The 144,179-nt window shown below is 43.9% G+C and overlaps 1 protein-coding gene across 1 annotated transcript; it reads left to right on the top strand.

Annotated features, from left to right (window-relative positions):
• The first annotated feature begins 27,377 nt into the window (after positions 1-27,377).
• Positions 27,378-131,923, top strand: LOC115132592 (membrane-associated guanylate kinase, WW and PDZ domain-containing protein 1-like). The gene is made up of 22 exons (XM_065021072.1): positions 27,378-27,464; positions 28,145-28,274; positions 51,793-51,912; positions 52,894-53,103; positions 54,287-54,554; positions 55,352-55,434; positions 58,831-58,888; positions 59,353-59,444; positions 63,067-63,189; positions 68,348-68,533; positions 68,778-69,404; positions 89,703-89,737; positions 100,720-100,984; positions 114,065-114,156; positions 115,211-115,406; positions 115,621-115,923; positions 120,699-120,902; positions 122,459-122,546; positions 122,693-122,756; positions 123,363-123,506; positions 123,665-123,803; positions 126,045-131,923. The coding sequence occupies exons 1-22, from the start codon at positions 27,378-27,380 to the stop codon at positions 127,151-127,153; spliced, it is 4,623 nt and encodes a 1,540-aa protein (XP_064877144.1). The 3' UTR covers positions 127,154-131,923.
• Positions 131,924-144,179: the final 12,256 nt, after the last annotated feature.

Here is a 144,179-nt window from a genome sequence, read left to right as displayed (position 1 = left end):
CCCCTCTCAAAAAATGTAGAACTAGGAATAGATATAGTCCTTGGTTCACGCCAGACCTGTCTTCCCTTGACCAGCACAAAAACATCCTGTGGCGTTCTGCAATAGCATCGAATTGCCCCCGTGATATACAACTTTTCAGATAAGTTAGGAACAAATATACACAGGCAGTTAGAAAAGCTAAGGCAAGCTTTTTCAAACAGAAATTTGCATCCTGTAGTACTAACTCAAAAAAGTTCCGGGACACTGTAAAGTCCATGGAGAATAAGAGCACCTCCTCCCAGCTGCCCACTGCTCTGAGGCTAGGAAACGTTGTCACCACCGATAAATCCACTATAATTGAACATTTCAATAAGCATTTCTCTACGGCTGGACATGCTTTCCACATGGCTACCCCTTCCCCGGTCAACTGCCCGGCACCCTCACCAGCAACCTGCCAAAGCCCCCACCATTTCTCCTTTACCCAAATCCAGATGGACGGCTCTGACTTAGAATATGTGGACAACTACGAATACCTGGGTATCTGGTTAGACTGTAAACTCTCCTTCCAGACTCACATTAAGCATCTCCAATCCAAAATTAAATCTAGAATCAGCTTCCTATATCGCAACAAAGCATCCTTCACTCATGCTGCCAAACATACCCCCGTAAAACTGACCATCCTACCGATCCTCGACTTCGGTGATGTCATCTATAAAATAGCCTCCAACACTCTACTCAACAAACTGGATGCAGTCTATCACAGTGCCATCCGTTTTGTCACCAAAGCCCCATACACTACCCACTATTGCGACCTGTACGCTCTCGTTGATTGGCCCTCGCTTCATACTCGTCGCCAAACCCACTGGCTACAGGGTATCTACAAGTCTCTGCTAGGTAAAGCCCCGCCTTATCTCTGCTCACTGGTCACCATAGCAGCACCCACTCGCAGCACGCGCTCCAGCAGGTACATCTCACTGGTCACCCCCAAAGCCAATTCCTCCTTTGGTCGTCTTTCCTTCCAGTTCTCTGCTGCCCCTGGAAATAATTGCAAAAATCTCTGAAGCTGGAGACTCACATCTCCCTCACGAGCTTTAAGCACCAGCTCTCAGAGCAGTTTACAGATCATATTTTTCGTAGCTGTCTATTTACCACCACAAACAGATGCTGGCACTAAGACCACACTCGACGAGCTGTATAAAACCATAAGCAAACAAAGTGCTCATCCAGAGGCGTCGCTCCTTGTGGCCGGGGACTTTAATACAAGGAAACTTAAATCCGTTTTACCTAAACTAAAGCAGGAAGTACCAGTACCAGCTTTATACAGAAGTGGTCAGATGACACAGATGCTAAGCCACAGGACTGTTTTGCTAGCACAGACTGGAATATGTTCCGGGACTCATCTGATGGCATTGAGGAGTTTACTACATCAGTCACGGGCTTCATCAATAAGCGCATCGATCACATTGTCCCCACATTGATCGTACATGCATACATACCCCAACCAGAAGCCATGCATCATCCGCACTGAGCTAAAGGGTAGAGCTAAAGGGTAGAGCTACGCCAACATCATAGTTCCTCTCTACAGGAGACAGCTTTTTTTGAGGAATAAGCACACAATTTCTGTGGATTACCTAGACGATGGGACAGGACAGCCACCACACTTACTTCTGAAGCGTCCACCTCCACCACAAAGGGCAGCATAAGATCTACAGATCTTATGGTGTTCAAGCAACATGATGAAGGTGAAATGACCCTTCAGTAGGCGGAAGGCTTCGTCAGCTGGAGAATTCCATCTGAACTTCAGGAAACCACCCTTCAGGAGAAAAGTGAGAGGAGAGGCGATCGAGCTAAAGTTCTTAATGAATTGGCTGTAGAAGTTGGCAAATCCCAAAAATCGTTGTAACTGCTTTATGGTGGTTGGGACTGACCATGACCTGACAACATCCACCTTCCTTTCATCCATCATGACTCCTTGCATGCAAATCTGGTAACCCAAAAAGGAGACTTCCTCTTGATGGAATTGGCCTTAACCTCTTCAGTCGACCCTCTACTTTTTTGAACATTTTGTTAAAAATCGCGCAACATTTCAGCGCCCTGCTACTCATGCCAGGAATATAGTACGTTCATATGGTTAGAATGTGTGGATAGGAAACCCTCGGACGTTTTTAAAACTGGTTAAATCACGACTGTGGCTATTACATAACGTGCGTTACATCGGAAAGCGCAGGAAAACCTGATCACAGAAAATGGAAATAAATATCCTTGCGCCACTTCCAGCAATTGTTAACAGTGAGCCGAATTAGATAAGACCGAGCATTCAACTCCCACAGCATCCCCATGTTGTCTAGAGTCTTGTGAATTGAATCATCTTTGATTCTTGGTTGAACCGAAAGAGGGGCACGACTTACCTCCGGTCTCCGCCCAGATCATTCCGGAAGAGCTCTCTCCTGAAATTTTTTCCAAGACGACAGCTAATGATTTCTACATCGCCTATGGATGATTTTTATCGCTTATTGACGTTTACTAATACCTAAAGTAGCATTACAAACGTATTTCGAAGTGTTTTGTGAAAGTTTATCGTCTACTTTTTGAATTTTAAAAAATGACGTTACGTTGTGAAATCGCTGTTTTTTTCGTTTATCACACAGTCTACATATAACGATATCTTGGCTTTATATGGCCCGATTTAATCGAAATAAAGACCCAATAGTGTTTATGGGACATCTAGGAGTGCCAACAAAGAAAATGGTGAAAGGTAATGACTGTTTTCTATTTTATTGTGCGGTTTGTGTAACGCCGAAATGCTAATTATTTTGTTTACGTCCCCTGCTGTGCTTTTCTGTTGTAGTGTATTGGTGCATGCTATCAGATAATAGCTTCTCATGCTGTCGCCGAAAAGCATTTTAAAAATCGGACTTGTTGCCTGGATTCACAACGAGTGTAGCTTTAATTTGATACCCTGCATGTGTATTTTAATGAACTTTTGAGTTTTAACTAATACTATTAAGAGAGGTTAACGTACGGGTGGTTTGCCAGGAGGTGTCCAGGACTACTCAGACGTGAGCAATGTGCTCCTCCAAGGTAGCTTAGTGGACCAGGATGTTATCGATATACATGGCCACCTGGTGTCCAAGCATGTCCTGGAACACCTCATTGACGAATGCCTGGAACAGTGACTGAGCATTGGCTAATCCAACAGGAATCACCAAGTACTCTTAGTGACCAGACAATGTGCTGAAGTTCATCTTCAATTCATTCTTCAAATCATACCCAAACAATTTGATCTTCTACTTCTAAAAATGCAGCTTTCCAGAAACAAGTCTCTCACTGTTGCCGCTTGCTATAGACCTCCCTCTGACCCCAGCTGTGCCCTCGATACTATATGTGAACTGATTGCCCCTCAATGCTATATGTGAACTGATTGCCCCCCATCTATCTTCTGAGCTCGTGCTACTAGGTGACCTAAACTGGGACATGCCACCCCGGCCATCCTACAAACTAAGCTTGATGCTCTCAATCTCACACAAATTATCAATGAACCTACCAGGTACAACCCCAAATTAGTAAACACAGGCCCCCTCATAGATGTCATCCTAACTAATTTGCCCTCCAAATACACCTCTGCTGTTTTCAATCAAGATCTCAGCGAACACTGCCTCATTGCCTGCATCCGTAATGGGTCTGCGACCAAACGACCACCACTCAACACTGTCAAACGCTCCCTGAAACACTTCTGCGAGCAGGCCTTTCTATAATCGACCTGGCTGGGGTATCCTGGAATGACATTGACCTCATCCCGTCAGTACATGATGCCTGGCTATTCTTTAAAAGTGCCTTCCTCACTATCTTAAATAAGCATGCCCCTCTCAAAAAATGTAGAACTAGGAATAGATATAGTCCTTGGTTCACGCCAGACCTGTCTTCCCTTGACCAGCACAAAAACATCCTGTGGCGTTCTGCAATAGCATCGAATTGCCCCCGTGATATACAACTTTTCAGATAAGTTAGGAACAAATATACACAGGCAGTTAGAAAAGCTAAGGCAAGCTTTTTCAAACATAAATTTGCATCCTGTAGTACTAACTCAAAAAAGTTCCGGGACACTGTAAAGTCCATGGAGAATAAGAGCACCTCCTCCCAGCTGCCCACTGCTCTGAGGCTAGGAAACGTTGTCACCACCGATAAATCCACTATAATTGAACATTTCAATAAGCATTTCTCTACGGCTGGACATGCTTTCCACATGGCTACCCCTTCCCCGGTCAACTGCCCGGCACCCTCCACAGCAACCTGCCAAAGCCCCCACCATTTCTCCTTTACCCAAATCCAGATGGACGGCTCTGACTTAGAATATGTGGACAACTACGAATACCTGGGTATCTGGTTAGACTGTAAACTCTCCTTCCAGACTCACATTAAGCATCTCCAATCCAAAATTAAATCTAGAATCAGCTTCCTATATCGCAACAAAGCATCCTTCACTCATGCTGCCAAACATACCCCCGTAAAACTGACCATCCTACCGATCCTCGACTTCGGTGATGTCATCTATAAAATAGCCTCCAACACTCTACTCAACAAACTGGATGCAGTCTATCACAGTGCCATCCGTTTTGTCACCAAAGCCCCATACACTACCCACTATTGCGACCTGTATGCTCTCGTTGATTGGCCCTCGCTTCATACTCGTCGCCAAACCCACTGGCTACAGGGTATCTACAAGTCTCTGCTAGGTAAAGCCCCGCCTTATCTCTGCTCACTGGTCACCATAGCAGCACCCACTCGCAGCACGCGCTCCAGCAGGTACATCTCACTGGTCACCCCCAAAGCCAATTCCTCCTTTGGTCGTCTTTCCTTCCAGTTCTCTGCTGCCCCTGGAAATAATTGCAAAAATCTCTGAAGCTGGAGACTCACATCTCCCTCACGAGCTTTAAGCACCAGCTCTCAGAGCAGTTTACAGATCACTGCACCTGTACTTAGCCTATCTGTAAACAGCCCATCTATCTACCTACTTCATCCCCATACTGGTATTTATTTATTTATTTTGCTCCTTTGCACCCCAGTATCTCTACCTGCACATTCATCTTCTGCCGATCTACCATTCCAGTGTTTAATTGCTATATTGTAATTACTTCGCCACCATGGCCTATTTATTTCCTTAACTTACCTCATTTGCACTCACTGTATATATACTTTTTGTTTTCTTTTGTTCTACTGTATTATTGACTGTATGTTTTATTTATTCCATGTGTAACTCTGTGTTGTTGTATGTGTCGAATTGCTACGCTTTATCTTGGCCAGGTCGCAGTTGCAAATGAGAACTTGTTCTCAACTAGCCTACCTGGTTAAATAAAGGTGAAATAAAAAATAAAGGTGCACAGTGATTTTCAACCTCGGCCATGAGATGGTGGGGTTATGACATTGAAGCCATGGGAGGCCATGGATGATGTTGTATACAGGTGCACTGATGTTGAGGAAGGGAAGGCTTTCTTGATGTATGGATTCCACGGTAAGGGTGAGTGGTGCTGTGATGTGTGTGATTGTCCCGGGATCCCAGTGGTTGACTATCCAGTGCTTGAACTGGACAAGGAGAGTAGACCGGGTGTGAGGGGATGTTACGGGAGGAGGTGAGGGCCTGGTTAATAAAATTCCCTGCAGCACCGTTGTCCACTAGAGCTGTAGAAACAAAACATGAAGGACAGCCAGCCAGTGAAATCGTTACGAAGAAAGGTTTGGCGGAATGGGATGATGATGTAATACTCACAACCTAACTCAAGTGGCTCTCCCTCTGCTCCCATTGAACCCCGGTTAGAACGTAGGGGACACAGTTGAAGCTAGTGCCCCTCCTCAATAAGGACAGAGCCCCAGCTGTCTACGACGGCTTCGCTCAGACGCGGAGAGATGTGTGGCCCTCACCTCCATGGGTTCAGGCTCTGACAACAGAGGAGGGAGAAAGGCGATGGGGATACCAACACTCTCGAAGAAGAATATCCAGACAAATGGCCATCAATGAGGGCGTCCAAGGGTAGGTTTCCGTCTCGGTACGTCAACTCCACCTGGACCTCTTCGCACAATCGTCTTCTGAATAGGCTCTGGAGCGCCGGCTCATTCCATCCGATCGATGCTGCCACTGTCTGAAATGTTAGTGCATAGTCCGCCGTGGTCTGGCCATCCTGCCATAGTTGGAGTAGGTGCTCAACCCCATCTCTGTCCTCTGGTGGATGGTCAAAGACACCCTGAGCCATGGTCCTCTCATAGGAACCCAGCTCTCCCTGACAGCCGTGGCCCACTCCAAAGCCTGTCCAGTCAGCAGAGAAATAACCATGGCAAACTCTGACCTCTCGGGGGTGGGGACTCCCATCTGATGAGTGAAATAAATGGTGCACTGGAGTAGGATGCCATGGCATTTCAATGGAGTCCCGTCATATTTGTCCGGTAGGGACAATCGGGCGTCACTGAGCAGGACGGACTGCTGTATGGGGTACTGGCTTGCTGGGTCGACTTGCGGTAGAGAATCCTTCGCTATTTGGAGATCATGCACCTTGAGTAATGTTGACTAATTGAAGAACACGGAGGACCTCATCCATAACCGTCCCCAAATGAGACAGCTTGTCATGGTGTTACTAGTTCTCCGACCATCTAGTAGAAGTCTTAGTTAACTGCTGCTCCCCTTTGTTGAGGTAGTATTCTGTAACATAGACGCAGGGAGTCAGGAAGTAGGTGCAGTTAGTGAGTTTTATAATAATGAACATGGAGCAATACAAAACAAGAGAAGTGTCTGACAAAGAAAAATAAAAAATACAATCTAATGGCTGATAACAAGAGTGCTATAGAAAGGGTAAGTAATCAAGGGAGTAATGAAGTCCAGGTGTGCGTAAAGATGGTTTGCCAGAACCGGTTATTTGTAGACCTGTGACGTTGCGTGCGGGATTGGAAGTGACAGTGTCAGCTATGACATGACACCTTGAGTTTGAAATAAATTATTTTGGTTATTGAACTACAGTAGGGGAAGTGGATTTGTATCCGTTAACAGAGTTACGGTAGCAGAATTACATCATGGGTCCCTAATCTGTACTATACAGACATGCATAATTTTGGAAATTAATATAATTCTCTTCATGGTTATTTATCTTGAATAGATAAACACAAGTATTATTCTACACACTGCCTATAATTGTAATGAGCTCCGCCCCCAAATAAGACCACATTTGGTTGGTCCAGACAACACCAAATCTAAAACAATTATAGACATCTATGTTTCAGAAGTTTGGACATCACAGTACAGCAACAGCAGAGTAAAGTAGAGTTCAGTACAGTACAGTAAATTAGATATGTTCAGTACAGTACAGTACATTATACTGTACTCTACTCTAGTGTGCTGTACTGTACTGAATTCTACTCAACTCTACTCTACTTTTATTTTCTTTACTTCACTGTTCTGTCTAAACTTGTGAAACATAGACATCCCGAGTGGTGCAGCGGTCTAAGGCACTGCATCTCAGTGCTAGAGGCATCACTACAGTCCCTGGTTTGATTCCAGGCTGTATGACATCCGGCCGCGATTGGGAGCCCCATAGGGTGGCGCACAATTGGCCCAGCGTCGTCCAGATTAGGGGTAGGTCGTCATTGTAAATACGAATTTGTTCTTAACTGATTTGCCAAGTTAAATAAATAAAAATGTAATATGATTGGTTCAGATTTGGTCCGGCCAGGGCGGACTAACCAAATTTCAACTACTTATGGACGGCAGGTGCTTAGTGGGTGAGAATGCTTGTTACTGTAAATTGATAGAGGGCAGGTGTCAAGGAGAGTGAGAGGGAGGGATTGTCCAGATGTTTTTCACAGTTGGTCTTTGATCACCAGACAACAGAAAAATTGAAAAAAAAACGCCAGTTGAAGGGAGAACAGTAGCAGGTGACCCATCTGGGGTTTGTGATTACTATGATTTCCCATTATAGCCAATTCGATTGCAGTAATTTCCTTATTGATTTGGTAATAGAATGAGTTTGAATCACTTATTAATTCATAAACAAACTTGATATCATTATAAACACTAATAAATGGGTAGGTCTACCTTTACTTGTTACTTCTGTGAACATCTATTTTCCATGTTAGAGAGAGATGTGAAAATATCTTAAAATATATAGGGGTTGATAGGTTCAGAAACAGCAGGGGTTCAAACTTTAGAACCCAGTTCCTACATTTGAATAAAATAAATATTTTATCAAACAAAACTATGCTACATTTTATCTCTGGGACCCTCAGGATGACAACTCAGAGCAAGATTACTGAATGTAAGTACATTATTTACCTTCAGAGATGAATGCATCAAACCAGTTGCCATGATCTCTCCTCAAACATTACCATGTTATTTTTTCACTGTAATAGTTACTGTAAATTGGACAGTGCCATTAGATTAACAAGAATTGAGCCTTTCTGCACATATAAGACATGTCTATGTCCTGGGAAACGTTCTTGTTACTTATAATGTCATGCTAATCACATTAGCGCACGTTAGCTCAACCATCCTGGTGAAGCGACACCGATCCCATAGAGACCCATTTTCCATCAGTTTGAACAAAAATCTAAGCCTTTACTTATTCCACATTTTTAGGATGGAAAATGGTTGGAAAAACATGTATATATGCCTTAATTTAAAAAAAATAGAGACTCTTAGCTTTCATTTGACACTCAATTATTTTACTATTTGACATGCTCTTAATAAAATCTAATCAAAGTTTATTTGTCACATGCGCCGAATTCAACAGGTGTAGGTATACCTTACAGTGAAATGCATACTTACAGGCTCTAACCAGTAGTGCAAAAAAAGGTTTTGCGAACAATAGTTAAGTAAAGAAATAAAAACAACAGTAAAAAAGACTGAAAAACAGTGGCGAGGCTACATACAGTAGCAAGGCTATAACAGTAGCGAGGCTACATACAGACACCAGTTAGTCATGCTGATTGAGGCAGTATGTACATGTAGATATGGTTAATGTGACTATGCATATATGATGAACAGAGAGAAGGAGTAGCGTAAAGAGGGGTTGGCGGGTAGTGGGTGGCGGGACACAATGCAGATAGCCCGGTTAGCCAATGTACTGGAGCACTGGTTGGTCGGGCCAATGGAGGTAGTATGTACATGAATGTATAGTTAAAGTGACTATATATGATAAACAGAGAGTAGCAGCAGTGTAAAAGAGGGGTTGGGGGGGCACACAATGCAAATAGTCCGGGTAGGCATTTCAGGAGTCCTATGATTTGGGGGTAAAAACTGTTGAGAATACTTTTTGTCCTAGACTTGGCACTACGGTACCGCTTGCCATGCGGTAGTAGAGAGAACAGTCTATGATTGGGGTGGCTGGGGTCTTTGACAATTTTTAGGGCCTTCCTCTGACACCGCCTGGTGTAGAGGTCCTGTATGGCAGGCAGCTTATCCCCAGTGTAGTGCCTTGCGGTCGGAGGCCGAAGAATTTCCGTACCAGGCAGTAATACAGTAATCGATGTTGCAGCTGTAGAACCTTTTGAGGATCTCAGGACTCATGCCAAATCTTTTCAGTTTCCTGAGGGGGAATAGACTTTGTGATGTGGACACCAAGGATCTTTGAGGACTCCTGTGTTGAGGATCAGCGTGGCAGATGTGTTGCTACCTACCCTCACCACCTGGGGGGCATCCCATCAGGAAGTCCATGATCCAGTTGCAGAGGGAGCTGTTTAGTAATATTTTTTATTTTATTTTACCTTTTATTTTACTAGGCAAGTCAGTTAAGAACAAATTCTTATTTTCAATGACGGCCTAGTGGGTTAACTGCCTGTTCAGGGGCAGAACGGCAGATTTTGTACCTTGTCAGCTCGGGGATTTGAACTTGCAACCTTTCGGTTACTAGTCCAATGCTCTAACCACTGCCGCACCGTTGAACGCTGAGCTGTAGTCAATGAACAGCATTCTCACATAAGTGTTCCTTTTGTCCAGGTGGGAAAGGGCAATGTGGAGTACAATAGAGATTGCATCATCTTTGGATCTGTTTGGGCAGTATGCAAATTGGAGTGGGTCTAGGGTTTCTGGGATAATGGTGTTGATGTAAGCCATTACCAGCCTTTCAAAGCACTTCATGCCTACGGATTTGAGTGCTACGTGTCTGTAGTAATTTAGGCAGGTTGCCTTTGTGTTCTTGGAGACAGGGACTATGGTGGTCTGCTTGAAACATGTTGGTATTACAGACTCAATCAGGGACATGTTGAAAATGTCAGTGAAAACACATTGCAGTTGGTCAGCACATGCCCGGAGCACACGTCCTGGTAATCAGTCTGGCCTCGCAGCCTTGTGTATGTTGACCTGTTTAAAGGTCTTACTCAGGTCGGCTACAGAGAGCGTGATCACACAGTCGTCTGGAACAGCTGATGCTCTCATGCATGCCTGTGTTGCTTGCCTCCAAGCGAGCATAGAAGTGATTTAGCTTGTCTGGTAGGCTCGTGTCACTGACCAGCTCATGTCTGTGCTTCCCTTTGTAGTCTGTAATAGTTTGCAAGCCCTGCCACATTGGACGAGTGTCGGGGCCAGTGTAGTATGATTCAATATTAGTCCTGTATTGACACTTTGTCTGTTTGATGGTTCGTCGCAGGGCATAGCAGGATTTCCTGTAAGCTTCCGGGTTAGCTTCCGGGTTACCTTGAATGCGGCAGCTCTACCCTTTAATTCAGTGCGAATGTTGCCTGTAATCTATGGCTTCAGGTTGGTATGTACGTACAGTCACTGTGGGGACGATGTCCTCGATGCACTTATTGATAAAGCCAGTGACTGATGTGGTGTACTCCTCAATGCCATCGGAAGAATCGCGGAACATGTTCCAGTCTGTGATAGCAAAACAGTCCTGTAATTTAGCATCTGCTTCATCTGACCACTTTTTTATAGACCGAGTCACTGGTGCTTCCTGCTTTAATTTTGTAAGCAGGAATCAGGAGGATAGATATATGGTCGGATTTACCAAATGGATGGAGAGGAGAGGGAGAGCTTTGTACGCATCTCTGTGTGCGGAGTAAAATTTTTTTCCCTCTGATTGCACATTTAACATGTTGGTAGAAATTTAGTATAAGTGATATAAGTTTCCCTGCATTAAAGTCTCTGGCCACTAGGAGCGCCGCCTCTGGGTGAGTGCTTTCCTGTTTGCTTGTTTCCTTATACAGCTGACTGAGTGCGGTCTTAGTGCCAGCATCTGTCTGTGGTGGTAAATAAACAGCCACGAAAAGTATAGCTGAAAACTTTTTAGGCAGGTAGTGTGGCCTGCAATTTATCCCAATATACTCTACTTCAGGAGAGCAAAATCTTCTGAATGTGTGAATTTGAAGGTAACTGTAAACAAAGTTAACTGTAGTCTTGTCGCCATGAGTGCAGCTCACACGGTTGGTGGGCAGTTTGTATAAACCCTGTGCAACAGGCTATATCCATGCAGGTATGGGCCTGCCTTATCTAGCTTTACTCTAGGTCTGCATCTCTCAAAACTAATCCTCCCCTTGTCCTCTCTGTAGCCCTGCCTCTTTGCCCAGTCCAAGCTTCTCAGTCCAGAGCCATAACTATACCACCCTCTTCACATTCATCTATACTCTTACATCATCTAGCAGCCCTTACCCCACCCACAACCCCATCTTCATTACCAATCATACTCTTATGCAGTACCCCCCAACCCTATCCCCTGCCCCCTGCCCCCACCTTGGGTCTACACCCAACCCCATACCTCAGCCATTACAATATCCCTTACCGCCTGCCATAGCTCAGTACTTGCTGTGTTGATTTACACTCTTTTACAATACCTACATGAGGCTGATCAGAATGCCTAGTCTTTTCAGGAGGGAGCGTGTGCTGGTAAGAGTCATGAGTGTGTGTGTTACGTCCGTCGTCGGAATGAGACCAAAGCGCAGCGTGGAAAGTGTACATCTTTCTTTATTAATTAAATATGAACACCAAAAAAACAAAAAAAAGATCAACAAACGTAAAGTTCTGCAGAGCTATACAGCAACTGTGCAAAAACATGATCCCACAAACTCAGGTGGAAAACAGGCTGCCTAAGTATGATTCCCAATCAGAGACAACGATAGACAGCTGCCTCCGATTGGGAACCATACCCGGCCAACAAAGAAATAGAAAACTAGAATGCCCACCCAAATCACACCCTGACCTAACCAAATAGAGAAATAAACAAGCTCTCTAAGGTCAGGGCATGACAGTGTGTGTGTGTGTATGTGTGTAAAAGAGAGAGAGGAAGAAAGGGTTGAATGCTTGGGTTTTGGGGAAGAGGGAGATATTTAGAGTTAAAGAGAGAGCTTCAAAATGAGCAAAACCACCCAAAAATCAAAAAACAAAAACAATATCCCAGTCCTCAAAGTAGACACCTGATGTGGTTTAATTATTTTGTTTTCTATTTTAAAAAGTATAATTTTGAGAATGTAAACCTGAAAAAACAGGGAAATGGAAACCTGGAAAACCAGAGGGAAATGGAAACCTGGAAAACCAGAGGGAAATGGAAACCTGGAAAAACAGAGGGAAATGGAAACCTGGAAAAAGACAAATGAAATTTGGAAAAAACTCAATGGAATCAGGCCAAAATGTAATGGATTTTATAGGGCCCTGGAGATGGAGACAGAAAGAGATAAATAGAGGGAGAGAGAGGATATCAGAGTTGCTGTGGGCGGGGGCATGCATGCAGGGGGCTGTGGGGCTGCAGCCATTAGCCTCAGACAGGAGCTGGAGTGTGAATAGCTCACATTGGTTTAGGCTCTAAACTGGGCTGGACCTTTAATTTGCTTTGCTCTGCTTGTAGAGCTTTGAAGGAAAGAAAGCAGCTGCCTATAGCTGCCTGTGTGTGCCTGCATGAGCTAGCGGGGGAGTAGGGTAGCACTATGTTAACAGAAGAATGACTAGATGATCCATGGATGGTTTTGGGTGGAGGAAGACCCATAGATTTCAGCCTGTTTGTATGTATGCTGCTAGGAATATTTCTGTGGAATAAAAGAGAGGGAGAGGAGCAGGAAAGCCACTGAGGTAAATCTGTGACATTTACCTTTCCTCCTGTGTGTAGTGTTGCCCTAGCTTCTGAGATTAGCTGGTGGGGGTGGGGGATGATAGATGGATAGAGCAAGAGAGAGGGGGAGAATATTTCTGTGCGTTAAGTTGAAATACTGATTGAATCCGTGCTTATGCAGATCTGTGGTGATATTGAACTGTGATGTGTTGTGTGTGTGTGATGGCTGAGCAGATTGCATGTGCGTTTGTGAGATAACGAAGCTACTTGTCTGAGTGTGTGTGTTTTGTCTGTGTGCTGAGACAGTGTTTGAAAAGCGGAGTGGCTGATTTAAACGCTGATCTGTTCACACACTCGCCTATTGCTGAAGGACGTAATCCCGTATGGCTGCACAGCGTCTCTCTCTCTCTCTCTCTCTCTCTTGCTCTCTCTCTCTCTATATATATATAAATCTCTGCCGGTGCCTGTCTACTAACCCCTAGCCCAATAATGGACTAAATGAGACTAACGTTACTCTTTATAGTCCAAAGACCTTACATGTTCTGTTTAAAGTCGAATTGGCGCTGGCAGCCAAAACAGCTAAACACTCCATCTAAACATGAATCGATTCTCAATTGCGGTACGGTTCTATAAACTTGAATCCATATACTTTCAGCTAACATCAGGATAATTTCACAAATGCAAAATACACACTTACTGTACAATGTTTTAACACAGTTGCAGCTGACAGTATTTTTCAGTGACAACACATTTGTGGTGTCCCTCTTCCGTTTATACACCGGTGTTCGAAGACGCAGATAGAATGGACAACGTGTGCTAATCACCTGTCTTTCATCTGTTTTCCGTAAACAAGCACTGTAACATGGATATATGACAATGTGGGAACCATAACCCTATAAAGGTGTGTAGTAATTTAACCTTTTAGTTTTTGAAAATAGTTTCTCGCTGAAATGAAAGATACGTTCCTTATGTTTCCAAAACTGTGTTAACATTTAGAGCAAGGGTCGGGGCTCTTAACAAACCACCCCCGGTCAGAAGACCCAATCGTCAATAGGCGCTAAAGCGGTTAGCATCTATGAATGGGGTACTAACTCCCTCCTCTATGTCTCACAGCTTACTCTTTAAAAATCAAATCAAATGTTATTTGTCACATACACATGTTTAGCAGATGTCATTGTGGGTGTAGCAAAATGCTTGTGTTTCTAGCTCTAACAGTGCAGTAATTTCTAACAAGTATTATCTAACAATTTTACAACAAAACACACAAATGTAAAGTAAAGGAATGGAATTAAGCATATATAAATATTTGGGTGAGCAATGTCAGAGCGGCATCAACTAAGATACAGTATTCCTGGTTGTAAATGCTGGTGAGTTACCTCCACTCTGATATCCAAAAGTTCTTCCCGACTGTGTGTAATATGACTGTATGTAAAATTCTGGGCTAATAATGTAAGAAATAATTTAAAAAAACAAAATAATGCAAAGTTTCCTAAGAGCTAGAAGAACGCTAGCCCTATCTGTCAGCACCATTTATTGTTCTAAATGGAAGGTTTAAAGCTCTTTTCTCCCTCTTTCATCCTGCATGCCTGTGCTGACCGAGCTTTTAGTAGGGACAGAAGAAAAAAGGGGAAAACTTATTTTGTGTATTTTAGCAAGGTATGTGGATAATTAAGCTTAAAAAATATACAGTACCAGTCAAAAGTTTGGACACACTCATTTAAGTTTAAAAACAACAACTATTTTCTACATTGTAGAATAATAGTGAAGACATCAACTATGAAATAAAACATATGGAATCATGTGGTATCCAAAAAAGTGTTAAACAAATCAAAATATATTTTAGATTTTAGATTATTTTAAGTAAACACCCTTTGCCTTGATAACAACTTTGCAAACTCTTGGCATTGTCTCAACCAGCTTCATGAGGTAGTCACCTGGAATGTTTTCCCAACAGGCTTGAAGGAGTTCCCACAAATGCTGAGCACTCTCCTTATTGGCTCAAATAGCCTTTACACTGTTCTGTTGAAAAACAAATGATAGTCCCACTAAGCACAAACCAGATGGGATGGCGTATCGCTGCAGAATGCTGTGGTAGCCATGCTGGTTAAGTGTGCTTTAAATTCTAAATGAATCCCGACAGTGTCACCAGCAAAGCACCCCCACACCATCACACTTCCTCCCCAATGCATCACGGTGGGAACCAAACATGCGGAGATCACCTACTCTTCTTCATCTTGGTTCTATTGGAACTAACATGCTGATCACACCACTCACATCACATGTGCGAGCGTTGCAAAATAAACTTACGCGTACATGTTATTCAATCATTGCACCCACACTGCTCACGTGAGTCAACGAGTGTCTGTGTGGCCATGCTCTAAAATAGAACTTGGTTCTATTTGTGACTCTCGACGTGCTGCAATTTCCACCTCTCCCATCTCCTCATTGGTTTTTAGGAGCATATACCCACGTGGGTGATTGAAAGATGAACTGAGATCCACACTCCAGTCCAGTCCTTAGTGGTAATGCACGTTAAAGTTGGTTGCCAACCACCATATAAAGTCCAAATAAGAAGAAGAAGCTTGAAGGGGAAGAGATTATGAATAACAAACTCGGTTTACCCTTTTATCTGTGGATTAATTGTCGGAGTAGAGGACCTTGTGCATTTGACTGCTCCAGCTCCTTCAAGTTGGATGGGCTTTGACTAGGCCATTCCAAGACGTTTAAATGTTTCCCCTTAAACCACTCGAGTGTTGCTTTGGCAGTATGCTTAGGCTGATTATCCTGCTGGAAGATGAACCTCTGTCCCAGTCTCAAATCTCTGGAAGACTGAAACAGGTTTCCCTCAAGAATTTCCCTGTATAAGGCACCATCCATCATTCCTTTCATTCTGACCAGTTTTTTTTTTAAATGTAACATTTTATTTCACCTTTATTTAACCAGGTAGGCTAGTTGAGAACAAGTTCTCATTTACAAATGCGACCTGGCCAAGATAAAGCAAAGCAGTGTGACACAGACAACAACACAGAGTTACACATGGAGTAAACAATAAACAAGCCAATAACACAAACAAGTCAATGACAGAGTAGATATAAAAAAAGGGAAAAAAGTCCCTGTCGATGGAAAAACATCCCCATGATGCTGCCACCAGCATGCTTCACTGTGGGGATGGTGTTCTCGAGGTGATGAGAGGTGTTTTTTTGCGCCAGAAAGCGTTTTCCTTGATGGCCAAAAAGCTAAATTTTAGTCTCATCTGACCAGAGTACATTCTTCCATATGTTTGGGGAGTCTCCCACATGCCTTTTGTCGAACACCAAAAGTGTTTGCTTATTCTCTTCTTTAAGCAATTGCTTTTTTTCTGGCCACTCTTCAGTAAAAGCCTAGCTCTAGCTTTGGTCTCTTTGTTACCTCTCTGATTAATGCCCTCATTGCCTAGTCCGTGAGTGTTGGTGGGCAGCCCTCTATTGGCAGGTTTCTTGTGGTGCCATATTTTTTAATAATGGATTTAATGGTGCTCCGGGGATGTTCAAAGTTGTGGTTATTTTCTTAAAGCCCAACCCTGATCTGTACTTCTCCACAACTTTGTCCCTGACCTGTTTGGAGAGCTTCTTGGTCTTCATGGTGCCGCTTGCTTGGTGGTGGCCCTTGCTTAGTGGTGTTGAAGACACTGGGGTCTTTCAGAACAGGTGTATATATTCTGAGACCTATATTGCATACAGGTGGACTTTATTTAACTAATTATGTGCCTTCTGAAGGTATTTGGTTGCATCAGATCTTATTTAGGGGCTTTATAGCAAAGGGGGTGAATACATATGCACGCACCACTTTTCCATTTTTTTATATGTATATTTTTTTTAAACAAGTCATTTTTTTTCATTTCACTTAACCAATTTGGACTATTTTGTGTATGTCCATGTCCATGTCCAATCCAAATAAAAATCCATTTAAATTACAGGTTGTCAAAATAGGAAAAACGCCAAGAGGGATGAATAGTTCTGCAAGGCACTGTCATATTGCAATTGCACGGCATTACGTGAATGCCATTCAGGGCTCAGCCTCTACCTTGAAATGATTTGCTCTAGAACTGGCAATATAGTGAGGAAATTGTTAGAGAGAGGCACTTTGGATCGACTGTTTAGATCGCTCGAGCCAAAGGGTCTGAATGAATCTTGAATGATGATTATGCTCTTGCTTGAATAACCTGCAATTGCACGGCATTACGTGAATGCCAATCAGGGCTCAGCCTCTACCTTGAAATGATTTCCTCTAGAACTGGCAATATAGTGAGGAAATTATTAGAGAGAGGCACTTTGGATTGACTGCTTAGATCGCTCGAGCCAAAGGGTCTGAATGAATCTTGAATGATGATCATGCTCTTGCTTGAATAACCTGTATAGTTGCTACTACCAGTGTTGTAGTACTCGGCCTCTGAGTGTCTCGGCCTTGTGTTGGATACATTTGTACTTGTTCTTGACTTGGTCTTGGACAGTGAGGACAAGTAATTTATTCCCTAGACCAGCCGAGACAAGCTGAGTAAAAAAAAAAAAAATTACCAGCTTTCATTCAGTCAGCGCAGAAAACCGCTTCCCCGGGCCAGATATATTCACTTTTCTTGAAACATTAAGAGTGTCTTAACAGTCTTTATATCTATTATAGATAGACCTGTTTGTGCAGTGACAAACCTATAGGCCTTCAGTGTGTGACAGGTTGGTGATTCTGAAAGGACAGCAACCATAATGCCAGTGCACTCATAATGGAGAGTGTACTTTTTGTAAAACACAAAGGACCAGTGGTGTAGTGGAGACTATACGCAGTTATACGCCGGATATCCACTTTATTTTTCAGTGGGCACTGCATATGCTCACGTTTTAATTCCTACGGATTCTTATCAAAGTATAGTAGTGGAAGTAAACATTTGATCAATTATGTAGTACAATAGAGAAATCATGCACAAAGTATATTCACATGCGTGCCACACACAGCTTAGTTTCAGCGGAATATAATCTGCAGGCAGAAAAAGTGTCCAGCTCTCAACTGGTTTTTTCATGGAGTAGCTCACAGATGAATTACATCGGTAGCCAGTAGGGTAAATGCTAACTAAGCCAACAATGGGTATGCAAACCAGGCATTTAAAAAGTTTAGTCGTAAGTGTTGATTAGTAGGCTATTTGTGATGTGCAATTGTCATCATGCACTGCTAGCATCAGGGGTGTAGACAAGGATGGGTCTGGGTGGACAGAGTCCCATTCACTGGTGAGCCAGGCCCTAACAGGCCCACCCAATCAGATTGATGTGGTTTAAGCATTGTTGTACACTTAGACCATCACATTATTGTATTTTTTTCTATAAATAAAAAAGTGGTTTTGAGAGTGAAAACCTGAAATATATACAAAAACAAAAAGATATGAAAACAGGATTTTTCACACATTTTTTGCCATTCTTTTGCATATATCCACTTCCCCAGGCACCACTGCACGGCTGCATAGGGCCAATGAAAAGACAGCAGTCACACACGGCATGATGTTAAAGGATAAGCAGTCCATTCACTCTGACATAATAAGCCAGGTCTCAATCATAACAATACAAAAACACAACCATTAAGTATTTCCCAATCGAAAATTACAACTATTACTTCCCATTGCAAAAAAAACATTTAAAAAAAGTAACCACTGACCTAAAGTTTAAAGTGGAACTGACAGCGGTTTAACTATTTTGCAGATATGAAAAAAAACAACAATCATAATATCAGTCAAAAATATCTAATTCCCAGTTTATGGTACAAAGCCAACTTTATAAGTGGTTTTAAAAATAGGTTCAATTTGACTCAACGTTCCATGACATATACACTAAGGCATTGTTGACAGAATAGATGGATGCAGTTCATGATTAATATAATTCAACCAAGACATGTCTTGGTAGTCCAAAAAATATTGCTGTCAGGTTGCAAATCACAGCTGGCCTGGTACATTGTTTGTTGCCTCCATTCGGGATGCACTGTTTCAGTTTCAATGACTCAATATGCTGGACAAAAACGGACGAATGTAACTAATGCTGGGGCTCCTGAGTGGCTCAGCGGTCTAAGGCCGGTGTCACTAAAACTTAACAGAAATAGTAATAGTTAGTCAAGAACGCTCTAGATAACAAGTAAACAGCCTAACTAGCTCTGCTATGGCGAATGAAATGGTCATAGTGAAATGTTCTCTCATTTGTGTCTGGAAGTAGCTAGCTAGCCAACATTATCCAGTTAACTTGGGTGCTTGGTTGGGACAAGTATGCGTTGGCAGGCAAACTGCAGAAGGATGAGGAGGCTACAATTTCCCATCATTTCTCAGTGCAATTTTTACAGCCAACTAACTGAAAACGTTTGAGAGGGTTTATCTAATATTCCTTTGTTAGATTTTAGCTCATCTTGCTCTGGCTAGCATAAGTTGTTGATGTTGTTGTTGTTGATGTGCAAAACTGAGGGAGAGAGAGCCTACCTTTTCATGGTTGTTTGATCCACAGGACTGTAAAGTTCCCAAATGTAAGAGAACTCCCGAGGTGTTTACATATTTGCAGAAATCTATTCCGGGATATTTTATGGCTTTTGGTAAATGTGTTTTAATGATCTAAAGCCGCATTGTTGTAACTGCCTATAAACACAAAGTTCAGTTTAAAGTTAAAGATGGCAGGCCCGTGTGGCAAATGGCTTGTTTGTATAAAGGCCTACTGTAGCTCTGATTGGCTATAGGACACGGGTCTGTGTATACTGCTCGTGGACAAGACAGATGTTTTTATTCGGTTTTGTTTACTGCAGGGTCTATTAATTGTCCAAACGCACAGACACTTTCCCACTCTATATTGCTATAGAATTTTCACAAATGCGTTAGTATACGTAATTCCCAAACCTTCTAAGAATTTATGAAAATGTAAGAATTACCATATGTAGGTAATCGCTTGTCAGAAAATGTTTTAAAGGTGTCATTCTTCCTGGGGGTGTATATGAACAGATATTAATACGATTTCGTGTTGCTGAAATGCTGTCAGTTCCACATTAAATGCAACAATGTTTCACGCACAAGTTATTTTCAAATAGTTGGCTAACAGCAACAATTGCGCTGCTCACCAGATGATGATCATTTGAAACGTAGCTTCTTGTTGAAAGTTATTCTTGAAAAGAGAGAAGCTAACAAATTAGCAACAACATCCTCTTTGATAACATCTGCTACAACCTCTGCAAACTAGCCACACAACAAAAGCTACCGTCCTCTTCAGTGTTAACCCTTTCCTTGTTTGAACAAATTGAACAAATGTAATCAGAACAGCATTGAAAATAATTATAAAATTATCATTATTATTATTATCATAATTTTATAACTCATAAACTCTTCCCTGAAGGCGTAGAAGGCCCATTGTTCCCCACGGTAATAATAATAATAGAGTGGCTCTATTTTCCCTCAGCATGCATTTTTTCACTATTTAGAATGTCTAAAGAATCCATATGTCCTTCTGAAATATGAACACGGAAATAATGGATATTTTGAACTCTTATTGTGGTGGTAATTTGAAAGAATTACGATCATGGTCTTGAATTGGACACACATTTTTCTGGTCTTGGTTTTGACTTGGTCTCGCCCCCCTCCGGTCTTGGTCTCGATTTGGACTCGTTTTGCTACGTTCTTGGTCTTGACTCAGTCTCGCTTTTGGGGGTCTTGAACACAACACTGGCTACTGCTGACAGTATTGATATTATTGACATGTTTGATTGACATGATGAGTGGGACACTCACCTGCGAGGGTATATAGTTGCCACCCACATTTTATCCTACTCAAGGCTAGGATGAAGGTGATTCATGCCAAAACGTAAGCCAATTCTTTACTTGTCCCATCAATAAATCTATCAGATTTATGCAGTAACAGAGTGCTTCTTTTTCTTTATTTTCCCAGATAGTCACCAGGTGAAGTATCCCGTTGTAAGAAATGTTTTTGTGATTTCAATCACTGGATTACCCCTTTTCTGTTTAAGCTGGGTTGAAGCGCATTTGGGTATACCTCCTTGGCATGTAACCTCTGTTGCTCTTCAGAAGTAAAATGAGGAGTTGGAAAGGGAAATACATACTTGTAGGCCATAGCCATGAGTTTCAGGGCGAAGGCCGTATTTGGAATCAACTTCACCTTAGAGTTGCCCGGGTCGAACTGAGTAAAGGAAAGCTGTGCGGATAACGCATTGATTTCTTCCACACATATAGCTGACGCCAAGCCATGAGCAGAGATGTTTTGTAGGAGAAGATTTTCAGATCCATCGACTCCAGAGGCTCAAACAGGGCAACACACAGTGCCTCCAAAACCAGCGCCAAGTTTCATTTGGGCACGATAGGTTTAGAGACCAGTCTGAGACAACTTACACCTTTCAGGAACCGCACCACCAGGGAGTGAGCCTCCTTTGAGGTTCCGTCAATTCCCACATGACACACTGAGACAGTGACCATGTACACTTATAAAGTGGAGAATACTTGAAAAGCTCCTGTAGGAACATAAGGATGATCCTCGCAAAGCACTGAAAAGGAAGACGTCCCAGGGCAGGCGTTCCTCTGCCCTTACTCGCACCACAGTACCCGGAGTGATTTCGACTGGTTCCCCCACAGCAAAATGGCATTAAAAGGGGTGTGAGTAAGGGGAGAGGAAAAGATCTCTGCATGGCCCACGAAAGTACTCCTACCGGTGAGCCTGGTCTTTTAGTGGAGACGAAGTGACCAGTAGTCGCGCAATACAGGCAACTCTTAGTGTGAAGCCTGTATAGCCATTCACCTGGAGACAGCCTAGCTCTGCCTAGATGCATCAGCTCGGGAAGAGGTGAATCAGCCGACTTCGGGGAGACTCTCGGGGGTACTTGGGTAGCCTCGGGTTCTCTTGGCAACGGAGCTGTCAGGGACTTCCGAGATGCCTCGGAGGCGAGGTGGAATCCTTGGGAGGATGAATGAAATCTCCTCTCCTCTCCTTTCTTCATTCCTGTAGTCGCCCATTGATCCGAATGGTCAAGGTGATGAGCGAGTCAAGATCCGTCTGTTCCCAGGCTGCAAGCTCGTCATTTACTTCCTCCGATACTTCGTGCAGGAAAATGTCGAACAACGCTTCCAGGTTCCAGGCACTCTCAGCTGCCAAGGTGCGGAAATCCACCACATAGTCTGCCACACTGCGAGAGTCTTGCCGAAGCTGGAGTAACTTCCAGGCAGCATCTCTCCCGGACAATGGAGCATCAAAAACATTCTTTACCTCCGCCACAAACTCCTCCAGACTGAAGCATATGGCTGACTGTTGTTCCCGTACTGCCGTAGCCCAGGCGAGAGCCCTCCCGGACATCAGCGTGATGAGGTACGATGTCTTACAGCGGTCCGAGGGGAAGGAGGAGTTAATGAGTTCCGAGAGCCAATCTGTCATCCAACAATTAGTAGCCCGGCTACTGTAGGTGTGAATATCCCCCTAACTTAAGTATTCTAAAGTTTTACACAGTATCTGTTAATCAACATATTTATGCTTTCGTTAATGAAATAACGATAAAAAATACTTTCAAAATGCAGTTGTTTATTTCAACTACTGTACAGTACATATCAGCTATATTTTAGTTGCACTCCCCGCCAGCTCCCAGCACCATATTTTTCTAACAGAAACCTTGAGGGTTTCGTTTTTTGTTTTTCTTGGAAAAGAAACACCATAATATTAATCAAATGAATTAATCTACATTTCTTTAAATCAATCCCATATACCTTGTTCTTACAAAAAAAGGTTTTAAATTCTCGAGTGCAGCCAATATTAAAAACTGTCAAATGCTTCTCAAAAATGCCCTCTGGTGGTCAAACTAGCACTAGCTAATGCTAAGCTATTTGCCAGCTATGCGTATACGTGGTGCCATGTTTGTTGACATTATACAAATTATTCTGGGTGTCACGTTAACATCTGTCAGACCAAATATGTTATAATGAGGTTAATTATAAATAGTCATTGCTATTAGCTAATTCATATTGCAGTGTCTGTCAGCCGAGATATAAAAATATGACCGCTTGTGTTATGTCAATCTTTACTCAGTTAGCGCTAGGACAAATGTAGCCTAGATTTCCCGGTTTGGATGATTGTGTTATGCTGTCCCTACTTCTGTGAATGTCTGAACATTGTATCCAAAAATAAACTGGTCACATTCTGGACATAACTTTGTAAGGACTGTGTTTGTGCAAAATGTTTCTGTGAAAAAACAGTGTGGCCAACTCGAATGCTGATTGTTGCGTCAATTGAAACTGGACGTTCCAAATAAGCGTTCTAAACAAACCAGTTTGAGTATATGCTGCAGGGACCACTGTAGAATGATCACATCCATTTGTTGGTACGTGTAAAAACATCAAATAAATGTGCAGGTTTTAGTGTCCCAATAGTATCTCCCCATAGAATGGAAATACATTTAAATAATGGTAGCTAATAAACATCAATTGTATATTCAGGGTCAGCTATTTGTTCCATGTTCTTTTTCTTTATAACGATGCACTCCAGCAATTTTTCTTACTTTTCCTGTTGAAAAACAATATCTTATGTATAAATACAGTAATATACACTCACTCCCCAATTGTGCCATGTCATGAGGATACCTGGACCACCTATTGAGATATGCCTTTTGTTAAGTAAATCAGGGGTTAAATGAGGTGAAAAGGAGACTGGAGTGCGACTTTAACCCTGTCTACAGCACTAGCATCTATTCTGTCTTTGCTGCAGTGATGCTCAGTAATTTACATAGAAAACATCCACTGTTTTGTGCTGCTAATGTTATCCTCAGGTCAGTTGTACTAAGCTGAGAAATGTATCTGGTACAAGACACATACAATCTCCCCCCACGCATACACACTCCAAACCAGCAGGGGTTAAGAGTGGCAGATGGTTGGCTGGGTGTGTGTGTGTGTGTGCGCGCGCGTATGTGTGTGTTTGCACGCGCGTGTGTGTGTGTATCAGACAATGAGTGGAAGCTGCCCAGACTAATAACAGGAGGAAGTCGATTCAAGGTATCAGATGTCACCAGACAGAGAGTAAATATTTCACCTGTATTTGTCTCTTGGTGTGTGAGTGTCTGCATACATTCTAGATGTTGCAACTGCTATACATTCTGAGGAAAATATATTGTGTCTGTGAGAGCTTGATTATGGAGAACCAGTGCTGCTGCTGTTGTGGTGTACCATCAAAGCGAATCAGGGGCTCATTTCTGATTTTAAAAACAAGCTATTAAATCTGGATAATCGTGTAACTACGATGAGCAATATCCAGTTCTTAATCATTTAAAATGTGTAAATGCACAGTACATAGACCCTTCAAAAAATAGCAAAGACACTAGAAGGTCAGTGGAATATCCACTCTATGGAAAGTTGTGCCAAGTTAGCATTTCCTCAGCTCCTGGTAACCAGCTCCACAGGTTACAGCAGGCCTATGGGAGGGAGATCACGGTGTGAAAGGAACTTGAGGTGCTTCTACATACTTTGGGGAAATGTAAGATAAACTTGCTTCCATACTCTCAGAATACATCCATTTGATTGGTTTGCAAGGTAAGTGCCACACAAAGCAGGTGTCTTCATTGCCTCTTCTGTTGAAGGCAGAGTTCTTGAGGTGTTTTGGGGATCAGATCATATCAAATCAAACTTTATTTGTCACATGCGCCGAATACAACACGTGTAGACCTTACGTGAAATCCTTCCTTACTTAACCAACAATGCAGTTCAAGAAAGAGTTAAGAAATATTTACCCAATAAACTAGATGAACAAATTATAAAAAGTAACAATAAAATAACAATAACGAGGCTATATACAGAGGGTATATGGTACTGGTACCAAGTCAATGTGCGGGGATACAAGTTTGTCGAGGTAATTTGTACATGTAGGTTGGGGTGACTACGTAGAGATAATAAACAGCGAGTAGCAGCAGTGAAAAAAATAAATGAGGGGGGGAGTCAATGTAAATAGTCCGGGTGGCCATTTTGATTAATTGTTCAGCAGTCTTATGGCTTGGGGCTTGAAGCTGTTAAGGAGCCTTTTGGTCCTAGACTTGGCCCTCCGGTACCGCTTGCTGTGAGGTAGCAGAGAGAACAGTCTATGACTTGGGTGACTGGAGTCCTTGACATTTTTTCGGGCTTTCCGCTAAACACCGCCAAGTATATAGGTCCTGGATGGCAGGAAGCTTGACCCCAGTGATGTACTGGGCTGTTACTCACTACCCTCTGTAGTGCCTTACTGTCAGATGCAGAGCAGTTGCCAGACCAGTTGGTGATGCAACCGATCAGGATGCTTTCGATGGTGCAGCTGTATAACTTTTTTGAGGATCTGGGGACCCATACCAAATCTTTTCAGTCTCCTGAGGGGGAAAAGGTTGTTGTGCCCTCTTCATGACTGTCTTGGTATATTTGGACCATCATAGTTCATTGGTGACGTGGACACCTGTTGGGGCCTGTTCGGCCTGCCTTTTCCTGTAGTCCACGATCAGCTCCTTTGTCTTGCTCACATTGAGGGAGAGGTTGTTGTCCCAGCACCACACTGACAGGTTTCTGACCTCCTCCCTGTAGGCTGTCATCGTTGTCGGTGATCAGGCCTACCACTGTTGTGTCGTCAGCAAACTTAATGATGATGTTGGAAACGTGTTTGGCCATGAAGGCATGGGTGAACAGGGAGTACAGGAGGAGACTAATCACACACCCCTGAGGGGCCCCAGTTTTGAGGATCAGCACGGCAGACGTATTGTTGCCGACCCTTACCACTTGGGGTTGGCCCGTCAGGAAGTCTATGATCCAGTTGCAGAGGGAGGTGTTTAGTCCCAGGGTCCTTAGCTTAGCGAGGAGCTTTAAGGATGGTGTTGAACGCTGAGCTGTAGTCAATGAACAGCATTCTCACGTATGTATGTATGTATGTATGTATGTATGTATGTATGTATGTATGTATGTATGTATGTATGTATGAAAAATGGCAGTCAGCGAGGTGATGGTTTAAGGTGGCTTCAAGCTCTATTCTGTTGATCTACGTGCATGCGTGGGTGGAGCTGCTTTTTTGTGGGGGGGGGGGCAGCGGACTCCTTTCATTGCTTTCCACCCAGAGAGGAAGTCCGCCTTGTGTAGTGTATATCCACTAGGGGGCTTGAAGAGTCAGAGTAGCTTACCAAGCAAGATGGACCGAGGCACTCTTTTTGACTCTAGTTAGTGACGACGTTTCAACTTCTAGATTTGGTGTTATATGCCTGTTAACATGTTCGCATCCGAGCTCCGGCAAACTCAGGAAGTGATTACTACAACGACAAGTGTTTTTTTCTCAATGGTCCTGATTAGAGGCTGCGATGCAAGGTACTGCTTCACCATGATCGACGTTGGGTGCATATGGTCGGGAGATACAGGAATCTTCTCACGAAGAATGTTCGGCTCCTAACTTATTGCAGGCCAGCTGCCGCTACCAAGACCAGAGTGCTGGCCGGGGACCCAAACACAATGAGAATGGCTGTCCAGCTGTAGACAATAAGGCTAGACCCTTGAGGCATTAACCTCATCTACAGCGCCTTGCAAAAGTATTCATCCCCCTTTGCGTTTTTTCCTATTTTGTTGCAATACAGCCTGTAATTTACATGTATTTTTATTTGGATTTCATGTAATGGACATACACAAAATAGTCAAAATTGGTGAAGTGAAGTGAAAAAATAACTTGTTTAAAAAGTGTCTAAAATAAAAAACGGAAAAGTGTGCGTGCATATGTATTCACCCCCTTTGCTATGAAGCCCTTAAATAAGATCTGGAGCAACCAATTACCTTCAGAAGTCACATAATTAGTAAAATAAAGTCCACCTGTGTGCAATCTAAGTGTCACATGATCTGTCACATGATCTCAGAATATATACCCCAGAGTCTGCAACACCCCTAAGCAAGGGCCACCACCAAGCAAGCGGCACTGTGAAGACCAAAGAGTTCTAGAAACAGGTCAGGGACAAAGTTGTGGAGAAGTACAGATCAGGTTTGGGTTAAAAAAAATATCCAAAACTTTGAACATCCCACGGAGCATCATTAAATCCATTATAAAAATATTGAAAGAATATGGCACCACAACAAACCTGCCAAGAGAGGGCCGCCCACCAACACTCACAGACCAGGCAAGGAGGGCATTAATCAGAGAGGCAACAAGACACCAAATATAACCCTGAAGGAGCTGCAAAGCTCCACAGCGGAGATTGGAATATCTGTCCACAGAGCTGGGCTTAATGGAAGATTGGCCAGAAAAAAAGCCATTGCTTAAAGAAAAAAACATTTGGTGTTCGCCAAAAGGCATGTGGGAGACTCCCAAACATATGGAAGAAGGTACTCTGGTCAGATGAGACTAAAATGTATCTTTTTGGCCATCAAGGAAAATGCTGTCTGGTGCAAACCCAACACCTCTCATCACCTCGAACAACATCCCCACAGTGAAGCATGCTGGTGGTAGCATCTTCAAAGAGGTACGCATGATGCGTAAATCAAATGAAACAACCCCCCCAAAAATCTATTTTATTTCCAGGTTGTAAGGCAACAAAATAGGAAAAATGCCAAGAGTGGTGAATACTTTCGCAAGCCACTCATGTACAAAGAAGTGCGAGTTTACTGATTGACTGATTCAAAACAGTAATATTAACCAAAAATGACCCGGACAAATACATTTGCAGACCTTTTTAGATATTTATCTATCACAAGTGGAAAACAGTGCAATGTTAAACACAATATAATTCACAGGTGAAAAGTGTGATTAAATTACAAAAAATTAGAGAGAAAAAAATGCAAAGTTAACACCAGTAACATGTGAATGAGGAAATAAGTATAAGAAACATGAAGGAAAAAAACAGTAAATTACCCACCAAAACCAAAAGAAACACAACTGATTTTGCGTCAGATGGAGGGCTCTGTCTCACTTGAGAGCAGACGGAGTGGACACAGTACTGAATGATGGTCCTGTGAAAAGTACATCAATTCCCTGACAAACGGGAGATGTTATTCAGCAGGAATCCATGGTGCCATGATGTCGTAGACGACATTTGCTGGACACTGATGCTGTTTCTGTAACTCCTGCTGCCATTTCTTGAAGTCATCCACCCGCTGCGTAATGTCAGTGTCCAAATGATCCTCAGGTGTCTTCCTCTTCCAGCCATTGGAGCTGAGTCGGGGAGATGGGGTGGAGGTTGATGGAGTTTCAGGGCAGAGAGAAATGGGGCACCTGGACAGTGGGTTGGGTGTTGGTGAGAAGGGCCTGGGCGTTGGGGAGAGGGGCCGGAGAGGTGACGAACCAGGCCGGGGAGATGAGTCAAAGGGAGATGAACCACCTCGGCTCCTTCTCTGGACTGTCCAAAACACAATTAGAACACAATACAAGCAATCGTAAAACATCTCCATCGGCTCCTTTGAGTTACATTGTTTTCCCCCAAAAAACTGATTTCATAAACATCTCAATCTAATTAACACGCGTACATACACTCTGTTTTCATATGTTTTCAGAGGTTTGCACTAGCCCTGCTAATCATTATGATAACAACCTTGGCAATAAATATTTCCCCATTTCTCCCATCCCGAAAAGTGCTGATTTCACATGTTCTAACTAGGTCTGCTAGACATAAAATCACAAGCACACAAACTGTACAAAAGGACTCGGCTGCGCCATGAGTGCATTCCGTATCTGGCATATTGGTGTCTGTCTGACGATGCTTCACAAGAACACGAAGCCAATCCTGTTGTCTGATACCACTGGCAGCTCCACTCCTCGTCTCCGTCAACCCTTTTCAGATTGCGAACCTGCTGGTCCCGAATCTTTCTCCGTGTTTCTTATCGGTGGTCAAATGTTGTGATATCTCCCTCCAGCGGTTGTTTTTGGCTTGCTTGTCTGAAAACAAGCGTATTGAAGGGTTGTAAGGGTTGTCCTATTGTTTCACCAGCCCACACAGATGCTCCTCCTCTGGACATAGGCATATAGTAATTGCGCTGCACTCCGTCAGCCCTGTTTGCATATTGTCTGTATATCCCTTTAGGTGTTTTCAAACCTTATAACAGTCATCTCTTTACTCTATTGAGAGGTTGAATTATTAGGGAGTTTCAGCACTCTGAAGGTCCTTTGCTTGTGCATGTAGGATACACTACAGTACATGTAATGTTTCCTCAGTCACATCATGCTCTCAAGAGGTGGCTTTGACCACTTTTAGAGAACGCAAACAGTCACTGGGTCACACCAGTTAAATATTTAGTCGGCATGCACAGACAACCCGCCTTCTCTCTCAGTACTGTATCAACTACCACAACTAGTGACATCCTGCAAGTTCCTATCCCTACACTACCCAAGTAATGGCACTTAGACCAACCATGTTTTTCATTTTTTATTGACAATAAAATAAGATTTACTCTAGTATGGGTGTATTATAGCTAGTTGTATTTTCAATGGCAAGTAATTCTGTTAGGCAGGAAGGTGAACTGGAAAATCCGAGTGCACTACAATTGCTTGGAATAATAATGCATAATTTATGCATGTCGTTCCATTTAAATCGGTAAGTCTTTCCTGAACTATGTTGTCTCTAACTAGTAGTAATAACATGGGAGACGTGGAGAGCCATATTGGTTGGTAGCCCATTGCCATCTCACAGAGCTGACATTGTAATTCACCGTGACCCATATACCATACACATACATTATAGGGCTCAGAGTTGTACCTGGTCAGATCACATTGCCAGTGTATACCTAGCTGTTATTACTGATGAATCTATAGGTACTGTATATACACTATTTTGATTAAGCCGGAGCAGTTTGGGAATAATTCCCCTCTCTGCATCTTGCTAAATATGACTGTGACAAGATAACACAATGCACACACATCTATGAATAACTTAGTGATGTCACTGTCATATTCACTCTGATATTCACTTTAAAACTCAAGACTCATCACAAAGACTTCCTGAAATAGATTGTCTTTTTTGAATTGTTGAATAGTACCAGTACTGAAATGCTATTTTGGGATATAGCATTTAAAAAAAAGGAGATTTCACAATTTGCCCTCCACTACACAGACAAAGTGGGGCCCTGTGGATTGCGAATGATTCAGTAGCCAGATGGCTTGAAAATCCGCTTTTTCTCATACCTGACAAAATGGAGGCTGAATGTTGTTCCCAAGAGCTCATGTGTTTACATTCTATTATGGGATGTTGGAATTCAACACTCCCACAAAGAATCCCAAATATTATGCCTCAAATGATGATTTCCAATAATGGGATTGGAGTTATTGTATATTCATAAGTGTTTTATTCTTGTAATTATATAGATTGATGTTGCATCATACAAATTCTATATAATGTGTGTGTGTGTGTGTGCATTACGAAATTATCAAAGTAGGAGGCCGTTCCTTCTCTTGCTAGAACAAAAGACTTACCTGCTGTGTATCGACCTGGTAATGAAGAAACTCCCGATTCTACTTGTAGAATCCCAATGCTCAGCAGTGGTCGACTTGACTTTCAGCCAATCAGAGAGCGCTAACCTCCATGTGGAGAAGCCGACAGGAGTGACAAGAAAAATGAAAGAATAATGAAAAAAAAAATTAATAGGGGCCTTTTTGGTCTAATCCACCCTTTTCATCAGAATTGTTCTAACTAAAACAATAAAGCTGCATAATACATTTTTTTCTAGATCAAGTGTTTTACTCTTATGTCTAGCTAAGGAGTTTTGTGCTTAAAGAAGGATTTTTTTGTTAGGTTTGATAATGTGCACTAGCTTATTAGCTAGTGTAAGGGTTTTCCTGTGTTGAAGGAGAAGCGGACCAAAATGCAGCGTGGTGGTTATTCATGTTCTTTAATAAAGGAACTAGACATGAAATAACTAACAAAACAATAAATGTGCGAAAACCTAAACAGTCCTATCTGGTGCAAACACAGAGACAGGAACAATCACCCACAAAACACACCAAACAGGCTACCTAAATATGGTTCCCAATCAGAGACAATGACTAACACCTGCCTCTGATTGAGAACCATATCAGGCCAAACATAGAACTAGACAAACTAGACATGTAACATAGAATGCCCACTCAGCTCACACCCTGACCAACCAAAACATAGAAACATACAAAGCAAACTATGGTCAGGGTGTGACAGCTAGCTAGCTAACTTTCACTTGCTAACTGAGAAAGGCAGTCACACAAACTTCATATGAAACAAATTGGGTGGTAAGTGCACCACAATGCACACCACACCACATGCTTTACTAATCTGGCCCCTGTAGCTTGTAACATTAGAATTCATTATACTTGTTTCCTTGAAGCAGCTGCCTGTAGCTGGTTGCTGAGAGTCAATGCAGTGTCTTTACTTTACCAAGCTAGAACAACGGCTCGCGAACTAGTGAATCATGCAAAACATTTTGCTAATGTTAGCCAGCAAGGTAAACATGTAAACTCAGCAAAAAAAGAAACGTCCCTTTTTAGGACCCTGTCTTTCAAAGATAATTCGTAAAAATCCAAATAACTTCATAGATCTTCATTGTAAACTGTTTCCCATGTTTGTTCAATGAACCATAAACAATTAATGAACATGCACCTGTGGAATGCTTACAGACGGTATGCAATTAAGGTCACAGTTATGAAAACTTAGGACACTAAAGAGGCCTTTCTCCTGACTCTGAAAAACACCAAAATAAAGATGCCAAATTTAAGCATGCTGAAAGGAGGCATGAGGACTGTGGCCAGGGCAATAAATTGCAATGTCCATACTGTGAGACGCCTAAGACAGCGCTACAGGAAGACAGGATGGACAGCTGATCATCCTCGCAGTGGCAGACCACGTGTAACAACACCTGCACAGGATCGGTACATCCGAACATCACACCTGCGGGACAGGTACAGGATGGCAACAACAACTGCCCAAGTTACACCAGGAACACACAAACCCTCCATCAGTGCTCAGACTGTCTGCAATAGGCTGAGAGAGGCTCAACTGAGGGCTTGTAGGCCTGTTGTAAGGTAGTTCCTCACCAGACATCACCCGCAACACTGTTGCCTATGGGCACAAACCCACCATCGCTGGACCAGACAGGACTGACAAAGTGCTCTACACTGACGAATCGCGGTTTTGTCTCACCAGGGGTGATGGTTTGATTCATCGTCAATGGAATGAGCATTACACTGAGGCCTGTACTCTGGAGCGGGATCGATTTGGAGGTGGAGGGTCCGTCATGGTCTGGGGCGGTGTGTCACAGCATCATCAGACTGAGCTTGTTGTCATTGCAGGCAATCTGTGCGTTACAGGGAAGACGTCCTCCTCCCTCATGTGGTACCCTTCCTGCAGGCTCATCCTGACACGACCCTCCAGCATAACAATGCCACCACGCACAGAACGAGCAGTATGGCTGATTTCCTGCAAGACAGGAAAGTCAGTGTTCTGCCAGGGCTAGCAAAGAGCCCGGATCTCAATCCCATTGAGCACGTCTGGGACCTGTTGGATTGGAGGGTGAGGGCTAGGGCCATTCCCCCCAGAAATGTCCGGGAACTTGCAGGTGCCTTGGTGGAAGAGTGGGGTAACATCTCACAGCAAGAACTGGCAAATCTGGTGTAGTCCATAAGGAGGAGATGCACTGCAGTACTTAATGCAGCTGGTGGCCACACCAGATACTGACTGTTACTTTTGACCCCCCCTTTGATCAGGGACACATTATTCCATTTCTGTTAGTCACATGTCTGTGGAACTTGTTCAGTTAGTCTCATTTGTTGAATCATGTTCATACAAATATTTACACATGTTAATTTTAAGTTTGTTGAAAATAAAAGCAGTTGACAGTGAGAGGATGTTTCTTTTTTTGCTGAGTTTATGTATGGGCTGTATGTGATTATGGAGAGTGAATTTTAATTGTTTATTTTTCATCTTGCTAGCTAGTTGTGGCCATCTGGCTAGTATCAGCAAGGGCTTTCTACAACAATTGAAACATTAGCGCAGCTAGCTACCTATCTAACATTGACTTGACCACAAAGCAACACACACAGACATGCATTGCCAAAAAACGCAAATTCCACCTTCTGTTTTTTTAACAAGGCTGAGTGGCTGACGACTTCAAGGTATTTTTTGTGTGTACACAAGTCTCATTAGGTCGTTACCTAACATTTTCATATGAATGCTCCAGTGATGTGCAAGGACTGTTTCCATTCCCTTAATGTGAAACTGAACTTACCCTGAACGTTGTTACCACTTACTCAGAATATTCAATATGACTGTTCTAGACACGTTCCATTGGAACGTGGAAGTGTCCAGTTTTCTGAGGCTAAGCAGAATATTCCATCAACGTCACACCAAACATACACCAAACATGGTTGCCATGTTCTCAAAATATAAGATATGAATATTCTAGACACTTTTTTGTACATTCTGGGTAAGTTCGGATTGACATTAAGGGAATGCTACTCTCTAACTCTTAATGCCAAAACATGCTAAATAGGTTCTCAGGAGGTTTTTGCTAACATACATAGAATGTTCCCCTAACTAACTGAAAACTGGACACTCAAACATCAGGGGAACTTTACGGTTAACATTACAGAAAACGTTCTCTCTCTCCCTAGAAGTTTTAGCTGGGCCACTACTCAGAATACCAAAGTGTTGTGTTATGGTCTGTGATTGTTTCCAGACCTGGGTTCAAATACTATTTCAAATATCTCAATTACTTTCACATACATTCAAAGTAAGTCATCAGATATATTTTATTTCACGAGACAAGTAGTTTAATATGTTAATGTGTTTGGAAATATACTTGGAAAGTATTTGATAATACTTCAATACACTAACTCAAATACACTACCATGCATTTAACTCAGATATTCAAAAATGGTATTTTTAAATTCTTATTATTTCACCTTTATTTAACAAGGTAGGCTAGTTGAGAACAAGAACTGTGACCTGGTCAAGATAAAGCAAAGCAGTGCGACACAAACAACAACACAGAGTTACACATGGAATAAACAAACATACAGTCAATAATACAATAGAAAAAGTCTATATACATACAACGTGTGCAAATGAGGTATGATAAGGGAGGTAAGGCAAATAAATAGGCCATAGTGGCGTTATAATTACAATATAGCAATTAAACACTGGATTGATAGATGTGCAGAAGATGAGTGTGCAAGTAGAGATACTGGGGTGCAAAGGAGCAAAATTAATAAAATAAATAACCGCATGGGGATGAGGTAGTTGGATGGGCTGTGAGCTGCTCTGACAGCTGGTGCTTAAAGCTAGTGAGGGAGATATGAGTCTCCAGCTTCAGTGATTTTTGCAGTTCGTTCCAGTCATTGGCAGCAGAGAACTGGAAGGAAAGGCGGCTGAAGAGGAACTGGCTTTGGGGTGACCAGTGAAATGTACGTGCTGGAGCATGTGCTATTTTATTTATTTCACCTTTATTTAACCAGGTAGGCAAGTTAAGAACAAGTTCTCATTTACAATTGCGACCTGGCCAAGATAAAGCAAAGCAGTTCGACAGATACAACAACACAGAGTTACACATGGAGTAAAACAAACATACAGTCAATAATACAGTATGAACAAGTCTATATACAATGTGAGCAAATGAGGTGAGAAGGGAGGTAAAGGAAAAAAGGCCATGGTGGCAAAGTAAATACAATATAGCAAGTAAAACACTGGAATGGTAGTTTTGCAATGGAAGAATGTGCAAAGTAGAAATAAAAATAATGGGGTGCAAAGGAGCAAAATAAATAAATAAATTAAATACAGTTGGGAAATAGGTAGTTGTTTGGGCTAAATTATAGGTGGGCTATCTACAGGTGCAGTAATCTGTGAGCTGCTCTGACAGTTGGTGCTTAAAGCTAGTGAGGGAGATAAGTGTTTCCAGTTTCAGAGATTTTTGTAGTTCGTTCCAGTCATTGGCAGCAGAGAACTGGAAGGAGAGGCGGCCAAAGAAAGAATTGGTTTTGGGGGTGACTAGAGAGATATACCTGCTGGAGCGTGTGCTACAGGTGGGAGATGCTATGGTGACCAGCGAGCTGAGATAAGGGGGGACTTTACCCAGCAGGGTCTTGTAGATGACATGGAGCCAGTGGGTTTGGCGACGAGTATGAAGCGAGGGCCAGCCAACGAGAGCGTACAGGTCGCAATGGTGGGTAGTATATGGGGCTTTGGTGACAAAACGGATTGCACTGTGATAGACTGCATCCAATTTGTTGAGTAGGGTATTGGAGGCTATTTTGTAAATGACATCGCCAAAGTCGAGGATTGGTAGGATGGTCAGTTTTACAAGGGTATGTTTGGCAGCATGAGTGAAGGATGCTTTGTTGCGAAATAGGAAGCCAATTCTAGATTTAACTTTGGATTGGAGATGTTTGATATGGGTCTGGAAGGAGAGTTTACAGTCTAACCAGACACCTAAGTATTTGTAGTTGTCCACGTATTCTAAGTCAGAGCCGTCCAGAGTAGTGATGTTGGACAGGCGGGTAGGTGCAGGTAGCGATCGGTTGAAGAGCATGCATTTAGTTTTACTTGTATTTAAGAGCAATTGGAGGCCACGGAAGGAGAGTTGTATGGCATTGAAGCTTGCCTGGAGGGTTGTTAACACAGTGTCCAAAGAAGGGCCGGAAGTATACAGAATGGTGTCGTCTGCGTAGAGGTGGATCAGAGACTCACCAGCAGCAAGAGCGACCTCATTGATGTATACAGAGAAGAGAGTCAGTCCAAGAATTTAACCCTGTGGCACCCCCATAGAGACTGCCAGAGGTCCGGACAGCAGACCCTCCGATTTGACACACTGAACTCTATCAGAGAAGTAGTTGGTGAACCAGGCGAGGCAATCATTTGAGAAACCAAGGCTGTCGAGTCTGCCGATGAGGATGTGGTGATTGACAGAGTCGAAAGCCTTGGCCAGATCAATGAATACGGCTGCACAGTAATGTTTCTTATCGATGGCGGTTAAGATATCGTTTAGGACCTTGAGCGTGGCTGAGGTGCACCCATGACCAGCTCTGAAACCAGATTGCATAGCAGAGAAGGTATGGTGAGATTCGAAATGGTCGGTAATCTGTTTGTTGACTTGGCTTTCGAAGACCTTAGAAAGGCATGGTAGGATAGATATAGGTCTGTAGCAGTTTGGGTCAAGAGTGTCCCCCCCTTTGAAGAGGGGGATGACCGCAGCTGCTTTCCAATCTTTGGGAATCTCAGACGACATGAAAGAGAGGTTGAACAGGCTAGTAATAGGGGTGGCAACAATTTCGGCAGATAATTTTAGAAAGAAAGGGTCCAGATTGTCTAGCCCGGCTGATTTGTAGGGGTCCAGATTTAGCAGCTCTTTCAGAACATCAGCTGAATGGATTTGGGAGAAGGAGAAATGGGGAAGGCTTGGGCAAGTTGCTGTTGGGGGTGCAGTGCTGTTGACCGGGGTAGGAGTATCCAGGTGGAAAGCATGGCCAGCCGTAGAAAAATGCTTCTTGAAATTCTCAATTATGGTGGATTTATCAGTGGTGACAGTGTTTCCTATATTCAGTGCAGTGGGCAGCTGGGAGGAGGTGTTCTTATTCTCCATGGACTTTACAGTGTCCCAGAACTTTTTTGAGTTAGTGTTGCAGGATGCACATTTCTGCTTGAAAAAGCTAGCCTTGGCTTTTCTAACTGCCTGTGTATAATGGTTTCTAGCTTCCCTGAACAGCTGCATATCACGGGGGCTGTTTGATGCTAATGCAGAACGCCATAGGATGTTTTTGTGTTGGTTAAGGGCAGTCAGGTCTGGGGAGAACCAAGGGCTATATCTGTTCCTGGTTCTACATTTCTTGAATGGGGCATGTTTATTTAAGATGGTTAGGAAGGCATTTAAAAAAATATCCAGGCATCCTCTACTGACGGGATGAGATCAATATCCTTCCAGGATACCCCGGCCAGGTCGATTAGAAAGGCCTGCTCGCTGAAGTGTTTCAGGGAGCGTTTTACAGTGATGAGTGGAGGTCGTTTGACCGCTGACCCATTACGGATGCAGGCAATGAGGCAGTGATCGCTGAGATCTTGGTTGAAGACAGCAGAGGTGTATTTAGAGGGGAAGTTGGTTAGGATGATATCTATGAGGGTGCCCGTGTTTAAGGCTTTGGGGAGGTACCTGGTAGGTTCATTGATAATTTGTGTGAGATTGAGGGCATCAAGTTTAGATTGTAGGATGGCTGGGGTGTTAAGCATGTTCCAGTTTAGGTTGCCTAGCAGCACGAGCTCTGAAGATAGATGGGGGGCAATCAGTTCACATATGGTGTCCAGAGCACAGCTGGGGGCAGAGGGTGGTCTATAGCAGGCGGCAACGGTGAGAGACTTGTTTTTAGAGAGGTGGATTTTTAAAAGTAGAAGTTCAAATTGTTTTGGTACAGATCTGGATAGTAGGACAGAACTCTGCAGGCTATCTTTGCAGTAGATTGCAACACCGCCCCCTTTGGCAGTTCTATCTTGTCTGAAAATGTTGTAGTTTGGAATTAAAATTTCTGAATTTTTGGTGGTCTTCCTAAGCCAGGATTCAGACACAGCTAGAACATTCGGGTTGGCAGAGTGTGCTAAAGCAGTGAATAGAACAAACTTAGGGAGGAGGCTTCTAATGTTAATATGCATGAAACCAAGGCTATTACGGTTACAGAAGTCGTCAAAAGAGAGTGCCTGGGGAATAGGAGTGGAGCTAGGCACTGCAGGGCCTGGATTCACCTCTACATCGCCAGAGGAACATAGGAGGAGTAGAATAAGGGTGCGGCTAAAAGCAATAAGAATTGGTCGTCTAGAACGTCTGGAACAGAGAGTAAAAGGAGGTTTCTGGGGGCGATAAAATAGCATCAAGGTATAATGTACAGACAAAGGTATGGTAGGATGTGAATACAGTGGAGGTACACCTAGGTATTGAGTGATGAAGAGAGAGATATTGTCTCTAGAAACATCATTGAAACCAGGAGATGTCATTGCATGTGTGGGTGGTGGAACTAATAGGTTGGATAAGGTATAGTGAGCAGGACTAGAGGCTCTACAGTGAAATAAGCCAATAAACACTAACCAGAACAGCAATGGACAAGACATATTGACATTAAGGAGAGGCATGCTTAGTCGAGTGATCAAAAGGGTCCAGTGAATGGACAGGTTGGTTGGGGGTCACGGCGATTTAGACAGCTAGCCAGGCCATCGGTAGCAAGCTAGCATAGGATGAGGTCTGTTGTTAGCCACCTCTTGCGTTCCGTCAGTAGATTAGTGGAGTTCCGTGTGGTAGAGGGGATTAATCCAAATCACACAACAACAACAAAAATAAAAACAATAGACATAGTTATAGAGGCCCAAGAAGAAAACATAATAATAATAAAAATAAATAAATTGTCCGATTGTCTATTCAGATAGTAGCCGGTAAGACAGCTAACGGTTAGCAGGCCGCAGATGGGCGTTCAGGTAACGTCGCGACGGAGGAGCCAGCCGGATCTCCTTCGGGTAGATAACGTCGGCAGTCCAGTTGTGAAGGCCCGGTGGGGCTCCGCGTAGGCAGTAAAACGGGTCCGGATAGGTGACTGCAGCCCAGGAGTGATTGATGGAACTCAGGAGTGATTGACGGAGCTAGCTAGCTCCGGAATAATTGATGTTTGCTCCGGAATCGACGAAAGTAAAATAACCTTTTACATTTAGTTTAATGCATTCACAACATTTAGAATGTTCTCAGAACATTATTTAATTACCTTTAAATAACCTATAATGTCTGTTCTCAGAACGTTAATTAAACCTCCCAGTAATACTTTCAGGGAACCATAATAAAACGTTCCCAGAACCTCCCTGCAACCTAAACAGAACAGGCAACATTTTCACTTCTGTTCTCAGAACGTTTAAAAAACGTTTGGTTTTACTGGTCAGGAAATGTATTGGGCATCGTTCCCAGAACCAATGGGAAACCGAACACTTACTTACACTTACTTTCCAACAACTTCCAAGAAACCAAATGTGATAGCTGAGTTGTGGCGTAGCACTCGCTCTCCTCCTAAAGTTAGAGAGGTCCGCACTTTGACAGACAGTCCAACACTATGTCAGAGAACTTTAGGCACTTAGACAAATTTCCGAAATGTCCAATTGTCTGTCAAAATCACTAAGTATTGTAGACATTATTATTTACAACCTTTATATAACCAGGGGATCCCATTGAGTGAAAATATCAAGGGAGAGTGATGCCAGTGACGACTTGTGATGGCCATTCACTGAGATCAGTAACATTGCTCTTGCTTTAGCTGTTGATTGGTTAAGGAACCGGGCCCCAGCCCAGAGAGCGGCCCAGTGTTGGGAGGCAGGATATGGGTCAGAGGAGACACTCTACAGGCCACTTCAGGGACATTCGTCCCCTGCTCCCCTGCTACTGATCCTGCTCAACAGCAGCGTTTTATGAACTGCCAGCAAGGAGAGGAACTAGCTCTTGCTATAAGCTATTCATAGTTCACACGTTTTATATGGCATGTTTGTATTTTATATGGGTTGTGTGTGCATGTGTATGTGTGTGTATGTGCCTGTGTGCGTGTCTGTGTGACTAACTGACTGAGTGACTAAATTAGTGTTTACAGCACACTTAAATTCTATACCTGATGGCAGATGTTGGACAACCAATTGTTTTGCCTTGAGACCTAGCTAAAGTGTAATGTTATGTACACAGAGCGGAGAGAGAGAGAGAGAGCTTTCGATGATGCTGCAGTTCAGTAGCAGGTTGTGGAAACAATGTTGAACAATGTTGATGACATGACAGACTCACAGACAGGCTTGCCTCTGCCTCCTTATCCTTTTAGCAGGGCTTCAATCGATACTTCACAGCTCACACACAACACACACACACACACAGACAGACGAATACAAAGAAGTGACAGGGAGTGTAAACGAGAAAGAGGAAGGAGAGATCCTTAACAAGATGCTCCCAATGATAGTGAAGACCTGATCCTACAGGGAAACTGCACAAACAGACAGGGATTGAGATAGAGTGTGCTAAGCAAGCCAGGGGTTCTATGTATATATTGGACTGTGTGTGCATTTGTGCAGTTTGGTATTGTCTTGTTTGTTAGACAAGAGAGGAGCAGTGGGGGATAGGGAGAAAGTTTTTGTGCTAGAGAGTGGTTTAAACACCCATTAGGTGATTGTTTTTCCTGTCGCCCTGGGATTCTGGTTGTCACGTCTCTCTCTTTCTCTCCCCCTCTCTTTCGCTCTCTCGCGCTCTCATTCAATTCAATGGGCTTTATTGGCATAGGAAACACGTTTACTTTCCAAATTGAGTGGAATAGATAATAAACAAAAGTGAAATAAACCATCAGAAATGAACAGTTAGCATTACACTCATAAAAGATTCAAAAGAATACTGTAGATACATTTCAATGTTATATTATGGCTATGTACGGTGCTGTAACTATGTGCAAATTGTTGAAGTACAAAAGGAAAATAAATAGACAGATAAATATAGTTTTTAATTGCCATGATGTTTGTGCTTTACTGGTTGACCTTTGTTGTAGCAACAGGTAACAAATCTTGCTGTGATGGCACACTGGTATTTCACTAAATAGATGTGGGAGGTTATTTGTTGGAAAATTGTATTTGTTTCAAATTCTTTGTGGGTCGGTATAATCTGAGGGAAATATGTGTCTCTAATATAGTCATACATTTGGAATGAGGTTAGGAAGTGCACCTCAGTTTCTACCTCATTTTGTGGGCTTTCGAGAGCCAGGTCTGCTTACAGTGGCCTCTCTCAATAGCAAGACTGTGCTCACTGAGTCTATACATAGTCAAAGCTTCCCTTAATTTTGGGTCAGTCACAGTGGTCAGGTATTCTGCCACTGTGCCTCCAGTTCACTTGTTTTTTTTGGTTAATTCCTTCCAATGTGTCAAGTAATTATCTTTTTGTTTTCTCATGATTTGGTTGGGATTTTGATAATTAGCAGGGATCATCCTAAATCTGCTCTGCATTCATTATTTGGTGTTTTTTATTCTCTCTCTCAAATGACTTCATTGGCATGGAAATTGTTCCCACATACATTGCCAAGCAAACATAGACACATATCGAATCAATGATGACACAGATAAATAGTAATATTCAATGAGTAGTAACAATTAACTTGACAATACAGTAAGAAATTAATGAGGACAATAATGAAATAGTGAGAAAGACACATGTAACAATGTTATTGCTCTGGTTGGTCACTCCACTAGCTATCCCTACGGGTGTGGCAGGAAGCCACATATTTTGCAGCTAATATGGCACAAAGGGTTTTTTCTCCCAATAGATATTGGATTTTCTCCTTTTCTGCTTTGTTTAAAAATAATGTATTTGTTTTCAATTTGTGAAATAAAATTGCCATAAGTCTGTGTAGTTCTCGCCGGGTAGGAGAAAATGCAGATCTCTCTCGATATGACTCAGGGCAGAGTGAGCACAACCTATCCTCTCTGGGTAGCCAGAGTTGTCTGTGACGGCCAGTCTCTCTCTCTGTCTTGAGCGCTCTCGCTCTTTCTTTCTCTCCCTCATAAATTCTCTTTTTCTGCTCCCTCGAACTCTTTTCCCACCGCCACATTCTACCATTTGGCTGCAGCCCCCCAACAACAGCCCCCTCCCTTCACCCCCCCCCCCCCCCCCCGGTGGAGTGGATGACAGCTGCTGATTGATGTTGAGGCTGCGAGGGGTGGGGGATTGATGCTGATTGGACAATCCGTGCTCTATTTCCCAACCTTCACCAGTAGCAGGAGAACGTCAGCCGCGTGCCGGGCACCTCGTCACAACTAGTGGCATATATTTCTACCGCTAATGCCACGCAACATAGAGGGATGGATGGAGAGAGAGCGGAGGAAGGAGATAGCGAGATGGTTCAAGAGCTAGAGATAGGAAGAGAGAGAGGGGTAGAGATAGGGAGATGGGCTGGAATTCCCTTGAGTGGGATAGGAGAGAAGAACAGAGAAGGATAAAACGAGAGGGATAAAGAGAGTAAGGAGACAGAAACATTCCACACATCCTCCCTACGTGTTAATTTATCTGTTGTCTAGCAAAGCTGGAGCTGGCTTTGCCTCTCAAATACCATCGTTGTGAAAGTGAAACAATTCCTGCCTTACATTTGAAATATAGCCTAATCATAATAATATTCTAAGCAAAGGCACAGTCCTATTGTAGGTCATCAGGACCATTTTCTTATGTTAGTCCCTTTCTAATGCTTTCTACACAGGGCTTAGTTCACTGTGCACTGCACTGACGTGTGTCTTTCAGCTCCTGTATGTTGTATGCCAGTGTAATGACTCCATGCTCTGACTGGGAACATGTATAATTGGTGTGGTGCTGTTGGTAGCAGGTCTTCCCTGGGGAGAGAGGTTATGTCTCCTGTGTTGAGGCTACTGTAAACATGACAGCGATACTAACAGGTAGGCTACTCCTCATGTCAACACAAAGTCAAAGTCAGACAGTGTAACACTGCCAGGCTGTATGATGTGCTAATACACTGTGCTGTAAAGTATGTGTCGAAGGTAAGTCATTCATTAATCACTCAGTTACTCAGTTCCTAAACATGACATACAGTAGGCCACAATTATACAAGGACATTCTATTCAATTATTACAGTATTCTATTCAATTCTAGCAACAATATTCATGTATATCATCAAACTCTAACTCTGTACACACACACACTGCATTTTATATCCTGATAAATATTTAATCTTTCGGGTTTTCTTGCACACAGGAAGTGCAACGTGTAAACCTCATCTCTGGTTGTCCTTAGCAACAGGTCTGAAACTGAATGTTGCACAGAAGCTGTAGCAGTCTAGTTCTACTGAATGTGTCTGTTATCTGTTCTGGTGCATGTGTTTTGCCTGGGCATATTTCCCTCTCACACCTCAGGGGTCAGTCATAATTACACTCAGTAGTTACTTTAGTACAAACAGTTAAAGGGATTATTTACCACCAAAACTAAATTGTGTGAATTTGAATTTGGCCTATTACTGTAAGAGGTGAGGCTGAAAACAGTAATGAGAGACCATTTTTCTCGATCCTACTTTCTCTCTCTCTTAATACAGTTCCCAAGGTCTTTCGTTGCTGAAACAGTTATGATTACTTGTGTTCTATTTTTTCCATTCATACAAGAAACTGGAGCTTCTCACGACTAGACAAAGAGTCCTACCATTGATGCTGAGTGGTTTTGGAAGTTCATCAGCCTGAGTTAGGCCCAGTTCATTGTTCCTGTAGAATAGAGAAGAGGGACACAGATTGTAATGAGGCCAAGCCTGTCTTCACTGAGCCTTTTGTCTGCCTGCTGCCTGCCTGCCTGCATTGAGAATCCATTATGTCATGTATCTCACATGTCCAGAGCTGCTGAGAGCACAACTGACATTAGGGTTTGAATTTGAAAGAAACCTTGAATTCCTATTTTGAACAGTGTTTCATGGTTTTAAGATGACGGTGATGACTGAGCATTTTGAGCCTTTCTAAAAAAATAAAAATAAACAAAGACATTGACTGCTTAAAAAGAGTCCTACTATCTCAGACTGGGAGGAGTTTAATTGAAAAACATTGGCTTGGAAAATAACTTGCAACTCTCTCAAACCCAACAAGTCTCAATCCAAGTTGGTGGAGCTGCTTTAGAATTATTCAATGATACAGTACTTGTTACAGAAGTACTGAGCTACTCTATCAGCACACCTGCATCAAATGCCCCCAGTGTGGGAAATACTACCAGAGAGAGAACAGCTCATTCACTCCCTCCACAGCAGAGACATTAATTAGATTACCACAGACTCATAGATCATCAAGGGACACACTTTGTATGGCAACGACGATAACTCAAACTCTCAGCAAACTTTATTTTCTTCAACTCAGGTCACTGTGACACACACAGAGCGGCAGTGTTATGCAGGTGAGTGAGGACCCAAAAGCGGTTTAACAGAAACAGAGTCTTTTAATGTCCAAACACAGGGAAGACATAAATCCTCTTCAGATGTATCGGTTGACAAAATAGACAACCCGCAGAGAGGGCGACAAATAAATCATAAAGTCCTCTGATCTTTACAGGAGAGTCCCCTTCTAGCAGCAGAGGAGAATAGCAGGGTTAGCGGCAACAGACTGCTGGTCTCTCCGGGTAGGCGCGGGTTGTAGAGGACAGAGGTACCTGATCACACGTAGCATCTGATGAAGAGGCAGATTACGACAGGACGGGACAAGGGTGAAGCAAACGAGAATCTGACAAAGACAGAAGCAGAAACAGAGAGAGAAATAGAGACCTAATCAGAGGGAAAAAAGGGAACAGGTGGGAAAGAGTAAACGAGGTAGTTAGAGGAGATGAGGAACAGCTGGGGGAAGGAAAGGGAGAGAAGGTAACCTAATACGACCAGCAGTGGGAAACGAAGTGAAGAGAAAGAACAGGAACAAGACATAACATGACAATACATGACAGTACCCCCCCCCACTCACCGAGCGCCTCCTGGCGCACTCGAGGAGGAAACCTGGCGGCAACGGAGGAAATCATCGATCAGCGAACGGTCCAGCACGTCCCGAGATGGAACCCAACTCCTTTCCTCAGGACCGTACCCCTCCCAATCCACTAGGTACTGATGACCACGGCCCCGAGGACGCATGTCCAAAATCTTACGGACCCTGTAGATAGGTGCGCCCTCGACAAGGATGGGGGGGAAGACGAACGGGGGCGCGAAGAAAGGGCTTAACACAGGAGACATGGAAGACCGGGTGGACGCGACGAAGATGTCGCGGAAGAAGAAGTCGCACTGCGACAGGATTAATGACCTGAGAAATACGGAACGGACCAATGAACCGCGGGGTCAACTTGCGAGAAGCTGTCTTAAGGGGAAGGTTTTGAGTGGAGAGCCATACTCTCTGACCGCGACAATATCTAGGATTCTTAGTCCTACGCTTATTAGCGGCTCTCACAGTCTGCGCCCTATAACGGCAAAGTGCAGACCTGACCCTCTTCCAGGTGCGCTCACAACGTTGGACAAAAGCCTGAGCGGAGGGGACGCTGGACTCGGCGAGCTGGGGACGAGAACAGAGGAGGCTGGTACCCGAGGCTACTCTGAAAAGGAGATAGCCCGGTCGCAGACGAAGGAAGCGAGTTGTGAGCGTATTCTGCCCAGGGAGCTGTTCTGCCCAAGACGCAGGGTTACGAAAAGAAAGACTGCGTAAGATGCGACCAATAGTCTGATTGGCCCGTTCTGCTTGACCGTTAGACTGGGGGTGAAAACCGGAAGAGAGACTGACGGAAGCCCCAATCAAACGGCAAAACTCCCTCCAAAATTGAGACGTGAATTGCGGACCCCTGTCCGAAACGGCGTCTGACGGAAGGCCATGAATTCTGAAAACATTCTCAATGATGATTTGTGCCGTCTCTTTAGCAGAAGGAAGCTTAGCGAGGGGAATAAAATGAGCCGCCTTAGAGAACCTATCGACAACCGTTAGAATAACAGTCTTCCCCGCTGACGAAGGCAGTCCGGTAATAAAGTCTAAGGCGATGTGAGACCACGGTCGAGAGGGAATGGAAAGCGGTCTGAGACGGCCGGCAGGAGGGGAGTTACCGGACTTAGTCTGCGCGCAGTCCGAACAAGCAGCCACGAAACGACGCGTGTCACGCTCCTGAGTGGGCCACCAAAACGCTGGCGAATAGAAGCAAGCGTACCCCGAACGCCGGGGTGGCCGGCTAACTTGGCAGAGTGAGCCCACTGAAGAACGGCCAGACGAGTAGGAACGGGAACGAAAAGAAGGTTCCTAGGACAAGCGCGCGGCGACGGAGTGTGAGTGAGTGCTTGCTTTACCTGCCTCTCAATTCCCCAGACAGTCAACCCGACAACACGCCCCTCAGGGAGAATCCCCTCGGGGTCGGTGGAGGCTACTGAAGAACTGAAGAGACGGGATAAAGCATCAGGCTTGGTGTTCTTAGAGCCCGGACGATAAGAAATAACGAACTCGAAACGAGCGAAAAACAGCGCCCAACGAGCCTGACGCGCATTAAGTCGTTTGGCAGAACGGATGTACTCAAGGTTCCTATGGTCAGTCCAAACGACAAAAGGAACGGTCGCCCCCTCCAACCACTGTCGCCATTCGCCTAGGGCTAAGCGGATGGCGAGCAGTTCGCGGTTTCCCACATCATAGTTACGTTCCGACGGCGACAGGCGATGAGAAAAATACGCGCAAGGGTGGACCTTGTCGTCAGAATGGGAGCGCTGGGAAAGAATGGCTCCCACGCCCACCTCTGACGCGTCAACCTCGACAATGAACTGTCTAGAGACGTCAGGTGTAACAAGGATTGGTGCGGATGTAAAACGCTTCTTGAGGAGATCAAAAGCTCCCTGGGCAGAAACGGACCACTTAAAGCACGTCTTGACAGAAGTAAGGGCTGTGAGAGGAGCTGCCACCTGACCGAAATTACGGATGAAACGACGATAGAAATTCGCGAAGCCGAGAAAGCGCTGCAGCTCGACACGTGACTTAGGGACGGGCCAATCGCTGACAGCTTGGACCTTAGCGGGATCCATCTTAATGCCTTCAGCGGAAATAACAGAACCGAGAAATGTGACGGAGGAGGCATGAAAAGAGCACTTCTCAGCCTTCACATAAAGACAATTCTCTAAAAGGCGCTGGAGGACACGTCGAACGTGCTGAACATGAATCTGGAGTGACGGTGAAAAAATCAGGATATCGTCAAGGTAAACGAAAACAAAGATGTTCAGCATGTTTCTCAGTACATCATTCACTAATGCCTGAAAGACAGCTGGAGCGTTAGCGAGGCCGAACGGCAGAACCCGGTATTCAAAGTGCCCTAACGGAGTGTTAAACGCCGTTTTCCACTCGTCCCCCTCCCTGATGCGCACGAGATGGTAAGCGTTACGAAGGTCCAACTTAGTGAAAAACCTGGCTCCCTGCAGGATCTCGAAGGCTGAAGACATAAGGGGAAGCGGATAACGATTCTTAACCGTTATGTCATTCAGCCCTCGATAATCCACGCAGGGGCGCAGGGTCCCGTCCTTTTTCTTAACAAAAAAAACCCCCGCTCCGGCGGGAGAGGAGGAAGGGACTACGGTACCGGCATCGAGAGTACAGACAAATAATCTTCGAGAGCCTTACGTTCGGGAGCGGCATTCAGTGGGCTCCCCAGAGTAACACGGCGGGTTATTAATTCTGGGCTCCGGAGACTCGGAAGCCCTGGAAGTAGCCGGTGGATCGAGGCGGAGATGGTGAATATGTTTCGAGAGGTCGGAGACTTGGGCGACCAGGGTCTCAACGGCATGTCGAGCAGCAGACAATTCCTGCTCGTGTCTGCCTAGCATCGCTCCCTGGATCTCGACGGCTGAGTGGAGAGGATCCGAAGTCGCTGGGTCCATTCTTGGTCAGATTCTTCTGTTATGCAGGTGAGTGAGGACCCAAAAGCGGTTTAACAGAAACAGAGTCTTTTAATGTCCAAACACAGGGAAGACATAAATCTTCTTCAGATGTATCGGTTGACAAAATAGACAACCCGCAGAGAGGGCGACAAATAAATCATAAAGTCCTCTGATCTTTACAGGAGAGTCCCCTTCTAGCAGCAGAGGAGAATAGCAGGGTTAGCGGCAACAGACTGCTGGTCTCTCCGGGTAGGCGCGGGTTGTAGAGGACAGAGGTACCTGATCACACGTAGCATCTGATGAAGAGGCAGATTACGACAGGACGGGACAAGGGTGAAGCAAACGAGAATCTGACAAAGACAGAAGCAGAAACAGAGAGAGAAATAGAGACCTAATCAGAGGGAAAAAAGGGAACAGGTGGGAGAGAGTAAACGAGGTAGTTAGAGGAGATGAGGAACAGCTGGGGGAAGGAAAGGGAGAGAAGGTAACCTAATACGACCAGCAGGGGGAAACGAAGTGAAGAGAAAGAACAGGAACAAGACATAACATGACAATACATGACAGGCAGAAAGACAGTATAATCCCAATACATTTGCCAATTAGGTGATTCATCAAAGGGTATTGTATGGCTCTTTGATAGGGAGATAGCCTTAGTATGAAACCGCTGCTGCTGTAATTCATTGTCTCTGTCATTTAAAATGGAAAAGAGAAAAGACACAAAATCTTAAGTCTCTGTGCCACGATGAACTGTAGTTATTTTGAGATGTTTAGAGACAGGTTGTTTCCTGAGTGATCAAATGCTTCGAGTTCAAATATAGTGCTTGAATGTTTGTGTCAGAGAAACAGCTTTGGTTCTGGATGGCAACTTTGAGCACTTACCAAGCTGTGTGTGCGTGCATGCCTCCACGGCAATGTGTGCGTGTGTGTCCTAACTTTCCTACTCACAGATGGGTTACGACTTCAGTCAGCCATCTGCCAGGTGTGTGACGGCTCCTGTCATCTCTGTCTCTGTAAAGAGAGGACCTCAATGACCCCTCTCTCTATTGTCTTCTCTCTACTCCCTCCCACTGTAGTGATACTGAGGCTCTGTGTGTGTGTGTGTGTGTGTGTGTGTGTGTGTGTGTGTGTGTGTGTGTGTGTGTGTGTGTGTGTGTGTGTGTGTGTGTGTGTGTGTGTGTGTGTGTGTGTGTGTGTGTGTGTCTGTCTGTCTGTCTGTCTGTCTGTCTGTCTGTCTGTCTGTCTGTCTGTCTGTCTGTCTGTCTGTCTGTCTGTCTGTCTGTCTGTCTGTCTGTCTGTCTGTCTGTCTGTCTGTCTGTCTGTCTGTCTGTCTGTCTGTCTGTCTGTCTGTCTGTCTGTCTGTCTGTCTGTCTGTCTGTCTGTCTGTCTGTCTGTCTGTCTGTCTGTCTGTCTGTCTGTCTGTCTGTCTGTCTGTCTGTCTGTCTGTCTGTCTGTCTGTCTGTCTGTCTGTCTGTCTGTCTGTCTGTCTGTCTGTCTGTCTGTCTGTCTGTCTGTCTGTCTGTCTGTCTGTCTGTCTGTCTGTCTGTCTGTCTGTCTGTCTGTCTGTCTGTCTGTCTGTCTGTCTGTCTGTCTGTCTGTCTGTCTGTCTGTCTGTCTGTCTGTCTGTCTGTCTGTCTGTCTGTGTCTAACTAACTAACTAAACACGTTTTTGGGGGGACCAACTGAATACATGTTTTGTTTAATCCCTACAAGGTCAAATGCTATTTCTAGGGGGTTTAGTGTTAGGGTTATAATTAAGTTTAGGGTTAGGATCTAGGGTTAGGGCTAGGAGTAAGGGTTCGTTTTAGGGTTAGGGTTTAAGGTTAGGTTACAAACCATAGGAACATGCTCTTTCCATTCATCTACAAGACCCTGCTAGGTAAAGTCCCCCCTTATCTCAGCTCGCTGGTCACCATAGCATCTCCCACCTGTAGCACACGCTCCAGCAGGTATATCTCTCTAGTCACCCCCAAAACCAATTCTTTCTTTGGCCGCCTCTCCTTCCAGTTCTCTGCTGCCAATGACTGGAACGAACTACAAAAATCTCTGAAACTGGAAACACTTATCTCCCTCACTAGCTTTAAGCACCAACTGTCAGAGCAGCTCACAGATTACTGCACCTGTAGATAGCCCACCTATAATTTAGCCCAAACAACTACCTATTTCCCAACTGTATTTAATTTATTTATTTATTTTGCTCCTTTGCACCCCATTATTTTTATTTCTACTTTGCACATTCTTCCATTGCAAAACTACCATTCCAGTGTTTTACTTGCTATATTGTATTTACTTTGCCACCATGGCCTTTTTTGCCTTTACCTCCCTTCTCACCTAATTTGCTCACATTGTATATAGACTTGTTTATACTGTATTATTGACTGTATGTTTGTTTTACTCCATGTGTAACTCTGTATCGTTGTATGTGTCGAACTGCTTTGCTTTATCTTGGCCAGGTCGCAATTGTAAATGAGAACTTGTTCTCAACTTGCCTACCTGGTTAAATAAAGGTGAAATAAATAAATAAAAAATGACAGACTGACCAGGTGAATCCAGGTGAAAGCTATGATCCCTTATTGATATCACTTGTTAAATCCACTTCAATCAGTGTAGATGAAGGGGAGGTGACTGGTTAAAGAAGGATTTTTAATCCTTGAGACAATTGAGACATGGATTGTGTATATGCGCCATTCAGAGGGTTAAATCGAAAGACAACATATTTAAGTTTCTTCGAACGAGGTAGTGTTACTATTTTATTATTCTCGATGGTGCAGCTGTAGAACCTTTTGAGCATCCGAGGGCACATGCCAAATCTTTTCAGCTTCCGGAGGGGGAAGAGGCGCTGCTGTGCCCTCTTCACAACTATAGGGGTGTGTGTGTGGACCATGTTAAGTCCTTAGTGATGTGGACGCCAAGGAACTTGAAGCTCATTTTGACATTAGCCAACCTTTTAACTGAAAACGTGGCCAGATGATTGATATTGAGAAGAGTGCTAACTTTAAAGGTGCAGGCCAGAAGGAGAAAATGAATTGACCAGATGTAGTATAATGTAATCTCCCTTGAATAGCCCACACATTTGTTGTTTTTTCAGACCATTATGTGTAACAACATAGTCCACATTTTTTCATGGTGATATAGGTAGGCCTTTATACTATAGATGAACTTTGGAGACAAATATGGGCCTATTCGTGGTTCAGTTAGACCATGAAGACAAATCTTTTAAAATTAAACTATCACAGAGGGTTTTTTGAGCCATACTGTATGATCACAATGCCAGAAGGGAAATAAAATACCCAGACGATAGTGTCAGTTCCTCTGTGTTGATAAAGATGACCCTTCTTTTACCTCCTGTGTGCGTTTAAAGCCTGTGATATGCCACCACTACTAGACAGACTGTGAGACTTTCTTAATTTCCTGTTTCCTCGCATCATGTCCACGCCCACCCGTTTTGTTCACTGCAGTCTCAAAGCAAGCGGTGACCAAAATCGCACCCTGTCAGATTCAGCCAGACACGGTCCTGGACGTTCTGCCACCCTCCTCCTGTACTCCCGCAAAACTAGAATAGTCCCAGTAAGCAAAATTATGTTAAAAAGATTTATAAAATACATATTTTCCAGGCGGTGAAATTAGTATATTATATTTTCTGAATGAAAGGTGAAAATACATATTTCCCTCATGTTTGAAATATGTCTTTATCCGGACATTGAAAATACGTAATTTTCCTGATGTTGAAAATACATATTTTCTTGACTTTGAAATCAGGTTTCTTTTCGGTCAAGAATTCAAGTTGAAAATACGTAATTTATAGATGTCTATGTTTTGACCAAATCAAGGCTGTTTCAGACTGGACCAAATCTGAACCAAACATAGACGTCTATGATTGTTTCAGATTTGGTCCAACAGCACCAAGATGCGCTGGGAATGGACAAGCAAAATGTTTTACGCCCCTGCCTTTGACAAAGTGGGCACTGCTTATCTCAGGGCGGCATCAGCGCTCACCTATAAAGCCCATATGACTGCCACTGGTTGAGATACATTTTTTTGTTTTTTAGGGAAGAATTATGTGTTGTTGGAGGTGCGTCTTGGTCAACTAAGCTCGGAAAATGCCGCCTTTGCCAATCTGCCGCCATAAGCAGCCGCCTAATCCTGCCTAATGGGTGAGCCGGCCTGCATTCAGCTCCCACACTTCCTGTTTGTGGGGACCTGTTCTTCTGAGTGGTTCTCTCTCAGTCCTATGATTAATGGACCTAGCTGTGTTTGAATACTTACTATATATTACTTGCTCCTTCCTCGTTCTCAATCTTGGTTTCCGCCCACAGTGAGGCAATAACGTTTGTGTTTGTTAATTGAGCCGTATGTTTTGGCAAATGTAATTGCCATTGAGTTAACCACCAACAAAACTGCTCTCTCGTTTTCGGTCAAGCTGGTTGGTAGTAATGCTGATTAATAACCTTGGTTTCCTCTTTCCACAGGTACGACACGCCCCCCTCGAGACGGTGAGGTCCCTGGGGTTGATTACAACTTTATGTCCATAGAGGACTTCCTAAATCTTGAGCAGTGTGGAACACTACTGGAAATAGGAACGTATGAAGGTGAGGATGGTGATGTTGGTTATGTTGGTGGTGGTGGTGATGATGGTAGACTGTAGGAGTGGAGAATAGGATCTTTCACCAGTTCACCAGATTCTCCTCACCTAGATTAGTACAGTGCACCGCAGTGATAAATCTTCTGTCCTGACAGAATCTACAATCCACCTGTGTGTTGTGTGTGTGTGTGGGTTGTGTGTGTGTAACAGCGTTAATCTGCTTGGTGCCTGTACCACTGTGTGTTTGACACCTTTCTCTCTGCCCCACAGACAATGTCAAATGCCTGTCCACAGGAGCCTATTGCCTTCCAAATACAAATATATACAAAGCAGACCTACGTACAGTGTGTCAGTGACATGACATGCAGTGGCATTGAGATAAGAGTTGCATTCTCATATCCAAAATTGTCACTTTCCCAGAGAGTTGTGGATAGACTTTTTAAAGATACTTTCAGGATATACAGCTTCAGTTGTAGATAATGACATACAATTTGTGTTTTGTTATGAACATGTGTTGCTATCTCTTGGATTGCATTTTGGGAAATAAATCTTAGTAACAGATCTGGCACTGACCAATGTAAGCCAGTCATTTGAATGTATACTTTAACGAGGTAAAGATTCTCTTCCCTTCTGAGTCGGTCCATTGTATTATCTGTGTATGCTCCCTGCTCCCAGACAATACAGCTCTCCCCTCTCAGTCTATAACACCATTGGCTAGGGGGAAAAGCCTGCTTTTCCAGCAGCTGCTTATTCCCACCATTTCAGGATGCATTGTGCTCTGGCATTGTCTCTTTTTCCCCTGCGTAAGATTTAGAGATTTTATAGATCTCCTTCCTGCTATCTCTGTCCTCTGTCTCTCTTTCCCTTCCTTTTTTCTCTCTGTATCTTTTTCTTGCCCCCCTCTTTATCTATGTTCCTCTCCCTCCCCTCCCTCTCTCTTCCTCCCTCCCTCTCTCTCAGGCATGCTAATGTCCCTCTTGTTGCCTAGGTAACTATTATGGGACCCCCAAGCCGCCGAGGCAGCCCGTGGTTGGGACAGTGATTTTCAGTGATGCTGTGCTCCTCAACGGCCCCCCAGGCTCCCAGCAGTCAACTCCCAAGCACACCAAGTCCTACAATGACATGCAAAACGCCCGAGTAGTGCCTGCTGACTACGAGGATGACGACCAGGCCACGGAAATGAACAACAGTTTTACAGGTGAGTCATTGTACATTGCAGTCAGACAGTTAGATACAGACGAACACTACCAAACCAGGCTGGTGTTCACCGTGGTGTGTGTGTGTTCGTGCATGTGTGTTTGTATGTGTGCTAGTATGTCTACACGTGTGAAAGAGCATGTGAGAGAGTGTGCCTGTGTTTGTGCTTTCTTCTGCTCTGTATTGCTGGGTGTCTGGAGGTTGCATCATGTCTTTGTGATGCTGATTTCTCTTTGTGAGAGTCTTAACACTGCCATCTGCCTGCGAGGAGGGGAGAAACACAGTACAAGCAGAATTCATAGGGCCTCGATCTCCTCTGTCACTCTTTCTCTCTCCCTCACATCTTTTTCTCTCTCTGTTCTACTCCTTCTCTCTTCCACTCATTTTTCTCTCTCCCTCTTCTTTTTCTCTATATTCTACTCATTCTTCTCTCTTCCACTCATTTGTGTCTTCGTCTAAATGCACTAATCTATCTGTTAATAGAGTGTTAATATTTCCCACCTATTTAAGGTGATGAGTATATCACTTTGTGTTCTTTTTAAGGCCTAATTTCTAACTAAGTTTGAAATATTGCCTATCAGAACCTGTGTTAATGTGTTTGCCCAGAAAGAAAGCTAGCTGATGGGCACGGATGAGTGTTTTTCTCTCTGTCCGTCTCCCTCTCTTTGAAGTCTGTTCCATCCTGGAGAGTGTTTGAGACATTCAGTCAGTTCCTAGATGGAGGGGCTTTTTCCTAGTCGGGTGGGTGGACGATATGAATCTATGGCCCTCTCTGTGTGTCCTGCCATCCTGGCAGAGTGGTGAATTAGCGTTTGATCACCCCTGAACGGCTCACGGATATGAGGGAGGAACGAGGGAGGCCTGGAGGGAAGGGGGGAACTAGGAGTTGGGGTTTAGAGAAATGGAAGCTGAGCGCTTTTGCATTATAGTCATTAGGCCCCATTCCTTTTGGACCAACAGCCAGGGGGTTACCAGAAGGAGGGTGATAGGGAGGGAGAGAAAGAAGGTAAAGAGGGAAGGATGTTTTGTGGTCATGATCAGGTCAGGCATTGATATAATGCATACAGTCGTCTTAGCATAACGTGTCTTATCATTCCACCTGTAGATTCACACATTCAGATTGCTGCATGAAACCTAAACCTCCCCTCTCTGTTTTTTTCGTGTTGTGCTCCTTATATACCCAGGATCCTTAGTGCGTAGTCTCTTCCCCTCTCCCTTGCTGTGCACAGGTAACTCTAGCGACCAGGACGAGAGCCGCGGCGGTGTTCTTCGGCCATATCCCGCGCGCGAGAATGCTCCGTCCTATGGTCTGAACAACGTGGTCGCCTCCACCTCGGACAACGGGCAGCAGACACATGCCCAACCCCAGGCCTCTCCTGAAGACCCCCTGGGACCCCTGCCAGACAACTGGGAGATGGCCTACACAGAGAATGGAGAAGTCTACTTTATAGAGTATTTATAATATATCTGATACCATATACCCCACCCACCCTTAACCTATACAGAAAGTGTACTTTACAAAGTATATATTATATACCCTATACACGTCATCCTACAACCCACAATAGCTTGCATCATAGTGTACATATTCACCCAATACCCTATGTACAGTAACTACCCTTAGCTTGTACCAAGAACAGAGAGGTCTAATTCACAGACTAAATACCCAAACATAACTCTATACTGTATACTCCCTATACTATGTATACTACTATACTATACAAGCCTCTCGTTCCTGTTTCCCTCCTCCTCTCCCCCAGACAGGCCTGTCATTGCTCAGTTATCTCTAGGCCGTTAATCCTCCATAGACTGATCTCCTTAGAGATCACAGGCAGGTCAGATCACCTGACCACTTTCTGTCCTCAGACCAACACACAGAGCTGGGGCTGCCTGCCTGACTAGCTGGGAGAGGATGAGGAAATGGTTGGGTGCATTCATCACCTGCATGTTGGTCTGCTTTTATTATTGGACTGGCAAAGTCAAGAGAATTGAAAGGAGAGCTTGTGTGGTGATGTTGAGGCACTGACAGGTCTCCTTCCAAACCTCTTCTTTGTGTTTCTCAATGGGGGAGAAGTCTGTTTTATTGTAGAATTGATCTCTCTTTGATTTCACTTGCTTGTTTTAGCGACAAACCTATAGACATTAACCCCTCACATCCATGTGCTGATGGGCTTTTGTTGCTTTTTGTGCTTATCACCTTGACTTCAGAGCCAGTCTTTAACAGCTCTGTGTATGTGTTGTTTCCTCAGCCACAACACAAAGACCACATCGTGGATCGACCCCCGGTGTCTTGAGAAAACTCTGAAACCTCTGGAAGAGTGTGAGGATGATGGTAAGCCAGGCCCTGTGTGTGTGTGTGTGTGTGTGTGTGTGTGTGTGTGTGTGTGTGTGTGTGTGTGTGTGTGTGTGTGTGTGTGTGTGTGTGTGTGTGTGTGAGCTGTGTTTCACTCATTTCTGTGCTGTATTGTTTACCACCTAATCTTGCACCTTGTTGATGCAATCAGTAGATGGTGCTACTGAACTCTTAGTCACAGATATAGATATGATTAAGTGTTTTTCTATAGATAGAAATAGTAATGGTGTCTTTTTGTAGGCACTACAACTCCTTCGTGGCTCTTTGGACAAAGCTTATGGGTCCATAACATTTAACCGTGGACGTATGGAGAAAATGCCCTCTTTTTTTCCTTTTTGTTGGCACTTCTGTTGACTCCCCCAAATGGGGATTTGTGCTCTCTGATTGGCTCAAAGTCAAGTTGTTGGCCACTGACAAGCATTACGATTCTATAAGTAGAAAGAGCAGGTTCGTTGCTGCCGGGTCGGCACGCAGCAGGTACCACTTTTGTTCTAGCAAGTATTGACATAATTAAATCACAATGGATTCGTTTCCATAATCAGCTGCCTGTGTTAGCTGCAAAGTTAGTGCACTGTCCTTAGCTAGCTAGCTATGTTGCGCTGGCTAGTGAATATGCTAACGTAATCTAGCTAGCTAAACATATGGCTATGGGCTGGAACTGGCATTATGGGATTAAGGAGAGTGAATTAAATTGTTTCTACGTCATCTTGCTAGTTAGTTATCTAGCTGTGGCCATCTGGCTAGTGTCAACAAGGGCTTTCTACAAAAAAAATTACATTAGCACAGCTAGCTAGCTAGCTAGCTAACATTGGAATCTAGACCATAAACTAAGCAACACACACAGACAAACAACGCTACTGCCACCTCCTGGTTTGGAGTATTTTAACAAGGCTGAGTGGTTGACAATTTAAAGGTATTTGCTGTGTGAACACAAAATAGACTGACTGCCGACACTCTGTTCAGAGATGCTAAGTACTGTTGGCAGGCAAAAGTTTGACAATCCTACCAGTGTGTCTGGCTGAACAAACCAGAGGTAACTAATTTGTGTTTTCTTAGGTCCCAACCCCTTTCCGAGGGGTAGTGAGATTTGGGTTGGACCTGTACAATTGGCCAATAAATTTGATTTGAATCTCTAAAGTGGGGGGCAGTTTTCACTGGTCCTGTCATTACTTTGAGATTGGCTTTCCATCTAAGGAATTGTCTAATAGCTTGTTTAAAGATTTGTTTGTTACTCCACTGTTAAATTGTAGTTAAACAAATATCTATGTAAGAATGTGACATACATTTTGTTTAAGAACAAACAAATAATGATAAGATGTCGGCGTGTGAATCTTGAGAACACAGGAACTGGTATTCAAATTCAGAAAAACCAATATCAGAAATTGCACCACCATGTGGCTATTTTGCTGTCATCTATCATATCTTAGTTTCAACATGTCACTGATTTGATGGATTATGGCACATCTATTTTTTTGTAAATACTCATTTGTGACTTAAAGATATCTATTTCTCTACCTACTTGTCTTTCTCTGTAATATTACTTTACTCCGTCTCTTTATTTCCCTTTCTTCCTCATTCCATCCCTTTCTTCCTCATTCCATCCCTTTCTTCCTCATTCCATCCCTTTCTTCCTCATTCCATCCCTTTCTTTGTCATTCCATCCCTTTCTTCCTCATTCCATCCCTTTCTTCCTCATTCCATCCCTTTCTTCCTCATTCCATCCCTTTCTTTGTCATTCCATCCCTTTCTTCCTCATTCCATCCCTTTCTTTGTCATTCCATCCCTTTCTTTGTCATTCCATCCCTTTCTTCCTCATTCCATCCCTTTTTTGGTCATTCCATCCCTTTCTTCCTCATTCCATCCCTTTCTTTGTCATTCCATCCCTTTCTTCGTCATTCCATCTTATCACTTTGGAGAAGAAGGGGTACATACTGAGGAACCAGACAATGAACTAGGTATGCACCTTTATTTCTCTCTCTCTCTCTCTCTCTCTCTCTCTCTCGTTGTTTATGTCATTGCGTTTGCTATTGGCTGTCAAAATCTGTCCTTTTGTATACTAGAATCATTTTAGATTTTCACAATCATCTTAGATTTTAGCTCAAATGTGATGTACTGCTTGCTTTGAACTACTGAGTGAGTGGCAGGAGTGATCACTTTGTAGACTATTTGGCAGAAACAGACATGCTCTTGAAAGGGAATGAAATCTCTGACTCTTTCAGGGCTCTGAGTCGGGCCTATGGGCTCCTATTATTTCTGGTACATCAGAAGCAGGCAGTCTGATTATCGATTGTGAAATCCAGCCCGCTCCAAAAGTGTTTATGGGAGTTGGCAGCAGCCCACGCTAACACACGGCGCTAATGTCTTTGTACGAAATCAAGTGTTGAGGAAAATGAGATGCTATCGCTTTAATAGGAGTGTGTTAGTTTAAAGAGACTTACAGCAATTTGTTTTACTTTTACTGTTGAAAAGCGATATCCCAAGTATCAATACAGTAAAGTACACACACTAAAAGGTAAAACAATATGTTTTTTAGACTGTAAACTTCAAGGAGTAGGGCATTCAAGGAGTTGGTCTGATGGGGATTTGTGATGTCATTGGCCTCACTATTGCTCTAGGAACAATAGAGGATCAATAGAGAACAAAAGAGGAACGCCCCCTTCTTGTGCCATGTCATGAGGATACCTGGGCTGGCTGGACAACCTATTGAGATGTGCCTTTTGTGAAGTAAATCAGATGATAACTGAGCTAAAAAGGAGACTGGAGTAGGCCCTCTCTGTCAAACCTGCGTGAGGCATGCAGTTGTGTACATCTATCAACTGTTTGTAGCAGTTGACTCCATGTATAGAAAACAACCTGGTTCTGTCCTAAAGACGACATAAAAACGACCCATCTGGAGCCATTGTGAGTGGGCTAGACCTGAACGTATGAATAGTCCATTGAGGAGGAGGCAGCAGTCAATCTCTGCAGTCTGTAATTTAGTTCAGAGACTCCCCTGACAGCTGGCTGTGTATATAGCCTGTGTGTGCCATGCTCAACGAGGTAGAGTGAGTCGTTTGACTCCATTATTACATGCCTGCACCGTGGCCCACCGATGATGCAGAGAAAAATGAAAAAGTATGAATAATAAAGCAAACGTCAGGTAAACATACAGTATATTCACCTGAGAGACCTTGAATAAGAAAAACAGGACAGCGTCACCCTCGGAAGAACTTCCTGAACGAGAACACTACCCCTTATAAATACTCATCTGACCACTGGGCTCATTTGAGAATCATCACACCACACTACTCTATTCTGACCACTCTTACAACACCAGCATCTGTAGTGAATGTATCATTACAGTGATGTAACATGGCTGTTCCTACTCTGTTTCAGAGCTGCCTGCAGGATGGGAGAAGATAGATGACCCAGTGTATGGGGTGTACTACGTAGAGTAAGTTGAACACCTCACTGACACCTAACGGTTCATAGCTAGCTCTTTTCACATTCCTCTCATTTATCCCACAATAATGAATAAGACTGAATCAATTGGATTGATTGTTATGCGTCAGCATATTCATATAGTTTACTGTAAACTGCGTCATTTCAGCTGGACTAGCGTTTTCCTCTCTCCGATTTGACCACACATTCTGACTTTCATTGGCTAGCTGTCAGACCTGTTATAAATTCAATGTTTTCTAACGGGTTTGAATCTATGTAGATTTAACTGAAACTGGACTCCATTTTGTGTGGCCAGTGTGTTTTATGCGGTTATCACTGAGGTGGAGGGATTTAAGAGGCTGTGAGCCAGAGGATGTCAAACACTGTGTACGGCCATTTATCATGGTGACAATGAATCTCTTTCTTTCTCTCTTTCTCTCTCTGTCTCGCTCTCTCTCTTCTCCCCCCTCTCTCCAGTCACATCAACAGGAAGACCCAGTATGAGAACCCCATAGTGGAGGCTAGGCGCAGGATGCAGCTGGAGCAGCAGCAGCCGCAGCCTCCTGAAGGTGAGCGGTACATTCGAGGTTCGTTTCCTGCCCTGGCAAGGCACCATTTCTTTCTTTCTTCATGTCTCTCTGTCTCGTCTTGTCTGTGTCTCGTCACGTCTTGTCTCATGTCTTGTCCTGCAGGGTTGGGGTCTATTCCATTTGAATTCAATCATTCCAGGAAGTGAATTGAAATCCCAGTTCATATTGAAAAGTTGCCATTAAAAATGGGTGTCACATTTCAGTTCCTCAGAATTGGAATTTCAATTAATTATCCTGGATTTGACGTGGAACTGACCCCATCCCTGTTGTCCTGTCCAGTCTGTGTTTGGGTACTTATTAGTTATTTTAAAGATCATTAAAGCATCATTATCATCATTTCATGGCATGTACTGTAGCATTTGCTTATTTGTCATCAGAGGCTTGGAGCTGTCGATGCTGCCATCTACTGTATGTGCAAACTGCTGCTGATATCATGCTTATCTCTAACCCTAACTGTTGCTGATATTGTGCTTAACCCTAACTCTAACTGATGCTGATACCATGCTTATCTCTAACCCTAACTGCTGCTGATATCATGCTTAACCCTAACACTAACTGCTGCTGATATCATGCTTAACCCTAACTCTAACTGCTACTGATATCATGCGTATCCCTAACCTAACTGCTGCTGATATCATGCTTATCCCTAACTGCTAATGATATCATGCTTATCCCTAACTGCTGCTGATATCATGCTTATCTCTAACCCTAACTGCTGCTGATATCATGCTTATCCCTAACCTAACTGCTGCTGATATCATGCTTATCCCTAACCTAACTGTTGCTGATATCATGCTTAACCCTAACTCTAACTGATGCTGATATCATGCTTATCTCTAACCCTAACTGCTGCTGATATCATGCTTAACCCTAACTCTAACTGCTGCTGATATCATGCTTAACCCTAACTCTAACTGCTACTGATATCATGCTTATCCCTAACTGCTGCTGATATCATGCTTATCTCTAACCTAACTGCTGCTGATATCATGCTTATCCCTAACCTAACTGCTGCTGATATCATGCTTAACCATAACTGCTACTGATATCATGCTTATCCCTAACGGCTGCTGATATCATGCTTATCCCTAACCTAACTGCTGCTGATATCATGCTTATCCCTAACCTAACGGCTGCCGGATATCATGCTTATCTCTAACCTAACGGCTGCCGGATATCATGCTTATCTCTAACCTAACTGCTGCTGATATCATGCTTATCTCTAACCCTAACTGCTGCTGATATCATGCTTAACCCTAACTCTAACTGCTACTGATATCATGCGTATCCCTAACCTAACTGCTGCTGATATCATGCTTAACCCTAACACTAACTGCTGCTGATATCATGCTTAACCCTAACTCTAACTGCTACTGATATCATGCGTATCCCTAACCTAACTGCTGCTGATATCATGCTTATCCCTAACTGCTAATGATATCATGCTTATCCCTAACTGCTGCTGATATCATGCTTATCTCTAACCCTAACTGCTGCTGATATCATGCTTATCCCTAACCTAACTGCTGCTGATATCATGCTTATCCCTAACCTAACTGTTGCTGATATCATGCTTAACCCTAACTCTAACTGATGCTGATATCATGCTTATCTCTAACCCTAACTGCTGCTGATATCATGCTTAACCCTAACTCTAACTGCTGCTGATATCATGCTTAACCCTAACTCTAACTGCTACTGATATCATGCTTATCCCTAACTGCTGCTGATATCATGCTTATCTCTAACCTAACTGCTGCTGATATCATGCTTATCCCTAACCTAACTGCTGCTGATATCATGCTTAACCATAACTGCTACTGATATCATGCTTATCCCTAACCTAACTGCTGCTGATATCATGCTTATCCCTAACCTAACGGCTGCCGGATATCATGCTTATCTCTAACCTAACGGCTGCCGGATATCATGCTTATCTCTAACCTAACTGCTGCTGATATCATGCTTATCTCTAACCCTAACTGCTGCTGATATCATGCTTATCTCTAACCTAACTGCTGCTGATATCATACTTATCCCTAACCTAACTGCTGCTGATATCATGCCTATTCCTAACCAAACTGCAGCTGATATCATGCTTAACACAAACTCTAACTGCTGCTGATATCATGCTTAAACTTAACTGCTGCTGATATCATGCTTAAGCCTAACTGCTGCTGATATCATGCTTAACACAAACTCTAACTGCTGCTGATATCATGCTTAACCTTAACTGCTGCTGATATGATGCTTAACCTTAACTGCTGCTGATATCATGCTTCAGCCTAACTGCTGCTGATATCATGCTTAAACCTAAATGCTACTGATATCATGCTTAACCCTAAATGCTACTAATATCATGCTTATCCCTAACCTAACTGCTGCTGATATCATGCTTATCCCTAACCTAACTGCTGCTGATATCATGCTTATCCCTAACCTAACTGCTGCTGATATCATGCTTATCCCTAACCTAACTGCTGCTGATATCATGCTTATCCCTAACCTAACTGCTGCTGATATCATGCTTATTCCTAACCTAACTGCTGCTGATATCATGCTTATCCCTAACCTAACTGCTGCTGGATATCATGCTTATCTCTAACCTAACTGCTGCTGACATCATGCTTAACACAAACTCTAACTGCTGTTGATATCATGCTTAACCCTAAATGCTACTGATATCATGCTTAACCCTAACTGCTGCTGATATCATGCGTAACCCTAACAAATGCTGATATCCTGCTCAACCCTAACCCTAACTGCTGCTGATATCATGCTTAACCCTAACTGCTACTGATATCATGCTTAACCCTAACTGCTACTGATATCATGCTTAACCCTAACTGCTGCTGATATCATGCTTAACCCTAACTGCGGCTGATATCATGCTTAACCCTAACTGCTGCTGATATCACGCTTAACCCTAACAAATGCTGATATCACGCTTAACCCTAACTGCTGCTGATATCATGCTTAACCCTAACTGCGGCTGATATCATGCCTAACCCTAACTGCTGCTGATATAATGCTTAACCCTAACTGCTGCTGATATCATGCTTAACCCTAACAAATGCTGATATCATGCTTATCCCTAACAAATGCTGATATCCTGCTCAACCCTAACCCTAACTTCTGATGATATCATGCTTAACGCTAGCCCTAACTGTTGCTGATATCATGCTTATTCCTAACCCAAAAAACTAGTTATATCATGCTTAACCCTAACCCTAATTGCTGCTGATATCATTCTTGCTAAGTGTTGGGACCACTGAGACACAATGTTATGATGAAACGGCATGTAATGTTAAAACATCTTACAAATACATGTCTCTCTCATTGTATAATTTACTAGGTTAGAAGAAACGTCTACTTGCCAGTTATTGTGAATAATTTGTTAGTCTGTCAATGATTTTGGGTGTATATTGTATATGTACTAACTGTGTAGAGCAAGTTTGAGTGAGCAAATGCATGAATGTGATGCTTATGTGTGTGTGTACCTATGTTTGTATTTTATGTATCGTGGGTGTGTGTCTGTGTGTGTGTGTGTGTGTGTGTGTGTGTGAATTCACAGTCCCTCTGTGTCTGTCTCTCTGTACAGAGTGGATAGAGGAGCACTCCTCAGCTGGTGCTCCCCTGGCCAACTATGCCAATAACCACCTAGAGACGTACCGCGACCCGCAGGTCCTGCCCCCACTGCCCCCTGCTCTGGGAGGGGCCAAACGTGAGTGGGGTTACACCTAAAGGATTCTACCTGGAACCAAAAAGGGTTCTTCAAAGAGTTATCTTATGGGGACAGCCGAAGAGCCCTTTTAGGTTCTAGATATCACTTGTTTTTCTAAGAGTGTAGCAATGAGTAAGTGGAGCAGACACGGTGCGCTCGCGCTGTAAGGGGACATGGGCTGCTCTGATAGACAGACTTGATCATCTCTCCATCAGTAGATGATGAGACACATTTCATAGAAGTACCGAAAGTAACAGTTCTAGTATCGAAAAAGTAACAAAGTTTCAGTATACCGTGTGTAGTGGAAATTTCCTGTATTTACCAAATCATGAGAGCAAACCACACACAAGTCAGAGTTATCATAAAGTCCATCTTTAATTATATGAGCTCCATCACAACCCTGTGACTCTCAGATCAATTCAGTGTCTATAAAAGAATTCTCTGAGAGTCCTTACACATTGCAACTGAGATCCTTTATAGCAAAGAAACACATAGCCAGACAGCATTGGCTAGAAATTATCATTCAGCTTTGTCTCCTAAACTATGTTCTTATCTCGCTCTCAGGACCATAAAACAAAACCTCATCAACAGGCATATATCAATACACCCCTCCTGGACAAGATCACAGAGACACAGTGACTGGCACATAGACATTGTGGAGCCAAGAGAAAATTGGTTCCCCCTCAATCATCCCTTAAAATGGTTTAAAAGATATGTTTACATATGAAAACAAGCTTGACCTCTCCCCTCTCTGCGGCCCAAGTAACTGAAACCTGACAGAGAACAGATAACTGCAACCGGCCAACAGTATTATCCAAAAATAGACATTCTAATGACATATCTACATTTACATTTACATTTAAGTCATTTAGCAGACGCTCTTATCCAGAGCGACTTACAAATTGGTGCGTTCACCTTAAGACATCCAGTGGAACAGCCACTTTACAATAGTGCATCTAAATCTTTTAAGGGGGTGAGAAGGATTACTTTATCCTATCCTAGGTATTCCTGAAAGAGGTGGGGTTTCAGGTGTCTCCGGAAGGTGGTGATTGACTCCGCTGTCCTGGCGTCGTGAGGGAGTTTGTTCCACCATTGGGGGGCCAGAGTAGCGAACAGTTTTGACTGGGCTGCGCGGGAACTGTACTTCCTCCGTGGTAGGGAGGCGAGCAGGCCAGAGGTGGATGAACGCAGTGCCCTTGTTTGGGTGTAGGGCCTGATCAGAGCCTGGAGGTACTGAGGTGCCGTTCCCCTCACAGCTCCGTAGGCAAGCACCATGGTCTTGTAGCGGATGCGAGCTTCAACTGGAAGCCAGTGGAGAGAGCGGAGGAGCGGGGTGACGTGAGAGAACTTGGGAAGGTTGAACACCAGACGGGCTGCGGCGTTCTGGATGAGTTGTAGGGGTTTAATGGCACAGGCAGGGGAGCCCAGCCAACAGCGAGTTGCAGTAATCCAGACGGGAGATGACAAGTGCCTGGATTAGGACCTGCGCTGCTTCCTGTGTGAGGCAGGGTCGTACTCTGCGGATGTTGTAGAGCATGAACCTACAAGAACGGGCCACCGCCTTGATGTTAGTTGAGAACGACAGGGTGTTGTCCAGGATCACGCCAAGGTTCTTAGCGCTCTGGGAGGAGGACACAATGGAGTTGTCAACCGTGATGGCGAGATCATGGAGCGGGCAGTCCTTCCCGGGAGGAAGAGCAGCTCCGTCTTGCCGAGGTTCAGCTTGAGGTGGTGATCCGTCATCCACACGGATATGTCTGCCAGACATGCAGAGATGCGATTCGCCACCTGGTCATCAGAAGGGGAAAGGAGAAGATTAATTGTGTGTCGTCTGCATAGCAATGATAGGAGAGACCATGTGAGGTTATGACAGAGCCAAGTGATTTGGTGTATAGCGAGAATAGGAGAGGGCCTAGAACAGAGCCCTGGGGACGCCAGTGGTGAGAGCGCGTGGTGAGGAGACAGATTCTCGCCACGCCACCTGGTAGGAGCGACCTGTCAGGTAGGACGCAATCCAAGCGTGGGCCGCGCCGGAGATGCCCAACTCGGAGAGGGTGGAGAGGAGGATCTGATGGTTCACAGTATCGAAGGCAGCCGATAGGTCTAGAAGGATGAGAGCAGAGAGAGAGAGTTAGCTTTAGCAGTGCGGAGGGCCTCCGTGATACAGAGAAGAGCAGTCTCAGTTGAATGACTAGTCTTGAAACCTGACTGATTTGGATCAAGAAGGTCATTCTGAGAGAGATAGCGGGAGAGCTGGCCAAGGACGGCACGTTCAAGAGTTTTGGAGAGAAAAGAAAGAAGGGATACTGGTCTGTAGTTGTTGACATCGGAGGGATCGAGTGTAGGTTTTTCAGAAGGGTGCAACTCTGCTCTCTTGAAGACAGAAGGGACGTAGCCAGCGGTCAGGGATGAGTTGATGAGCGAGGTGAGGTAAGGGAGAAGGTCTCCGGAAATGGTCTGGAGAAGAGAGGAGGGAATAGGGTCAAGCGGGCAGGTTGTTGGGCGGCCGGCCGTCACAAGACGCGAGATTTCATCTGGAGAGAGAGGGGAGAAAGAGGTCAGAGCACAGGGTAGGGCAGTGTGAGCAGAACCAGCGGTGTCGTTTGACTTAGCAAGCGAGGATCGGATGTCGTCGACCTTCTTTTCAAAATGGTTGACGAAGTCATCTGCAGAGAGGGAGGAGGGGGAGGGGAGGAGGATTCAGGAGGGAGGAGAAGGTGGCAAAGAGCTTCCTAGGGTTAGAGGCAGATGCTTGGACTTTAGAGTGGTAGAAAGTGGCTTTAGCAGCAGAGACAGAAGAGGAAAATGTAGAGAGGAGGGAGTGAAAGGATGCCAGGTCCGCAGGGAGGCGGAGTTTTCCTCCATTTCCGCTCGGCTGCCCGGAGCCCTGTTCTGTGAGCTCGCAATGAGTCGTCGAGCCACGGAGCAGGAGGGAGGACCGAGCCGGCCTGGAGGATAGGGGACATAGAGAATCAAGGGATGCAGAAAGGGAGGAGAGGAGGGTTGAGGAGGCAGAATCAGGAGATAGGTTGGAGAAGGTTTGAGCAGAGGGAAGAGATGATAGGATGGAAGAGGAGAGAGTAGCGGGGGAGAGAGAGCGAAGATTGGGACGGCGCGATACCATCCGAGTAGGGGCAGTGTGGGAAGTGTTGGATGAGAGCAAGAGGGAAAAGGATACAAGGTAGTGGTCGGAGACTTGGAGGGGAGTTGCAGTGAGGTTAGTGGAAGAACAGCATCTAGTAAAGATGAGGTCGAGCGTATTGCCTGCCTTGTGAGTAGAGGGGGAAGGTGAGAGGGTGAGGTCAAAAGAGGAGAGGAGTGGAAAGAAGGAGGCAGAGGAATGAGTCAAAGGTAGACGTGGGGAGGTTAAAGTCGCCCAGAACTGTGAGAGGTGAGCCATCCTCAGGAAAGGAGCTTATCAAGGCATCAAGCTCATTGATGAACTCTCCGAGGAACCTGGAGGGCGATAAATGATAAGGATGTTAAGCTTGAAAGGGCTGGTAACTGTGACAGCATGGAATTCAAAGGAGGCGATAGACAGATGGGTAAGGGAGAAAGAGAGAATGACCACTTGGGAGAGATGAGGATCCCGGTGCCACCACCCCGCTGACCAGAAGCTCTCGGGGTGTGCGAGAACACGTGGGCGGACGAAGAGAGAGCAGTAGGAGTAGCAGTGTTATCTGTGGTGATCCATGTTTCCGTCAGTGCCAAGAAGTCGAGGGACTGGAGGGAGGCATAGGCTGAGATGAACTCTGCCTTGTTGGCCGCAGATCGGCAGTTCCAGAGGCTACCGGAGACCTGGAACTCCACGTGGGTCGTGCGCGCTGGGACCACCAGATTAGAGTGGCCGCGGCCACGCGGTGTGGAGCGTTTGTATGGTCTGTGCAGAGAGGAGAGAACAGGGATAGACAGACACATAGTTGACAGGCTACAGAAGAGGCTACGCTAATGCAAAGGAGATTGGAATGACAAATGGACTTACACGTCTCGAATGTTCAGAAAGTTAAGCTTACGTAGCAGGAATCTTATTGACTAAAATAATTCAAATGATACAGTACTGCTGAAGTAGGCTAGCTGGCAGTGGCTGCGTTGTTGTTGTTCTATCTCTCTATAGTGCTGTTTCTTGTATTATGGTCTCTTGTTTCTTTAGAGGTTTCACTTTGTTGTCCTTTTTCTTTTCCTTTTTCTTCTGTCCTTATTTTGTCTTCCTTTCTTCTGTTAACTAGATATTTTTTGTTGTTATTCTTTGTAAGCTAGCTAGCTTCTTCCAGGAGAGTCCCTAACAACTGCTTAGCAACAAGTAAACAATTCAGCTAGCAATTCAGCTAGTTTGTTCCTTGTTTTGTCTTCTATTGAGTCTTGCAGTTTTCTCTTGATTTTTTCGATGTACTTCACTCTAAAAAACCATTTAAATCTCAATATATACAGGAGCTCATTTTTCAGCAGCTGCTCAATTTGGAACTCCGGAACACACATATATATATATATATATATATATCTCACATAAGCATGCAATAAAATAAATAAAACATATTATTTATAAATGTTACCTAAATAATTCTGATTCCGCCACGACACGTGCAACACACACGTTCAATACCAGGATCTTGTCTACTACGGACATCTGACTAGCAATCATACAGTATATACCCTTAATGTACAGTTCCAGTGCCCACACATGCATGACCAGGCACAGACCAGGCGACCATCATGATCAAGGGTTACCATATAATGTCATTAACCTGTCTATCAGCCCACACGTTCTTTAACCATAATGAAAGCTCTATGTATTTCAACTAGCTATTACTCATTCGTTATTGATGGATCACTAGGAAATGTATATTAGCATTCTCTCCTGGCAACCATTTTACTGTTTTCACTGATTAATGAAATGGTGATCATTTTAATAAATACAGTATATGGATGCTAAGGTTGGTGGATAGACAGACAGACATACAGTGCCTTCAGAAAGTGTTCAAACCCCTTGAGGCTGTAACACAACAAAATGTGGAATAAGTCAAGGGGTATAAATATTTTCTGAAGGCATAGGTAGACAAATAATGTGAAGTAATACATGACTAACTGACCCATACAGGCAGACAGTCAGACAGAGATATGTAGATGTTCCAGATAATGTTCCTTTCCCTGTGTTCTATAGGAGGGAAGCCATTCTTCACACGGAACCCAGCAGAGCTGAAGGGAACTTTCATCAACACCAAACTGAAGAAGAGCCGCCGCGGATTCGGCTTCACCGTAGTTGGGGGCGATGAGCCGGATGAGTTCCTGCAGATCAAGAGTTTAGTCCTGGATGGTCCTGCTGCTGTGGATGGGAAGATGGAGACAGGTGCAGTACACCGCTTCAGCCCACCGAGGGCACTGTTTTGCACCATTTATATAGGAAGCATTTGCCCCATTCCTATGGTGGTTGAAGTGATTGTGTAAGCTAAGAGTTAAACATATAGGGGCCGTACAGTATGTCACGTTACATAGTACATTAATTGTATTACTTACTGTGATACTAATGTGCTTGTAATCCTGTTACTGTGTTACTAACTGTCCTCTCCGTCTCCCTCCCTCCCCTCCTGTAGGTGACGTGATAGTGAGTGTGAACGACACCATCGTTCTGGGCTACACCCACGCCCAGGTGGTGAAGATTTTCCAGTCCATCCCGATCGGCTCCATGGTGGACCTGGCCCTGTGCCGCGGCTACCCCCTGCCATTTGACCCTGACGACCCCAACACCAGCCTGGTGACCTCCGTGGCCATCCTGGACAAGGAGCCCATCATCGTCAATGGCCAGGAGAGCTACGACTCTCCGTCCAGCCACGGCAGTCAGACCGGAGGGCCTGTTAACGGGATGAGGGAACCGCGGGCCCACAGTCCCTCGGCAGAGGTGGTGTCCAACGGCTCTCACGGCTACTCCTCCAGCGACGTGGTCACCCTGGCATCATCCATCGCTGGACAACCAGAGCTGATCACAGTGCACATGGAGAAAGGCGATAAGGGCTTTGGATTCACCATCGCTGACAGCCTGACGGGAGGGGGTCAGAGGGTGAAGCAGATCGTGGATTACCCCCGCTGCAGGGGCCTGAAGGAGTCAGACATTCTGATGGAGGTGAACAAGAGGAATGTCCAGAACATGAGCCACAACCAGGTGGTGGACCTGCTCAGCAAGTGTCCCAGAGGGAGCGAGGTCACCATGCTGGTGCAGAGAGGTACGTAGTCCACTGATCATGGTCAGGAGGGAGGCAAAGGAGGAAAGGGATGGAGGGGTGGGATCAAGATGTGTCTGGTCATGCTGAAATGTCAACCGCCCAGAAGGGAGCGGGAAGGATGGCGGTGTGTCACCAGAAAAGGCATAGTGTCTGGCTAGCAGCATGAATAGCTAAGATGAAGGGAAAGAGTGAGTAAGTGGATGAATGAAGGAGGGAGTGGGTGTAACTTTGAGAAGGAGTGAGAGCTGAGAGAGTAGAGAGTAGGTGATCAGATGAGTGAGAGCAGGATTGGGTGGTAGGGTGGAGAGCAGGGGCAGGATGGACGAAGAGACAGAGAAGATGAGAGCGTTAGGTCAGGGACTCTTATCTGTCATGAATATGGATGGGAAGTGACTCTGCTGAGACAGCGCTAGTCTCCGTGTGTTCTGTCAGGTCAATCTGTGAAATAGGCCCTCCTGCCTTTCTCTCTCTTGTCTTTTTCTATCTATTTCAATTATTATTTTTCACTGGTCTCTAGCTCTCAAACTTTTTTTTATCTCACTCTCTTTCCTATATTCTTTCTCACTTTGTATCTCTCTTACACAATCTTTCTCACCCTCTCTCTGTCTGTCTTCATCTCTGGCTCTGTGTTTGCGTTGCTTAGAGTATTTTTGGGTGTGTTAACGGTGAGAGGACTCAGCCAAAGACGCTGTCTTACTCTGATGAAAGTGTCTTGTTTTTCAATTACCATGGGAGAGAGAGAAAGAAAGTGGAAAAGAGATAAAGATTGGAACACAGGGTAAGGTGGGGTGAAAGGAGAGGAAGGGATAGGTAAAGCGATACATAGAAGAGAGAACAGCCATTGATTCTGATTAGAGGAATAAGTGAATGGGAGGCAGAGCTAGTCGAGGCCATTAGCAGCAGAAGAGCTGTTTTCACACATCATTAATGTCTATGATTGACCTTCCTCTGTCACTACGACCCAGACCATCTTTCCAACATGAATAACCACTGGAGATTAAACATAATAGGCCTGCTCAAAAACGTTGGTAGAGGAATGAAGTTGAACCTATAGGTGCATCTATACAGTCCTGGCCAAAAGTTTTGAGAATGTCACAAATATTAATTTTCACAAAGTTTGCTGCTTCAGTGTCTTCATATATTTTGTCAGATGTTACTATGGAATACAGAAGTATAATTACAAGCATTTCATACGTGTCAAAGGCTTTCATTGACAATTACATTACAATTACAATTACAAGGTGATGCAAAGAGTCAATATTTGCAGTGTTGACCCTTCTTTTTCAAGACCTCTGCAATCCACCCTGGCATGCTGTCAATTAACTTCTGGGCCACATCCTGACTGATGGATAATCAAGGCTTGGAGTTTGTCAGAATTTATGGGTTTTGACTGATGGATAATCAAGGCTTGGAGTTTGTCAGAATTTATGGGTTTTTGTTTGTCCACCTGCCTCTTGAGGATTGACCACAAGTTCTCAATGGGATTAAGGCCTGGGGAGTTATCTGGCCATGGACCCAAAATATTGATATTCGTTCCCCGCCACTTAGTTATCACTTTTTCCTTATGGCAAGGTGCTCCATCATGCTGGAAACGGCATTGTTCGTCACCAAACTGTTTCTGGATGGTTGGGAGAAGTTGCTCTCTGGGATGTGTTGGTATCATTCTTTATTCATTGCTCTGTTCTTAGGCAAAATTGTGAGTGAGCCCACTCCCTTGGCTGAGAAGCAACCCCACACACGAATGGTCTCAGGATGCTTTACTGTTGGCATGACTCAGGACTGATGGTAGCGCTCACTTTGTCTTTTCCGGACAAGCTTTTCTCCGGATGCCCCAAACAATCGAAAAGGGGATTCATCAGAGAAAATTACTTTACCCCAGTCCTCAGCAGTCCAATCCCTGTACATTTTGCAGAATATCAGTCTGTCCCTGATGTTTTTCCTGGAGAGATGTGGCTTCTTTGCTGCCCTTCTTGACACCAGGCCATCCTCCAGAAGTCTTCGCCTCACTCTGTGTGCAGATGCACTCACACCTGCCTGCTGCCATTCCTGAGCAAGCTCTGTACAGGTGGTGCCCCGATCCCGCAGCTGAATCAACTTTAGGAGATGGTCCTGGCGCTTGCTGGACTTTCTTGGGCGCCCTGAAGCTTTCTTCACAACAATTGAACCGCTCTCCTTGAAGTTCATGATGATCTGATAAATGGTTGATTTAGGTACAATCTTACTGGCAGCAATATCCTTGCTTGTGAAGCCCTTTTTGTGCAAAGCAATGATGACGGCACGTGTTTCCTTGCAGGTAACCATGGTTGACAGAGGAAGAACCATGATTCCAAGCACCACCCTCTTTTTGAAGCTTCCAGTCTGTTATTTGAACTCAATCAGCATTACAGAGGGATCTCCAGCCTTGTCCTCGTCAACACCAGCCTTGTCCTCGTCAACACTCACACCTGTGTTAACGAGAGAGTTACTGACATGATGTCAGCTGGTCCTTTTGTGGCAGGGCTGAAATGCAGTGAAAATGTTTTTTGGGGATTCAGTTAATTTGCATGGCAAAGAGGGACTTTGCAATTAATTGCAATTCATCTGATCATTCTTCACAACATTCTGGAGTATATGCAAATTGCCATCATAATACAAACTGAGGCAACAGACTTTGTGAAAATTAATATTTGTGTCATTCTCAAAACCTTTGGCCACCACTGTACACTAAAACCTTACTCAATAGCTTTCTTACCCTACCGTGTTAAAATAATCTGCTACGTTTTTTGCGAGGCTAGAGCAAGAGACAAACTGTTAATGACAACCACCATCCATACAGTTTGTAAAAATACACTTATGTGGGTTAAGCCCCCATAGTTGGTGTAATTGCTAACCCTGACCTAGATCCCTACTAGCTGAGGGTGGGGATATGCAGGCAGCATCCATTATGATTTCTAATGAGTTGACCTTGTGTGCCTGGGCTGAAATGACAGTGCTATATTGTGTTAAATGTCCGCATCATTATTGGCCTCTCCCTTAGCATAGAAGGCAGGTGACCATTACACTAGACCTAGGTCAGGTCCTGGGTCAGTTTCCTGCTGATGAGGTACTGAGAAACTGTGGGCTTGTGTTAACTTTGTTATGGAGGATTGGATTGTCTTTGAGGCTGTGAGCAGGTCAGCAGAGCAGCAGATTGATGTTGTCGGTGAGGAGGGAGCTGCAGCTGTCTGGCTGGCTGTCAGAGGAGGAGGATGCGGTGACCTTTCTGGTGATTAGGAGCCATAATGCCTCATAAACCACAACAAACAACACATTTAGAGGATCAGAGGAGGGGGAAGGAGGAGGACAGGGTAGTCAGGAAAGAGAATAAGAGGGAGGAGTCAAAGATGGGGAATGTCCGAGGTGTATGTGTTTTAGAGAGGAGAGTGAGGAGGAGGCGGATAAGGAGACAAGAGAAAGGGAGGAGGAGGAGACTCAACAGGGCTCAATGGCAGGGTCCAAAATTTGGCTTGTTTTACTCAGGGTTCAAGACTAACTTTTTCCACTGGTGGCACTGATGCTTCCAACTTTTTCACTTGATTGCACCAGCAAATTATTTGGTGACACAATGTGAACCAAGCTAATAATGACTAGACATATTTAAAATTAGCAAGGCTTTGCTGGGCTTGACATTCAGGTAAATTTGCCAGTGGCACACCGGGACATTGCCAACTGAAAGATACTGGCCTGAATAAAAAGAATACTGGACTGGGAAAGTGAATTATGTTATCTTTAATTTGCGGGCTGAGCAAGTACCCTATAGCCTATAACAACCTACCCTTCATACACAAATAATTACATTTGAACTTGACAATACCATCTTTACATTGATTGTTTGGAGGAAAATGTTTTACTTTTGCACAATCAATAAAAAACGTGTTATTGTTAGCAATTTTGAACAGTCACTAAAGTTGTAAAAGTTGTATAAAATCAGTTTTATCTTTTGGTAAAAAAATTCCCGGTTTCTGAGTTTTCCTAATTTGTTTAAGTTTTCACTATCAAAATCACACTTTATTTTCTAGGGGGAAAAAATTGGATGTTTTAAGTCCACAACAATGCTTAAACCACATCAGTTTTTGGGGAACAGTAAAAATTGGAGGTTGTGGTTGCCCTTTAACTCAATTGCACACCTAGCAAGAGACCATTGTGTTTGGGTAGCAGTGTTTTTGTACTGTACAATTTACAGTGTAGGCTACATGTTGTAGCAGAGTTTGCAAAACAATGCCCCGTGATACAAATCATCATGATATCATTCTGCCACGTATTTTGTATTCTGGCCTTTGTATTCTGTGTTTTCTTTATTATTTTGGTTTGGCCAGGGTGTGACATGGATGATTTATGTGTCTTGTCTTGTCTAGGGGTTTATTAGATTTGTGGGGTTGTGTTTATTAGAGTTGTCTAGGAAAGTCTATGGTTGCCTAGAGTGGTTCTCAATCAGAGGCAGGTGTTTATCGTTGTCTCTGATTGGGAACCATATTTAGGCAGCCATATTCTTTAGGTCTCTTGTGGGTGGTTGTCTCCTGTGTCAGTGTTTGTGCCACACGGGACTGTTACGGGTTTACACGTTTTTTGTTTTATTAATTTATAGTTTTCATATTAAAAACAAACATGAATTTCAACCATGCTCCATTTTGGTCCTCCTCTCCTTCGACGGAAGAATCCCGTTACAGTAGGCCTACTTTTTAGTCAACATTTAATTGGGAAGTTTTTTGGGGGAAAGCCTTAGAAAACAGCACATGATGACTGAGCTTGGCCTCCTGAGTGGCACAGCAGTCTAATACACTGTATTGTCAGGAGTCCGCTAACCTGGAGTCCAATCAATGAGACGAGATTGGAGATGTTGGTTAGAGCTGCCTTGCCTTATAAAAACACTCACAATTTGAGTTTGCTATTCACAAGAAGCATTACCTTATGTGAATCATGCCTCGAACAAAAGAGATCTCAGAAGACCTAAGATTAAGAATTGTTAACTTGCATATAACTGGAAAGGGTTACAAAAGGATCTCTAAAAGCCTTGATGTTCATCAGTCCATGGTAAGACAAATTGTCTATAAATGGAGAAAGTTCAGCACTGTTGCTACTCTCCCTAGGAGTACCGTTCTGCAAAGATGACTGCAAGAGCACAGCGCAGAATGCTCAATGAACTAAAGAAAATCCTAGAGTGTCAGCTGAAGACTTACAGAAATCTCTGGAACATGCTAACATCTCTGTTGATAAGTCTACGATACGTAAAACACTAAACAAGAATGATGTGCATGGGAGGACACCATGGAAGAAGCCTCTGCTGTCCAAAAAAAACCATTGCTGCACGTCTGAAGTTTGCAAAAGTGAACCTGGATGTTCCACATCGCTACTGGCAAAATATTCTGTGGACAGATGAAACTACAGTTGAGTTGTTTGGAAGGAACACACAGCACTATGTGTGGAGAAAAAAAGGCACAGCACAGCACACCAACATCAAAACCTCATCCCAACTGTAAAGTATGGTGGAGGGAGCATCATGGTTTGGGGCTGCTTTGCTGCTTCAGAGCCTGGACAGTTTGCTATCATCGACGGAAAAATGAATTCGCAAGTTTATCAAGACATTTTGCAGGAGAATGTTAGGCTATCTGTCCACCAATTGAAGCTCAACAGAAGTTGGGTGATGCAACAGGACAACGACCCAAAACACAGAAGTAAATCAACAACAGAATGGCTTCAACGGAAGAAAATACGCCTTCTGGAGTGGCCCAGGCCGAGTCCTGACCCTCCACCTGATTGAGATGCTGTGGCATGACCTCAAGAGAGCATTTCACACCAGACATCCCAAGACTATTGCTGAACTGAAAAAGTTTTATAAAGTGGAATGGTCCATTCCTCCTGACCGTTGTGCGGTTCTGATCCGCAACTACAGAAAATGTTTGGTTGAGGTTATATTTGCCAAAGAAGGGTCAACCAGTTATGAAATCAAAGGTTTAGCATACACACACTTTTTCCACCCTGCACTGTGAATGTTTACACGGTGTTCAGTAAGACATGTTTTTATATTTTTCGTGTATTTTTTGTTGTTGTGTATTGTTAGTTTAAGCAAACTGTTTGTCTATTGTTTTGACCTAGATGAAGATCAGATCAAATTTTATGACCAATTTATGCTGGAATCCGGGTTTTTCCAAAGGGTTCACATACTTTTTCTTGCCAATGTATATATTGTGGCGTACAGCAGGTCAGCCACCAGGGGGAGACTCGTCAAGGCCTGGTGACAGACGGAGTATACATTATGAGGCGATGGCTCCATCTGCTGGACGTGCCAGGTCTCGGGAGGTCCCCTGTCTAATTGGGGCTGATTGGGGAGTTGGTGAGTAACCAAGGGCTGATTTCTCACCAGCTCTACAAGCCCCATAAAGCTGCCAGAAGGGCAGCACACAGGAGAGGACTGGGGGATGAAAGGTGACTTCCGTGTGGTTGGAAACGGTGCCCGAGCTAAGACGAGGGAGTTTGAGTTTGTGTGCCCGACAGGATACAGCAAGACCCATAGCCCAGAAGACGGTATCCCTAAGAGGTTCTCATGGGGGAGACATATCCTTTTCTTTTGATTTATTATTTAATTAACACCCTTGAAACTGAGCTAATCATACTCTTTCCCTGTCTGATCTGTGTAAACGTCTTGACCCAACACGAAAGCGTTATTGGACTCCGGAAGTATGGTTACTCTCGTAACCACGAGCCTGCTTAACCAGGATACCGAAAGGGGTAGGAGGATGTCCATTTCTGTGTTCACAGTGACACAAACTAGTATCCAACCGTATGGACCACCATCGTGACTCCACAAGAGCGCTGCCAGGCAACCGGTTAACCAGCATGGGTCTATGGCTTTGGATTCGGAGTCGGAGGGGGCACCGGAACCCGAACCCCCTGGGGAACCCCTGGAGGAAGAGCCCATCTTCCACCTCCTAGATTTCGAGGGGCCAGTCGAGACCACCGCTGGGAGTCAACTGAGGGGACAATTTGGGACGGCCCAGTGGGAGGATCCGAACTTGAAAACCGCCAAAGCCCAAGTGATAGCGGTGGATGGACAGCTACTTCCGGGGGTGAGTGACTGGCGATACCCCATTTCCAAATCAAGAATAACCTTTTTTATCAGGTGTCACGCCAACAGGGGGAACTTCGAGAGGTATTGTAGCTGCCCCGACGGTACGCGGGAACCGTTCATCAGCTGGCCCACACCCACCCTTTTTGGGAGCACCTGGGAATGGAGAATACCCGGGAATGGATCGCCGCCCGGTTCCACTGGCCCGGGATGAGGAGGACCGTGGAAGACTACTGTTGCAGCTGCCCGGAGTGTCAACTCACGGCCCCGAAAGTCCACTTCCGAAGCCCGTTGGTCCCCCTATCGATCATCGGGTGCCCTTTGAACGCATCGCCATGGACATAGTGGGAACCCTGGTAAAAATAGCACGAGGACACTGGTACATCCTGGTGATAGTAGATTATGCCACCCGGTATCCCGAGGCCATTCCCCTATGGAAAGCAGTATCCAAGGGAATTGCCCAGGAGCTGTTCCACCTCTTTAGCCGGGTGGGCATCCCGAACAAGATCTTGACCGACCAATGTACGGAGTTTATGTCCTGCCTCATGAAAGAGTTGTGTGCCCTCCTGCAGATCAAGCAGATCCAGACCTTCGTTTTCACCCGCAGACGGATGGGCTCGTCGAGAGCTTTAGTAAAACGCTCAAACAAATGCCACAGAAGGTCGTCGAGCAGGACGGGAAGAACTGGGACCAGCTACTGCCCCACCTGATTTTCTCAATCTGAGAAATACCCCAATCCTCCACTGGGTTTTCCCCGTTCAAGCTCCACTACGGAGGAGGCCACGCGGCCAACTGGACCTCGCAAAGGAGGTGTGGGAAACCCAACCGACCCCATTACGCAGCGTGGTAGAGCACATGAAGACAATGAGGGACCAATGACAGAGCTGGACGGCGGTGTTCCGACTGTCCTCTCTGCTACTGCCCAGCAAGCGGTACCGGAGTGCCACGTCTGGGACCAAAAGGCACCTGAACAGCTTCTACCTCCAAGCCTAAAGTCTGCTGAAGAGTTAGTCTGGGTAGCCTTTTGATTATCTACATTGGCCCCCTTTATTATGTATTTGTTTATTTAATTATCTTAATTGTTTTTGCACTGACTCCCTTGCAATGGCTTTATGTACACTCACTAAACTCTACCCAAACACTCACATATACTACAGTGACACTCCAACACACACACACACACACACACACACTATATACAGTTGAAGTCGGAAGTTTATGTACACTTAGGTTGGACAAATGTATCTATATCCACAGTTAAACGAGTCATACATCGACATAATCTGAGAGGCCGCTCAGCAAGAAAGAAGCCACTGCTCCAAAACCTCCATAAAAATGCCAGACTACGGTTTACAGCTGCACATGGGGACAAAGATTGTACTTTTTGGATAAATTTCCTGTGGTCGGAAAAAAATATAACTGTTTGGCCAAAATGACCATCATTATGTTTGGAGGTTAAAAGGGGAGGCTTGCAAGCCGAAGAACACCGTCCCAACTGTGAATCACAGGGGTGGCAGCATCATGTTGTGGGAATGCTTTGCTGCAGGAGGGACTGGTGCACTTCACAAAATAGATGGCTTCATGAGGTAGGAAAATTATGTGGATATATTGAAGCAACATCTCAAGACATTAGTCAGGAAGTTAAAGCTTGGTTGAAAATGGTTCTTCCAAACGAACAATGACCCCAAGCATACTTCCAAAGTTGTGGCAAAATGGCTTAAGGACAACAAAGTCAAGGTATTGGAGTGGCCGACACAAAGCCCTGACCACAATCCCATAGAAAATGTGTGGGCAGAACTGAAAAAGTGTGTGCAAGCAAGGAGGCCTACAAATCTGACTCAGTTACACCAGCTCTGTCAGGAGGAAAAGGCCAAAATTCACCCAACTTTATTGTGGGAAGTTTGTCGAAGGCTAACCGAAATGTTTGACCCAAGTTAAACAATTTAAACGCAAAGCTACCAAATACTGATTGAGTGTATGTAAACTTCTGACCCACTGGGAATATGATGAAAGAAATCAAATCTGAAATAAATCATTCTCTCCACTATTATTCTGACATTTCATGTTATTAAAATAAAGTGGTGATTCTAACTGACCTAAGAAAGGGAATTCTTTTGACATGATTTCATGTCAGGAATTGTAAAAAACTGAGTTTGAATGTATTTGGCTAAGGTGTATGTAAACTTCTGACTTCAACTGTACGTTCATACAGACAAAACACACGCACACTCACACAACTGAATATTCACACCACACACATGCATAGACACACTTTCACACTTCACATGTGCTGCTGGTACTCTGTTTATTATATATCCTGATTGCCTAGTCATTTTTACCCCTGCACATTGACTTGGTACTGGTACTGCTTGTGTATACCCTTTCCTTTTTTATTTAGCAACTATTTTCTTACGTTCTAACTATGCATTGTTGGGAATGGGCTGTAAAGTCTACACATGTTGTATTCGACGCATGTGACCAATACAATGAGATCTTATTTGATCTGTGAGTCATCAATCTGTTCTGAGAGTGAGTGAGATGACTGAAAGCACAATGTCACAAGAAACACAAGAGATGTACATAGTGACGACAAATTAATACCTTCACAACCAGCAGTTGTGAAGGTAGGCAGACAACAGCCATCTAGCATCCTCTATCACTTGGTCTCATTTGAGTTAAGACTCTGGTTTGGATACTGAAAGTCTGTATTAAAATGACTGTGCCGTTAGCATTATTAGAGATATGCCATGTCATAGTCATCCCTACACATTCCCAGAAAACTGTTTATGATGATAAAACAGTTCAGCATTATTAGAGATGTGCCATGATGTCATAGTCATCCCTAAACATTCCCAGAAAACTGTTTATGATGGTACAACCCTTCAGCATTATTAGAGATTTGCCATGTCATAGTCATCCCTAAACATTGTCACACAACTGTTTATGATGACACCACAGTTCAGCATTACTAGAGATGTGGCATGTAATAGTCATCCCGAAACATTGGCAGAATTTTTTTTATGATGATACAACAGTTCAGCATTTTTAAAGATGTGCCATGATGTCATAGTCATCCCTAAACTTTGCCAGAAAATGGTTTATGACGATACAACACTTCAGCATTAATAGAGATCTAACATGTCATAGTCATCCCTAAACATTGCCAGAAAACTGTTTATGATGATACAACACTTCAGTATTAATAGTGATCTGCCATTGTAACCACCCTGGGTTTATAAGCGCAGAAATCGACCCTGCCGCACGAGCATGCTTTTGCGGCACAGGCGATAACGTGCCGGACCTCGGGCTAGAAGGTTGAGGGTTCGAGACCTCCTCCCTGCCTGTCATAATAATCCCTAAACATGGCCAGAAAACTGTTTATGATGATACAACACTTCAGCATTACTAGAGATCGCCATGTCATAGTCATCCCTAAACATTGCCAGGAAATTGTTTATGATGATACAACAGTTCAGCATTTATAGAGATATGCCATGTCATAGTCATCCCTAAACATTTGCAAAAATGTTTATGATAATACAACACTTCAGCATTTTTAGAGATGTGCCATGATGTCATAGTTATCCCTAATCATTACCAGAAAACAGTTTTTGATGGTACAACCCTTCAGCATTATTAGAGATTTTCCATGTCATAGTCATCCCTAAACATTGTCACACAACTGTTTATGATGACACCACAGTTCAGCATTACTAGAGATGTGGCATGTAATAGTAATCCCGAAACATTGGCAGAATTTTTTTTATGATGATACAACAGTTCAGCATTTTTAAAGATGTGCCATGATGTCATAGTCATCCCTAAACTTTGCCAGAAAATGGTTTATGACGATACAACACTTCAGCATTAATAGAGATCTAACATGTCATAGTCATCCCTAAACATTGCCAGAAAACTGTTTATGATGATACAACACTTCAGTATTAATAGTGATCTGCCATTGTAACCACCCTGGGTTTATAAGCGCAGAAATCGACCCTGCCGCACGAGCATGCTTTTGCGGCACAGGCGATAACGTGCCGGACCTCGGGCTAGAAGGTCGAGGGTTCGAGACCTCCTCCCTGCCTGTCATAATAATCCCTAAACATTGCCAGAAAACTGTTTATGATGATACAACACTTCAGCATTACTAGAGATCGCCATGTCATAGTCATCCCTAAACATTTGCAAAAAAATGTTTATGATAATACAACACTTCAGCATTTTTAGAGATGTGCCATGTCATTGTCATCCCTAAACATTGCCAGAAAACTGTTTTTGATTATACAACAGTTCAGCATAATTAGAGATGTGCCATGTCATAGTTATCCCTAAACATTGCCAGAAAACTGTTTATGATGATACAACACTTCAGCATTATTAGAGATGTGCCATGTCATTGTCATCCCTAAACATGGCCAGAAAACTGTTTATGATGATACAACACTTCAGCATTATTAGACATGTGCAATGATGTCACAGTTATCCCTAAACATTGCCAGAAAACTGTTTATGATGTTACAACAGTTCAGCATTACTAGAGATCGCCATGTCATAATTATCCCTAAACATTGCCAGGAAACTGTTTATGATGATACAACAGTTCAGCATTTATAGAGATATGCCATGTCATAGTCATCCCTAAACATTTGCAAAAAAATTATGATGATACAACACTTCAGCATTTTTAGAGATGTACCATGTCATAGTCATCCCTAAACAATGCCAGAAAACTGTCTATGATGATACAACACTTCGGCATAATTAGAGATGTGCCATGTCATAGTCATCCCTAAACATTGCCAGAAAACTGTTTAGGATGACACAACAGTTCAGCATTACTAGAGATGTGCCATGTCATAATTGTCCCTAAACATTGCCAGAAAACTGTTTATGATGATACAACAGTTCAGCATTAATAGAGATGTGCCATGTCATAGTCATCCCTCAACATTTGCAAAATAATGTTTATGATGATACAACACTTCAGCATTATTAGAGATGTGCTATGATGTCATAGTCATCCCTAAACATTGCTAGAAAACTGTTTATGATGGTATAACAGTTCAGCATTATTAGAGATGTGCCATGATGTCATAGTTATCCCAAATCATTGCAATAAATCTGTTTATGATGATACAACAGTTCAGCATTATTAGAGATGTGGCATGTCATAGTTATCCCTAAACATTGCCAGAAAACTGTTTATGATGACACAACACTTCAGCATTACTAGAGATGTGCCATGTCATAGTCATCCCTAAACATTGCCAGAAAACTGTTTATGATGGTACAACACGACAGCATTATTAGAGATGTGCCATGTCATAATCATCCCTAAACATTGCCAGAAAACTGTTTATGATGTAACAACAGTTCAGTATTTATCCTTGTTGCCCCAGGGGACCAGGAGTTTTCTGCAAAATATAGTTTCTTCTAAATGTAAAATGTGTTTGTTTATGGAGGAGAAAACCTCACGTAGACACTTTGAGGATGGATTATTCGTAAGGGGTTCTGTTTTGCTGGCTACTCAGTAACACAGTTAAATTATTGCGTATTGTCTAGCTGTAAAATGTGTTTTGTCATTACATCAATACTTGCCACAATAGAATGTATCTGAGTTGATTTGAATGTTGGCTTGGATGTAGGACATCCCAATGCATGGGCCTCCTAATTTTCTATGACGAACCCAAAGAATAATATCACGAGAGAGGAGAGGGAGAACGTTTTAGATTAACATACAGTACAATAACCCTTCTCATCCTCTCCCACCCTTACCTCTCCTCCTTTCCTCCATCAAACCATTCTACCCACAACATTTCTCGTCCCCCTCCCCTACTCTCTCCTGGAGAGGTAAGTCGTACATATCCTCCATCTTGCCTTTGTTGCCATGACAATGCTTCGCAGCACCTCAGGAGGAACTGTCCACTGGGTGATGATGGATCACAAGATCACTGTACTGACAGGCAGGGAGGGAGAGAGAGGAGATAAATGGGAAGAAGAAAAGAGATGAGGGTTATATCAAGAAAATAGGAAGAGATGGCGAGGTGTGTAGAAAGAGAATGTGGGGATGTACTGTATAAAGGAAGGAAGAGTGGCGGAGAGAAAGAGACAGAAGTAGGGACTAAAATTGAAAAGAGAAGATTAGCCAAACAAAAGAGGACATTCATGTGGTTCTTGTAGCACTGTGATTTTTGGGCAGTTGAGAATGGCCATTCATTCCCTTAGTGTGGGCACAGCTGAGAACATAGCCAAGGCTGCAGCCTGATCCGAGCATAGAAACAGCAAGCCATTTACTACCTGTTGTTGTTCCACTCTGAATGAATACATGTCATGTACCCACACGCATATACACCCCCCCACACACACTCAAAAGTTGACTCTCAAATCCCCACTTACACACGCATAATCAAACACACATTTTTGCAAATCTTAAACCAATGCTGATTTAGTACATATATGGTTTTGAAATCATCAATTCCACTACATCTGTGTTTAACATGAAAAGAGGAAGAGGGTTTCTGCACACACAGACACACACACAGTTTGTGACAGATGGCCAGGACATATTTTCAAGGCCTGATGAAATATAGAACCAGCCCCCAATCCCACACACTGTAACACATACACAATCACACACATACACACACACACACGTACAAACCCATCAGCATATGCACGTGTTGTCATATGTCAATATGCGTACATTCTCAGACCCAAGGAGTCCCTCTCTGAGCTGTGTTAAAGCTCAACTCACAGGCTACACTGCTCTTTCACTCCAACACGGTTTTTACTTCCCTTCACAGTATAATAACAATGACCAGGCCCTCTTAGTCATTCAGACAGCATGGTCTGCTCAGTATTCATAAGACTGGGCCTTTTAAGCCTGTGTTGCATCCATAGTGATCAGTCCAGAGGCCTTTAAAAGGAGTAACGGGCCAACGGATTCATGGTTCCGTTTCAGAGTATTGGAATTGCCCCTGTATCATATGTGCATATCATATGTATTTAACACACAGTGGCAGCAAGGACAGAACTGAGATAGGTGTACATCAATATCACAGTGCTGGAACTACTGTACCACAGTGAGGTGCTGAACGACGCATTAACATGCATTAGTACAACATGTAAATGTGTTGCTTTAACGGATACAAGCTGGCTGACTGCAGAGCAGGGGTTAAGTCCATTTCAATTCATTTCAATGTAATAGTGGGGATTTAATTCACATTGAGAAATGCACCAGGTTATTTACCAATGGTTTGTTTTTCAATTTGATGTGTACATAAAGTTTAATGCTAGCTTGGCTCCAGATCTGTATGTATTTGAGCTGCTGCTCTTTAGACTATCGATATATATTTGAGTGGCGTTAGGTAACCCAGCTAGAAGGTAACAGCCACACCACCAATTGGCCACACCTGATCTTAATGAGTGCTTGTTTCCTTTGAAATGGGGTCTGTTTGAATTCTGTTTGAATACACTAGAACAGATTTGTATGCATGAAAACACATTGCATCCTGACTCCATCCAGGTGGTGCAGTGGACTAGTTCCATGGATAGAGAACAGAAGATTATAGGTTTGAATCTCAATGATGCATGACACATGCCTAAGGAAATTAATTTCCATGTGTCCTATCTGTGCTTGGAGTAAAAGAAAATGTTTTACCAAAAAATAACCTAGCAGTTTTGAAAAGTATATGGCAAATATAAATCCAATATGGATGGTGTTAAGCAATGGGAAGGGTTGAATGGACCTGAAGGTTGGGAATAAAAACAACTAATAACAACAAGATAACTAATGTAAAACATACTGAGTCCGTGAAACATATATAGATTGAGAACATTTGTGAAAGAAATAGATGGATAGGTTGAGGTTAAAAGAAGGACAGGAGTAAAAGCAAACAAAATAGAACTATTGTAAAATAGACAGTGCAAAATGTGTATAGTATGTTTAAGCTGGAAGTGGAAACTAAGCGTTGTTTTTCACAAGCTTACTCCAATGATGTATGTCAGTATGAATGTATGTATGTACGTACCTACCTACCTACCTACCAGTCAAAAGTACATACGTATGTACGTACCAGTCAAAGTTTGGACACACCTACTCATTCAAGGGTTTTTCTTTATTTTTGCTATTTTTGAAATTGTAGAATAATAGTGAGGACGTCACAACTATGAACTAACACATATGTAATCATGTAGTAACCAAAAAAGTGTTAAACGAATCGAAATATATTTTAGATTTTTCAAAGTAGCCTCCATTGATGACAGCTTTGCACACTCTTTGAATTCTCTCAACCAGCTTCAGCTGGAATGCTTTTCCAACAGTCTTGAAGGAGTTTCCACAAATTCTGAGCACTTGTTGGCTGCGTTTCCTTCACTCTGCGGTCCAACACATCCCAAACCATCCCGAAATTGTTGCAACCCCTATTACTAGCCTGTTCAACCTCTCTTTCGTGTCGTCTGAGATTCCCAAAGATTGGAAAGCAGCTGCGGTCATCCCCCTCTTGACCCAAACTGCTACAGACCTATATCGATCCTACCCTGCCTTTCTAAGGTCTTCGAAAGCCAAGTCAACAAACAGATTACCGACCATTTCGAATCCCACCACACCTTCTCAGCCCTGCAATCTAGTTTCAGAGCTGGTCATTGGTGCACTTCAGCCACACTCAAGGACCTAAACGATATCTTAACCACCATCGATAAGAAACAATACTTTGCAGCCGTATTCATTGACCTGGCCAAGGCTTTCGAATCTGTCAATCACCACATCCTCATCGGCAGACTCGATAGCCTTGGTTTCTCAAATGATTGCCTCGCCTGATTCACCAACTACTTCTCTGATAGAGGTCAGTGTGTCAAATCGGAGGGCCTGTTGTCCGGGCCTCTGGCAGTCTCTATGGGGGTGCCACAGGGTTCAATTCCTGGGCCAACTCTCTTCTCTGTATACATCAATGATGTCGCTCTTGCTGCTGGTGAGTCTCTGATCCACCTCTACGCAGACGACACCATTCTGTATACTTCTGGCCCTTCTTTGCACACTGTGTTAAGAACCCTCCAGACAAGCTTTAATACCATACAACTCTCCTTCCGTGGCCTCCAACTGCTCTTAAATACAAGTAAAACTAAATGCATGCTCTTCAACCACAAAATATGTGGACAACTACAAGTACCTAGGTGTCTGGTTAGACTGTAAACTCTCCTTCCAGATTATCATCAAACATCTCCAATCCAACGTTAAATCTAGAATTGGCTCCCTATTTTGCAACAATGTATTCTTCACTCATGCTGCGAAACATACCCTCGTAAAACTGACCATCCTACCGATCCTCGACTTCGGCGATGTCATTTACAAAATAGTCTCCAATACCCTACTCAATAAATTGGATGCAGTCTATCACAGTGCCATCAGTTTTGTCACCAAAGCCCCATATACTACCCACCACTGCGACCTGTTTGCTCTCGTTGGCTGGCCCTCGCTTCATACTCGTCGCCAAACCCACTGGCTCCAGGTCATCTACAAGCCCCTGCTAGGTAAAGACCCCCCTTATCTCGGCTCGCTGGTCACCATATCAGCACCCACCTGTAGCACGCGCTCCAGCAAGTATATCTCTCTGGTCACCCCCAAAACCAATTATTCCTTTGGCCACCTCTAATTCCAGTTATCTGCTGCCAATGACTGGAACGAACTACAATAATCTCTGAAACTGGAAACACTTATCTCCCTCACTAGCTTTAAGCACCAGCTGTCAGAGCAGCTCACAGATTACTGTACCTGTTCATAGCCCATCTTTAAATTGCCCAAACAACTACCTCTTCCCCTACTGTATTTATTTATTTATTTTGCTCCTTTGCACCCCAATATTTATATCTCTACTTTGCACATTCTTCCACTGCAAATCTACCATTTCAGTGTTTTACTTGCTATAATGTATTTACTCCGCCACCATGGCCTTTTTTGCCTTTACCTCCCTTATCTCACCTCATTTGCTCACATTGTATATAGACTTATATAGACTTATTTTTCTACTGTATTATTGACTGTATGTTTGTTTTACTCCATGTGTAACTCTGTGTTGTTGTATGTGTCGAACTGCTTTGCTTTATCTTGGCCAGGTCGCAATTGTAAATGAGAACTTGTTCTCGACTTGCCTACCTGGTTAAATAAAGGTGAAATAAATAAATACATAAAATGAGTGATTGTGGAGGCCAGGTCATCTGATGCAGCACTCCATCACTCTCTTTATTGGTCAAACAGCCCTTACACAGCCTGGAGGTGTGTTGGGTCATTGTCCTGTTGAAAAACAAATGATAGTCCCACTAAGCGCTAACCAGATGGAATGAGGTATCGCAGCAAAATGCTGGGGTAGCCATGCTGGTTGAGTGTGCCTTGAATTCTAAATAAATCACTGAAAATGTCACCAGAAAGCACCTCCACACATTCACACCTTCTGCACTCCATGCTTCACGTGGCAACCACACATGCAGAGATCATCCATTCACCTACTCTGATTCTTACAAAGACATGGCGGTTGGAACCAAAAATCCCATATTTGGACTCATCAGACCAAAGGACAGATTTCCATTGCTCTTGTTCCTTGGCCCAAGCAAGTCTCTTCTTACTAGTATCCTTTAGTAATGGTTGCTTTGCAGCAATTTGACCATGAAGGCCTGATTCACACAGTCTGCCTTTCCTATGGCGGTCCTCATGAGAGCCAGTTTCATCATAGCGTTTAATGTTTTTTTGGGACTGCACTTGAAGAAACTTTAAAAGTTCTTGAAATGTTCCGTATTGACTGACCTTCATGTCTTAAAGTAATGATGGACTGTAATTTCTCTTTGCTTATTTGAGCTGTTCTTGCCATAATATAGACTTGGTCTTTTTGTCACAAGCATTAAGAAGGAAAGATATTCCACAAATGAACTTTTAACAAGGTACACCTGTTAATTGAAATGCATTCCAGGTGACTACCTCATGAAGCTGGTTGAGAGAATGCCAAGAGTGTGCAAAGCTGTCATCAAAGCAAAGGGAGGCTACTTTGAAGAATATCAAATGTAAAATATATTTTGATTTGTTTTGGTTACTACGTGTTCTACAATGTAGAAAATAGTAAAAATATAGCAAAACTGTGGAATGAGTAGATGTGTCCAAACTTGTTTCCAGACTGGTACAGACTGGTACTTTATTAAGGCGTCCGGTAACCTAATGGTTAGAGCATTGGGCTAGTAACCGAAAGGTTTCTGCATTGAATCCCCGAGCTGACAAGGTAAAAATCTATCGTTCTGCCCCTGTCTGTCATTCTGCCCCTGAGCAAGGCAGTTAACCCACTGTTCCCCGGGCGCCGAAGACATGGATGTTGATTAAGCCTCCGATTCATGCGGAAGACATGTTTCAGTTGAAGGCATTCAGTTGTTCAACTAACTAGGAGGCCCTCCTTTCCCTATATATATTTGCAAAAAATATATACAGGGAGTTGGAAGTGATGCAGACAATTACATTGATTTATCTGCAGTATTAAAAAACGAACAAAAAACAAAGTAAACATTTTTCAAAAAAGGCTTTAACCTGAAGGATTTTTGCCGATGCATCAGAATGGGTAAAGAAAGAGCAGGAGATGGATGCTCTTTGATCATGTGTTATCATTGGTGGAATGTTGCATGGATGTTTGCAGTGTTTCCCAAATGTTCCATTGATGTTTGCCATGTGTTTTCTTTGTGCTGGGTCGCGGGGATAGTGACAGCCTGAGGGTATGTATGCATCGGCCACACGTGAAACTTAAATAAGTTTAAGACTAAAGTGTGGGATTGGCTTCATCTAAGGTGGATGAGATGTAGGTAGGGGCGCCGAGCTCAGGTACTATAGATGAAGTTGCCTCAGGGATCAAATACTCACAAGGAGGTATTAATAATACCTTCTCTAGAAGGTACCGATGCAGTATGCTGCCTTATTGTTAAACCAAAAGTGCTGCTGTTGTTTGATAACTACCTTCTAGAAGTGTCAAGCTCTTCCACAGGTTGAACGCATTGTCAAACGCCCTCATTACAGTTTCCCATCTAGTTAATATACAGGTTTTTTCTCTCCAAATGATAAAAACAGTGTCTGTTGAATTGATACAAAGATAAAAAAGGGAGTGAGGGAGAATAGAGAGCTTATCGGTCTCTGTGTTGCTCTGGCAGTACTTGTTGTCATGGATTCCTTACCAGTTGTTTGAAACAGGTTGATGATTTTATCAGTTGATTTGACAACATAAGTTTCTGTTTCACAGAGAAACGCTGTATTAATAGAAATCGTATGTGTAGGAGGTTTGAAATAAGATGTCAACTTTAAATGTAAATTATTATTATATTCATCCCATTACTTCTTGCATGTCTTGTATTGTGTGGTATCCCCAGACAATTGACTCCCTGTGTGAATATTTCATTAGGAGAGAGGGAAAGTAAGAGGAGAGGTAAGAGAGAGAGAGGTGGGGGAGGGGGTGGATGCCAGCAAGCAAACCACACCATGCAAGGAAAAGGAGGGGGAGGCATAGGGAAACAAAATCTGCTTTTCAATGTGCGAGTGTTGAGCAGAGGAGCTGCTGCCTGCTGTAGGTGAACACACAGAGAGACGTTCAGAAGATGCTCTCAGTGAGAGGGGAGCTGACGCTGGGCTTTCATATCATGCTCAAGCTCCTGGACTCCTTCTCTGCTGGTAATAGTTGAAATTCTGCCTGCAGAGCGCTCTGTCTTGCCGACCCGCCGAGGTAGAACCGATTGGCCACCCAGTTGCGCTTGCTATTGTTTGGTGGTTTAATCGCTCTGTGGCTCAGTGTTCTCTCTCTGTGGATCGGTGGATGGGAGCAACCCTCTGCAGCTGTAGCATCAGTCAGTGAGCCTCACTAATGCAGATAGATCAATAGCTCTTGTCCTAATAGCAGGCGAGAGAGAGAAAGCGGGTGAGAGAGCAGAGCAGAGATCGCTGTGACTAACGCGCAATGTAGTGCAGTGGCACTTGTAGAAAGAGGGAATGAGTGAGAAGAAGAGCGAGTGAGAGCTGGACTAGCTCTACTTTTCTCTGCAGCAGGACCCGTCGTCCATCACTCAATCCTTGCGTCCCTCTGTCCATCCGTCCTTCCTGGGAAGTGGTTGTTTTTGCTCTGGGTGGGGTGGGGGAGGTGGGGGGGTTACTAAGTAGCACTTTTCATTGATACTCTCTCTGTCTCTCTGACGCTGCTTTGCAGGAGTGGTGGCGGCCAAGAGGAGCCCCAAGCTGGTGGTGAGTACACCACAACTCTCTTCTCCCTCATCTCCTCCCTTCTGCATTTGTTTGTGTTATTCCCCCGTGCACGCCCACTTCCTACTGGATGGATGTGGGGGCTATTTAAAGAACAAAAGATATGGAGATAAGGAAGACAGGATTCTAATCTTTCCTTTTCTGCTCTCCATCCAGCCTTCCATAGACCTCCCTTACTTTTCTTTTTCCCCACTTTCTTCTTTGACTCTCTCGCCCCCTCACTGTTACCCCCTTTTCCTTTCACTCGCAAGCTCTCCATTGCTCCCTCTCCTAGGTATTTTCTCTCTCTCCATTGTCTTTCTCTCTCTCTCTCTTTAACCCCTTCCTTCCCTCCATCTATCCCATGGTGTCATTGAGTGATTTAAGGGTAGCCTGGGTGTCCTGATTGAGTCATTGTAATGGTGTCCAGCTGGTAAGGAGGGCACAGGGTCATGGATGAGGGGAAAGGAGGATGAGAGGAGAGAGGGGTTGTCTTATACCAGTGGCTAGTTGAAACTAGCTGAAATGCACAGAGCCAAGGATGAGGGGAAAAGAGATAAGCAATACAAAAGGTATCGATAGAGTGAAGAGGAGAGATTAACAAATGATGATGGAATAAGGGAGAGAACTGAAGGGAATGTTGGAGCCGTTCTACGGGACTGACTCACAAGCTTGGTCCCACAGCTACAATAGGCAGAGAGGAAGAGAGACAGACTAGCTACCTCAGTACTGGAGCGGTGGGATGGTCTCTCCGGGGACAATCACTTTATTCTGAGGTTTAAAGAGCAAACGCCTCCTCATCTTTACGACTCATCTTAACCTGATGAGAAATCAATGCTGGCTGTTAGGAGACTCCATCACCGCTGTGAAAGACACACCCATAGCATCCCCTGGAGTGTCGTCCAGAGGGTAAAGTTGTCCCCCCAAAAAATGATCTGAGGTCAGTTTTGTGTTCTGCCCACCTATCCTCCTGAGACCGTGCAATTCATTTTTGTCCATTTGTTTTTTGGTCCGTATCTCTAAGGCCATACATGCCCATGTGTTAGGTCCTGTTGTACCTTTGAGAGGACATTTTGGGCTTTTCAATGATATCATATGTGTGGGGGTGTCACCTTGATATTTCTTTCTTTCTGGTTCTTAAAAATGTCTACCATCACAATTAGTACATTTTGTGGTAAGTGTGTGTAATTATAATTTTTGTGATATTCAAAATGTTTATAATAGATAAATATCTCACATTTCCCAAACAAAAGACCTGGAAAATTATTAACATTTCCCTCAATGTTGCACTAATGCAATTCCACGAAATGTGCAGCAGCAGATTGGCAAAAAATAAAATAGTACATTATCCAAACAGGTTGTCAGATGGAAGCCTATAACCTAGAATATTTACTTCATAAATTCAAAGCACACACATAATTGACACTGACAGTCTGCACAGGAGACCTGAATGCAGTTTAGAGCTCTCATCAGAACTGAAAATTCGATCCCGGTCTGTCCCAATCCCAGTGGGCTGAAGCCCGTACCCAGGCCTGGTCCGACATCACAGAAACATCACAGAAATGAAATGAGCCCGAACCCAGAAGAAAAGCAAGAATTCTAGAAACAGTAGTATGTTGATGTAAACCGGTGTTGATAATCAAATCAAATAAATCAAATCAAATGTATTTGTCACATACACATGGTTAGCAGATGTTAATGAGAGTGTAGCGAAATGCTTGTGCTAGTTGTTCTAGTTCCGACAATGCAGTAATAACCAACAAGTAATCTAGCTAACAATTCCAAAACTACTACCTTATAGACACAAGTGTAAGGGGATAAAGAATATGTACATAAAGATATATGAATGAGTGATGGTACAGAGCGGCATAGGCAAGATACAGTAGATGGTATCGAGTACAGTATATACATATGAGATGAGTATGTAAACAAAGTGGCATAGTGGCTAGTGATACATGTTTTACATAAAGATGCAGTAGATGATATAGAGTACAGTATATACGTATGCATATGAGATAAATTTACATTTACATTTAAGTCATTTAGCAGACGCTCTTATCCAGAGCGACTTACAAATTGGTGCGTTCACCTTAAGACATCCAGTGGAACAGCCACTTTACAATAGTGCATCTAAATCTTTTAAGGGGGGGTGAGAAGGATTACTTTATCCTATCCTAGGTATTCCTGAAAGAGGTGGGGTTTCAGGTGTCTCCGGAAGGTGGTGATTGACTCCGCTGTCCTGGCGTCGTGAGGGAGTTTGTTCCACCATTGGGGGGCCAGAGCAGCGAACAGTTTTGACTGGGCTGCGCGGGAACTGTACTTCCTCAGTGGTAGGGAGGCGAGCAGGCCAGAGGTGGATGAACGCAGTGCCCTTGTTTGGGTGTAGGGCCTGATCAGAGCCTGGAGGTACTGAGGTGCCGTTCCCCTCACAGCTCCGTAGGCAAGCACCATGGTCTTGTAGCGGATGCGAGCTTCAACTGGAAGCCAGTGGAGAGAGCGGAGGAGCGGGGTGACATGAGAGAACTTGGGAAGGTTGAACACCAGACGGGCTGCGGCGTTCTGGATGAGTTGTAGGGGTTTAATGGCACAGGCAGGGAGCCCAGCCAACAGCGAGTTGCAGTAATCCAGACGGGAGATGACAAGTGCCTGGATTAGGACCTGCGCCGCTTCCTGTGTGATAAATGATGTAGGGTATGTAAACATTATATTAGGTAGCATTGTTTAAAGTGGCTAGTGATATATTTTACATCATTTCCCGTCAATTCCCATTATTAAAGTGGCTGGAGTTGAGTCAGTGTGTTGGCAGCAGCCACTCAATGTTAGTGGTGGCTGTTTAACAGTCTGATGCCCTTGAGATAGAAGCTGTTTTTCAGTCTCTCTGTCCCAGCTTTGATGCACCTGTACTGACCTCACCTTCTGGATGATAGCGGGGTGAACAGGCAGTGGCTCGGGTGGTTGTTGTCCTTGATGATCTTTATGGCCTTCCTGTGACATCGGGTGGTGTAGGTGTCCTGGAGGGCAGGTAGTTTGCCCCCGGTGATGCGTTGTGCAGACCTCATTACCGCTGCTGCGCCTTCTTCACGATGCTGTCTGTGTGGGTGGACCAATTCAGTTTGTCTGTGATGTGTATGCCGAGGAACTTAAAACTTGCTACCCTCTCCACTACTGTTCCATCGATGTGGATAGGGGGAGTTCCCTCTGCTGTTTCCTGAAGTCCACAATCATCTCCTTAGTTTTGTTGACGTTGAGTGTGAGGTTATTTTCCTGACACCACACTCGGAGGGCCCTCACCTCCTCCCTGTAGGCCGTCTCGTCGTTGTTGGTAATCAAGCCTACCACTGTTATGTCGTCCGCAATCTTGATGATTGAGTTGGAAGCGTGCGTGGCCACGCAGTCGTGGGTGAACAGGGAGTACAGGAGAGGGCTCAGAACGCACCCTTGTGGGGCCCCAGTGTTGAGGATCAGTGGGGTGGAGATGTTGTTGCCTACCCTCACCACCTGGGGGAGGCCCGTCAGGAAGTCCAGGACCCAGTTGCACTGGGCGGGGTCGAGACCCAGGGTCTCGAGCTTGATGATGAGCTTGGAGGGTACTATGGTGTTAAATGCCGAGCTTTAGTCGATGAACAGCATTCTCACATAGGTATTCCTCTTATCCAGATGGGTTAGGGCAGTGTGCAGTGTGGTTGAGATTGCATCGTCTGTGGACCTATTCGGGCGGTAAGCAAATTGGAATGGGTCTAGGGTGTCAGGTAGGGTGGAGGTGATATGGTGGACAGGTGGACTGGGGACAGCAAGGAGTCATCATGTCAGGTAGTCCTGAGGCATGGTCCTACCGCTCAGGCCCTCCGAGAGAGAGAAAGAAAGAGAGAAAGAGAGAATTAGAGAGAGCATACTTAAATTCACACAGGACACCGGATAGGACAGGAGAAGTATTCCAGATATAACAAACTGACCCTTGCCCCCCGACACATAAACTACTGCAGCATAAATACTGGAGGCTGAGACAGGAGGGGTCAGGAGACACTGTGGCCCCATCCGATGACACCCGGATAGGGCCAAACAGGAAGGATATAACCCCACCCACTTTGCCAAAGCACAGCCCCCACACCACTAGAGGGTTATCTTCAACCACCAACTTACCATCCTGAGACAAGGTTGAGTATAGCCCACAAAGATCTCCGCCACGGCAGAACCCAAGGGGGGGCGCCAACCCAGACAGGAAGATCACATCAGTGACTCAACCCACTCAAGTGACGCACCCCTCCTAGGGACGGTATGAAAGAGCCCTAGTAAGCCAGTGACTCAGCCCCTGTAATAGGGTTAGAGGCAGAGAATCCCAGTGGAAAGAGGGGAACCGGCCAGGCAGAGACAGCAAGAGCGGTTCGTTGCTCCAGAGCCTTTCCGTTCACCTTCACACTCCTGGACCAGACTACACTCAATCATATGACCCACTGAAGAGATAAGTCTTCAGTAAAGACTTAAAGGTTGAGACCGAGTTTGCGTCTCTCACATGGGTAGGCAGACCATTCCATAAAAATGGAGCTCTATAGGAGAAGGCCCTGCCTCCAGCTGTTTGCTTAGAAATTCTAGGGACAATTAGGAGGGCCTGCGTCTTGTGACCGTAGCGTACGTGTAGGTATGTACGGCAGGACCAAATCAGAGAGATGGGTAGGAGCAAGCCCATGTAATGCTTTGTAGGTTAGCAGTAAAACCTTGAAATTAGCCCTTGCCTTGACAGGAAGCCAGTGTAGGGAGGCTAGCACTGGAGTAATATCATCAATTTTTTGGTTCTGATTATGATGGTTATGGTTGGTTGGTTATGATCAACTGAATGATGAAAATATTGGAATAAAGTAGGCTAATGCAATTGAAGGCATGTATCAAATTCTTGCTTATACTGAGACTCCCAAAGTCAAATACAAGCATTACAGTATACGGATTTACTGAACTAGTCGTATGGTCACCTAGATGATAATTTTAGCACCGTTTTGATTGGGATAACTCCATCGCGCTGCTTTGAGACAAGCGTGGATGACTCGTCTAGATAAATCACTGAATCTCCGTTTGGATATGTGGTAACAATTAGGCTCGGGAAATGTTAGCTAAGTTGAGGTGAATGCTAATGATCATCTTTATTCTGGTTTGCTCATATATTCGCTGATCAGAACATTTAGCTTGCATGTTATACAAGTGGATTTTTCTCAGCAATCACATAGTAGCCTGGCCTACTCCCGACCAAAAGCCTGTGACTTGGTGATAATCAATCAATGTGATTTTGTTTCACAGAATCTCTGTCTGTACATTTGGTTATTTGATCTATGGCTGGACCAGTGGAAGTGGTAGCTTATTCATTAATTTGCTCATCTATCACTGATTAGAAACATTTATCATGCAATAATGTAACTTAAATCAAGTGTATTGTGTATTGACTCACGTAGTGTAGCCTTACTGTATATAATCTTATGTTGAGCCTAGGCTATTTTCCTGTATTCCCAGTCCCAGTGAAACCCAAAATCGTGACTCCTGTCTTGTGTGGAAATTCCGAACTTTATTCTGTAATCCATAGGTTGCGTTATCAAAGCACGTCTCACTTATGCATGTCAAAATACCGTTATAACATTACCCCTCCTTCTCTCCTTCTCTGCTCCGTCTCATATTGTAGAATGGCGCCGGAGGGGATGGCTGACATTTTACAGGCTCCTAACCAACTGTGCTATTTTGTTCGTTTTTTTGCGTTTGTTTGTAACTTATTTTTTAAACTTATTTTGTACATAATGTTGCTGCTACCGTCTCTTCTGGACATCAGAACAGCGATTGCTCACTTTGAACTGGAAGAATAGTCATGAATTCCCCCAGTACTGCGGCTCATTCTGTTCACCAGCTCCGGAGGTCTACGTCACCAGCTGTCACGCCCTGACCTTAGAGATCCTTTTATTTCTCTATTTGGTTAGGTCAGGGTGTGACTAGGGTGGGCATTCTAGTTTTGTATTTCTATGTTGGTCTAGTATGGTTCCCAATCAGAGGCAGCTGTCTATCGTTGTCTCTGATTGGGATAATTTTTAGGCAGCCTTTTTTTCCACCTGTTGTGTGTGGGATCTTGTTTTTGTATTGTAGCCTTTTTACACTACAAAGCTGCACGCTCGTTTTGTTACTCTTTATTGTTTTGTTGCTGGTTCACATTAATAAACATAATGAACGCCTTCCACGCTATGCCTTGGTCCAATCGTTACACCGGCCTTCTCGGAGTCACTGAACTGGTTCATCACCACCAACCCCAGACTGTTTTGTCTCATTATGCACACCTGATTCCCATACCCGCCTTTCCCCCTGCGCCTGTCTTCTATCATTATACAACGTGACAAGAACAATTTTTCTTTAACGAGTCTGACGGGAAGGATATACTGCTTTCTCAGGAACAGGCCCAAATCCCTGTCATTTGTGTTAAGTAAAAATGGAGAAAAAGGGGGCGGAGGGTTGGCTGCCTTCTGAGAATTTGTAGGCAAGTGAGTAAACTCCCACTGCCGTCTGTTCTATTGGCTAACGTGCAATCATTGGAAAATTAAATGGATGACCAACGATCAAGATTATACTACCAACGGGACATTAAAAATGTAATATCTTATGTTTCACCGAGTTGTGGCTGAACGACGACATGGATAATATAGAGATGGTGGGATTTTCCATGCACCGGCAGGACAGAGAAGCTACGTCTGGTAAGACGAGGGGCGGGGGTGTGTGTCTATTTGTCAGTAAGAGCTGGTGAGCAATGTTTAAAATTAAAGAAGTCTCGAGGTATTGCTCGCCTGAAGTTGAGTACCTTATGATAAGCTGTAGACCACACTCTCTACCAAAAGAGTTATCATCTATTTTATTCGTAGCCATCTATTTACCATCACAAACCGATGCCGGCACTAGCACTGCACTCAACCAGCTGTATAAAATCATAAGCAAACAAGAAAATTCTCATTCAGAAGTGACGCTCCTAGTGGCCGGGGACTTTAATGCAGGCAAACTTAAATCCGTATTACCTCATTTCTACCAGCATGTCAAATATGCAACCAACTCTAGATCACCTTTACTCCACACACAGAGATGCATACAAAGCTCTCCCCGCCCTCCATTTGGCAAATCTGACCATAATTCTATCCTCCTGATTTCTGCTTACAAGCAAAAATGAAAGCAGGGGGTACCAGTGACACGCTCAATACGGAGAGGTCAGATGACCCAGATGCTATGCTACAGGACTGTTTTGCTAGCACAGACTGGCATTTGTTCCAGGATTCATCAAATGGCATTGAGGAAAATACCACCTCAGTCATCGGCTTCATCAATAAGTGCATTGATGATGTCATCCCAACAGTGACCGTACATACATATCCCAACCAGAAGTCATGGATTACAGGCAACATCCGCATCGAGCTAATGGCTAGACCTGCCACTTTCAAAGATTGTGACACTAATCCGGACGATTTATAAGAAATCCCGCTATGCTCTCAGACGAACCATCAAAAAGGCAAAGCGTCAATAGAGGATTAAGATTGGATCCTACTACACCGGCTATGACGCTCGTCGGATGTGGCAGGGCTTGAAAACTATTACAGACTACAGGGGTGTGTTCTTTTTCCCTTCTTGTACTCCCTATTCACCCACAACTCCAACATCATCATTATGTTTTCTGACGACACAACAGTGGTAGGCCTGATCACCGACATCAATGAGACAGCCTATAGGGAGGAGGTTGGAGACCCGGCAGTGTGGTGCCAGGGCAATAATCTCTCCCTCAATGTGAGCAAGACAAAGGAGCTGATCGTGGACTACAGGAAAAGGTGGGCCGAACATGCCAATTTAACATCGACAGGGCTGTAGTGGAGCGGATCGAGAGTTTCAAGTTCCTTGGTGTCCACATCACCAACAAACTATAATGTTCCAAACACACCAAGACAGTGGTGAAGAGGGTATGGCAACACCTTTTCCCCCTTAGGAGACTGAAAAGATTTGGCATGGGTCCCCAGATCCTCAAAAGGTTCTACAGCTGCCCATCGAGAGCATCTTGAACGGTAGCGTCACCGCCTGGTATGATAACTGCTCAGGATCTGACCATAAGGCGCAACAGAGTGTAGTGTGTATGGCCCAGTACATCACTGGGGCCAAGCTTCCTGCCATCCAGGACCTATATAGTAGACTGTGTCAGAGGAAAGCCCAAAAAAGTCACTCAAGTCATAGACTGTTTTCTCTGCTACCGCACGGCAAGCGTTACCGGTGTGCCAAGTGTAGGACCAAAAGGCTCCTTAACAGCTTCTACCCCCAAGCTGAACAATTAATCAAAACTATTTACATCTATGCATAGTCACTTTACAAATTACCTTGGCTAACCTGCACATTGACTCTGTACCGGTACCCCCTGTATATAGCCTCGTTATTGTTATTTAATTTTTTATTATTTTGTACTTTTGTTTATTTAGTAAATATTTTCTTAACTCTTTCTTAAACTCCACTGTTAAGGGCTTGTAAAGTAAGCATTTCACGGTAAGGTCTACACATGTTTTATTCTGCGCATTCGACAAATAAAGTAGATATAGATATTTTTTCCCTTGATATATAAACCATGTCCTCACTTCCTCCCCATTATTCATGAGCTGATCTGCTATCTGTATAATCATCAACTCGATTTAGCCAAATATTCTGTCATTCGTCATTGGAGGTTGTCTAGCAAGCTTAACAACTTTGGTCATTTTACTTTTTTTGACTGCTTTACAACGTTTGAATGATTTGACAATGCTGGCCTACTCTGGGTGTGCTCTGTGTGTCCTGAGCGTGCTCTGTGTCGGAGTGGCATATCAAGATGCTGATTTAACAACATGGTCATTACACAGGTACACCTTGTGCTGGGGACAATAAAAGGCCACTGTAAAATCAGCAGTTTTGTCACACAACATAATGCCACAGACGTCTCAAGTTTTAAGGGAACATGCAATTGGCATGCTGACTTCAGTAATGTCCCCCAGAGCTGTTGCCAGAGAATTGAACATTACTTTCTCTACCATAAGCCGTTTCCAACGGACTTTTAGAGAATTTTGCAGTACAGTACGTCCAACCGGCCTCCCAACTGCAGACCACGTGAATGGCGTCACGTGGGCAAGGGGTTTGCTGATGTCACGTTGTGAATAGAGTTCCCCATGGTGGGATTATGGTATGGGCAGGCAACGAACACAATTGCATTTTATCGACGACAATTTGAATGAACAGAAATACTTTGACGAGATCCTGAGGCCCATTGTGAGGTCCATTTAATTTTTTTTTTATCTGTGACCAACAGATGCATATTTGTATTCCCAGTCATGTGAAATCCATAGATTAGGGCCAAATGTATTTATTTAAATTGACTGATTTCCTCTTATGAACTGTAACTCAGTAAAACCTTTGAAATTGTTGCATGTAGCATTTATATTTTTGTTCAGTTTAGACTGTAAATATACATTTTATTTGCTGTGAAATTTATAAATAGCGGCACAGCCACAATCTTATTTTGGGGAACCCTGAGTGACCAAACTTGGTGTTAAACACTTTGAATTGGCATTTCCAATTTTTGCGTATTTCCGGGGACTCTCGGGATAAATATGAATTATTCCTGACATTAAAATTTAGTAGATTTTCGGGAAAATATATGAATCCCTATTTCCTTCTCCCAAGTGTGTTTTTATTATGACGATTCATCAACCCTTAGGTCTTCATAGGGTGCCTATAGGCAAGATCAGTGCTTATGGCCAACTTCTACCCAGAGCCATCCATAAAGTATGTACTGTATACTACAGGAATACATGTATACTACAGCAGGGATAATACTTCAGTGTTCCTGTTAACAGGAAGCTGGGAAATTTGGGATTAGAGATTAACAGGGATATGGCATCAGTCATAGCAGGGGCGTCGCCAATTGAGGTCATGTGACAGGGTGGGAGAGGGGCAGGGTGCTGTAGGGGTCGAGAGGGACCAATTGTGACCCTGGTTGGATGTCACCGTTGATTAGTTTTTCTCAGGAAAGCAGGCTTTTCCCCCTCTGTGTTATATCATTGAAATGTCAGGCTGCATGGAACTCTGTGTCAGCCTCTAAGAGCTGTTCTGCCTCTGGTGCTCGGCTTTAAATATGTGTTCAGAGTACACTGCCATATGCAAGAGGGACCCAACTGTCTTGGTGTATTTGCAACTCTCTCTTGATCAAAATGAAGTGTTGGCTTGTAAGTGTGTTTTTGTTTCTACTAACAAAACTATTTTGAAATGTGTTAACTTTTCTTTTCATGATTTGTGTTGGTTTTAATATTTGATTAACCATAAGAAATATCATTGAACTGTAAAAAATCTTAATTGAATTAGACACAACTTGATGACATGAGGTCATTTCCTTGAACTAATCCACAGTCCATTTTGATTGGCTTCTTCAAATGTCCCTTTGTCTTAGCCAGGCTTAGTGGTCATGTATTCAGTGATTTGTCTTGGACTGAATATATGAATTTGAAATCAAAGAAAGTATCTTAACAAAAAATGTGTTTACACGTAGAACGTAGTGTGTGTATGAATAAAGAGCATGGATGAAGAAGGCATTGTGGTGCTCATTTGAATTTCGGCATCAGACCAATGCCTACTTCATACTTAAAACATATTTTTCTGTGTGTGGGTGTCATAGAAACCATCTCTCCCCCAACACTATTAGACTACAGCTCCAACTGACAGTCACACTCAATTCACTTGGTGTTTCTATGATGTTGACCTTGGATTATTGTTACCTTCTTCTCGCTCTCTACTACCTTCCCTTTTTACGGATCTCTCTCTTTTCTCTCCCCATCTTTCTTATTTCTCTCTTATTTGTCTCTCTTTCTTCCCCTCTTAACCCTCCCTTTCTCACTATCACCTCACCTTTTCCTCTCGTCTTATCTCTCTCCCCTGTGTTGCACCCTCCCCCCTCTCTCTCCCTCCCCATTCTGTCCATTCAGCAGCAGCTGGAGAGGAAGGACAGTCAGAGCAGCTCCCAGCACAGTGTGTGCAGCCATCGCAGCACCCACACAGACTCCCCCAGCCACCCCCCCTCCAACATGCCCAGTGAGGCCATGGCCCCCCCTCCGGCCGCACCCACTCAGCCGCTGCCTGGCTTGCCTCCGCTGCCCACCCAGGACCCTGGAGATGGCACCATGACCCTCCAGAAGAAGCCAGACCCCTTCAAGATCTGGGCCCAGTCCAGGAGCATGTATGAGAGCAGACGTGAGTAGACTCAAAATCAAATACTTCATTGTGGTTTATGATGACAACTGATAAAGGTAGGTTCAACAATGTTGCCAAAAAATATTAGATATAATATATATATTTTATAGATACAGTACAAACAGGTACAAACGTTGAGACATTAGTGAATGAGCCATGTATTTAATCATCCTGTCTGTTGTTTGGTGGGAAGAGAGGAACTTTTCAAATGTTTCTGTTTGGAATATACTAGAGAGCGTATACATTTCTTGAAAGTGTGTGGGTGTTGCATTGAATCCTGGAGGAGAAGCATTGTTGAGTACTTTGTAGGAACAACTCATTGTGTGTGTGTGTGTGTGTGTGCGTGTGTGTGTGTGTGTGTGTGTGTGACTCAAACCTGACTCTATGACAAAAGGTGTCTCAGAGAGCATAGTCTCCTTGAAAAAACAGACGTGTTTCCTGCTCTGTGGTACTATCGACATCTCCTGCAATATGAAGCACCTGCATTTCCAAACACTGTGTAGGTGTGTGTATACTGCCTTGCCACCGGAAGAAGGGGTTAAAAATGAAGGGTCACATACATCCTATCTTGCTGACGGCTCAGAATTTAAGTATGGTATATCCAATGTTGACCCAAGCTTACATCAGGAGCTATTTCTGTGTTGCTTGTGCAGGAGTACAGGAACACAACTGGAGGTTGACTCTGGTTAGTGGATAAGCAGAACCATTTGATAAAAATAATGTGAATGTTTCCGTCAATAGATGTTCTCATCAGCAGAAAACAAGTCTGTTGACCAAAACGTTAATTTGATAGTGTGCCGCATACAATCGTTTTTTCTCTAAGCATCGGGAGCGATAGAATGTACACCCATTTAGAATTCTAAAAGCAGAACATCTGTTAAGGCTCTCCCTTTGCAATCACAGCTCAGGTCTTCTATTATTCATTTGAAGGAGGGAACCACCCAACTTATTTACTATACTCACTACAAGAGTCTCTTGAGAGAAATGGTTAGAAACTAAAACAAGAAGTTCCGCGCTCAGGTCTGTTCAACGCTGGTCCGGCCAATCTGATTCCACGCTTCAAGCCTGCTTCGATCACGTGGATTGGGATATGTTCCGCATTGCGTCCAACAACAACATTGACGAATACGCTGATTCGGTGAGCGAGTTCATTAGAAAGGGCATCGGCAATGTTATACCCACAGCAACGATTAAACATTCCCAAACCAGAAACCGTGGATTGACGGCAGCATTCGCGTGAAACTGAAAGCACAAACCACTGCTTTTAACCAGGGCAAGGTGTAACGGCGTTCGTCTGTTGAAAGAGGAGAGGACCAAAATGCGGCGTGGTGGTTACTCATGTTCTTTAATGAAAAATGCACGATACATGAAATAACTTAATATACAAAACAACAAACGAAACGCGAAAACCTATACAGCCTATCTGGTGAATACAAACACACTGAGACAGGAACAATCACCCACAAACACACAGTGAAACCCAGGCTACCTAAATATGGTTCCCAATCAGAGACAACGAGAATCACCTGACTCTGATTGAGAACCGCCTCAGGCAACCAAGCCTATGCTATACACCCCTACTCAGCCACAATCCCAATGCCTACTAAATCCCCAATACGACAATACAATAAACCCATGTCACACCCTGGCCTGACCAAATAACTAAAGAAAACACAAAATACTAAGACCAAGGCGTGACACAAGGTGACTGGAAACATGACCGAATACAAACAGTGTAGCTATTCCCTCCGCAAGGCAATCAAACAAGCTAAGCATCAGTATAGAGACAAAGTAGAGTTACAATTTAACGGCTCAGACACAAGAGGTATGTGGCAGGGTCTACAGTCAATCACGGATCGCAAAAAGAAAACCAGCCCCGTCACGGACCAGGATGTCTTGCTCCCAGGCAGACTAAATAACTTCTTTGCTCGCTTTGAGGACAATACAGTGCCACTGACACGGCCCGCTACCAAAACCTGCGGACTGTCCTTCACTGTAACCGACGTGAGTAAAACATTTAAACGTGTTAACCCTCGCAAGGCTGCAGGCCCAGACGGCATCCCCAGCAGCATCCTCAGAGCAGACCAGCTGGCTGGTGTGTTTACGGACATATTCAATCAATCCTTATCCCAGTCTGCTGTTCCCACATGCTTCAAGAGGGCCACCATTGTTCCTGTTCCCAAGACAGCTAAGGTAACTGAGCTAAACGACTACCGCCCCGTAGCACTCACTTCCGACATCATGAAGTGCTTTGAGAGACTAGCCAAGGACCATATAATCTCCACCCTACCTGACACCCTAGACCCACTCCAATTTGCTTACCGCCCCAATAGGTCCACAGACGACGCAATCGCAACCACACTGTACACTGCCCTAACCCATCTGGACAAGGGCAATACCTATGTGAGAATGCTGTTCATCGATTACATCTCAGTATTTAACACCATTAGTACCCTCCAAGCTCATCATCAAGCTGGGTCTCGACCCCGCCCTGTGCAACTGGGTACTGGACTTCCTGACGGGCCGCCCCCAGGTGGTGAGGGTAGGTAAAAACATCTCCACCCCGCTGATCCTCAACACTGGGGCCCCACAAGGGTGCGTTCTGAGCCCTGAGTACTCCCTGTTCACCCACAACTGCGTGGCCATGCACGCGCCTCCAACTCAATCATCAAGTTTGCGGACGACACTACAGTGGTAGGCATGATTACCAACAACGACGAGACGGCCTACAGGGAGGAGGTGAGGGCCCTCGGAGTATGGTGTCAGGAAAATAACCTCACACTCAACGTCAACAAAACAAAGGAGATGATTGTGGACTTCAGGGAACAGCAGAGGGAGCACCCCCCTATCCGCATCGATGGGACAGTAGTAGGAGAGGGTAGTAGGTTTTAAGTTCCTCGGCGTACACATCACGGACAAACTGAATTGGTCCACCCACACAGACAGCGTTGTGAAGAAGGCGCAGCAGCGCCTCTTCAACCTCAGGAGGCTGAAGAAATTTGGCTTGTCACCAAATCACTCACAAACTTCTACAGATGCACAATCGAGAGCATCCTGTCGGGTTGTATCACCGCCTTGAATGGCAACTGCTCCACCCACAACCCTAAGGCTCTCCAGAGGGTAGTGAGGTCTGCACAACGCATCACCGGGGGCAAACTACCTGCCCTCCAGGACACCTACACCATCCGATGTCACAGGAAGGCCATAAAGATCATCAAGGACAACAACCACCCGAGCCACTGCCTGTTCACCCCGGTATCATCCAGCAGGCGAGGTCAGTACAGGTGCATCAAAGCTGGGACCGAGAGACTGAAGAACAACTTATATCTCAAGGCCATCAGACTGTTAAACAGCCACCACTAACATTAAGTGGCTGCTGCCAACATACTGACTCAACTCCAGCCACTTTAATAATGGAAATGGATGGAAATTGTTGTAAAAAATGTATCACTACCCACTTTAAACAATGCCACTTAATATAATGTTTACATACCCTACATTACTTATCTCATATGTATATACTGTACTCTATATCATCTACTGCATCTTGCAATCTTTATGTAATACATGTATCACTAGCCACTTTAAACTATGCCACTTTTATTTATACATACCCTACATTACTCATCTCATATGTATATACTGTACTCGATACCATCTACTGCATCTACATCTACTCCTATGCCGTTCTGTACCATCACTCATTCATATATCTTTATGTACATATTCTTTATCCCTTTATACTTGTGTGTATAAGGTAGTAGTTTTGGAATTGTTAGGTTAGATTACTCGTTTTTTATTACTGCATTGTCGGAACTAGAAGCACAAGCATTTCACTACACTCGCATTAACATCTGCTAACCATGTGTATGTGACAAATAAAAATGGATTAGATTTGATGTAATGTTGTTTTTCTCGATTGCCATTTGCAATTCATAAGCGGCAGGCTGTTGCTTGTCTGATGTCAACAATAATGTGTTTACCCATCAGAAGAATATGCACATTACGTGTGCTTGTGCAGCTTGTGTGTTTGTGCGTTCGTGTGTGCGTGTGTGTTAATGGTAGTCTTTTGGGCTGAAGAGTGTATGCATCCAGGGCTGGGTAGGTCACTTTCTAAATGTAATCTGTCACAGTTACTAGTTACCTGTCCAAAATTGAATCAGTAACGTAACTTTTTGGTTACCCAAAGTCAGTAACGTAATCTGATTACTTTTGAATTCTTTCTCCTTAAGAGGCATTAGAAGAAGATGAAAAGGATCCATGAATTACATTTGGTGTGTCATCATAGTGGTCTCTGGTTTATGGTCAGACTCGCTCAGGTGGAACAATCTTAAACTTGTACCTTTTTTCAATGCTGAATTGAATGTCATTGAGAAACAGAAAGGTGTTAATGTATTTTTTTCCCCAAAAACATCCTTTTTCAAAATTACAAAAGTCATCTAAAACGTAAACTGGTTTCCCAAAAGTATCTGTAATCTGATTTTAAAAAAACAACAAAAGATTCTGATAACGTAACCGATTACATTAGTTTTTTCTCCAAATCAGATTACATGATCACACTGACTATACTAATGAATATAATCTGTTATTCCCCACCATAGATGAATGTAATCTGTTACTCCCCACCATAGATGAATGTAATCTGTTACTCCCCACCATAGATGAATGTAATCTGTTACTCCCCACCATAGATGAATGTAATCTGTTACTCCCCACCATAGATGAATGTAAATGACTAGTGCTAGTTGCCAGCCAGCCTCAGCCTGGTCGTATGTGTGTGTTAGCAGGCGCCTGCGGTGTTGCAGTTCTGGTTAATCAGTGGGTAAAGTAGAGCCAGTAGAATCTAGGTCTGCTGCTGATTAAATATTAACTGGGCCCGGTGAGGGCTGCTTTAAACTCAGCCTGATTGGTATATCTGTTTGATAACCCCTCAAGGAGCCGCAGCCCTCTGCTGTGGAGCTGATCCTACTGTTTGAGTGGGCTGGATTATTATAATGGGTTGGAGAGTGGGAGGAGGAGAGGAACATGCAGACGCATCTCTCTTTTCATGTAGTAGATTGTGGACAGATATCAGCACTATGGTGATCTGTGGTGTTAGTGGTGCCAGGAGATGGCTAGGACAGAGACAGGACTGAGACAGAGATAGAGATGAGACCATGCTTGGGACCCTCCTGCAGAGAACATTTTGTCTGATGCTTAGAGGCTGCGTGTGTGTGCGTGTGCGTGTGTGTGTGTGTGTGTAAGTGAGAGCTCTGATCGCTGTGCTAGGGACAGGGATCAGTGGAGGGCTAATGACTTATCCAACACAGACACACAGACCCAGAGCTAATGGAGACTGTATGGCAGACAGAAGGCGGATCAGGAGAAATGGCCCGTGCCCTGTGTTCAGACTGAGGGTGAACAGACTGACACCAAATCGCCTGTATTCTCACTAGGGCTGTGGAAGTCATGACATGTTATCAGGCAGTTATTGTCATGCAAAAGCCTGCTGGTCTCACGGTAAATTGACCGTTAATTAACATAGACACATTTTGCATTTCCAGGCCTCCACACAACAAGCAGTTGATGAGCCCCTTTGGAACACCTACATTTAAAAATGTCTAATAAATAAATGTAATATACACCAAAATAATACATCCATTATTTATTTTAGGCAAGTCTAAAGAAACATTATGAGATTAAGAAAATGTATTTCAGAGGAACAGAATACGAGTTGGACTACTGTATGTTATCTGCCTATGCACTATGCCATTGGTCTTTTCATTATGGCTGACAAGCTATGCTCATAAATCCCGTGCCATTATTTTATTTTATATGATTTTATACTAAGAAGAATATAATTGAACTTAGCTGAATAAAGTATAAATATAATTCCCATTACGGAGAAAGTACGTGCATGAAATGGCTATGTTGAGTGTAAAAGGGATCATTTGAAACAGGTCCTATATGCTAGATTTAGAGTTAATTTGCAACTGTTATCTTCCGAATACTCTTAAAGACCTGGTAGTCTTCTACATTAATAGCAGTCAATATTTAATCGTCACCTTGTTTAGTCTCATCTGAAAGTTGTAAATTCTTGGTTACCTTCACGAACACTGGCTAACCAGTTGAATCAGCAACGCAAAATTGGGTTTAATTATTTATTTACTAAATACCTAACTAATCACACAGAATTACATATACACAGAATGAATCATACATTGATGGACCTGGTGAACGGAGCCGATATAGCGGCTGGTTACACAAAGAAAAGGGGGGAGTTTGAGTGAAAGAGCGGGAAGATGATTCCATATGTGCTATTTCATAGTTTTGATGTCTTCACTATTATTCAACAAATTCTACAAATGTAGAAAATGGTAAAAATAAAGGTAAACCCTTGAATGAGGGTAGCCTAGTGCTTAGAGCGTTGGACAAGTAACCGAAAGGTTGCAAGTTCAAATCACCGAGCTGACAATGTACAAATTTGTCATTCTGCCCCTGAACAGGCAGTTACTGTTCCTAGGCCGTCAATTGAAAATAAGAATTTGTTCTTAACTGACTTGCCTAGTTAAATTAATAAATTCAGAAAGTATTCAAACCCCTTCACTTCACTTCATTTCCCTCATCAATCTGCACACAATACCCCAAAATGACTTGGGGTAATGACATGTTTTAGATTTTTTTCAAATGTACTAAAAATGGTAAAAAAAAAAAAATCACATTTACAGAAGTATTCAGACCCTTTACTCAGTACTTTGTTGAAGCATCTTCAGCAGCGATTACAGCCTCGAGTCTTCTTGGGTATAACACTACAAGCTTGTCACCTGTATTTGGGGAGTTTCTCCCATTCTTCTCTGCAGATCCTCTCAAGCTCTGTCAGGTTGGATGGGGAGTGGCGCTGCACAGCTAATTTCAGGTCTCTCCAAAGATGTTCAATCGGGTTTAAGTCTGGGCTCTGGCTGGGCCACTCAAGGACATTCAGAGACTTGTCCCCAAGCCACTCCTGCGTTGTCTTGGCTGTGTGCTTAGAGTCGTTGTACCGTTGGAAGGTGAACTTTCACCCCAGTCTGAGGTCCTGAGTACTCTGGAGCAGGTTTTCATCAAGGATATCTCTGTACTTTGCTCCGTTCATCTTTCCCTTGACTGGTCTCCCAGTCCCTGCCACTGAAAAACATCTTCACAGTATGATGCTACCACCACCATGCTTCACCATAGGGATGGTGACATGTTTCCTCCAGATGTAACATTTGGCATTCAAGCCAAATAGTTCAATCTTTCTTTCATCAGATCAGAGAATCTTGTTTCTCGTAGTCAGAGTCCTTTAGGTGCCTTTAGGCAAACTCCCAGTGGGCTGTCATGTGCCTTTTACTGAGGAGTGTCTTCCATGTGGCCGCTCTACCATAAAGGTCGGATTGGTGGAGTGCGGCAGAGATGGATAACCTTCTGGAATGTTCTCCCAACTCCACAAAGGAACTCTGGAGCTCTTGTCAGAGTGAACATCACCTCCCTGAGTCACCTCCCTGACCAAGGGCCTTCTCCCCAATTACTCAATTTGGCCGGGCGGCCAGCTCCAGGTAGAGTCTTGGTGGTTCCAAACTTCTTCAATTTAAGGATGATGGAGGCCACTGTGTTCTTGTGAAACTTCAATGCTGCAGAAATGTTTTGGTACCCTTCCCCAGATCTGTGCCTCGACACAATCCTGTCTCCGAGTTCTACAGATAATTCCTTCAACCTCATGGCTTGGTTTTTGCTCTGACATGCACTGTCAACTGTGGAAACCTATATAGACAGGTGTGTGCCTTTCCAAATCATGTCCAATCAATTGAATTTAGCACAGGTGGACTCCAATCAAGTTGTGAAACATCTCAATGATGATCAATGGAAACAGGATGCACCTGAGCTCAGTTTCGAGTCTCATAGCAAAGGGTTTGAATACTAAGGTATTTCTGTTTTTTTATAAATTTGCTAAAATGTCAAAAAACCTGTTTTCACTTTGTCCTTGTTGTGTGTAGATTGATGAGGATTTTAATTTATTTAATACATTTTAAAATAAGGTTGTAAAGTATAAACATTTGGAAAGAGTGAAGGGGTCTGAATGCACTGTATGCTGCATGGTGTGACTATAGATTATTGATGATTTGAGAAAGTCGCAAAAATAGCTTGTGCTCTGTTCCTTGCCTCGGGCTGCACAGCTGTTCTTTCGTCAAGTGATCATATTTTCACCCATCAGACTATTATCAATTTAATCTAGTCTTTACTAATATGTAAAATTAGTTTCTTTTTGAATGGCCCATTTATCAAATGTGCAGGGTCAGGGGAAAAAAGACATGTCATCTGTATGCACTGGAATAGCGAATGGAGGCTGTGTGCTTAATATGTGCAGCTGAGAAATAAATATAAGGACACTTATTTCACTCCATGCATCAACCACTGTTTGAGGAGCATGCTCTCAGTGCTCGACAGGTGATATTCTGCCCAAACGTTGTATACCATTGGGTCTCCAACCTTGTTCCTGCAGCTACCCAGTGCTTAATTTGGGAAACCAAGTGAAATATGTTCGGGAACACCGCAACAAAACATATTTCAACTAAACTGTTGACAGCCCATCTGCGTGCTCGAGAAAGGAACAAAGGAGGGAGAGGAGGAGATGGAAATGCATGGTGGTGTCGTGTCTTTGGCTATGCCGGATTAAGTGATATGACATGCTATTCTGTAAAATAATTTCTCTGTAGTTAATATTACAATTAACTAGAAAATCGGGGCACTACGAAAGAATGTTTATAGAGCTGTTATCTTCCGAATAAACTCTTAACTTCTTGCGTCGAGCCATCCCGGATCCGGTATCGTGACTACAGCCTCAAGCTCATTACCATAACGCAACGTTAACTATTCATGAAAATCGCAAATGAAATGAAATTAATCTATTTGCTCTCAAGCATAGCCTTTTGTTAACAACACTGTCATCTCAGATTTTCAAAATATGCTTCTCAACCATTGCAAAACAAGCATTTGTGTAACAGTGTTGATGGCTAACGTACCATTTAGCATTAGCATTCAGCATGCAACATTTTCCACAAAAACCATAAAAGCATTCAAATAAAATCATTTACCTTTGAAGAACTTCAGATGTTTTCAATGAGACTGTTAGATAGCAAATGTTCCGTTTTTACAAAAAATATTATTTGTGTCGACTAATCGCTCCGTTTTGTTCATCGCGTTTGAGTAAGGAAAAAAATCAATAATAAGTCATTAAAACGCGAACTGTTTTCCAAATTAACTCCATAATATTGACAGAAACATGGCAAACGATGTTTAGAATCAATCCTTAAGGTGTTTTTCACATATCTATCGACGATCAAATCCATCGTGGCAGTTTACTTTCAATTCTGAAGAAATGGAACGCGCATGGACCTACAGATTACGCACACAGGACACCGGGCGGGACACCAGGTAAATGTAGTCTCTTATGGTCAATCTTCCAATGATATGCCTACAAACACGTCACAATGCTGCAGACACCTCGGGGAATAGACAGAAAGTGCAGGCTCATTCCTGGCGCATTCACAGCCATATAAGGAGACATTGGAACACAGCGCCTTCAGAATCCGGGGCATTTCCTGTATGAAACTTCATCTTGGTTTTGCCTGTTGCATTAGTTCTGGGGCACGCACAGATAATATCTTTGCAGTTTTGGAAACGTCAGAGTAGTGTCTTTCCAAGGCTGTCAATTCCATGCATAGTCGAGCATCTTTTCGTGACAAAATATTGCGCTTAAAACGGGCACGTCTTTTTATCCAATAATGACACAGCGCCCCCATAGGTTCAAGAGGTTAAAGACCTGGTAATCTTCTACATCAATAGCAGTCATTATTTAATCGTCACCTTGTTTAGTCTCATCTGAAAGTTGTAAATTATTGGTTATCTTCAGGAAAGCTGGCTAACAAGTTGAATCAGCAAAACAAAATTGGGTTTAATTATTTATTTACTAAATACCTAACTAATCACACAGAATTACATATACACAGAATGAATCATACATTGATTTCAAATTATGTCATAAAGGAAAACGTCCCCAGCGGACAGAACAGATATGATGGCTGGTTACACAAAGAGAGTGGGTTGGATTTAAATGAAGGAGCGGGAAGACTGAGGAACAAAGGGAGAAGCTATGTCTCTATCGGTCCGTAGGCAGCTATGCTGTAAATACAGTATCTTATGCATTCTAAATTACCGCCCATTTGCAATAAATATTTACTCTGAGCTGCGCTTCGGTAGGTTGGTTGTAGATGCTGGCCGTGTTGCCCAACAGAGATCTTCCTTGTCCTCTGAAGAATGTCTCTGGTGGTAAACTGGATACTTGGTAGTATCGTGTTGTTTGTTAGGGCAGATACTTTATCCGTCCTTTCCTAGCCCACGTTTACAGCTGCTGTTGCTAACTCAACGACTAGGATGTCTCACTTCTTTAGTGAATAAGAGTTCATGCCATTCGCAACCAAAGCTCATGCTGAGGTTGGCTTAGTTCTGTAGTTGACATGTTAGTCTTTTTAACGTATGGACCGTCGTCCTATCGTCCTCGGAACAGAAAGGTACATTTTCGTCAAGGGCTTTATACAGGTGGGGAGAGAAGGGCGTGTTTCATAGTTTATAACTAATGTCTCTTACTGAGTGAGCAGAGCTTTAACCTTATGAAAACCCAATTCTCTTATTTGGAAGCTAAAATTACATTTAATCTTTTCACCAATAGTTTAATATTTAAACATTTAAATTGCACAATAATTCCATGTGAATCTGATAATGTAGACTTTCCAAGATACAGTTTATATCATCCTATCATTAGTAAGAATGTCTCAGACGCCAACTGATCTGGCATCATATTCATTAAGTACCAACGCATATTTTCAACTGGTTGGATTACCGAAATATGGTTCCTTTCCCCCCACCTTTTGATGTTCCCAGACTCTATATGTTTAACAAAGGCTTTTCAAGAGTCCTTCTGTAGAGTCAAGAGAGAGGAAAGGGAGAAAGGTATTTATGGGGGTCATAATCTTCCCCCAGTAAGGCCAATGTCATGACAGTGGTGAGATATTCTGTATAGCTAAAGGTAATGTGTCACCCAATTAATTATGAAAATATAAAATGACCTATTACTAGGCTATTCTAAATCAAATACAAATTATGTAATTGTAGGGTAGCTGTAAGCCACCCAATCAATTAAACAACATCATCGCCTAGGCCTATACATTCTCTCCCACTCATGGATCTGCATTTTGGAGTGTAGCATAAGGTAACCAGTCCAGCCATTATGCATAATAATACAGTCCACACTCAAAGGCTAAAATCAGTTTTGTTTTATTTATTTTCTGCCATGTGTAATGTGCGGTAGGACATGTATTGTGTAATGGAAAAATCACAATTTGAATTCAGTTATATTGGCTTGGGCTCATAAGCCTATGCATAACTCTAATATGTGTACGGGTTATTTGAATTAATCGTCACCTTAGAAAGCGCTGTCCATTTCGTTGTATTAGGCTTTGAAACAACATACACAACCATGTTTTAAACGGTTTCAACCTGCTGTTGAACCTCGTTCTTCAAATTGATCATCACAGTGAGTTGAATTTAAAAGTATGATAGACCTACTGTTTTGATGATAAATGTTTGATGTGATTTTTGATTGCATTTGCATTGTTGTCAGAGTGGTTAGAGGGACCATAGAGCCCTGAGTACCAGGTCGTTAGGACCTGATGGAGGAACAATAGAGCCCTGAGTACCAGGCCATTAGGACCTGATGGTAGTTCACAACGGTCACATGGAATTTTACTGCGTTCGTGACTCATGACTGCCGGTGTGGCTATAATATGGTCACGGCAACAGCTGTAGTCCTCACACAGCCTGCCACAGCCGCAGAGGGCTTACAAACGTGCGTGTGTGTGTGTGGCGTGAGTTTGTGTGTTCCAAAGCGAGAGACGGGGAAAGAGAAAAAGAGGTAGAGAGAGTATAAGTGTTCATTAAAACAGGTCACATTCACATAGAAAGCAAGTGCATCCGGGCATTTATTCTTCCTGTCCTGTGGGATCCAACCTTACACCTGAGAGAAGGAACCTAATATGCCCAGAGATGCAGAGAGGAGGGGTGTTCATACCAGATTGTTTAATAACAAGATCTTACCTAACTGAATGTGTATTGATTAATCAAATCAAATCAAATGTTATTTGTCACATACACATGGTTAGCAGATGTTAATGCGAGTGTAGCGAAATGCTTGTGCTTCTAGTTCCGACAATGCAGTAATAACCAACAAGTAATCTAACTAACAATTCCAAAACTACTACCTTATACACAGTGTAAGGGGATAAAGAATATGTACATAAGGATATATGAATGAGTGGTGGTACAGAGCAGCATAGGCAAGATACAGTAGATGGTATCGAGTACAGTATATACATATGAGATGAGTATGTAAACAAAGTGGCATAGTTAAAGTGGCTAGTGATACATGTATTACATAAGGATGCAGTCGATGATATAGAGTACAGTATATACGTATGCATATGAGATGAATAATGTAGGGTAAGTAACATTATATAAGGTAGCATTGTTTAAAGTGGCTAGTGATATATTTACATAATTTCCCATCAATTCCCATTATTAAAGTGGCTGGAGTTGAGTCAGTGACAGTGTCAGTGTGTTGGCAGCAGCCACTCAATGTTAGTGGTGGCTGTTTAACAGTCTGATGGCCTTGAGATAGAAGCTGTTTTTCAGTCTCTCGGTCCCAGCTTTGATGCACCTGTACTGACTTCGCCTTCTGTATGATAGCGGGGTGAACAGGCAGTGGCTCGGGTGGTTGATGTCCTTGATGATCTTTATGGCCTTCCTGTAACATCGGGTGGTGTAGGTGTCCTGGAGGGCAGGTAGTTTGCCCCCGGTGATGCGTTGTGCAGACCTCACTACCCTCTGGAGAGCCTTACGGTTGAGGGCGGAGCAGTTGCCGTACCAGGCGGTGATACAGCCCGCAACAGTCATGGCGTAGAATTACATTTCTGGGTGTCAGGTCTGCTCCCTGTTTCACCTCCACTGAGCTTTTGTTGTCGTGTGTTTCAGAGCCAGATTGCCAGGAGCAGGAGATTTTCCTGTGGCGGAAGGATACAGGATTTGGGTTCCGCATCCTTGGAGGAAATGAGCCTGGGGAGCCGGTGAGTATCTCTCCACCATTCCTCCACCATGTCCCTTCTCTGTCACTGTTTAGTTTAGATGTGCCAAGGAAAGGGGACATTTTCATATTGAATCACTCCCCTTGCGACACACCATTCACTTATACACGACTGATGATTAAACATTCCCCATGCCTGGTAATTACATCCCGTGTTAAACACTAAACAGAGTTATGAATGCATGTTAATGAATGCGTGTTAAAAGGGCAGCTATAGTACTGAACCCTCAATGGTCCATTACAGCTTCATCACGGTATGTTTCCTGTCCCTGAGTCCCTGCCTTAGGGCTTTCTTTGTTAAGCATCAAACACACAAACACTTTCACAACACTCATTCTCTGTCAGATCACACTCACACTGTGATGCTCAACCAACTGCCAAGAACTGGCAGCCTCTTAGTCTTCTTTCTCTTTTCCATCTGCATCACTTGTTCTTCCCCCAGTCTCTACCTATAATAGGGAGCAGTAGAAATGTACAGTCTGCTGTCTGTCTGACTGTGAGAGATGACTGGTGCTGTCTGTTAGATGAGGTAGGTCTGCATGCTGGTCTTAGGAGGTTCATTTAGAGAGCTTATTAGGGAAAGTAAGGGCCTTACCCAGAAGCCTTTGGTTCTCTGCAATGTGTTTCTAAGGGACATGAAGAGAGAGAAAGAAAAGTACAGAAAGGCAGCGAAAGAGAGAGAAAGAAAAAATAATGAAGAGAAAGAGCGAGAGATGAGAGTGAGAAATAGAGATGCTGTAGGCAGCAAGCCTACCACAGAGGAATTAGCAGTTGTTATTTGTGCCAAGGATGCTCTGCGGTACACCCTGTACTAAATTTCCTACAGACACACACACACTCACCTCCGCCACACAGTAAGACCAGCCCTATCCATTCTACAGCCTCAAAATACTACAATGTGCTCTAGGCTTAGCTTCAGTTATGACTAACATGGAACCTGTCATGGAACATAAAAAAGGGTTTTATTTAACTGTGCTGTATTGAACATGAACTGCAAGTGAATTACAGGGCTAATGGATTTGTAATACGCTTTGTAGATCTACATTGGACACATAGTGAAGTACGGTGCAGCAGATGAGGACGGACGCCTGCGTTCTGGGGACGAGCTCATCTGTGTGGACGGCACAGCGGTGGTGGGGAAGTCTCACCAGCTGGTGGTGCAGCTGATGCAGCAGGCCGCCAAGCAGGGCCACGTCAACCTCACCGTCCGACGCAAGAGCTCTGGATACGTAGGTGAGGACAGGTCACAGAGACTACACAGGCATATGCACACTCACTCACCCACACACTCACTACCCACACAAGCCTGGGTTCTGGCTGAGACCTAGTGCTTAGTGGCTCATTTAACTATTACTAGCCCATGCCAAATGTTTGAATGTTGTTTGTATATTTGCTGAACACCTTTTTTGTATTGCCTGTCCTCCTTCTTCCCCCATCTCTTCCACAGTTTCGAAAGGGGAGGGTGACGTGCCCCCGTCCCCTGCCTCGTCCCACCACAGCAGCACCCAGGCCCCCTCCCTGACGGAGGGCAAGCGGACCCCCCAGGGCAGCCAGAACTCCCTCAACACGGTCAGCTCTGGCAGTGGCTCCACCAGTGGTATCGGCAGTGGGGGAGGAGGTGGCTCCGGCAGTGCTGTGGTCACCGCAGCCCTGCAGCCCTATGACGTGGAGATCCAACGTGGAGAGAATGAAGGTTTCGGATTCGTCATTGTGTCATCTGTCTCTAGGCCTGATGCTGGGACTACGTTCGGTGAGTGGGGTAGGCAATTCTACGCTGGGCTGGGTTATGGTGAGCTGGGCTTTGCTACTACCAGAGTGGGCTATGATGGGTGAAGTTGCAATTTTCTGTTCTCAGGTCTGAGAACCAGTTTTAATTTGTTATGGGTTGAACTGTGTTAAAATGGGTAATAATCTGGTAAAATATCCTGTAATCTGAGCAAATTCTTCTGCTTGACTTTACTGTGGTTATTAATCTACAGTATTAACAATCTTTTCTGAAAACCAACCCTTTAAGGCTTAACTTACGCATGAAAAGCATATATTAATAAACATCCTCTTGAAAAGATCTGAGGTGATTGAGTCGTAGCTAAGCCTAATGACTACAGAACACTTCCCCTGATGTTATTTAGACAGCCCATTTCCTTGTGTTATCAAAAGTCCCTCTCAAAGTTTACAAAGTGAGACAGGGAAATAGTGATGCCCCAGTGCGTGAAACAACCTGAGTCTGCCAAGCAGCACACTAGTAAACACACGACCCTTAAAGTGCATCAACACCGCCCGCCACTCAGCAACACGAATTATGTCATTTCTTGGGGGTGGAATTACAATATTTTGACAGTCACTCCTCATTGTATCCTCATTCCCACCTTCTTTATGAATGGCAGGGGAGTAATTTCTGATGGGAGTGGACTTAATGGTACAGCTCGAGGTCACAAACTCCATAACCATGAGTTTAGGGAAACAGAAATCTCTTTATGTGCCCAGGTGCATTCACTGCCGGGGATAACTGGCTGGCTGATGCTTTATCAAAAACACCATCAACACCGATTCAGAGGCAGACTTAATACATGGCCGGTTCTGGCTGATTCACTCAGCATGTCATTTAAGTTCCAGTGAGCACATTCTATAGCTGTCTGTACTGTTTATGTATGAAGGCAAAATTGTGAAATTGTCGCCATTTAAGGTCACTCCGCCGTCAAAGAGGGATTTTAAGCCAATGTGAGTGAGACCTTTAAGCAGGTTAACATTCACAAGGCTGCAGGGCCAGGCTGATTACCAGGACGTGTACTCAGAGCATCCGTTGACCAACTGGCAAGTGTCTTCACTGACATTTTCAACCTCTCCCTGCCTAGTCTAATAGCATGCTTCAAGTAGACTACCATAGTCCCTGTGCCCAAGAACGCCAAGTTAACCTGCCTAAATGACTTCGGGTCCGTAGCACTCACATCTGTAGCCATGAAATGCTTTGAAAGGCTGGTCATGGCTCACATCCCATAAATCCTGGACCCACTCCAATTTGCATACTGCCCCAACAGATCCACAGATGACGCAATCCCATATTGCATTTCACCACTGCCCTTGCCCACCTGGACAAAATCAACACCTATGTGAGAATGCTATTCATTGACTACAGCTCAGCGTTCAACACCATGGTGCCCTCAAAGCTCATCATTTAGCTAAAGACCCTGGGACTTAACACCTCCCTCTGGATCCTGGGGCAACAACACATCCGCCACGCTGACAACAACACTGGGGGCTGTCAGGAGTGTGTCCTTAGTCCCCTCCTGTACTCCCTGTTCACCCATGACTGCAGGGCCACGCACTGGACTCTACACACACCACACACACACACACACACACACACACACACACACACACACACACACACATTCCTTCACATATGCTGCTGCTACTCTCTGTTTATTATCTATGCATAGTCACTTTACCCCTACTTACAGTACATGTACAGTACCAGTCAAAAGTTTGGACACACCTACTCATTCAAGGGTTTTTCTTTAGTTTTACTATATTATACATTGTAGAATAATAGTGAAGACATCAACACTATGAAATAGTGAGGACCGTCACAGGAAAGGAAGACCTAGAGTCACCTCTGCTGCAGAGGATAAGTTCATTACAGTTACCAGCCTCAGAAATTGCAGCCCAAATAAATGCTTCACAGAGTTCAAGTAACAGACACATCTCAACATCAACTGTTCAAAGGAGACTGCGTTAATCAGGCCTTCGTGGTCGAATTGCTGCAAAGAAACCACTACTAAAGGACACCAATAAGAAGAAGAGACTTGCTTTGGCCAAGAAACACGACCAATTATACCAGTGAAAATCTGTCCTTTGATGTGAGGTTTTTGGTTCTAACTGCCGTGTCTTTGTGAGACGTAGAATAGGTGAACACTTTTTTGGTAACTACATGATTCCACTATGTGTTATTTCATAGTTTTGATGTATTATTTTCAACATTGTAGAATAGTAGTGAATACAAATATAGAAAAACCTTTGAATGAGTAGTTGTCCAAACTTTTGACTGGTACTGTATATATTACTTCAATTCAAAATTAATGTTTTGTTAGCTACTGTGCAGTGCAATGGACCCAGTTCCATTGATCCTCTGAGCTATAGTTGAAGCCCCATAAAATAGAAGGTAGAAGTAGAGGTTGTTTACGTATCATTTATACAAGCAGGAGATATCCCACTGACACTTGATGTCTTTCTTTATGAGCGACCTGAATGTGCTCATCTGCACTGTCTGCAGCTGGATCCTCAGACTCAGTGACACTTCTGTCTCAACTGTCTCTGGTTGTGTCTCAAATTATACCATATATTCTCCATGCAGTGCACTACTTCTTGCCAGACCTCTATGTTCCCCATGTAGTGCACTGCTTCTGACCAGACCAGAGCCCTATGTGGGTATCGTTTGAGAGTTTCTTCCCGTCTCATTGTGGGGATGGGATGAATTAATGTGCTTCTCTACCAGATCTCCCCGACCGCCAGTGGAGGTCCAACATAGAGAGAGACATGAGAGTAAATATTGATATTATTAATATTAAATAGTGCACCTCCATCCATTTCTGATCAATCTATGGATTCTTCTTTTGCCTGAGAGGGCCATAGATGTTTGGGTATTGTGACGGACAAAGAGCTTTGCACTGGCTGTATCCCTCTCCCATACATCATACTGTGCAAACCCCTTTTCTCCCTCCAGCCCATCCCACCATTGTGAGCTGCTATGCGCTGGTGTTGTGATCAGCAGAATGGGTATTAAATCCTGGGTTTTTGTCACACCCAGTAATGTCCCATATCTCATTATTTGGATAGAGTGGCAGGACACAAGGGCAGTTTTTAATCAAGAAGAAGGGAGGGGAGCTTGACGCACAAGGTGATGTGATAAATATGGATGTGGGAGGGAGGGAGGGAGGGAGGGAGGGAGGGAGGGAGGGGAGAGAAAGCTCCCTAGAGTCTGTTCAGAGCTGCTCTGTAAACAAGATGTGCTACATTGAACGCTGTCACTCAGCTTGTATTGCTTTGCTTGTGTAGCACGGAGTATGCAAACAGTCCCATGCAATGCTAGCATGTCTCTGTCTGTAGCCTCTCTGATAAAGTGTGCATTCTCTCTTGACATAGGTGAGAAGCCTGAGATTTCACTCTTTAGCAATACATCTCGTTCTCTGAGCCGTTCCAAGGGTCAGAAACCAAATGACACGTCCAGCATCTAACCACTCCGCTGTGGCAAAGGCTGCATCCTCCCCAGTGGTCCCTGGTGCTGAGGGGAAGGGGAAGACAGTTGTAAGGCCATGTCAAGGTCATTGATAGCCTGCTGAGCAGGGGCCACAAAGGGCCCTGACCAGTTCCAGGTGATTTAAGTCCCAATGATTAATGCATCAGGGGAGCAGAGGATGACAGCAGAGACAAAAACAGAGCCCATGAATTCCTTAATGACCACACAATATAAGTCTGTCCACCACTAGGGATGTATAAGCTGTGATCCGGATGCATACTCCGTGATTGCACCAAGTTTCCAGTGCCACGGTTGGCTGGTTCTTGGGTGGTCCTCTCTGGGTGAATGGCCTATGGTGATTTGGATGATTTAAAAACCTCTTTGGGCTAGATGTGCCGCTAGCGACCCACCTCGATAACATCCGGCGAAATTGCAGAGCGCGAAATTCAAAATACAAAAATCATAATATTAAACATTCATGAAAATACAAGTGTCATACATAATTTAAAAGCTTAACTTCATGTTAATTCAGCCGCTTGGTCAGATTTTAAAAAGGCTTTACGGCAAAGGCATACCATGCGATTATCTGAGGACAGCGCCCGCGTATAAAAGCATTAAAAACATTTTCCAAACTAGCAGAGGCATTACAAAGTCGAACAACGTTTCTAATCAATCCTCAGGTACCCTAATATGTAAATAAACAATCCAATTTAAGACGGAGAGTAGTGTGTTCAATACCGGAGATAAATAACGAAGTGCACGCCTTCATCCACGTGCACCACAACACTACAGTCAAAATGAGAGCCACCTTGAAAAACTACAAATTCGAGCTCATTTGTCAAAGAACAAGCCTGAAACCCGTTCTAAAGACTGTTGACATCTAGTGGAAGCAATAGGAACTGCAATCTGCGAGGATTTCCTTTGATATTCCCATAGACAGGCATTTCAATGGGTGGTCACAACAACAACAAAATAATCTGGATGGATTCTCCATGGGTTTTCGCCTGCCATATCAGTTCTGTTATACTCACATACATTCAAACTTCAGGCTGTTTTCAATCCTATGCTACCAACTACATGCATATCCTAGCTTCTGGGCCTGAGTAACAGGCAGTTTACTTTGGGCACGCCAGTCATCCGAACTTCCGAAATACTGCCCCCTAGCCCTAAGAAGTTTTTAACTATTTGCCTTCTTTTCTCTCTCTTTTTCCTTCTCTTTCTTTTCTCATAATCAAATTACATAATCAATAACAAAATCACACAAACACACACACTACACATTAACATCAAAGCTGGAATTGCATGTGTGGCCATGCCCCACAAAATAGGGCGCATCATCGAGGGGAGCCCTGCGGACCGCTGTGGGAAGCTGAAGGTGGGCGACCGCATCTTGTCCGTCAACGGCTGCTCCATTACCAACAAGTCCCACTCGGACATCGTCAACCTGATCAAGGAGGCCGGGAACACAGTCTCTCTGAGGATCATTCCTGGTGATGGTAAGACTTTGAGGCTTTCTGTTTTATAATGCAGTAGGGAGGTGACTTATTCATAGTTCTAGTGGGAGTCAATGGGCATCACTGCTCTGCGCTGGCAGAAGCACTTTCTATCAACCTGGGGAGCTATCTAGCGCTATGAGAGGCCATGCTCCCTGCCCTGGCTTCAAACTGGGAGAGGGTTGGGACTGTGAATGAGTAGGGAGGTGATGCTACTAGATATGTATCTCTAGTCAGTTTTACCTTTCCCCCCTTTTATGGTTAAGGTTAGAATTTGGGGAGGGCAAGCTGATAAGTATGTGTGTGTTGATTGTACAGTGTATGATAGGCAGACTGATAATGTCATTTGGATGTACTGCGGTCTCCCAGTTTGGTAATAGCTGCCATTTTGAAATGAAGAGATTATCAACTCAGTGAAATGTGTTTTCTGTGTAATCACTGTTTCCTGTCAGTGTTAATCTCCTCAGTCTGGATGGAACAAGGTGGCAGGAAATGCATACGTAATACTGGTTTTGGCAGGAACAGGCTGTGACAGGAAATTGGCTTTATCCCCATGAGTAGGAATGTGTTGAGTTGTGCCATGTCCCAGAACAACAATAGAGCCAGCGCCTAGAATGGCCTGTCATTGGCTGAGAGACTTGTGGACCAATGAGCTGTGTGTGTGTGTGTGTGCGCTAGATTTGCTGCTCTGCCTCTAAAGGGCTCTCCAGAAAAGCTGGTAAAATGTAACTTCATTAAGATGGGAGGAGAGCCAGGCGCACACACACACAAAGGAGGAGAAAATGCAAAACCAGTCATTAAATAAAGCATGGCAGTTTGTTTTAACGACCACAATGATAGCATCTATTTATAGCCTACTGTTTTCTCTCATGGTAGAACAACTCCAGATAGAACCCATGCAGCCACAACCTTCCCCAACTAGGCTGTGTAATTTTGTGTGGAGATATTTGTTGTTGAACCGTTCAGGTTCTGTCCCCCAGACAGCTTTTTGATCATGGGGGAAGGCTGTCAGGGTAGCAAGGGAGAGAGGGATGAATGAGTCAGGCTGGTGGTTTTGCTAACTTCAGGCAGAACCCCATTCCATCTATAAGTAACCAATGTCTATGATGACTAATGTGGACTGCTGTGTTGTGACTTGTGATGCAGCAAGAAAGGAAGGACAATTACCCCTGGAATTTAAAGAAAAACAGAACGATGGAAGCAGAGAGATTTGTTTTGATTTGATGTTCCTGTGTAGAGTGGAACTGGTGTTGTCTGTGTCGGTGAGCAAAATTGTAGATGACAACATTGTAGGCAATTAGCATCAGGTTGAACAGAGCAGCCTTGAGGTAAGACTGTGTTTTCTGGAGAGCAAAACTCTTGTTTTGGAAATGGAGTGTCAAAGACCGCAATCCTGACCAAGAAAACACATTGTTTAGCAGAATAGCGATTTTAGAGCATCTAACAGCAGACACATTTGTTTTTTCTCTAAGATAGAAGCCATCTTAACAAAATCCATGTATTACTCATAGATTAGAGGTTATGACCTCTACCCACAATCCTCTACTGTATTTCCACAGAGTCCTCCAACGCGTCTCTGTTGACCAACGCTGAGAAGATTGCCACCATCACCACTACGCACACACCCCAAACTGCCACGGAGCCTCGGTTAGTTTCCATGAAGATCTCAATCAATAAACAGGCTTTTGATTAAATCAAATGTATAATATGATCAATTGCATGAAAGATCAATTCTATATGAATATTATTTATTTTCATATCTGTGCGTTCATATGAATGATTACATTTTCCAGGAACAACTCAAAGTCGAAACAGGCTCCTCCTCCACCTCCTCCAACACAAGCTCAGCCCTCACAGGTACTGTAAAGACAGACATGTTCTATCAGTCTGTTTCAATCAATCACCAAAGAAGGAAGCAATCAGTAATTCATTACTTCACAAGAACACACAGTGCAGCTTCAATCTGAGATAAATATTTTCATTCAAAGCATCAAAGCAATCAATCAATGAATCAGATAATCAATAAAAGAGGACGGAAGAGTGACAGTACCACAGCCAAACTTTTGATGAGTGCAGTAAGCCTGTGTCCAGCCATTGCAGTGCCCTTTCTTCGTGCTCTGCACAGGCAGCAATACTTATTCATTGGTTCCAGGGTATTGTACCTCCTGTTCATTTTGTGTGGTCCTTTGTAGCTCTGTTGGTAGAGCATGGTGCTTGTAACGACGGGGTTGTGGTTTCAATTCCTGGGTCCACCCATATGTAAAAATGTATGCACGCATGACTGTAAGTTACTTTGGATAAAAGTGTCTGCTTATATTATTATGTGAGTTTTTGCTGGATGTGACTTGATTATTCCTGAATTTAGTACTCACTTCATGACACCCCTGTTGGGCTATGAGTTGTGGGTATTTGCACATCTGCTCTGTAAATATGTACTTTTCTTTCTGTCTCTCACTCTCTCAGGATGCCGAGTTCTACTCTGTGGATCTGGAGCGGGACAGTAAAGGCTTTGGGTTCAGCCTGAGAGGAGGACGGGAGTACAACATGGACCTATATGTGTTGAGGCTGGCTGAGGACGGGGCGGCTGGCAGGAATGGCAAGATGAGGGTATGCTCCATGAAAAAATCACATCATCAATTGGAGGCCTGTCACTCTGTTGTACTTGGATTCTAATATTTCTGTCAAATAGACAGTTCAGCTCGCCTGGGATCAATTATCTGGTTGTCTCAATAAATCTCCTCCCTCCTCGCTCTCTGCACACAAAGGTGGGAGATGAGATCCTGGAGATCAACGGCGAGAGCACAAAGAACATGAAGCACGCACGGGCCATCGAGCTGATCAAGAATGGTGGACGGAGGGCACACCTGGTCCTCAAGAGGGGCGATGGATCTGTACCTGAATATGGTGTGTGGAGATGTGATGTGATACAGGTTCCCTCCACACTATGACTAACACTACTTATTCTGACTACTAACTAACACTAAAGGCCCCACACACAGGACAGACACTGTAGTCTGCAGTTTCTTGTTGCTGTGAGCAAATCAAATCCAATTTTATTTGTCACACGCGCCGAATACAACATTACCGTGAAACGCTTACTTTACAAGCCCTTAACCAACAATGCAGTTCAAGAAATTGAGTTAAGAAAATATTTAATAAAGAAACGTAATCAAAAAGTAACACAAGATATTTACATAATAATAATGAGGCTATATTACAAGGGGTACCGGTACCGAGTCAATGTGTGGGGGTACAGGTTAGTTGAGGTCATTTGTAAAGTGACAATGCATATATGTAAATAGTTTGGGTGGCCATTTGATTAATTGTTCAGCTTGGGGGTAGAAGCTGTTAAAGGAGCCTTTTGGTCCTAGACTTGGTGCTCCGGTATCGCTTGACATGCGGTAGGAGAGAGAACAGTCTATGACTTGGGTGACTGGAGTCTTTGACAGTTCTTTGGGCCTTCCTCAGACACCGCCTAGTATATAGTTCCTAGATGTCAGGAAGCTTGGCCCCAGTGATGTACTGGGCCATACACATTACCCTCTGTAGTGCCTTACGGTCAGATGCAGAGCAGTTGCCAGACCAGGTAGTGATGCAACCGGTCGGGATGCTCTCGATGGTGCAGCTGTAGAACTTTTTCAGGATCTGGGGACCCATGCCTCTTCTGAGAGGGAAAAGGTGTTGTTGTGCCCTCTTCACAACTGTCTTGGTAGGTTTGGACCAGGATAGTTCACTGGTGACGTGGATACCAAGGACAATGAAACTCACAACCTTCATTGGCCATAGTATGTAATGTTCCTCTTCCTGTATAAATCAAGTCTTGTTATTGTCCAAATACTGTATGTTCTGCTCACTCCTAATCTGGGATTGTTTCTCCTTATTTCTGCCGAGAAGGTCAAAGGATCCCACTCAGCCATCAATTTCATAGGTTTTCCTTTTCTGTGCCTGACAGAAAAACTTGTCAACTGAACCAACTACATTTATTTTTATTTTCTCTATTGAGGATCTAAGCCCTCTGTTGTCTCTATTTTTGTTTATTTTTTTGCTGTCTCTTTCCTCCCCACTTCTTTTCTCTGGGTTCTTCCTCCTCCCTCCAGCGATGATGGCTCCTCATCTCGCTGTTGGTACTATGAGAAATGACAAGATGGGAGAGCCCTGTTTCTACCTAATGGGCCAAAATCAGACCACGGTTTGTAGCCAAGTCTGTTCCAACCCACCCTCCTAACTGTTTTACCCTCCACCCCAACATCTCTCACCTACTTAACCCATCTCCCCCTACCATTTCCTCCTCTCCCACTACCTGCACCTCCCTGGGTATGTGTTTGGTTCTGTGTGGCCTGGCTCACTCCTCAACCTGCACTGTGCTTTCATGACCCATGTGAACCCATTCACACTGAATGCACTGCTTCTCCTCCTCCCGCCTCTGGAAGGATTCATGTCACTGCTCGCCTCCTGCTGCTACCATAACAACCACTAATTGGGCAGAGTCATGGGCAGAAAAGTCTCCAGTTTTTTGTTTTCTCCTCTCTCAGGCTCTTTGTTTTTCTGCAGTTCCCATTCCCAAACGATGATAATCGACTTTTTAAATTATTTTTATTTTAACGTCATAGCTGCTTGTTGTGTCATTGATAACACCAACCCTCCACTTGCAATGTTTTGCACTTACATGTAGCAACCCAATGCTCCCATTGAAAATATACTGTAGCAATTGTTTACTTTGATGTAATTTAGTTTGAGGATCAAAGTAAGTCATTTGTGTACAAATTTGAATATTTAATACCACCCTTTTCCCCCAGTATATTTATTGTCCCAATTTGCAAACAAGTCACTGTTTATGGAAGTGCATGGCAGTACATGGTTTCCATAAAAATATCTGTATTGACTAAATACCAATATCTGTATTGCTTGTATCTGTATTGATACAATTAATTTGTGAGAATTGTCTTAGCTACCAAGCTTATATTATTTAGTTAGTTTAAACTAACAAAATACAAAAAAAAGAAATATTTATATACATATGTACAAACAGTGTATTCCTAAAGACTAACATAACAAGGTTCTACTATTTACAAAACTCACATATGAAAACATTTTGAGAAAAAAAACTGAGAATGTCTCTCATGTTCTTCCTTGGTTTTCATACAGACTCCAGCCATGACGGGCACTCTCCCACACCCGGGGCACAAAACTCTCCGGAAGTGAGAACCCTGCCACCAAACAGCCAATATCACACCTCATCGGAGTCAAGTTATCCACAAGACCTTCACAAACCATCACGCCACAAGGATGCTGCGCAGGACAGAGACAGGGACAGGATGGAGCACCAGGGCCGGCACTTTAACCCCCACCACCATCACACCTGGAACAACAATCACAGCCATACCACCCCCAGCCAACACTACCCTGAAAACAGCGGCGGCACCAATAAGAAGAGCCGGGGACGTAAAGTCAACAAGTCAGAGTCAGAGAGCGGCATCTCAAAACTATTAAAGACTCTGCGTAAGGACAGCTCTAGGAAGAAGGCTGCAGCGGCAGCTACAGAACGAGAGCGGGAGCTCTCCGCTAGTAGCAGTACTCTAGACCCGAGGTACAGTCGACCACGCCGCGGCTCCCTCGACCGTTCGCCCACCCGTAAACATAAAGCCTCCCCTGACCGACAGCGGTCCAAGTCCATGGACCGCAGGGTCGAGCGAGCACACCGAGACCGCACACCCGAAAAGGAGAACGAGGACGGAGGTTTCCTCAGTCATGCGGCTACTGCTGAACAACCACTCTACGACCGCAGGCTCCTGAGGGAACCACAGACCCCGGGCCGAGCCTACTTAGAGGCCACCACCCCAGAGCGCCTGAACAAAAGGGCTTCCTCCCTGTCTCTTTCCAGGGGGTGGACTCCTGACAGAGGCAGTCTGAAGAACGGCAACCTCCTGAGGGACTCGCCGGTTGAGACGAGGGAGGAGAGGTATGGGATGAACGGAACGCCAGTGAGACGGTACAGATCAGAGAGAGATTCGTGTCCAGACAGCAGCTATAGCAGGGAGGAGCTGAACTACTGCAGTACACTGAAGAACAATGCCTCCACTCACAACCACACAGGCTACAACGCAGCAGGACACAACAACACAGCAGGACACAACAACACAGCAGGATACAACAACGCAGCAGGACACAACAACGGAGGAGGTCGCGCCCAGAACCAGTTCCCCGTGCCTATGAGAAGGCTTTACAAAGAGAGCCCCAAGGACCTCAGCATCTGAGTGGACAGAGCCTGGACCCTGGCCTCTCACCCCTCAACTTGTGTAGGCCACAGTACATACACTGGACTTGGACTTCTGAGGAGATTTACTTCCAATCGCCTGGTTGATTGATTCATTGATTTGACTACATGTGATCCGGGACAAAGATTCATACCACAGCAGGAGTACAATCTTTTTTTTGTTCGTACTGTATGTTTTGCTTCTGTTCACATTATTTTGAGCATTACGGCAGTTGTTAATACTGTAGTGAAGGTGTGTGTATGTGCCTATCATATCACAAATGGCGATTTAGCTTTTTTTGGGCATCTCTATTTGGAACCTCAGAGGGAACACATACAGTCGCTGGTGAAAGTCTACACACCGCTTGCACAGACTTCACATTTTGCTGCCTCGAAATGTAATCAAAACATTTATTAAATTAGATTGGTAGAACAATTATCTACAAAACCTACTCCACATTTTCAAAGTGAAAGAAAAATTATAGAACCCCCCCCCCCCTCCAAAAAATTGTTATTGATTCCATGACTCTTAGCGCAACGCATATCCATTGTTTTTGTCAAAATTGCTCAAGCTCAGTAAATGTGGTTGGGAATCATTGATGGCCAGCAATATTTCAGGCTTGTTTTGGATTTTCAAACAAATTTAAGTCAGCACTGAGACTGGAAAACTCACACTTTACACCTCTTCGAAAGCCCTCCTAGCGGGTCTTTGGTATTCAAATGTGTGTAAATGTCCCGCTGACAAATAAAACTCTGTCCCAGGGTTAGGTTTTCAGAAAACTACGGCAGGTTTTTACCTGGGCTTTTTTTATCCTGACAAACTCCCCAATCCCTGCCCCTGCCAGCCTACCCATAACATGATGCTGCCACCACAATAATCAAAAATACAGAGAGTTTTCCTCTGTGTTGCATTAGATTTAATTCAAATCAGCAGTTTTTTATTTAGTCCAAAAAGTGAATGTATTTACTGTTTTATCTTGCAGTATTATTTAACAGCCTTGTTGCAAACATAATTGATGATTTGGTGTGGATGTTTTTTTTAAATGAATTTTTTACCCCTTTTTCGTGGTATCCAATTGTTTAGTAGCTACTATCTTGTCTCATCGCTACAACTCCCGTACGGGCTCGTGAGAGACAAAGGTTGAAAGTCATGTGTCATCTGATACACAACCCAACCAAGCCGCACTGCTTCTTAACACAGCGCGCATCCAACCCGGAAGCCAGCCGCACCAATGTGTCGGAGGAAACACCGTGCACCTGGCAACCTTGGTTAGCGTGCACTGCGTCCAGCCCGCCACAGGAGTCACTGGTACACGATGAGACAAGGATATCCCTACCGGCCAAGCCCTCCCTAACCCGGACGACGCTATGCCAATTGTGCGTTGCCCCATGGACCTCCCGGTCGCAGCCGGTTATGACAGAGCCTGGGCGCGTACCCAGAGTCTCTGATGGCACAGCTGGCGCTGCAGTACAGCACCCTTAACCACTGCGCCACCTGGGAGGCCTGGTGTGGATGTTTTAACACAGGTTTCCTTCTTTTCACTTCATCATACAGGCCACTAATGTGGAGTGAATGCAATGTTGTTGATCCTCTGTATTTTCAAGTATTGTGGTGGCAGCATCATGTAATGGGTATTCTTGTCACTGACAGGAAATGGGGTTGTCAGGATCCCCAAAAATATATGAAAGGAGCAAAGCACAAGTCAAAAGTCTGAGAAAAGTCAGCCATAGTCTTCTGAAAACCTAGAGGTAATTAGTGCTAGACACACCAGAATGGCTTTTCAGGAGGTGTTGAGTGATCCAGTCTTAGTCCTGTCTTAAATATTTTTTCAAATCACAGACAAAGTTTGAATATTGCTTTCCACCTATGATTCCCATCCAAATTTACTGAGCTTGAGCAATTTTGACAAAAACAATGGAGCTATGTTGCCCTAAGAGTTGGTAAAATCTTATTCAAAATTATTCCGTTTTTATGTTCTATAATATTTCTTTCACTTAATAATTCTTGTGACTCTCAAACCCGGATCCGGGAGCGTAATCATTGCCTCAAACTAATTAGCATAACTCAGCAGACATAAATCTTCCTAGAAAATCTTCCTATTCATGAAAATCACAAATGAAATATATTGAGACACAGCTTAGCCTTTTGTTAATCACACTGTCATCTCAGATCTCATCTCATCTCAGCAACATTTTCACGAAAATAAGAAAAGCAATCAAATTAAATCATTTACCTTTGAAGAACTTCGGATGTTTTCACTCAGGAGACTCCCAGTTAGATAGCAAATGTTCCTTTTTTCCAAAAAGATTATTTTTGTAGGCGAAATAGCTCCCGTTTGTTCTTCACTTTTGGCTGAGAAATCGACCGGAATTTTTTTCCAAATTATCGACAGAAACATGGCAAACGTTGTTTAGAATCAATCCTCAAGGTGTTTTTCACATATCTATTCAATAATATATCCGTCGGGACAATTGGTTTCTCATAAGAAGCGATTGGAAAAATGGCTACCTCAGTACTTTACGCAAGATTTTCTGTGGGAGCCATCATGTGACCACTTGCTAAATGTGGTCCCTTATGGCTATTCTTCAACATAAATGCGTAAAAAGATGTCACAATGCTGCAGACACCTTGGGAAATACGTAGAAAGCGTAAGCTCATTCGTAGCCCATTCACAGCCATATAAGGAGTCATCGGCGTGAAGTGGTTTCAAAAAATGCGGCACTTCCTGATTGGATTTTTATCTGGGTTTCGCCTGTAACATCAGTTCTGTTGCACTCACAGACAATATCTTTGCAGTTTTGGAAACGTCAGTGTTTTCTATCCAAAGCTGTCAATTATATGCATAGTCGAGCATCTTGTCGTGACAAAATATCCCGTTTAAAACGGGAACGTTTTTTATCCAAAAATTAAAATACTGCCCCCTAGTCGCAAAAGGTTATTAAAAAATGTTTAGTAGGTTGTGTAGATCTATAGAAAAGAAAATCCAATGTAATCCCTTTTTAGATACAAATGTTGTTAGCAAAATGTGACGACTGCCAGAGGTGTGTAGACTTTCACTAGCGACTGAGTGTGTTCCCTCTGAGGTTTCTAACATGCTCCTTACTGTGGTAACTGGTACTTCATGGTGGGCTTGTTTTTAATATGTTTTTTGATGTCATTTTCCACCTCAGAATTGCTTTATAAAGCAAACTATAGCACAAGATGTTGGTAGTAGTGACATTTTATGGACAACTGCAGTGTGCATACCTAAGTGAATATCATACAAGAGTAAAGGCAAACTCACATTTTTATAACCAATAGTAATTTTAGAAATAATATATTTGAAATCAAACTTTTTGCATTTGTCCTGCTATTTATTTTCAATTGGCACATACCACAACGAAGCTTGGTTAAAGCTTAAAAGACCAAGTTATATGCCCCATAACCTGAAAATAAGAATCTTTGTTATCCCTGCTGGATTTGCTGTAGAATCGCCAAAGAGGGAAACTAACATCCATCTCCTCTTCTCTCAGTCAGAGGTGTCTGAGTAGACTGCCTGTGGTGGAAATAAAATTAAACAAAGTTTTGTATTCCTATTCAGAGGAAAGTAGAAGCAACATGTTAACTGACTGGAGCCTGTAACATGAAGCCTGTTTCACAGTTATAAGCAACATGGAGAGGTTGACTAAGAGAGGTCAAATGGTTTGAATGTAACCACAGTCCTAGAATGAATTGATCCTATATACCGATGTAGACGTGAGGAAAGCTAAACCACCACATCTGATTGGCTTGAAGATTCAAGAGAAAATATTGATCAACGGCCCACTGATCCCATACAGGTGAAATGGGAGTAATTCCTCTCTTCCTCTCCCTGTCCAAGGAAATGAGGTGATGATGTAATCATGTAAGGTAAGTTGTTGTGATGGTAACATATGGAAAGTTCCGGTACAGAAGTCTCTGCCATGCTGAGCCATGCTTTCACACCACTGGAGTATGACTGCAGCGTTAACCTGGTTTTTCTGTATATTTTATGTTTTATGTTTCACAAAACATCTCAAATGATATAGGAAAAACTACAACCAATGCATTCTTTTATCACTGTTTTTCCATGGTACTGTAAAAAAAATTGCAAAGAAGAGCAAAAAAAAAGACATTTGAAGAAGAATATAACCTGCCGGCCACCGCCTGCACAGAATTTTACTATGTAACTAATAGGAACCTGTCAAGGAATAAATTGCTGCCTTTTTCTTGTACAAAAGAGAAATTTATGAGAAACCTCTGCAGTGAGGAATGTGATATTGTGTTTATATTTCTGAAATGGACCTGATGATTCATGGGAAATATGTTAATGTACTCTGAATCAGGTATGTAAAGACATTCTAAAAATGGACGACTGTATTTGGTCAATTAGAAGCTGTTTGTTGGTTTGAATATCTCTTGATGGTTAGCCTGCCTTTGTATTATAAAGCACTTGTATGCAGTCTGTGTCCTTTAAGCATTATTTCTTGCAATGTGCTTCAGACATAATGCTATATCTGTGTTGATAAAAGCAGTACATGCATATGGGCCAATCTTTTTTATAAAACACTATGCATATATAAATACTACATTGTTCATAGCTTTATTTGGCCCATGAAGCTATACATAACATTAGTTTAAGTACAAGTAAATGTGGACTTATCCAGTAAAGCTTATTTCCTTGAGAGGGATCACAATGTATATGTAGCTATCAAAAGAAGTCTGTGAATGCTATTTTTATTATCAAATAAAGTTTTCCATACAAATTCAAAATATTTTTTTTCTACAGTGGCTTGCAATTATATTTCCAGGGAATTCCTATTGACATGATCTACATTTTAGATTCCCCTTGGAGTGCAGCATTTACAGATTGATTTATGATTCACCAAGGTACCTCAGTATATGTAAACGCAATGCTTTAGTAACAGAATATCTGCAAAAAAATACATAAAGTGTTGTAAGAGGTGCGTAATTGGCTGCAGGGAAGTCAGGCGCAGGAGAGCAGACATAGGTAACAACCAGAGCAGTTTATTTAGGCAAAACAAACTGCACCCAGAAACAACAAAATACGTGTTTAAATAACCCGTCGCAAACCAGTTAGAAATGCACATACACTTTACAACAAACAATTCCACACACAGACATGGGGGGAACAGAGGGTTATTTACACGTCACGTAATGAGGGAATTTTTTTTTTTTTTTTCACCTTTATTTAACCAGGTAGGCTAGTTGAGAACAAGTTCTCATTTACAACTGCGACCTGGCCAAGATAAAGCATAGCAGTGTGAACAGACAGCAACACAGAGTTACACATGGAGTAAACAATAAACAAGTCAATAACACAGTCAAATTTTTATATACATATATATTTTTTTTAAAGAGTCTATATACATTGTGTGCAAAATGCATGAGGAGGTAGGCGAATAATTACAATTTAGCAGATTAACACTGAAGTGATAAATGATCAGATGGTCATGTGCAGGTAGAGATACTGGTGTGCAAAAGAGCAGAAAAGTAAATGAATAAAAACAGTATGGGGATGAGGTAGGTAAATTGGGTGGGATATTTACCGATGGACTATGTACAGATGCAGCGATCGGTTAGCTGCTCAGATAGCAGACGTTTAAAGTTGGTGAGGGAGATAAAAGTCTCCAACTTCAACGATTTTTGCAATTCGTTCCAGTCACAGGCAGCAGAGAACTGGAAGGAAAGGCGGCCAAATGAGGTGTTGGCTTTAGGGATGATCAGTGAGATACACCTGCTGGAGCGCGTGCTACGGGTGGGTGTTGCCATCGTGACCAGTGAAGTGAGATAAGGCGGAGCTTTACCTAGCATGGACTTGTAGATGACCTGGAGCCAGTGGGTCTGGCGACGAATATGTAGTGAGGGCCAGCGATTAGAGCATACAGGTCGCAGTGGTGGGTGGTATAAGGTGCTTTAGTAACCAAGCGGATGGCACTATGATAAACTGCATCCAGTTTGCTGAGTAGAGTATTGGAAGCCATTTTGTAGATGACATCGCCGAAGTCGAGGATCGGTAGGATAGTCAGTTTTACTAGGGTAAGTTTGGCAGCATGAGTGAAGGAGGCTTTGTTGCGAAATAGAAAGCCGATTCTAGATTTGATTTTGATTGGAGATGTTTGATATGAGTCTGGAAGGAGAGTTTACAGTCTAGCCAGACACCTAGGTACTTATAGATGTCCACATATTCTAGGTCGGAACCATCCAGGGTGGTGATGCTAGTCGGGCGTGCGGGTGCAGGCAGCGAACGGTTGAAAAGCGTGCATTTGATTTTACTAACGTTTAAGAGCAGTTGTAAACCAGGTGTGTGGGAAAACAAGATGAAACAAATGGAAAATGAAAGGTGGATCGGCGATGGCTAGAAGACCGGTGACGTCGACCGCCGAACGCCGCCCGAACAAGGAGAGAAACCGACTTCGGCGGAAGTTGTGACAAGTGTCTATCTGACATTTCAGATTTGTCTGGCTAGCAGAGGTTTCGGTAGATAAAATAGGAATGTCTATCTGTATATTAAATCACATCAATGTCTTATTGTTACCCGTTGACAGAATAATTCAGTATGTACATCACGGAAGTGAAATTAATCGACTTGTTAATAATGGATAAGGTACTGGGATGGAATGTCAGGAAACTGCTACTACACTAGCACATACTGTATGGATATCCACAGCTGTTAACAAGCAACCCTGAGGCAGCCTTTCAGCTGCTGTATCATCCTTCGCTGTTTTTTCCATTGCAAGCATCGAAAAGCATTGCAACATCTATTACTTTAAACTTGAGAAGGGTCTTCTTCTTATCACACAAGCCATATTAGAAACCTAGCCTACACTGGGGGCAAATTCAGGCTGAGGCTGTAATGATAGCACAGCAGTCTACTCTTTACGCTGTGTCTCTCTGTTTATTCCCTATATAGAGCACTACTTGTCTCTGGTCAAAAGTGGTAGTGCAGTATTATGTAGAATAAATAGGGTGTCGTCCGGATTAGGGGAGGTTTTGGCCGGGCGGGGGCTTTACTTGGCTCATTGTGGCGGGCCGGGCTCCTGCAGGCTGACTTCGGTAGTCAGTTGAAAGGTGTTTCCTCCAACACATTGATGCAGCTGTCTTCCGGGTTAAGCGGGAAGATGTTAAGATGCACGGTTTGGCGGGTCATGTTTTGGAGGAGACAAGATAGTAAATGTATATCACAAAATTGGGGAGAAAAAGGGGGTAAAAAAATTTAATTATAAAAAAGAGTTTAAAAAATATGAACATAATAGGGTTGCTACTTAGCATGTAAATTCACTTTGAATAGACATGCAGGCATTTTAATATTACTCCATAGTGATCCATACCATAGCTAATGAAGGGGAAAACCTTCAAGATATGTGGAAGCACGCACAGAACTGAGCCTTCACAGCATACTGCATGACGCACTCATAGCTTAACTGCTGATTTATGAATGTGTGTTTTCTACCATCTACATTAAAAAAGCATTTTGGATCAAATAAAATTGTATTCATCAAGTACAGAGTTTACAGCAGGTATAAAAGATGCAGAGAAATGCTTGTGTGCTAGCTCGCACAACACTGCAGTACAATATGTGAATTAAAGCAGATTTGAACAAGTTCTTTGCACGTTTCTCACTCACCAAGCAAAGCAACTTCAACATTTGTTATCTTCCCAGGGAGGTACCTATATGAACTGCATGTAGTTCAACTAGTATAATTACATGCTAATTACATTTTGCAGTAGCTTGGTGGTAGTTCCTAATTCTCACTTTTTGTGCTAAATAGGTTTAGGGCTCTATTCAATCAGATCCGCTGTAGCCGACATCTGGATAGCGGAGGTAGAATTGAGTTGGAACTGTCAAATTCATAAGCCGCTCCTGGAACTGAGTTAGAGCTGTCAAATCCACAAGCCACTGCTGGCATTATAGCTGAAGTGGACATTGCTATTGGCTGCAGAAATCCCATGCAGTTCAAACACTGGAATGTGAGATGTAATCTACACCTTGGTTAGGCTGATAGAAATCCTAGTTATTTAATTGAATGACTTTCAATTTCAGCACAATTATTATATAGCCAGTACTTTCTGGAACTGAACTTCTAATGACGGTGTGGCTTCCTGACAATGATCAAGAGCAGCTGCTCACCATTTTGACAGCTATGCCAAAAAATCAACTATGAGGGTGTCGGCTGTCACCGGTTAACGCTTAATCGGATTTAATCTAGGCCTAAATGACACTTTCTGGTAACATCTGACTCCAGAGTGATCTGTTCTTGCAGTTTATAGTCAATGACATTTCAGATTTAGATATGACCCTTTTTCACAAAGTAGTTTGGATGTAAGTGAAACACTTTTTGAAGGTAACTTCAGTTAAGTAAACTATACTTTTCTTAAGGGTAGCTTAAGTATAGTTTAAATGTTCTATTGTGAAGTAATTGGTAGCTTGGCATATTTTCAGAGTAGCTTCCCCAACACTGTTCATTTTTTTGTTTACAGTACGTCACGTTCCTGTTAGAGCAAGCAGTACATTTCTGAATTGATGAAAGCAAAGACTTCCATATAGTATGAATTGGAAATCATGAGAAGTAATGCTCCTACAACTCCCTGCCTGTCTTCACCACAGACCTTAATCTGGTCTGTGGACAGTGATTGATTTGTTGTTGTTTTCCTCGGCCTCTCTCTGCTGGAGCTGGATTGGAGCATGTTCCTTGGCGAGGGAGCATATCTGTATTCAACTAGAGATCCGATGGTATGACGGTTGCTATGGCTACGCTATGAAGGTCATTATGAGAGTGTTCTCGATGTGTTTGTTTTGCTCCAGTATGACAGATAGTTCTGCACAACTGAGGTGAAGGAATCTCACGTCACGCCCTGAGTTGCTGTCATTTATCACACAGACAGACACAGCTTATAGCACAGACTTTACACAGATTGAAAAAAGTCGCAAAACTCATATTTCATCAATGATGAAACTGATTCAAGAAGTCTCGAGGTATTGCTCGCCTGAGGTAGAGCACCTTATGATAAACTGTAAACCACACTATCTAGAAGAGAGTTCTCATCTATATTATTTGGACCGTCTATTTACCACCACAGAACAATGCTGGCACTAAGAAGGCACTCAAACAACTCTATAAGGCCATAAGCAAACAAGAAAATGCTCATCCAGAAGCGGCGCTCCTAGTGGCCGGGGAATGCAGACAATTTTAAAACAGTTTTACCAAATTTTTACCAGCATGTCACATGTGCAAGCAAAGGAAAACAACTCTAGACCACCTTTACACCTCACACAGAGATGCATACTAAGCTCTCCCCTGCCCTCCATTTGGCAAATCTGACCATAATTATATCCTCCTGATTCCTGCTTACAAGCAAAAACTAAAGCAGGAAGCCCCTGTGACTCGCTCAATACGGAAGTGGTCAGATTACGAGGATGCTACGCTACAGTTTTTGCTAGCACAGACTGATTCATCCAATGGCATTAAGGAGTATACCACCTCAGTCATCGGCTTCATTAATAAGTGCATCGACGACATCATCCCCACAGTGACCGTACGTACATATCCCAACCAGAAGCAATGGATTACAGGCATTTCCACATCGAGCTAAAGGCTATAGCTGCCGCTTTCAAGGAACGGGGCACAAATGAGGACGCTTATAAGAAATCCCGATACACCCTCAGACGAACCACCAAACAAGCCAAGTGTCAATACAGGATTAAGATTAAATCCTACTACACCGGCTCTGACACTAATCTGAAGTGTCATGGCTTGAAAACTATTGCGGACGACAAAGGGAAACCCAGACTCGAGCTGCCCAGTCACACGTGCCTACCATATGAGCTAAATGCCTTTTATGCTAGCTTCGAGGCAAGCAACACTGAATCATGCATGAGACAACCAGCTGTTCTGGATGACTGCGTGATAATGCTCTCAGTAGCCAATATGAGAAATACCTTTCAACAGGTCAACATTCACAAAAGCCATTGGGCCAGATGGACTACCAGGAAGTGTACTCAAAGCATGCGCGGCCCAACTGGCAACTGTCTTCACTGACATGTTCAAATATTCCCTGACCGAGTCTGTAATACCTACATGTTTCAAGCAGACTGTAACGGCGTTCTTCGTTTGTAGAAAGAGAGTCGGACCGAAATGCAGCGTGTAGGTTACTCATGACTTTAATGAAAGAATGCGTACATGAAATAACTCAATAACATACAAAGCAAAACAACAAACGGAACGTGAAACTAATACAGCCTATCTGGTGACTATAACACAGAGACAGGACAAACACCCACAAAATACGACGCGAATTCAGGCTACCTAAATACGGTTCCCAATCAGAGACAACGATTAGCAGCTGACTCCAATTAAGAATCGCCTCAGGCAGCCAAGCCTAACTAGACACACCCCTAATCAACACAATCCCAATTACTACAAACCCCAATACGAAACACAACATATAAACCCATGTCACACCCTGGCTTACCCAAACATATACCAAAAACACAAAATATAATGACCAAGGCGTGACAGAACCCCCCCTAAGGTGCGGACTCCGGGACGCACCTCAAGAGCATAGGGAGGGTCCGGGTGGGCGTCTGTCCATGGTGGCGGTTCTGGCTCGGGACGTGGACCCCACTCCATGAATGTCCTAGTTCCTCCCCTTCGCGTCCTGGGATAATCCACCTTCTCCGCCGACCATGGCCTAATAGTCCTCACCCTGATCCCCACATAACTGAGGGGCAGCTCGGGACAGAGGGGCAGCTCGGGACCGAGGGGCAGCTCGGGACAGAGGGGCAGCTCGGGACAGAGGGGCAGCTCGGGACAGAGGGGCAGCCCGGGACTGAGGGGCAGCCCGGGACTGAGGGGCAGCCCGGGACTGAGGGGCAGCCCGGGACTGAGGGGCAGCTCGGGACTGAGGGGCAGCTCGGGACAGAGGGGCATCTCGGGACAGAGGGGCATCTCGGGACAGGGGCAGCCCGGGACTGAGGGGCAGCCCAGTACTGAGAGGATGCCCAGTACTGAGAGGACGCCCAGTACTGAGAGGACGCCCAGTACTGAGATGAAGCTCAGACAGGTAGTAGGCTCCGGTAACTCCTGGCTGGCTGGCGGATCTAGCTGCTCTATGCAGACTGACAGCTCTGACTGCTCCATGCAGGCTGACAGCTCTCTGTAGACTGGCACTTCTGGCGGATCCTGGCAGACTGGCACTTCTGGCAGATCCTGGCAGACTGGCACTTCTGGCAGATCCTGGCAGACTTGCACTTCTGGCGGATCCTGGCAGACTGGCACTTCTGGCGGATCCTGGCAGACTGGCACTTCTGGCGGATCCTGGCAGACTGGCACTTCTGGCGGATCCTGGCAGACTGGCACTTCTGGCGGATCCTGGCAGACTGACGACGCTGGGCAGACTGGCGACGCTGGGCAGACTGGCGACGCTGGGCAGACTGGCGACGCTGGGCAGACTGACAGATCTGGAAGAGACTGGTTGTCTGGCAGATCTGGAAGAGACTGGTTGTCTGGCAGATCTGGAAGATCATGGCTGACTGGCACTTCTGGCGGATCCTGGCAGACTGGCGGTGCTGGGCAGACGGGAGACTCCGGCAGCGCAGGAGAGGAGAAAGGCTCTGGCTGCGCTAAACAGGCGGGAGACTCCGGCAGTGCAGGAAACGAGACAGTCTCTGGCTGTGTTGAACAGGCGAGGCGCACTGAAGGCCTGGTGCGTGGTGCTGGAACTGGTGGTATTTGATCGAGGACACGCACAGGAAGCCTGGTGCGGGGAGCTGCTACCGGAGGACTGTTGTGTGGAGGTGGCTCTGGATAGACCGGACCGTGCAGGCGCACTGGAGCTCTTGAGCACCGAGCCTGCCCAAGTTTACCTGGCTCGATGCCCACTCTAGCCCGGCCAATAGGAAGAGCTGGTATGTGTCGCAGCTGGCTCTGCACCCGCACTGGAAACACCGTGCCGCTCCATAGCATAACACGGTGCCTGCCCGGTCTCTCTAGCCCAACGGTGAGCACAGGGAGTATGCACAGGTTTCCTACCTGGCATAACTATTCTCCCTTCTAGCCTCCCCCCAATACATTTTTTGGGGTGACTTTCCGGTTTCCAACCTGCGGCTTCCTCATACCTGCGCCTCTCCGCTTTAGCTGCTTCTATTTCCTCCTTGGGACTGCGATATTCTCCCGGCTGCGCCCAGGGTCCTTTACCGTCTAATTCCTCCTCCCATGTCCAAATCTCCAAATGGTGCAGTCTCTCCCACTGCAACTGTTCTTCACGATTAACAGGGAGAGTAGGCTCAGGTCTGACTCCTGACTCAGCCACTCTCTCTCTGCGCTTTCCCCCGTTACTTTCCGTTTTCGCTCTGTATAGCCGTGCTTTCCTTCTCGAATCCATACGTCTATAGCCCTCCTCGCATTGCTGTAGGGAATCCCAGGCGGGCTCCTGCACTCGCTCTGGGTCGTCCGCCCACCTGTCGATTTCAGGGAATCCCAGGCGGGCTCCTGCACTCGCTCTGGGTCGTCCGCCCACCTGTCGATTTCTTCCCACGTAGTATAATCCATGCTTCTGCTGTCCATAACGTCCTCCTTTAGATCCTGCCAGTACACACGCTGCTCGGTCCGTGAGTGGTGGGTGTTTCTGTAACGGCGTTCTTCGTTTGTAGAAAGAGAGTCGGACCGAAATGCAGCGTGTAGGTTACTCATGACTTTAATGAAAGAATGCGTACATGAAATAACTCAATAACATACAAAGCAAAACAACAAACGGAACGTGAAACTAATACAGCCTATCTGGTGACTATAACACAGAGACAGGACAAACACCCACAAAATACGACGCGAATTCAGGCTACCTAAATACGGTTCCCAATCAGAGACAACGATAAGCAGCTGACTCCAATTGAGAATCGCCTCAGGCAGCCAAGCCTAACTAGACACACCCCTAATCAACACAATCCCAATTACTACAAACCCCAATACGAAACACAACATATAAACCCATGTCACACCCTGGCTTACCCAAACATATACCAAAAACACAAAATATAATGACCAAGGCGTGACAGAACCCCCCCTAAGGTGCGGACTCCGGGACGCACCTCAAGAGCATAGGGAGGGTCCGGGTGGGCGTCTGTCCATGGTGGCGGTTCTGGCTCGGGACGTGGACCCCACTCCATGAATGTCCTAGTTCCTCCCCTTCGCGTCCTGGGATAATCCACCTTCTCCGCCGACCATGGCCTAATATACCTAATATAATATACCATATACCAAAAACACAAAATATAATGACCAAGGCGTGACACAGACCACCATAATTCCTGTGCCCAAGGAAGTGATGGTAACCTGCCTAAATTACTATTGCCCCATTGCACTCATGTCTGTAGCCATGAAGTGCTTTGAAAGGCTGGTCATGGCTCACATCAACAGCATCCTCCCAGATACCCTAGACCCACTCCAATTCGCATACCGCCCCAACAAATGATGACGGATGACAGATGATGCAATCTCAATCACACGCCACACTGCCCTTTCCCACTTGGACAAAAGGAACACCTATGTGAGAATGCTGTTGGTTGACTACAGCTCAGCGTTCAACACCATAGTGCCCACAAAGCTCATCACTAAGCTAAGGACCCTGGGACTAAACACTTCCCTCTGCAACTAAATCCTGGACTTCCTGACGGGCCGCCCCCAAGTGGTTAGGGTAGGCAGAAAAACGTCTGCCATGCTGATCCCTAGCACTGGGGTCCCTCAGGGCGTGTTCTTTTTTCCCTCCTGTACTCCCTGTTCACCCACGATTGCGTGGCCAAACACGACTCCAACACCATCATTAAGTTTGCTGACGACACAACAGTGGTAGGCCTGATCACCGACAACGATGACAGCCAATAGGGAGGAGGTCAGAGACCTGGCAGTAGGGTGCTGGGACAACAACCTCTCCCTCAATGTGAGCAAGACAAAGGAGCTGATCATGGTCTACAGGAAAAGGCAGGCCGAACAGGCCCCATTAACATCGACGGGGCTGTAGTGGAGCGGGTCGAGAGTTTCCACATCATCAACAAACTATCCTGGTCCAAACACACCATGACAGTCGTGAAGAGGGCACGACAAAACCTTTTCCCCCTCAGGAGAGGGAAAAGATTTGGTACGAGTCCCTATATCCTCAAAAAGTTAAACACTCTGCACCACCGAGAGCATGGTTGAATAGCCTGTTATAGCCTGTTATGCCAACTGCTCGTTATCTGAGTATAAGGCGCAATAGAGGGTAGTTTCAATGGCCCAGAACATCACTGGGGCCAAGATTTCTGCCATCCAAGACCTATATAATAGGCGGTGTCAGAGGAAAGCCCATAAAATTGTCAGAGACTCCAGTCACCCAAGTCATAGACTGTTTTCTCTGCTACGGCACGGCAAGCAGTACCAGAGCGCCAAGTCTAGGACCAAAAGGCTCCTTAACAGCTTCTACCAACCAAGCCATAAGACTGATGAACAATGAATCAAATGGCCACCAGACTGTTTACACTGACACCCCCCCATTTGTTTTGTACAGGCTTCTACTACTTGTTGTTTATTATCTATGCATAGTCACTTCAGCCCTACCTACATGTACATATTACCTCAACTAACCTGTACCTCCGCACACTGACTCGGTACCGGTACCCCCTGTATATAGCCTCGTTATTGTTGTTTTATTGTGTTAATTTTTTTTTCTTTAGTCTTCTTGAACTGCACTGTTGTTTAAGGGCTTGTAAGTAAGCATTTCATGGTAAGGTCTACACTTGATATACTCAGCGCATGTGACAAATAAAGTTTGATTGATTCAGTTTCAGCAAGCCACAGTAAAACTAGAGCATGCTATACCTTAGACTATACTGTACCAGTCAGGGGCAATAACAATAACCTGTTTCCGTTGATTATCATTGAGCTCCGCCCGAAACAGGATTGTGTCGTGGCACAGATTTGGGGAAGGGTATCAAAACATTTCTGCAGAATTGTAGATCCCCAGGAGCACAGTGGCCTCCATCATTTGTAAATGCCTCCATCATTTGTAAATGGTAGAAGGTTGGAATCAGCAAGACTCTTCCTAGAGCTGGCCGTCCAGCCAAACTGAGCAATCGGGGGAGAAGGGCCTTGGTCAGGGAGGTGACCAAGAATCCGATGGTGACATTGACAGAGCTCTAGAGTTCCCCTGTGGAGATGGGAGAACCTTCCAGAAGGACAACCATCTCCACCAATCAGACCTTTATGGTAGTGGCCAGATGGAAGGCACTCCTCAGTAAAAGGAACATGACAGCCCGCTTGGAGTTTTCCAAAAGAAACCTAAAGACTCTCAGACCATGAGAAACAAGATTAACAATTTGGCTTGATTGCCAGGAAACCTGGCACCATCCCTATGGCAAAGCATGGTGGGGGCAGAATCATGCCGTGGGGTTGTTTTTCAGTGTCAGGGACTGGAAGACCAGTCAGGATCGAGGCAAAGGTGAACTGAGCGAAGTACAGAGAGATCCTTGATGAAAACCTGCTCCAGAGCGCCCAGGACCTTAGACTGGGGTGAAAGTTAATCTTCCAACAGGACAACGACCCTAAGCGCACAGGCAACAACCAGGACAAGGACCCTAAGCACACAGCCAAGACAACGCAAGAGTGGCAGGACAAGTCTCTGAATGTCCTTGAGTGGACCAGCCAGAGTCCAGACTTGAACCCGATCAAACATCTCTGGAGAGACCTGCAAATAGCTGTGCAGCAATGCTCCCCATCCAACCTGACAGGGCTTGAGAGGATCTGCAGAGAAGAATGGGAGAAACTCCCCAAATACAGGTGTGTCAAGCTTGTGGCATCATACCCAAGAATACTCTATGCTGTTATCACTGCCAAAGGTGCTTCAACAAAGTACTGAGTAAAGAGTCTGAAAACTATTGTAAATGTAATATTTACATGTGTAATTTTTTATAAATTAGTAAACATTTCTAAAAACCTGTTTTTGCTTTGTCACTACGGGTTATTGTGCAGATTTATTAGGGGGAAAAAATGATTTAATCAATTTTAGATTAAGGCTGAAATATAACAAAATGTGGAAAAAGTTAAGGGGTGAAGGCACTCTCCGAAGGCACTGTATTTTTATTATTTGCTATTTAATGTATTGCATTCAAGAAGCCTTTGTGCCGGTTGGAAAACTTTTGATGGTATCCATTGACTAAAAATCTACAATATTGTAACATTTGCGAAAAATAAGCACTAATATATCTTGATTACCTAAATGTTAAACCCCTTGTGTCAATCAATGTTAGAATCACCTTTGGCAGCAATTATAGCTGTGAGTCTTTCTGGGTAAAGTCTCTAAGAGATTTTTATTTTATTTATTTTTTTACCTTTATTTAACTAGGCAAGTCAGTGAAGAACAAATTCTTATTTTCAAGGGGCAGAATGACAGATTTGTACCTTGTCAGCTCAAGGATTTGAACTTGCAACCTCCTAGTTAGTATTCCAACACTCTAACCAGTAGGCTACCCTGCCGCCCCAGATTAGCACACCTGGATTGTATAATATGTGCACATTATTCTTTAATAAATTCTTCTTCTTGTTCATACCGTATGTATACATTTTTTTTTTTTTATTTTTTTTTTTACAAGTGACTGAATGATTCCAGCTGCATAAGAAACTAACTTCAACTTCTTGATCAAATATTGTGATTTTCATGACATGTGTTTGCATACTAGCTTCAGTCTACTGCTAAAATCAATGATGCAGGGAGTTGGTGTATATTTAAACTATTTTTCGGGCAAGTAAACATGTTTTAATTAAACAGTAGATTAATCTGTCATCTTTACAAATAAGTAGAAATTGCTTGTATACAAAGACAAAACTTATTTGCTCTGGAGACCATGGTGAGTTTACACAGCAGTATGCAGAAACAGTTATGGCAATGTATGACATATATACAGTAGAACAGAAATATATTACTAATGCTTATAATAATTACTACAGTTCTACAAAGGGAATACTTGCATACGGTTTGTTTT

Source organism: Oncorhynchus nerka, linkage group LG7 (assembly GCF_034236695.1).
Source record: "Oncorhynchus nerka isolate Pitt River linkage group LG7, Oner_Uvic_2.0, whole genome shotgun sequence".
NCBI classification, from domain to species: Eukaryota; Metazoa; Chordata; class Actinopteri; order Salmoniformes; family Salmonidae; genus Oncorhynchus; species Oncorhynchus nerka.
Note: the sequence above shows the minus strand (reverse complement) of the source record. Positions and strands in the feature narration are given on the sequence as shown.

Excerpts from the sequence above, each read along its gene's own strand:
- LOC115132592 (XM_065021072.1), top strand. The coding sequence starts at position 27,378 with ATGCTGTCTGGTGCAAACCCAACACCTCTCATCACCTCGAACAACATC. Across the intron at positions 115,924-120,698 it reads TGATGCTGGGACTACGTTCG|CTGGAATTGCATGTGTGGCC; the intron begins GTGAGTGGGGTA and ends TTAACATCAAAG. Across the intron at positions 120,903-122,458 it reads GAGGATCATTCCTGGTGATG|AGTCCTCCAACGCGTCTCTG; the intron begins GTAAGACTTTGA and ends GTATTTCCACAG.